Source organism: Plutella xylostella, chromosome 14 (genome assembly GCF_932276165.1).
Source record: "Plutella xylostella chromosome 14, ilPluXylo3.1, whole genome shotgun sequence".
In the NCBI taxonomy this organism is placed as follows: Eukaryota; Metazoa; Arthropoda; class Insecta; order Lepidoptera; family Plutellidae; genus Plutella; species Plutella xylostella.
In genome coordinates, this window is record NC_063994.1 from 3,064,172 (window position 1) to 3,194,749 (window position 130,578).

General features: G+C 37.7%; 6 protein-coding genes and 2 long non-coding RNA genes across 16 annotated transcripts; 3 read left to right on the top strand and 5 right to left on the bottom strand.

The window, feature by feature from the left end:
* Window positions 1–26,403: 26,403 nt before the first annotated feature.
* Window positions 26,404–27,763, bottom strand: LOC105384528. Its single transcript, XR_960622.3, has 2 exons — window positions 27,262–27,763; window positions 26,404–26,862 (listed from the first exon to the last, which is right to left on the bottom strand). It is a non-coding gene; the product is annotated as an uncharacterized LOC105384528 (long non-coding RNA).
* A 6,671-nt stretch (window positions 27,764–34,434) lies between these two features.
* LOC125489440 lies at window positions 34,435–38,643 on the bottom strand. The gene is made up of 2 exons (XR_007266994.1): window positions 37,215–38,643; window positions 34,435–35,919 (listed from the first exon to the last, which is right to left on the bottom strand). It is a non-coding gene; the product is annotated as an uncharacterized LOC125489440 (long non-coding RNA).
* Window positions 38,644–40,003: 1,360 nt separating this feature from the next.
* LOC105388964 (T-complex protein 11-like protein 1) lies at window positions 40,004–47,314 on the top strand. 3 transcript variants are annotated; one of them, XM_048625317.1, is made up of 10 exons: window positions 40,004–40,421; window positions 41,030–41,227; window positions 41,660–41,780; window positions 43,654–43,860; window positions 44,266–44,416; window positions 44,734–44,897; window positions 45,282–45,320; window positions 45,791–45,933; window positions 46,264–46,430; window positions 46,767–47,314. In XM_048625317.1, exons 1-10 carry the CDS (start codon window positions 40,327–40,329, stop codon window positions 46,964–46,966), a joined length of 1,485 nt encoding a protein of 494 aa, XP_048481274.1. In that variant the 5' UTR covers window positions 40,004–40,326; the 3' UTR covers window positions 46,967–47,314. The 3 variants fall into 3 exon arrangements, with proteins under 3 accessions (XP_048481274.1, XP_048481275.1, XP_048481273.1); XM_048625318.1 differs by lacking the exon at window positions 45,791–45,933 and having other exon boundaries at window positions 41,033–41,227; window positions 45,282–45,463; XM_048625316.1 differs by lacking the exon at window positions 45,791–45,933 and having other exon boundaries at window positions 40,005–40,421; window positions 45,282–45,463.
* A 2,127-nt stretch (window positions 47,315–49,441) lies between these two features.
* Window positions 49,442–54,656, bottom strand: LOC105385814 (RNA polymerase II-associated factor 1 homolog). The gene is made up of 10 exons (XM_048625319.1): window positions 54,466–54,656; window positions 53,998–54,373; window positions 53,427–53,716; window positions 53,044–53,242; window positions 52,432–52,614; window positions 51,946–52,037; window positions 51,415–51,537; window positions 50,652–50,859; window positions 50,045–50,197; window positions 49,442–49,777 (listed from the first exon to the last, which is right to left on the bottom strand). The coding sequence occupies exons 1-10, from the start codon at window positions 54,531–54,533 to the stop codon at window positions 49,721–49,723; spliced, it is 1,749 nt and encodes a 582-aa protein (XP_048481276.1). The 5' UTR covers window positions 54,534–54,656; the 3' UTR covers window positions 49,442–49,720.
* Window positions 54,657–55,081: 425 nt separating this feature from the next.
* On the top strand, window positions 55,082–62,566 carry LOC105385784 (nucleosome assembly protein 1-like 1). Of its 3 annotated transcripts, none has more exons than XM_038120568.2 (9): window positions 55,082–55,230; window positions 55,589–55,700; window positions 56,915–57,122; window positions 57,468–57,613; window positions 58,156–58,286; window positions 58,621–58,781; window positions 59,127–59,315; window positions 59,984–60,106; window positions 62,366–62,566. In XM_038120568.2, the coding sequence occupies exons 2-9, from the start codon at window positions 55,597–55,599 to the stop codon at window positions 62,486–62,488; spliced, it is 1,185 nt and encodes a 394-aa protein (XP_037976496.1). In that variant the 5' UTR covers window positions 55,082–55,230; window positions 55,589–55,596; the 3' UTR covers window positions 62,489–62,566. The 3 variants fall into 3 exon arrangements, with proteins under 3 accessions (XP_037976496.1, XP_037976498.1, XP_037976500.1); XM_038120570.2 differs by having other exon boundaries at window positions 56,957–57,122; window positions 62,366–62,565; XM_038120572.2 differs by lacking the exon at window positions 62,366–62,566 and adding an exon at window positions 61,096–62,190 and having other exon boundaries at window positions 55,083–55,230.
* Window positions 62,567–64,058: 1,492 nt separating this feature from the next.
* LOC105385813 (stromal interaction molecule homolog) lies at window positions 64,059–96,381 on the bottom strand. 5 transcript variants are annotated; one of them, XM_048625545.1, is made up of 17 exons: window positions 95,991–96,380; window positions 93,963–94,052; window positions 84,998–85,128; window positions 83,253–83,372; window positions 81,756–81,868; window positions 79,714–79,829; window positions 75,256–75,353; window positions 74,754–74,849; window positions 74,253–74,372; window positions 73,664–73,694; window positions 72,859–72,995; window positions 72,260–72,394; window positions 71,816–71,939; window positions 70,857–70,919; window positions 67,742–67,832; window positions 66,611–66,802; window positions 64,059–66,190 (listed from the first exon to the last, which is right to left on the bottom strand). In XM_048625545.1, the coding sequence occupies exons 1-17, from the start codon at window positions 96,160–96,162 to the stop codon at window positions 65,815–65,817; spliced, it is 2,205 nt and encodes a 734-aa protein (XP_048481502.1). In that variant the 5' UTR covers window positions 96,163–96,380; the 3' UTR covers window positions 64,059–65,814. The 5 variants fall into 5 exon arrangements, with proteins under 5 accessions (XP_048481502.1, XP_048481501.1, XP_048481504.1 ...); XM_048625544.1 differs by having other exon boundaries at window positions 66,611–66,817; XM_048625547.1 differs by lacking the exon at window positions 70,857–70,919 and having other exon boundaries at window positions 95,991–96,381.
* Window positions 96,382–97,088: 707 nt separating this feature from the next.
* On the top strand, window positions 97,089–106,110 carry LOC105385783 (REPTOR-binding partner). The gene is made up of 4 exons (XM_038120318.2): window positions 97,089–97,278; window positions 103,098–103,236; window positions 103,789–103,910; window positions 104,839–106,110. The coding sequence occupies exons 1-4, from the start codon at window positions 97,228–97,230 to the stop codon at window positions 104,944–104,946; spliced, it is 420 nt and encodes a 139-aa protein (XP_037976246.1). The 5' UTR covers window positions 97,089–97,227; the 3' UTR covers window positions 104,947–106,110.
* A 4,135-nt stretch (window positions 106,111–110,245) lies between these two features.
* LOC105385781 lies at window positions 110,246–112,376 on the bottom strand. The gene is made up of 3 exons (XM_011556213.3): window positions 112,079–112,376; window positions 111,745–111,923; window positions 110,246–111,603 (listed from the first exon to the last, which is right to left on the bottom strand). The coding sequence occupies exons 1-3, from the start codon at window positions 112,245–112,247 to the stop codon at window positions 111,217–111,219; spliced, it is 735 nt and encodes a 244-aa protein (XP_011554515.3). The 5' UTR covers window positions 112,248–112,376; the 3' UTR covers window positions 110,246–111,216.
* Window positions 112,377–130,578: the final 18,202 nt, after the last annotated feature.

Consider the following 130,578-nt stretch of genomic DNA (forward strand, 5'->3'; position numbering starts at 1 on the left):
AATTGTCAATAAAGTTGGCGAGTAAAAGTTTATGACCCACTGTGCAAACATACATGTGTGCGTGTCACTGCGTGTGCTGTGTGATGAGCATTGAAAACCTAAATTTGGCGGGGCACGTCACCCTGTACGGGCCCTTAAGTAAGTACATAGCTGATAACCAGGCAGGTCTCTACGGTCACTACAAACATTGTGGTTATTTTTTCGGTACTTAAGGGTCTGCAATAGGGAATCGAGGGTTGGCATTGTCATAGAATTATGTAGTAAATGATGCTCTACAGCCTTGAGAAAAATCACACAGGTAGTTAAAGAGTCTAGCTAGGTGCTGAATCATTCGAATTTAAGTAAATGATTATGGATAACTGTAAATTAATTTCAGAATATCACGAAAAACCAGGATATCACACTCCCGTATTGTAACAACTGTGTCGTAATTATCAAGAATTGCCATATGATTCTTATCAAATTATAAAGATAAATGCTTGGACTAGGCGCTAAATACCTTGTTTTTAAATAAACACACACCTATTTTGTGTAAATTAATCCCAAACTTGAGCAATTTTTTTCCCTCAAATCTTCATACAAATATCTATGGCGGCTTTTTGTGTTATAAAATCATAAACACAAGCGACGTTTGACTCAGTCGGCCGCTGGCCTCCAAAGAAGGGTCACGTCGGTTTAGGCAGCACTGACAGCTCGCGATCTTTTCGTGTACAGATACAAAATCACTGCACATTGGTTGTCATTGCACTTTTTCAACTTTTATGACACCAACATAATCTGATTTGAAATTGAGGAAGCATAATTCTTAATATTCAATATACATTAAATTAAATTATATAGTGGGCAATGTTCTCGCTTGGCATTACAGTCTCGTAAAGGTCTGATGAGGAGCAGGAATATAGCGAATGGATCTAAGTGATGACAATACGTAGGAACAATAGGTTAGGATTCAAAAACACAGTCTCATGGTGCTGGTTGAGGTATGGTCTCGTGAGGATCTGATGAGGGCAGGAACAAGGTGGTGACTGAATTTTATTTCAAAGATGTTAATAGCTAAAAGCATCGAGTTTGGGTTATTAAGTATGTTTTTCAGAGAGACAGAAAGATATTTTAGGTTTCCTCTGGATTAGTTAGGTTTTACTAAATTCATTCGTAACGTAAAATTGACAATGAAGGAATTTCTTCTATAGACAGTAGTTACTAAAAAAACCAACGATAGACGGCGGATATGCAGAAGTACCTCTCTAGTCACCCTGTCACAGGGTGACTTTGGTTGGTAACTCAGAAAAAATACTATATGTTATTGCAACAATAATAAAAAAAATCAAGAAAATATTCAAAGTTTCCATCCTCGCTTTTCACGCACACAAATCACAAACTCATGCCTTGTTCTAGGAGCAGGGTCTATCCTAGTGCGTTTCCATGACCACTTTTCACTTGTGTTCCACCGGTTTCGGTGCTCAGCGGAATAGCACCATTGACCATTATTATTCTGAGATATCATTCTTCTTATTCTGAGTTACCCAACATAAAAACACGCTATCTATTGAAATCATTTTTTATTTAGGATTTGTTTATGGTGTGGTCCCCAAATTTAAGGGTAAAAGCAAAATAATAATATTTTATACCTTTTTTATAAAATAATAAATTATATTATTATAATTATAAATTAAATTATAAAGTTTTTTTATAAATAATATTTTATACCTTTTTTATACCTATTATATTAAAAGACCTGTTCAACGATACCCTACCTACACCATCAAAATAACCGGAAAAAATATCAGCCCCAATTTACTTGTATGGGAGAGGGAGTACCCCAATATTTTTTGGGGTACTCCCCATATCTATGGAAAATATCAGCTTGATATCTTTACCCGTTTCTGAGAAAAAGGGCGGTGACAGACAGTCAGTCAGACAGACGGACAACAAAGAGATCTTAAACCTCCTGACCCCGAGAGGTATAAATGTATGCACTGTTCCTAAATTGAAAAAAAAAAAAAATTAACTACTGAACTGTTTTGTCACTTTGTCAAAGAACAAATTGTTTAAGGGATAGATACTTTATAAAACTTAAAAGGAATAACAGGGATACTCCATAAAACTTTTAATATACGTATTTTTTAAGTATATATTATATTTTTTTTCAATGTCCTACTCATAGCACGCCAGGTGTCAGGAGGCTATCGGTTGCTTTTTTTCCTTTTGAGGTACGAAACCCTAAAAATAAAAAAATATATTATTCGGCTACCAAAAAATATACTTACAAACATACATACATACAATCGAATAATATTACACTCCTCCTTCGGCAGTCGGGTAAAAACAAGTGAGACAGGGGTTCATTCTGAACTTTTGTTCTACGAGTTTTAAAAATTAACAAAAAAAACCTTTTTCATAGAAACTTTGATGACACGTGACTTTTTACCATGGAAAACGAATATTTTTTTTCGCGAATTTGTAAAACTCGTAGAACAAAAGTTGTTCAGAATGACCCCTTGAGTCATCCCCTTTCGGCTTAGTATACCCTTAGTATCTACACTTTAATACCTGTAGTTACCTTTCTACAAGTAAGTAAATACTACATTTGTTTAGAAAGGTACTATACAGTGCTAGTACACTATGGGTGCGTTCTGGCCTTGTATAGTTTCAAAACACGCGGTTCCGAGTATGGAGAAAAGTGGCACCCCTATTAATTTCTACTCTTTCCCTCAAATCACTACTTGAAAATAATTGTCAATAAAGTTGGTGAGTAAAAGTTTATGACCCACTGTGCAAACTTACATGTGTGCGTGTCACTGCGTGTGCTGTGTGAAGAGCATTGAAAACCCAAATTTGGCGCGCCACGTCACCCTGTACCGGGCCTTAACAAAAAGGGATAATAAGTAGTGAAGTAGAGTCCATCGATCACGAGCATCGAACAACCGTAACTATACTCAAGGAAGCGAGCAGTTGGTCTACCTCTGGCTCCCTATCGCAAACTTATTTTACAACAATTTTCGGATTCAAAAAGTATTGAATTCTACAATAACTAGGTACTTACTTCGTATGTTACTTCGTTTTGACTAAGACAGGGTTCCTGGAGATTAACATTTAGTACCTAAGTATTTATGAAACTTATAATATGTATCATGATTCTTTATTTACAGTTTAATAATTAGACTTGCACTAAATTAATTCTTAACAACTTTTATTCCACGACTTTTGTAAATTTGTTAAAAAAACTACTTCCATTTGATTCTGTGTCCAACCATGGAGAAGTATTTTTTTCACAGAATCTTCGGGTAGTAAAAGATTTTGATATGTTATGTACATACATAAGTACATACTTTTTTCTATAATACTATTATTATGATTACATAATACACGCAAGCAATGAAAAAGCTCCAGTGAAAATAGCACCAAATTACTCCTAAACGGAAAAGGTTAGCTTAATGACGTGTGTGAGATGTCCCCACATATTAAAGAAGCCTCTTCATCTACGCAGCCTGCCCACTGTAGCCCACACTCCGGCACAAAGTCTCCGACAGGGTGACCACGCGTCCTCCAGTCTCGATCCATCTTCATCTGTGAGCGCAGCGGCGCAGCCTTACACGAGCGCTGGGGCCCATTGTACGAGTACCACGATATTTTACTAATAAGCGTGTATCTAGCTGGATAGTTTATCGCAATAGTTTATGTTTAGTTGACTCTTTTGGCTTTGCGAAGTTATTGTGTATAGGCATTTTAATGTACTTTATTTCATTGGCGTTAATTATAGGGGTGACTCAGGGGGTCACTGTGAACAACTTTTTGTTCTACGACGTTAGAAAATGCGAGGAAAAAAAACTGAATCTGCATAAGTTTTTATGAAAAATAGAAGAGTTTTCTTTTGATCACATGACTCTTTACTGTAAAAAGGGTAAATTAAAATTGTGAACAAAATGTTGTTCAAAATGATCGCCTGAGTTACCCCCTTTCAGCTTAGTATACCACTTTTGCAATATCCTCTATTCACCGACACGCTACTAAGAAGAAGGTTGACGTAAGCCAATGGAAACGCTCCACGCATTGACGAATAGCGAGCCAGTAATGGCGGGATTGAGTGATCGGGCTCAATCTGACAAGTTGTTCCGCTCAGCTGATGGATAGAGCCGGCTGAGCCACACGCGCCCGAGTACAACGTACTCAGTGTACTCACCGCTGATTGATGGCTAATGGGTAATGAGACTGTACTCACGGAAGCCCGTTGGGGATGTGCAAGGAGGACAAAGGGGAAGGCTGTTGGGTTTTTGTAAATGAGCTTTGTAAGAAAACGGTAGTCTTCCAGTTTGATAATGATAAATGAGTTAAAGAGCATTTTTTATTCGATACACTCTTTGTTTTCGATTTAAGTATCTTTAGGCTTTATTATTTTAAAATAAAAGCGTAATACTGGTTGAATATAATCTCATTTGATTAGGTACTGTTGGTAGAATCTGCATATTACCAACTAAGCTAGCGTGAATTAGAACAAATACAAAATATGGTTACAAAATTATGTTACGAACAAGAAGACGATAGGTACTTATACAAGCTAGCTAGCAGAAAAAACAAACTGCAATCGAATAACTAAACTGAATAAAATAGAGATCCTCCCGTGTCCCAATTCGCGGAAAATTCTAAAAGCAATACAAATGGAACAGGCAATAAATTGACAAAAGAAACGACGTTACAATATATTCTTGAATGTGTAAGTAGCGTAGAAAAAATCTTTTTATTGAAACTAGCCGGCCGTTATCCATTATGTATTACTGTCCGGGGCCCGTTGCCAGTCTACCGGGATACCTTCATATTTTAAACGCACTACGAATAAAAAAAGGGTGTAGCAAGTTTGTAGAGTGTCATCTGTTTTCAGTTACAAAACTCAGACACAGGTGGACCTATAGGAATAAGGAAATAGGGCATTAGTATTTAAAAAACCCACCAACCCGAACTAGGCCAGCGTGATGAACCAGGCCTAAAACCCCTACTTCATTGGAAGGAGACCCGAGCCCCAGCAGTGAGGACGTGATGTGTTGTGATGATGGTGATTTTAAAAAGGCATATAAGTATCAATTAAAATTGTTCTCTAAAACATCCTTTAGAGTATGATACCAAAACCCAACAAAGCAATGTCAAAACACTGTGCAGACCTGCAGACACAGAAATGTACAAGAAGCTCCAAAATCTGCCAACGACTCATCCCTTCAGAGTTATCAAACAGTTTAGGCGGATTGGCTCCCGCCGTATCGTCCTATCCCTCGGTTACGATCTGTCGGGAGGCAATAATGCGAGCATATCTACAATATTCACTTTTTGCCGGCCCAGCACGGTCCCTGGGGCACTCTCTATGACACATGCGTAGCTCGCAATGGCTCCCTTGAATACATTTGCCTCCAGATATGAGATGTAGGCTTTTTGTCACAGAGCGGCGGAACGCAGTTTTTAGAGCTCATAAATTCTGTAAGAGGCCGTTGAAGTGAAATAGTGTTAGGTGTCTTTTTCTCAGATTTACGAGCGTGTTATGAGTGAGTTTTATTTGGATTGGTCTTGTTTCAGTTTCAGTTTGTTTCAAATTTAGATAACAATGACTTTACGCAATCGATTGCAAATAAATTATGCTCTTTCAAGCGATGTACCTATCAATCAATACGACTGATTGCTTGATTTGCTTCCTTTTCAGACCTGCAAAAATGTCTGTGGTAGTAAACATTAGGTTTTTTTCTTTCTTACTACCTAATCAATAACAAATAATTCGCAAACAAACCCCAGTTGCAACGGCACAGGGAGTCAAAGCTTCGCTGGATTCCCGGTACATAATGTCTCGTAAGTAGTTTAGTGGCACGCGGGAACAGCTGGGGCGGTTCTGATCTGAAATGCAAACCGCGGGCCAAAGAATCTCATTAGCGGGACGATACGCCGCGTACCTAAGCCGCTGCTGTATTCTGAACTGAGAAACTGTGTGGGAAAGTGGAATACGATAAAGACACATTTGTTTGACACTTTGAAAACAACAACAAAAATACAAATAGATAGATAATACCTATACAAAACAAACAATAACACAACAAGTTTCTGTCAGAGCGTCAAAAAGGTGCCAGATCAGCATGTGAATGCACACGGAAATGGTTTGATTTGAACGTATGTTTTTTTATCTATATATTTCTGTGTGTGTAAACAGTATTATTCCCACACGGATTACCTTATTCTTTAGAATATACATACCCCTATTACATTGGGACTAAACATAACACTGGCGAAAAGTGGGTGCAGCAATGCACATCTGCCTACCCCGCAAGCCGCAAGGGAGTACATTAGTAGGTACAAGGCGTGAGTGTGTGTGTGTCAGAATATACACATGTTAGGTATTTTTTAATGTAATAAATTACGTTCCACATTATTAGTAAACGTATCTGATCAGATACATAACTATAAATAATCTTTCAAATTAAGTACCTAGATACAAATAAATTATGTAGGGAGACCGGGGACAAAAGTAACAGTTTGTAGTTTCTGTCTGATTTCTCGTTATTAATAACATTTACGATAAAATAAATATAGTCATATAAAACTTTCGTTTATAGTCTACAAATATCCATTATTACTTTACTTATTACACCTCGAATTTTAGCATTTCTAAATTGTGTCATAATATACAATATTATGACACAAATATCTAATCAAAACAACAAAAAATAAAAAAAAATAATTTGACATGGCAAACTTACGTAAGTAATTTGTTACTTTTGTCCTGCCGCGAGCTGTTACTTTTGTACCCATCCCCATTTTTGAAATATCAGGCGACATAACTTTAAAACAGCACGTGTTATTCGAAAACAATTTATGACATGCTACAGACCATCTTATAATGAATCAATAAACAAATAGTCATATGGTTCTTGGCATCTTAATTCTACGTAAACACTAAATGAATAAACACCCAAAAACTTACTTTTGGTGTGTAAAATCACGAAATGCTCACTAAAACAACCTTGCACCGCGGCACGGGCACGGAAAATGATATCATGCGCGGGGGGCATCGCATGCTGACTACCAGCGGTCGCTTGGGAAGTTAAGGCTATTGGGGAAGTCCACAGAGTCTTTGTTACTTTCTACCCACTGTTACTTTTGTCCCCGGTCTCCCCTATTGCACATCAATATAAATATAACATAGGCGAACTTAATACTCATAGCATTATCTTCCAGTAAACCATTAGTTGGTTGGTTTGATGCGATAACCTGAGTATAAATGTCTGTTAAATATATACCTATTTAAGACTAATTATGTCATTATTATGTGTATGTATATCAGTGTGCGTTATCAATCTACAATTCACTTAAGCATTCCCTTTGAAGTCCAGAATAGTCTCTCACAGTGGGAGTCTAGCGCGGAGCAGTGAAGACATCGGCCTTTGCATTCGTAAGGCGCGCTCATTGGAAAATCACTCGCGCCCACAGAATACCAAGTAGACGAACAATGTCTACCGTATAATCAGCATCGAATCTGTGAACGGGGACTTGTTTTCATTGCGAAATGAGGTAGAATAGGGTTGTTTTGTTAAGATGTCTAGGCGAAGTGAGGTAAGGTATTGAATGAATAAACAACATTCGAGAATGTTCCTGGATTTCCGATAGGTGAATTAAATATTTTTGGTGCGTTCAAAATTGTGTAATCTAATTTTCGGGCGAGCAACAACAAAAAGTGTTTATGAAAGCGTTACGCGTCAATCAAGATGATTTCTTTAACAAACGGAATCCTTTCAAAAAACTCGGACAATTTTGCACGGGAGCTGTCCCGTTCCGGACCCATGTCATCATGGACACAATACAAATACGAGACGCTTACAAATGTTGCCGCCATTTTAGCAAAAAGCGCGTGAAATCATTTTGTCACGAGATTGAATAAAATTTTCCTATTTCACTCCAACAATAAGTACATTTTCGTTTTCGTTTTCAGGTGAACTACCCACTCTATGTGAGTACTTAACATATGTACTTAGAGCAAATCTCTATCACGTTTTGAAATATCTTAATATCGTAAGTTCCTTTTATAATTATGACTAATCTGCGTCTACACTGTTACTATTACCTTACTACACTGTTACCTTAGATAATTAATGACTATACGAGTACCTTATAAAACTTTTTTACATAAATTTTGATAAATGTACCTGGTCTACCTCATACTAACAAATAGAAGCTTATTAAAACGTAGCAAATACGTGTGCTGGATTCAAACACAGAAAAAAAAACACTTGTTTCAAGCATTCATCAATTTAGCTATGATGGAAACGCTACGGTAGAACATACGTATTAAGTATATTTATAAAGTACTTACCAACACATACACGAGTGTATGTGCCTATATCCGTCCTGCGAAAGGCTTAAAAGTTTAAATTATTTTGCGGATTAAAACGGACGATACACAATCTGATGTCGGGATAATGTCCAGCCACGCTCCCTGTTCATTTAACTTTAAATCCTGGATATTCTCACATGTTTATTTTTAATAGTAGATTCAACCCGACCTTTTGAAATAGGCACCACTAAGTACTTACTACAAATTACATTTAAAACATAACTTTTCTTATATAATTGCGGGTTGATTATTTTGTTAAAAAAAACTTCGTGTTGCAATTAATGTAGGAATTTTATTCTTTTCTATGGTGTCCGTATGGAACACCTGACATTATAATACTCCCGATTAATCTTACATTGTTCGTTGACACAGTGCGAGCTGCTGCCTGGCCAGTAGACAGCTACTCGGTTTGTGTACTCGTACGCCAGTAGTTCGGCTCGCCTTTGCTGTCTACACGATACCCAGTCCCATGCCGAGTCGAGTCGCGGCGTAGTACACAAGAAACACGGGTTCCACTCGCAACTGTCCAGCTGGCACTGGCGAGCTACTGCCGAACGCGTCCAAACGATGCGAGCGACGGCCGAGCCGCTGTCATGGGCGAGACGGCGAGTTGCTGCCGGGCGAGCAGGCGAGAGAAAACAAAAAATGTTGAAGTAACTCGGATGCGAGCTACTGACCAATTCGCACGTACGAGTTACTCGTAAGTTACGTCCAAACAGTGCGAGTTACTGCAGTGCAGCTACTCGGAAGGCTGACTCGTACGCTAGCTCGCACTGTGTAAACTAGCCATTACACTCGCGAGCAAATTAAAGTTCCATCCACAACAGTTACAAATTCTCAACGGAAACAAGCTTGAAGTACCTATATTTAACAGCGCATCTTGGGCAATTTGGTTTCGAAATTTTGTGAATGGAACTTTATCATTGCTTGTGAGTGTATTATATAGGTACTATACGATACGATGCTGGTATGGGGGTACCTAAGAATAAGACAGTATGTATACACTACGTAGTTTCCAGAATACAGCTCCATTTTGAAGTTGCAGGGCTTAGCCAGAGGGCTAAGTTAGCCGACTTACCTCACTTAAGTTACAGACTCAATCCGCTCTGGACTTTCAAACACACCTAAAGCGCCTATTGGTTTTTACTTAACTGTTTCGAGCGCTTTTCTTTTTAGTTTCAGTTACTTTCTTAACTTGGTGTTTGGCAGGCAGGCGGGATGCCACAGCGCGTGGAAATAAAAGTAAAAAAGATAGGTTTTGGAATAAGGCCATCATCATCCTTTAAAATAAACTTGTAAAGTTAAAAATAGGTTTACAGTTCATTTCTCCACTTAATTTCTGTCCGTATTCATATCAATTTTCCAAAAAGTGAAAGGTATTATATACAACAAAGTTCCTTTGGCTTCATATTTTCTTCTAGCAACACCCTAAGTAAACTTAGCAGCTAGATATAAAAATCTTTTCGCATTTAAAAACTGGCGCATCGCAGGAATTCCTCGAAACTGTAAGAAAATTCAGTTCTTTAACAATACAGCTTAGAACTTTCCCGCTTTTCGACTTCAAGTGGCGAGACTTTAGTAGAATTTTTATTTTCCTCGCTACAAAAGTATCGTTTTGGCATTTTCAAACATTTTTATGGTTGCATTTTCTGCTTCTTGATTTTTGAAATGAAAAACGAGTGAAAGCTAGTGCTATAAATATTGTTTCTCATAACACTTTTATTTATTGATACACTTTAGACTAAAACCAAAAACGAATGAGATTTTGATACAGTAATTTAATTAGTACAATTTAATAGTAGGTACATTGCAAAACAAGTGTAAAAACTTTAATTTGGTTTCACCGTCCAACACTTTTGAACCAAAACCAAACCATCTAAGTATAAACTTTTACGTTCCCACCGTTTATTATGTGTAGGGAGAGGCTTCCCGAAAAGGAAAAAAAACTATGACAAGTACGTTTTGGTACCAAAATACGCTTATTACTATGCTAAACGGGCAATAGGGTTGCCAGAAAATGCATAACCTTCCAAAGAAGAGAAAATGCATAAATTCCACTCTACATTTCCTAGAGTGTCGGTGACCGACACTACAGTTATGTAGGTCTGTGAATATAGCAGCAGAAACTAGCAGCAATTTTTGTATGGCCGAATATGTTTTAAAAAAAAGGCAATTGTAGCAGAATTCTGTTAGCACTACATGCTAGAGAATATATCAATGAACTTATAGACATATATCACATTTACCAACGTGCTCCGGGAGATTAATTACGTCACAATTACTTTACGGCGTGGCGTGCGCCTTATAAAGTGCAGCTAGCAGCAGTTACCAGTTTTGCTAAACTGCTAGCTGCGTGTCCTAAGGCGCGGGTGTGTGACGACGATGACGTCATGTCATCCAAAATTGCTGCTGGCTGGCAGCGATTTTAATAACGCCGAAGTAATTGTAATGTAATTAATCTCCGGGAGCACGCTGTTAAATGTTTTGTATGCCCATAAGTTCATTGCAGTGTCCTCTATCATGTAGTGCTAAGCGTATCGTGTAGAATTGGTATTTTTCTTAATAATTATGAAAAAATAGTCGCCCATATAGGAAAATTTTATGTTAATCAAGTTAAAACTTGATAAGAACTAAATCTACCACTCACCGAGTGTATGTAATGGATAGACGATGGTATATAGATCGTAGCAATAACTACTTTACATGCGTACATGGTCAAGGGACTTCAAAATAATGAATTAAATTGTAAGTAACTGAAAAATAGTCAGGCTAGAAAAGAATGTGAAGGAGTTTTTCACTGAGTCAATTATCAGTACCGTGGTCTAGTTGGTTAAGAGATCTATACGTTTGTCCTTAAAAGTCGTTGGTTCGCGACACACCGCGGAGCTTTCTTTTGTTTTATGTTATTAGTGTGAAGCGTTTTTCTTTTTGTATTTTATTTATTTTGATAGTGTAAAGCGTTTTTCTTCTTTTATTTTATTTTGATAGTGTGCAGTGTTTTGGGATTTAACGTTTAATGTTTTTGATGGATGTTCGACATGTTAAACTGCTCAACATTAAATTTAATTTTGCTAATGGGTGCAGATAGGAAAATATTATGTTTTGTAAATAAAGTTAAACCTTGATAAGAATAAAAATCAGCAAGCTGGGTGTGTACAAACATAATTATATATTAAGTATAACTTATAGGTGACACATCTCATAAAAGCGCCATCTATATACATTTTAATTAACTATCTTGTACTCTTTAATACATATTATGTGTAAAATGACGCAGACGCAATGATAATTAGCATTAGGCCTAACCTACGTATTTGATTATGAATTGATGACGCATCATGATGCTATGAACTACTAAGTGTATCAATAAACATCATAAATCAACTATACCGAATGACAACTTACTTTGAAATAATAATTACATTTAAGTATTATATATTGATCCAGTAGCTAGTTAAAATAATTTTATTTATCAGTGTATGTAAATAAAAGTTACCAAGACAAAATGTATTTATATTGTTCAAATCCACATTAGAAACTACATCAGCATATTAAATTATTTTTATTTTATTGCGATGAGTGTTGTTGCACGCTACTGACCAACAGATGGCGTTACTGGTATCTTAATAATAAAAAATAATAATACCACCCACCCGATGCCGGGGAGAACCCCTGTTCCTCATCTCTGTCTTGCCTTTATTGGTTGTCCAGAGAGAAAACTGACGAGGAACAGGATTTCCCACCTCTTGCTTGCCTTCATTGGCTGGCTTGAGTGGTGTACCGCTAGAGCAGAAATGCTCGAGGTAGGATGTATTACCCAGTAAGGTGCTTGTAGGGGTCTTGACCGATAACGCGATTGCTCTGAGAGCCGTGGAATACCTCTCCTTCCTTACCACCTCATGCCATGTTGCCCCCTTGTTGCTACGCCACTGTAATGTACTAGCGACTGTTTTGGGGGGCCCATTTAATGTGCGTGCGAGTCACCCCCTGCCTTTTTATCCGTGTGTGAAACATATACAAAATATAATACAATACATACAATTACAGATATTTATTGAAAAAAATACACTTATGCGTGCGATTTAAATTGATTAAAATTCAATAAGGAGAACGGCAGTGGGCGTACCGCCTTTTTTTTGGAGCGTTTCAGAACCATGTTTTCACCATTTATTAATACAGTGTAGATAAGGTATTTTCAGTAATTACAATATTTTTAGAAGTCGGGGGAAAAGAAAAAATTATAAATGAAGAATATTTAAATCTAAGGATAATGGAACGTAAAAACAAACATATAGAGAACGGAACGTAACAATAGTGGTGCCAGACCTCGGAATATAACCAGCAAATCCGAGCAAAAAAGTAATCGAATCGAATAGAAATATCGATACATTCTTAAATACAAAAGATATTTTATTTATCAATATCATCAATAAATTACATGTTCTGGTACTATTTGTGCCAAAACTAGTACATTTGGTTTATAAAATATGATTATATTTAAGTCTTGAAGACTTTTATCCATAGTAAACCATTTTCTTTTTCTCTTTATTCGATTCACTATCATCGATATTTTTTTAATATTTAAATCTAGTAACACTGAATCTTGCTTGTCAATCTTGTCATAGTAGTTGTTATTTCATTTTCCATTACCTAACCTAATTATTTAATATTTTGAATACCGCTGAAACTGCTGAAGATATAGAACAAATGTGACAAAGGGGAGAACCAGACCCGGTTCCTGTTCCACCTCCCCGGCAGGCTCCCGTCCCACTTCTTCATCAGGAACCTGCAGAAGCAGCAGAACAAGAACACGCAAAATTCTGACAATATTTTCTTTGAACCATAGGATGATAAATACCTAAGTCAAATATGAGAAGAGCAACTGCGTTCTGCAGTTCGAATCCCGGCGCTGACATGTACCAATGTGTTCTTTGAATTTAATTAAAATGTATACCATCACACTTACAGTGAAGGAAACCTGCATACCTATCTAGATTTAGCACATCTAGAGAGCCAGGTGCAGGTACTTACACCCCAACAGAGAATAGAATAGAGTAGGTAATAGGAACATAAAATTCCTAAAGTTGATTCCAGGCAAATTATGTTATGTAAATAAAACAATGATCTTTTAAACAGTATATTTTATTTCATTACATTACTCGCCAAATGCATACCCATATAGTAGAACCTTTACATATAGCATTTCGAAATGGCATAGCAGATCCCTGTTGCGGAATGGCAATTTAAAACTTCAGAAGTTGGATAAGTATAACATTATTCCATAATGAAAGTAGTAGCCTGATCTAGTCGATAATATTAATAAAATCATTTTATTTATTATGTACGTTGCACGTCCCGTATTTATTTAAACGTAAACATACAACTTGATATACCTAACATAATAATATTATTATCAAATTATTATTCACGTTGTTCGTCTTATGTTGTTCAAGTGTTGACATGACACATTTTTTTATCATTTCAATTTTTCTGCTCTGGTTTTGTCAATTTTTATCATTATACTGAGATCCAACCTAGACATTTATGACGTAAATCACAGAGTACTTGGCATAAACATTACTTCACTTGACGTTCCATTCTTCCTGTATGAATGTTTACGTTCCATTGCGACTACATTTTAAAGATTCTTTTTTTCCGTTTTTCTCTTTTCTCCCAGCTTCTAAAAATCTAGTTATTTATTTATTTGTGTACCTATACAGTGACTCTCTAAACATGGTACTTTCATTACGGAACCCGTCATTTTCATAGGGGTACCAAACGTCCTTAGAACTCTGCCATTGTCCAATTAGCGTGCGTTCTCTTTGGGGGATAAAAATATTCCAAAGTAGGGATGTTCGATCATCACTTTGGTTGTCTGTCACTCGATTCGATAGCACATTCAGGTACTCGATTCATTCAAAAAAACTATATATTTGAAGTCGTTAGTCTACATAATACGAAAATTACAATGTATAAATCATTGGGGAACAATTTTGGAAGCATAATTTTATTTTAAGAACTGACCCCTTATACCGAACTTGTATTGAATTTGTTTCGACTTCACGATAGGGGACTGGGGAATCAGGTATTATTAAAATTATTATGTTTTACTTTTTCTCCTCTTTGACAGTTGTCGTCTATTCGAACGTTATACAGTGTCTGAGTTGTACTGAACTGTCAAACCCTCAGAACACAGATTTTGTGTCAGCTCACATCTTATTTCCAGAGAGGAAATTCTATATCTGCCCTCATGCGTTCTCTACAGCAACGACGCTTGAAAAATAAACATTCTGAACTTGTAAATTTTACTAAATAGAAGTAAGAAGAATATTGTACAAAATAAAGGCTTGTACAAAAACTCAACTGACAGTTGTCAAGTAAAACGGCTCGTTAGTGGGACAATATGACAATATTATATTATTACAGGTTAACTCGATTGACGAACAAGACAGACCGTGTGTACATCACTACAATAGTAGTAGTGTTGCCAGTAAAAAAAATATTTTTGAATTCACAGAACGTTCATAAATCTATTTTCATCGCAGAGAAAAAAGAACGTTCATAAACACTGAGCCAATAAACTACATACAGTGGTTAGGGTGGCAAGCCGACTCGTGTGCCTCTGCCAGTGGTGAGGGTGGCAAGCCGACTCGTGTGCCTCTGCCCAATTAGAACAAAATGCAAAAATACCCTTCTAATCACATCAATTGTTTACAGATTTTGAAGTGCTGAGTTTTGGATTGCCTAGAGCGTGGTGTTGATGACTTTGAGAAGACGTTGCGGTCGAGGACGTCACGCCATCAGGAAAGGCCGTGTTACAAATATAACTCCGAACCTCAGAATAATAACAGGAAGCAATCGTAATTACACCGCGACGACTTACTCTGTGGTCGGCAGATAAGCCATGGCGTGAAACGTCAAAAAGGAGATGTCAATGTCATTGTCAAGGAAGGGGGGAGTTGATTTGAATATGGAGTCGTGTTCTTGTATTTTCTGATTTAATTTGTTTGTTATCGATATAAATCCTCATGTTTTCAAGTTGTATTAATGATTTATGGTAAAACAAACCTATTTCACAAATGAGTTTACTTTTTGTGTCACCTTTTCCTTCTGGTTTTAACAGATTTGTAAATCTATTTTCATCACAGAAAAAAACGAACGCTATAATAAATAAAATTATTTTACTACCTAACTGGACCAATCAAAGTCAAAATCGGTCAAAAATCATCATGAATCGGTGAATTGTCTATGACAGCAACCTATTTGGGCATTTCAAATCTCAATGTAAACAAAATGTTATCCAAACAAACAGACAGCAGCAAGTGAAGAATTACAGTAAACAAGACTTTTACCTACTTGGATAACAGCGCAAGCGTCCAAATGACAACAGATGGTACAGACATCTGAAAAGGTACGTAACTCTACTAACTCTCACACAAACCACAACAGGCTTCCTCCTATTGAGATACCAAAATTCGGTGGCACAGTTAGTGAATACTATGCGTTTATGAACTTGTTCCAAAGTGTAATTGGCACATGATAGGTTATCCCGATGTGATAAGTTTTACTATCTGCGTTCTCTTGTTTATGGGGAGGCGTTAGATCTAATAAAACATCTATCTCTGGACAGTTCTAACTATTATAAAGAAAAGTCGTATTTGATGATCACTTTATATTTTATTCTCACACTATACAATATTCTCTTACACAACCTCTGGGTAGCACCGCTCTCAACTGACTGACTAGTGTCTCCAACCAGGCTTCCCTTCGTACCACGTGACAGGAGACCTGTCACGTGACGATTAATCTGTCACGTGGCACCAAGCAACAGCCAATCAGAGATCACTTTACAAACTACGAAATACACTTTTACTTTTAATATTAAAATTAACTTATTTATTACATAATACATATTCTAATATTATTTATAAATTCAGTACAATTTTATATGCTATTAATAGGTTATTTATCTATTTTAAAACTTGACTTTTAATAAAAACAATATCACATCTGATATATTTGTGTAAACCAAATGAGTATCTGTTGAAAATTAAACTAGTTATTCTTAACCAGAATGACAAATAGGATAATTTTAGTAATCATTATAGGACTAATCGAGGAAATCACAACATTCGGCCATCCGACAGCGTGCTAACTCCGAAGCACGCCAATCACAACATTCTCAAGTGTATACATAAATGTTTTAAATAACAATTATTTATAATTTACATTAGAACTTCTATTACTTAAATATCTAGTATAAATAAGTCTATTTACAAAATTATTATGATAATCCTTTATTAACTTTAATCAACTTAATTTTAATTTAATTGAAACAAATCAGCCAAGCATCAATGAAAAAAAATAATAAAAAAATTTATTAGGTATATGCATGCAATTTGCAAATGTAACTAATTATTCAGAATCAGACGAGTCAGATGAAGAACGAGAGGATCCATTAATCTCAAGTGCTTGAATATTTATCCAAGGACGCATTCTATCTGAGGCTACAACGCTATCATACTTTTTTGTATTGAACCCAGGTACATTACAAATTTGGTAACGATCGTTCCCCAAGCTCTTGATTACCTTAAATGGACCAATGAACTTTGGCAGAAGCTTTTTGCTCTTTCCATCGTTGTTAAAATTAGTTTTGGTAATTTTAACTAGATCACCAACAGAATACGATGTTGCAGGGGACTTGTTTGCGTCATATGCTTCCTTCTGGCGCTCTTGGCTACGTTTTATATTATCTGAAACTTCGTGCCTTATTTCTTCGATGTTGGTGGAAGTAAAATTTGGTGTAGGCGAAGTTTGTACTTCGGGTGTATTATTTGAAAAGCCTAAAGTATTATTCGAAGATGTTGAAGGATTTCCATCGGACTCATTGTCTCCCAATTCAGGAATCGTAGTTATTGGAGAAAAAGGCTCACTACTACTACCCTCTACATTTTCAGTTGTCAATATATTATCAATAGGGCAATTTAGTTTAACCCCAAACATTACTTCTGATGCAGTTTTTTTTTGTGGAAGCATTAATGGTATTATTTATGCCCCATTGTACTTTACCCAGCTGTTCGTCCCATATTCGTTCGTCTTTACCAAAATTCTGTGCTGACAAGGCAGTAAGGATAGTTCGATTGAATCTTTCCGCCTGCCCATTCGCCCTAGGACAAGCGACTGCGTTAAGAACATGCTTTATACCTTTTTTGGCACAAAATTCCTTGAACTGTCCCGAAGTAAAAGCTGTTCCACGATCAGATATAATTCTACGAGGTACTCCAAAGTCATGAAACAGATTCTGAAGTACTTTAATTACGGTCCTTGTTTTTGTGTCTCGAACTGGTCTAGCAAAGAGATACTTGGTGAATCCGTCTACAATTGTCAATATATAGCTATTGCGCGACTTGCTCCTTACAAATGGACCCAAATGGTCCATATGAAGAGTATCAAATGGCACTTCAACCTTGGGTATGGGATGTAATAGACCTGTATGACCTTGGGGACCGTTGTCCTTATTATACGCACAGTCAATGCAGGCTGCTACATATTTTTTTATGAAGCGCCTCATCTTCGGGAACCAATACTTGCTCTGAACCCGCTCCAATGTCTTGGAAAATCCAAAGTGGCCCACCTCATCATGGTTAGCCTTACAAATTTGCCATCTAGCGTCCTTTGGAATTACAAGACGCAGTTCTTCGCCTACCTTCCTATATAAAGAATGGTTTTTAACAGAATAATTTCTTTTTATTTCTATAACCTCTGCGTCCTGATTTGGCTTAAGGATTTTAATTATACGTTCTAGTTCTGGGTCGGCCATTTGCAGTGTTAGTATCCAATTTTCCGTGCTTATTGTTTTTACATTTTGAACTGAGGTATTTTCATTTGGTGGGTTTCGACTTAGGGCGTCAACATGGCTCATTCGACAACCAGGACGATACTCAATGGTGAAGTTATATTCACTGATAAGCAACCACCAACGTGCTATACGTGGTATTAAGTCCCGTTTTGTCAACGTCGTTCGCAGAGCATTGCAATCGGTGTAAACGCAAAAATTCAGTCCTAAAAGATAAGGTCGAAATTTTTTTAGCGAACAGACCACAGCCAAAGTCTCCAACTCGTAAGAGTGGAAGTAGCGTTCCTCAGGTGTGGTCTGTCTACTAAAGTAGGCTACAGGCTTTAATAATTTGGGGCAAGTCTGCCACTGCATTAGGATTCCGCCTAATCCCAATGAGCTTGCATCTGTATGTACCTCAGTCTCCAAATCTGGGTTATACAATGCCAAGAGAGGGCGTTGAATTAGTTGGTTTTTTAGGCACTTAAAGGATTTTTCCTCATCAGAATCCCAACGCCATTGTGCGTCCTTTTTAAGAAGTGCCGTCAAGGGCCTAGCAATTTCGCCAAAACCTTTCACAAATCTACGGAAATAGCTCGCTAGACCTAAAAACTGACGTACTTCATGCACGTTACGTGGTGCTGGGAAATCTCGCACTGCCGATATTTTCCTTTCGCTTGGTTTAATTCCTTCTGAGGAAATTTCGTAGCCCAGATATTCCAGAGTAGTAGCGAAAAAGATACATTTGGATAACTTTAACGTCAGGCCCGCTTCTTGTATTACTTTAAGTACATCCTCAAGCCTTTCAAAGCCTTCTTCAATTGTAGCTGATGGAATGAGGAGGTCATCCATGTATGCCAATGCAGAACTAAATCTTCGTGATCCTAATAGGCCATTCATCAGTCTTTGGAACACCGACGGTGCATTTGCCAGACCGAACGGCATTCGCTTGAACTCATAATGTCCATCGGGTGTGACGAAAGCAGTTAAGTGTCGACTTTGGTCGCCCATGGGTATCTGGTAATAACCTGAGGCTAAATCCAGCGTTATAAAAAATTTATTACCACTTAAATTTGAAAGTTGGTCATCAATCAGTGGTAATGGGTACTTATCCTTTACGGTTTTACTGTTTAGAGCGCGGTAATCAACGCAAAGTCTTAGTTCCCCATTTTTCTTCTTCACTAATAATATTGGACTGGCATAGTTTGAGTTGGACTCCTGAACAATATCATTTTGAATTAAATCTTCTACCATATTCCTAACCTTTTGACGCTCAGGATGTGAGAGGCGATATGGCCTATACACAACCGGAGTTTTGTCATGTAGATCAATATCCATAAACGTATTCTTAGCACAACCCAGCTCACTAAGATTGTTGGCAAAGCAATTTCTGTACTTTTGTAAAAGTTGGTACAATTTCTCTTGTACAGCCTGATCAACTGTCTCATTTACTTTAATATCAGACCTATCCAGAGGCTGTAACTCACTTGACTGATCATCAGTCTGTACCAACAGAGTTTTTGCTTCAGTAACAGGATTTACTCTAGCAATTAGCTTATTTGCCTTGAACTTAACAGTAGTGTCTGTAAGTGCAGAAACAAACACTACTGCTTTATTTTCTTTAAGCGTATAACACCCCTGATGGAGGTAGTATTCCTGATTGGGACTCGTTCTTGTGCTCCCATCCATGTAGACATCACCTGTGTAGGGTTCTTTGCTATAGACCTCTACCAAACCTCCTTTGTTGATGTCTACATCTTTAGCAACGAACAAATCAAGGGTTGCATTTCCTCCATCAGATACGCCAGAGGGAGTGTGATAAAAGATAAGCCTTTCGTTATTTTTCATCACAGTCACGGAATTCAGTTCGGTAAAGTTTTGTCCTATTAACATTGGGGTTGTAAGATAGTTATCGTCAACGGCCAACACAATCAAATCCGTTTCAATTTCGTCAATTTTGATTTGAACGTGAGACTGAAACTTAGGTATCACGGTGGAATTACCAAAACCCTTTATAGTTGGTAAATTATTGTTGCACTCAGCGAGACCAAGATTCTTTGCATCTGAACATCTAATTAGACTGCATTCACTTCCGAAATCTATGTAAACGCTAAGCATAGTCCCATTGACACAAGCGATTTTATGGAATTTTTCATTATTGTCTTTGGGGATTTCACGGGGAGCTTCAGAGGAAAACTTGTCTGTGGAATGTTTTTTTTTATGTTCAGATAGCAAAGAATCCTGTTCACTAATGTTGTATATTATAGGTGATTCTGTAGATCCACGAGACATCACCCGCATGACCCTTTTTTCCGCTTGTTGATTGTTTTGGCTACCGACTTCGTACGATTGTAATGGCTTCCTGTTGCAGTCGTTAGAGTTATGGCCTACCCTACCGCATTTTACACATTTCGTTAGAGGTTTGCTACAAGTATGAAAAGTATGGCCTCGTTCATTGCAGTTAAAGCAGACAATATCAGTGTTCCTGCCAGAGGTTGAGGTTCTACTTTGATTATTACTGCTTGAACGAAAATCACGCCTTTTGGTAAAACCGACTGCAGCATTGCCCCTCAAGTCTTTCAATTGCGATGGTTGCTGTGACGCCAAATAGTTTAATAGATCCTCGGGTTCCTCGCATTTTAGAGCTTGAGCTCCATTCCTAATCGCACTGTCAGCTAGCCCGTAAATAATACAATCGACTGCCTTTCGACCGACAATCTCGCACCTGCTGAGCAATGTTAATTTATCATAAAAGTAGTCTCTGAGAGTTTCATCAGTGCGAGATTTTCGGTTTAACATTTCCTCGAGTATTTTACCATAGTTAACATCATTGGGGAATGCTTTAGTTAACTTAGCCTGCCATTCCTCCCATGAAAAATCTAATGATGGTAAAGCTTCATACCACCGTTTGGCTAATCCACATAATTTCTGTAACGCATAATGAATCGTTTGCTTTTCATCCCAACCGTAGATAACTGAACATTCGTTAACCTTTTTCAGCCATCTTTGCACATCCTGAGATTTATTATCGGGGTCAAATTCTGGTACAACATTAGTACTTGAAGTATTCTTACTTGAATTATTTTGCAGTGCAGATATTATCTTCAATAAATCTTCGGCTGTCAGTCCTTCGGTAAACTTGGTCTTCTTGGTGGTTACTTCCTCAGCCTCACTAGACGTCGACCTCCTGTGGCGACGACGTCTAGAGCGCTTGGGTGTGTTACTTCCATTATTGGTAGCTTCTGCCTCAGCCTCACTAGACGTCGACCTCCTTCGACGACGTCTAGAGCGCCTAGGTGTAGTACTGCCATCTTCATCACCTGAAAAATATTAGGCACGTAATGTCCTTTTCCCAATAGTAGTGGCTCTGTACTCTACTTTTAGTTCAATCATATTTAACAGCCTCCGTGCAAACTGACAACAAACAATAACGAAAAAAAAAATACTCAGCGCACGTACATGGTTGTATCAGTTTAGGCTGACTCAATATAACATCACACAGTACACCTTCATGGCTGTTTCATCATAAACTAAGTCAATATAACATCACAGCACACCTACATGGCTGTTCCATCATAAACTAAGTCAATATAACATCACAGCACACCTACATGGCTGTTCCATCATAAACTAAGTCAATATAACATCACAGCACACCTACATGGCTGCTCCATCATAAACTAAGTCAATATAACATCACAGCACACCTACATGGCTGCTCCATCATGAACTAAGTCAATATAACATCACAGCACACCTACATGGCTGTATATATACTAACTATAAATCTCACAGCTCACCTACATGGCTGTATCAGTATACACTAACTCAATAAACATAACAGCGCACCTACATGGCTGTATCAGTATTCACTAACTCAATAAACATCACAGCTCACCTACATGGCTGTATCAGTATACACTAACTCAATAAACATAACAGCGCACCTACATGGCTGTATCAGTATTCACTAACTCAATAAACATAACAGCACACCTACGTGGCTGTATAAGTATATACTAACTTGATAAACATCACAGCTAACCTACATGGCTGTACAATATTATCAGGGAGTAGCCCTGACCAAAATGTCGCATGCATCGACCCAACCACTACCAAAGCTAAGCCGCCACACAAGGAGTGTAAGTAATCAATAATAGCAATGAATAAGTCACATACAGCGATAATAATATCGGAGAGTAGCCTCGACCAAGAATATCACACGCATGGAACCAATCATTATCATTACTGACAGTGTAAAGTGCCCACAAGGGGTGCCTGTGACTCCGGAGAGCGATGTGTGTGTGTCGTGTGTGTATAGTGTAGCTTACGTAAGTTTATTTTATGCATACTTATATTTCTTGCTATGGATAAAAACTTTCTTCTCACATGGAAAAATAAATTAAAAATAAAATTACTTACGGTTTTTATCCGACATGGCTCGTAGGTCGTATCACTTCTGACTTATAAAGAAAAGTCGTATTTGATGATCACTTTATATTTTATTCTCACACTATACAATATTCTCTTACACAACCTCTGGGTAGCACCGCTCTCAACTGACTGACTACCTGACTAGTGTCTCCAACCAGGCTTCCCTTCGTACCACGTGACAGGAGACCTGTCACGTGACGATTAATCTGTCACGTGGCACCAAGCAACAGCCAATCAGAGATCACTTTACAAACTACGAAATACACTTTTACTTTTAATATTAAAATTAACTTATTTATTACATAATACATATTCTAATATTATTTATAAATTCAGTACAATTTTATATGCTATTAATAGGTTATTTATCTATTTTAAAACTTGACTTTTAATAAAAACAATATCACATCTGATATATTTGTGTAAACCAAATGAGTATCTGTTGAAAATTAAACTAGTTATTCTTAACCAGAATGACAAATAGGATAATTTTAGTAATCATTATAGGACTAATCGAGGAAATCACAACACTATGTGATTGCTCTGGAACTACTAGCCAAGCGTTATGATAATAAATTGATTGTTATAAACCACCACATAAACTCAATATTAGATATGAAACCGATCACTAAATGTACAGCACAGAATATAAGGGAATTCATAGCTACAGTCAGACAGCATAGTAGTGCATTGAAAGGCTTAAATATACCGGTTGACTCATGCGACTTAATAATAATTGCGATCATTCAGCGGAAACTAGATCAATATACATTGCAAGGGTTTCACTTTCTTTGACTTTTCTAGAAAAAAGAGCTGCAGCAATGGGAAACATCACATCCTGCGAGTCTACAGGCCAGAGTGTGAGTAAGGACACTCCAAAAAAGCCGTCATACATAGCTAACAACATCAAACCCATCACTGAAGAACCCACATGTAAGTACTGTCATGCTTCTAATCACAAACTATTTAGATGTGAAAAGTTTAAACTAGCTGCAGTGCATGAAAGGATTTCATATGTGGCCAACAATAAGCTATGCACTATATGCCTCAACAACCACCAAAAATGCAGATTTTTCTTTAAGGGCCCGTACAGGGTGACGTGCCGCGCCAATTTTGGGTTTTCAATGCTCTTCACACAGCACACGCAGTGACACGCACACATGTAAGTTTGCACAGTGGGTCGATAAACTTTTACTCGCCAACTTTATTGACAATTATGTTCAAGTACATTTTGGGTGATTTTAGGGTAAGTAAGTATAATTCTTACTTACACTGGTAGGCACCAGGAAAGAGTAGAAATTAATAGGGGTGCCACTTTACTCTATACTCGGAACCCGATTAGCTTTCTCAAACAAATGTGGTATTTACTTGTAGAAAATACAAGTATTAAAGTGTAGATAATAAGTTTCGGGCATCCTCCAGCCAACTGAACCCCGACGACAAAGCAAAGTAAATACATAGTGTCGCAAAAGGTCTATACTAAGCCAAAAGGGGATGACTCAAGGGCTCATTCTGAACAACTTTTGTTCTACGAGATTTGCAAATTCGCGAAAAAAAATATTCGTTTTCCATGGTAAAAAGTGTCCAACAAAGTGTCTATGAAAAAGGTTTTTTTTTGTTAATTTCCAAAACTCGTAGAGCAAAAGTTCAGAATGACCCCCTTGTCTTACTCCTTTTTACCCGACTGCCGAAGGAAGAGGGTAATGTTTTTTGATTGTATGTATGTATGTTTGTCTGTTTCTTTGTTCCCTCCTGTAGCCTAAACGGCTTGATAGATTTTGATGTATGAGGTATTGTTAGAAGCGTATTGATGGCGCGATGGTTATAGGCTATGTGATGTTCCATTAAAATGTACATAGCGCCCTCTAGAGGCCATAACGTGATGATCGAAAAAATATTAATTCAACTTTGCCGTGTAAGGTATCAAATGAAAAGGCTTGATTTTCACATTACAAAAATATGCATATTGAAGGTATTTAAATAACACACCAAAATTATTGAAATAAAAAATGATCATGAACTACTGACGTAAAATTTCATAAAATAAAAACAACTAAAAAGTTACAAATAAAAAAACTTGACGCCACTCAAGGCCGTTTTCTAAGTACATTCAGCTAAATGGTGAACCCTCTGCTGGTCCTCGCCTACGATACTTTCCATTAACATTGGGACTGGTTTTCATCTTTTTAGCGTGCAGTCGGGTCTTTTGTTTGTTTATAATTTGTTTAGTACTATATACCGCTTTTTCAATACCTGTAAGTACATTTTTTGGTAGCAGCATAATATTTTTACTTAATTTTAGGGTTTCGAACGTCAAAAGAAAAAAAGCAACCGTTATAGGATCTCTTTGTTGTCCGTCTGTCTGACTGACTGTCTGTCACCGCCCTTTTTCTCAGAAACGGGTAAAGATATCAAGCTGATATTTCGCATAGATGGGGAGTACCCCAAAAAAATATTATGGTACTCCCTGTCCCACACAAGTAAATTGGGGCTTATATTTTTTCCAGTTATTTTGATGTGTACCTATCCTTTTTTTCTTTGTTGTTTTGTATAAGTATGTGTTTCTTTTCTTTAAATCTGTATTTTTTTGTTGTTGCTGTCTATGTGTCGAATAAATGTATCTTTATCTTCAAATCACGCCATCTATCGTTTGTTTTTTTTTGTATAGAAGAAATTCCGTCACTGACAATTTTACGTTACGAATTTATTTTTATTTATTTTATTTTTATTTTTACATTTTCGTGGAGAACCAACAGCATTTTGTTAATAAATAATTGGCCATGCTAACTTTCTGAACAACTAACAACTTGATGCCATTAACAGAATGAACTTAGTAAACCCAGTAAACCTAACACATCCAGAGAAAAAATAAAATCTCTTTCTCTCTCTCTCTGAAAAACATCTCAACTTAATAGCCCAAACTCGATGCTTTTAGCTATTAACATCTTGAAATAAAATTGAGCCACCACCGTGTTACTGCCCTCATCAGATCCTCACGAGACCATACCTCAACCAGCACCAAGAGACTGTATTTTTGATCGCTAACCTAATGTTCGTGCGTATTGTCATCACTTAGATCCATTCGCTATATTCCTGCTCCTCATCAGACCTTTACGAGACTGTAATGTCACGAGAATATTGCACACTATCTAATTTAATTTAATGTATTGAATATACTGGAAGAATTATGCTTCCCCAATTTCAAATCAAATTATGTTGGTGTCATAAAAGTTGAAAAAGTGCAATGACAACCAATGTGCAGTGATTTTGTATCTGTACACGATAAGATCGCGAGCTGTCAGTGCTGCCTAAACCGACGTGACCCTTCTTTGGAGGCCAGCGGCCAACTGAGTCAAACGTCACTTGTGTTTATGATTTTATAACACAGAAAGACGCCATAGATATTTGTATGAAGATTTGAGGGAAAAAAATTGCTCAAGTTTGGGATTAATTTACACAAAATAAGTGTGTGTTTATTAAAAAACAAGGTATTTAGCGCCTAGTCCAAGCCTTTAACTTTATAATATGATAAAAATCATATGAAAATTCTGAATAATTACGAAACAGTTGTTACAATACGGGAGTGTGATTTTCTGGTTTTTCGGGATATTCTGAATTTTATTTACAGTTATCCATAATCATTTACTTAAATTCGAATCATTCAGCACCTAGCTAGACTCTTCGACTACCTGTGTGATTTTTTTCAAGGTTGTAGAGCATCGTTTACTACATAATTCTATGACAATGCCAACCCTCGATTCCCTATTGCGGGCCCTTAAGTGTGGTATCTACAAAGGCAAGCACAACACCTTGCTTCATAATAGCCAACCCGCTGCCGCTGCTGCTACTAATCATGTTTCATTGATGTCTAACATACAGAGTGAGGTATTATTGCCTACAATATCTGTCAAGCTTCAAGCTAAAAATGGTGAGCATATCTATGCTAGAGCTCTACTAGATTCAGGGAGCTCTGTAAATTTTATCCTAAAGGATCTAGCTAAGCGAATTAATACTGAGTTCTTCGATGAAGAAAACAATTGTTGGTGTGTGCAATGCTTCCAACACAACCAACCAAAAGGCTCGATTTGCTATCCAGTCAGCCAACAGTGATTATAAACTCACTGTTCTATCATGCATTGTCCCCAACATAACATCTTCAATGCCTCATTTCCGTGTCAATGTACAGGACATCAACATACCATCTCACATTCAGCTTGCCAATGCTTCAGCGAACCTAGAAATATAGATATTTTACTTGGGTGTGACATCATGTTTCAGATCCTACTGCGTGAGAGACTGCCAGTGATACCAGGTCAGCTGTTTCTACACAACACTCAGTTCGGCTACATTGTTGCTGGCACTGCACCATTGAACAGCGAGGGATGTTCATCACTACCAAGTAACTTTTGCAAGTCAGTATCTGAGGCTGTCTCAACAGAGTCTTTAAATTGGAAAATAGATGGGTTCTGGGAATGTGAGAAGGTACCTGAAAAAGGGAACTATATTCCTACTGAATTAAATCCAGCTGACTGTCTGTCAAGAGGTGTAGATCCTCACAGTCTACTGAATAATCAATTTCATGAAACTGAATTCAAACATAGTGTAGAATCAGTAAATGTGCCTCAGAACTTACCTGAGTTAAAGTGTGAGGCTGAGAAAACAAATATGATACATGCTTAGAGTATATAGATACATGCAATCGGTTTAATATAACCATAAGCCCATAAGCAGTTTATTTGGTTCTTTATGATTGGCTTTGCAGACATACCATCCCATTGTCTGCTTGCCTTCTTACATCTCTTCTTATATCTTTATTTAATATTTTTTTTCTTCTAAATTTCAGCTTTCCTATTTTTTCGGGAATACCGCCGCTGCTCCCGGGCCATGCCTCTATAATGAGAAGGTAAGTGTAGAAATACATTATTTTAAAACAATAAAGTCATTTAAATGATATTGAAACTGATAGACCAGTGTAGCTCAGTCGGATAAGCGCCCGCTTCTCACGCCAGAGATACGGGGGTCAACACCCACATGTGCCAATGAGTTCTTTGAATTTAAGTACAATGTATACCATCGCTCTTACGGTGAAGAAAAACATCGTGAGGAAACCTGCATATCTAGATTTAGCTCATCTAGATATGTGATCTGTTCCTCTCTACCAACCCGCAGTGGACCAGCTGTATCAGGGCCTCTAGTACGGGTTTTGCAATTTACGTAACCGAAAATTTTTTTGTTTTCTTCTGTCACCTGCATAGATTATCTGTCAAAAGTTTCATTATAGTTTCCGCTAGAGGCGCCACTTTGTATGCGAGAAAACTGAAACTTTTATAGTTTTTAGTTCACACAGCAATGTTATTTATTTGGCACGCCTATTTACTAATGTATCGTTTCTTGCCAACAGATCACCTGGGTGAAGATGACGATGCAACATCGACATGTCGAAGTACCCAGCGAATGTGACGACAAAACTACTAAATGGATTTTGATCAACAGACAACCTGGATAGGCAACTTTTAAAAAATCCTAGAATCACTACCAGAAAACTTTTTAGCTCTAAGTTTTATTTTAACAGTTACTAGAAAATAAAACCGAGAGAGAGAGAAAACAGCTGTATTTATTTTAACTCTTTGGACACATGGCGCCATCTGTTGCCGAGTAGCGGTAATAATAGCGACACCTGTTGTCGAGTAGTAGTAACAATGAGTTAGTGCAGTGAGAGTGAAGTGAACGTAACAATTATATTATTTATATATATTTTAATATTTATAGGTTCTATTTAAGTTTAGGTTTATTAGTAGATCACATTTTATTCTGTTTTATTTAATAAAGTATGCTCTTACTTAAAAGAGCTATGATATAATTCAAGCTATCGATTTTAACTGTTACTTGTATCCATATTCTGATTGATAAATAATAAATTTAGAAATATCATTGTGATTTTAATCATACCTACTTATAACAATATAAAATAATTTAACATGATTGTGTTGATGTAGTTTCTAATGTGGATTTGTATACTTAAAATAAAATAAATTTGTCTTGGCATCTTTTATTTACCTACATATTAAGAACCCAAAATAAGTCTGTAATATAACTGGTTACATTCATTACTGTATGTATTTTTAAAAGTAACCATCATTAAAATAAAAAAAAAGAAAAAAGATCTTTAGTTGCTTTAGTTAGATTCGATCCACAGACCACAGGGATCTAGTTCGAGGCTGTAACCAACTGGGCTGAGGTGCTGATAATTGATTTAGTGAAAAATTCCTTCACTTTCTTCCCTAGCCGACAACTTACTTAATACATATTTCAGATGCTTACACTTTTCATTATTTTGAAGTCCCTTGACCATATACGTACATAAAGTAGTTATTGCTACGATCTATATACCATCGTCTATCCATTACATACACTCGATGAGTGGTAGATTTAGTTCTTATCAAGTTTTAACTTGACTATTTTTTCATGATTATGAAGAAATAACCCATTGTGGCGGGATACTGTTAGCACTACATGCTAGAGAATACTTCAATGAACTTATAGACATACAACACATTTACTAACGTGCTCCGAGAGATTAATTACGTCACAATTACATTATATAGCGACAAATATGAGCGACAATTTTTTCATGATTTTGAAGAACAAGCAAATCTACCCAAATTCTGTTAGCACTAGATGCTAGAGAATATTTCAATGAACTTATAGACATATATCACATTTACCAACGTGCTCCGAGAGATTAATTACACCACGATAAATTTACGGCTTCTTTGCGCAATTTGCTGTACAATGTATTCAGGCGCTTTCTCTTTGATTGATTATTTTGAAGTCAATTGAGCAAACACAAAGATGACATATATAGATTTATAATGTATTTACCATCGTCTATCCGTTATTTACACACTCATGTGGGTAGATTTAGTTGTAATTTTTTTTTTAATGAGTGACATTAACTTGTAATGTAATTAATCTGCCGGAGCACTCTGAATGGTGTAATAGTAGTTAGTAAGTTAATTGCAGCATCCCCTAGCATGTAGTGATAACAGAATTCTGCTACTTTTTCTTATTTCTTCATAATCATGAATAATATTTGGCCGTATTGAGTGTCCTTATAATTAATAATTTTGACTAATTTCGAGCACACTGTTAAATGTGTAATATGTATATAGGTTCATTGCAGCATCCCCTAGCATGTAGTGATAACAGAATTTTGCTACTTTTTCTTATTTCTTCATGATCATGAAAACAAATTCACTCATACAAAAAATTTGCTTCTGCTGCTATGTTCACGGCGGTCAGTTATGTTATTGTTATGTTTTCATAAATAACAGTACTGTAATACAGTAGGCATATTAATTTTGTATTTTTTTCTATTAGGTAGACTTTTTTTTTACTACGACGTTGCTACGCTGCGCCGTGCCGTAGGCACAGCCATAGGCTACATGCATGCTACGGCCGCTACGAGATATACAGCGGCAAGTCGCTGCGAGCTACGAAATGCTACGACGTATCATTCCATGTCTATTTCAAAATCATTCAAAGCCTGAGCAAAACGTATTAACTTATAGTACCTAACTTATTAAAGTATATTTTCTTAAAGATGTAACATTATGGTGATATACTTTACCGAAATTTAATAGAACTCACTAAGGTTTTTTTTAGTACCTACTTAGATTGTTTTTATATCACCACACAGGTAAATATAGAATTTTTGGGCGACTAAAAAAAGTTTTAATTCGTTTATTTCGAAGGTCAATTTGCGAAACTCTTTTATAAGCTTTATGGATAGTTTATGTAACTATATTTTTTTTTCGTGAATTAATGTAACTGCCACCCCTAGCTGCCTTGGCCCTCAACTGGCATAAGTATAGTTTTTGTTCGCGTTTGAGGCACATTTAAATTTCTAATCTAGTCCTCCGTATACGCTGTACGTACCAATAAATTTGGATGACTCTGGAGTAGCGAGGCCGGCTCGAGGCACTGGCTTGCCTCGTTGTTAGCAGTCAATAAACATGCCACTGAAACAATAAAATAAATTAAAAAAAAACTATTTACCTCAGCACTATACAAGTACATAGGTATTATTATTACATGCACAACTTTGTTAAAGTATTTTTTTTCTTCATCACGGTGACAAAACATATCTAGCTCTACCACAACTACACATTGTCACCGTAATGATATTGGTAGGAAGGAGACGAAGAATATTTGAATATACCTAAGTTTTTTTTTCGGCTACCCCAGTTACTTAGTACCTGAAAAAGTAATTAAAAACTATGAAGCACTTTAAAGAGCGGCGGAATTTAAAATATAGCGAATAAGCAAGCCGACGGTGCCTGGTGAAAATGTTTAATGGAGAGAGTGTTTACTTAGACACAGTTCCAAGAACCGAATTACTTCTTGTGGAAAATTAGCTCGCTTCATAACTTTGGGCGAACTAGTGACTGTATTTTAAGATCAAATTTACCTAGAAAAAAATGCAGAGAATGTTCTAGATCTTCCTGTGAGCTATGCTTTAGCCCCCAACTACATCCACCTTGGACAAAAATGACTTTTTGTTCTAGTAAAAAAATCAAACTTAAGTACACAAAGATTATTGTGATTATATTATATTTTGTTGATTCCTAAAAGAAACTAGAGGCGACTGTACAATTTAATTTCCCATACAATTTGAGGCGGCAAAGCAAGAAAGATGAAGGTAAATTTTCTCAAGTTTAAAATAGACTGGATGTTTGAGAAAAAGCAATCCTGCGACAGAGGAGTGCGTTCGAAAACTCACTTGTAGTTTTGCAGGTGTGCTGTTATTATCAGTATAACTTCATTGATCCAGTGCTTTTACAATTAGCTTTTATCATAGCTTTTCCTTTGGCCTTAGCTCCTTACGCGTGAACAGCTTAGATTGGACGAGTGGACTTAAAAAAAAGTCAGCCTTTAGTTAAAAGTTGTGCCGTATGACATTAGGTATATTGTTGTGCCGCTTTCGTGATAGGCTACTATACCATTTTCCAGAACCAATGATATGGGTGACACTTTAAAATTTTCCATTTAACGCATGAATACTATTGCAAAATCTGTCATTTTATTGACAACGACCACAGATAATATATATTTCTTGAGTACACACTTTGGTAAAATGGAACGTACTAGAGACGGGACACATCAAAGTCGACGTTCTGAAATCGATAAAATATTAGAATTTTTTACATGGTATTATAATAAGTAGGTATATAGTATTTCTTACTTACTTTCTCATCAACAGCTTTAAAACAAACTATGATGTTTTTAATCAGAGTGCATATCTCTCTCATGCTGCCTCTCAGAATAATAACAATTTTAATATATTTTATTAATAATCTACCTTCATGTAGTTCATCGATATCCTTCGTATAATTTGAGTAAAGTTTAATTTATGGTTTTATTATCCTATTGTTGTTGGAAAATTTCGGTCTGTTTTTTGTCATTTTGTTTATTATTTTGGTCAAAATGCCGAGAAAGGCTGTTTTAAACTCGGAATGTCGTGAGTTTGGTTGATAGAACAAAAAGAATTATATTACAGGACTGTGACTATTTGGCTCGGATGCGTGTTTTGAAACTATACAAGGCCAGAACGCAGAGGTTGGGACTGCTCGCGTATATTTTCAAATTAAAATGATGCCATGATTTACTTGAAAGTATACAAGGCCATTACGCACTAATCGCGTATATTTTCAAGTAAGTCGGGCCAAAATTATCACTTGAAAATATAATGCAGCAGTTACCACTACGTACTAATCGTGTATATTTTCAAGTGCCAAGCAGCCATGCGAGCACTTGAAACTTTCAACACCAAAATTACCCCAATTTTTAAAAACATTTTATTTAGAATTTGATCGACATTTACGTTTTTAGTTTGTTATAATAATATTTTGATGCGCTGTTAAATGTACTTTAATATTGCCGACGGCGTCATTAAGCTAGTCTTTTCCGTTCAGGAGCTATCGTCACTGGAACTTTTTCATTGCTCGTGAGTGTAGTAGGTATTACTCTTAATTCATATAAATAATAAGAAATTAGTATTCTTACTTGAAGTATGATTGCTATAAATATCATTTTATTAATCAAATTAGAGCTTGTTCATCTTTATTTATTAACATTATTGGGTATGAGTATGACAGGCAGAACAAGTAAATTGTAGTAATGTCCTACATGTACCGAAATAGTTAAGAAAATCAGAATCAGCATGTAGGTAGGTATAAATTATATGCGACAAGTAACGCCAATCAAGCAATGTGCGTAATAGCAATGTATATTTTCAAGAACGATTCCGTAAATCCCAACTTGAAAGTATACGCGATTAGTACGCACAAATCGTGTATATTTTCAAGTAAAATATTTTATTTTTTCACTTGAAACTATACAGTGCTAGTACACTATGGGTGCGTTCTGGCCTTGTATAGTTTCAAAACACGCGGCTCGGATAGATTGTTTGCAAGATGAACTGATCATCAATGTCGGTGTTTAATCTGACACATACAAATTGACCCGTACAAATATCGATAGGTACAAGTCGATAGAATTTTACTCTCGGACATCTCTAAAACTGCCAAACTCAAAACGTCATGAAAACGTCCCCCATCCCCCATATGATTGGTTCTGGAAAATGGTATAGCAGTGAGCTGATTAAAATTATAACGATATTTATACAGTGTACGAATGCCGAATATAGGCGGATTCACTGGAGTTTTTATCCCTTTTATTAGTTTCCAATGTTACGTTATCGACAGGCGCACTAATCAAGATGACAAACAAATTGCTATCGAAATACCTATCGGCTAGAGTAGTATTTTAGTGACTGTTCCACTCCCACACCCAGACTGTTCTACTTGAATAGCATCTCACCCTAGAGTGCATTTACGTAGCGGGCGCGGGCAGTGCCCTAGCCGTCCGTTTGCGTACGTAAATTAGTTGGCCGTGCCGCTGTCTGTTGGCAAGTTAGATTGCCTACTTGACTTCGCAAGGCGCTTTAATTTTTGTCTCAGACTAGCGACGAGTTACTGTGTTTTTTCCGAGTGCACCTATTTGTCGTCGGAATGTTTGTTTCAGTTTGTTTGTGTTGAAATAAGTTGTATAGCTAATATCGTCATTTTTGTACCACCTAATATGGAATTAGGACGTGTTATGACACGGGCTTAGTAACTAAATCTTAGTTCATGTCAGCAATGGATGCCGCAGTACTAGGAGAGTAGACATTAGTAGACTCTAGTGGTGGTAGACGCATTATCTTGACAATCAAAGATGATGAATCTAATCTGATGTGAGGGTGAGACTCGAATCCTCCCTGATGTTCTGGCAGGTGCCGGATCTCTGGATGGCACGCTCACTTCCCTTAATCTTCAATAGCACTCGTTTTTGGATTCACACTCGCTAGCGTGGAGAAGCCATTTTACCAGATGTCCACTCTGGTATCATAGCTGCAATGCACGCTTATCTTCACGCAATCCTTGATACAAGTACTGAGTCAAGTACCGGAGATGTCGGTCGAACTGACGTCGTACCAGCTTATAGGGCAACTCACGTGCTCCGTGACTCGTGACTCCTTCGTCTCATCTCAACCACTACTAAAGTCACTTGCTGCGCAAAAGAGACAAGATACCGGGCAGACAGGAGATATAAACTAATCTTATTTTATACCTACTATTTCTTGTCAGGATTTTCATTAAAGATAGCACCTTCACCTTACTTCTACATCTCTGAAGCGGAGCACAGTTTTTAATTAATGTTGTTTTAGAAACCAGAAGCGGCAGGAGAAAGAAAAACACAATCGTCAGAATAAGCACTTGAGTTTCTATTACAATTGAAATATTTAGAATCTAAGTTATAAACCAAATGTACTGTAGAATCGAAATTATACAAAGAAATAATAACGAAAACAATCAACCATGATACAATGCACAATAATCAAAGGAAAGAACCACTAAGTTGTTAATTTAATCCGTGAAGATTATTTATCCAAGTTGCACAAAAAAGTAGTGTTGTTGACAAACCGCAATGGCGGCAAGAAGGAAAATATGACCATAGACAATTTATATTGAAATAGAGGATTCACAGACTAGTTGCCGCTCGGAATAATAACTTCACAGACTATATTTTGTACGAGGTTGCTAACACGGCCTCTCCTGACTGTGCACCGTCCTCGGGCACATCTTCAATGTAAGCTTTCTCCTCATACTGAGAGACAAGCGGCTTGGTGGAGGGTCTTGGCTGTCTTCCGCTTGGTTGTTCAGCGGTGACGCCGTCGCGACGCCTTGGCAGCTTGGCGGCATGCCCTGGAGGGTCCCGTAGGGGAGGGAGACTTGTCGCGGCAGCGGCAGGCTGCTTAGCCCAATGTCTGCCATATAGATAGAGTTCTGCAAAAGAGCCCACTGTTAGTTACGACCCTAGTGGTCACAGCTTTGCCTAATCTCTTGTTCATCGATCTTTCAGGGCCCTCTGTCTTAACTCTCGAACATTCAAAATAACAAAAATGATTATTGATTCATGAAAGGTTAGGTTTCATGAACCACAGCCAGTTAACTATCAGGCTTCGACCAACATTAGTCATCTCACACATGGATCCATGTCATTCATCATCTTGAAATGTAGAAAAAGTCGGACACCCCGCAGTTTGCCCAACGCAGTAACCACCCGCATAGCAGGCGGCCCCGCCCAAGCGCAGTCATTCATATAATGAACGAAAGGCAAAGCCACTCATCGCATTTCTGCGTGAGATCCCGTCGAAAGCGGTCTGAAGAACTTGTAAATGTCCGTCGTTGCAACACCCGTCGATGCATCTTCTACGTCAGCCGTCTATGGCCAACTGTAGCGCGCATCAAGCGCAGACAGCATGCGTGCTGTGCACCCGCGTCAGGCGGTTGCCTGCGCGACCACCAGACCGCAGCGCGCATACAGCGCAAACAGCAGCGCGCATACAGCGCAGACAGCAGCGCGCATACAGCGCAGACAGCAGCGCGCATACAGCGCACACAGCAGCGCGCATACAGCGCAGACAGCAGCGCGCATACAGCGCACACAGCAGCGCGCATACAGCGCAGACAGCAGCGCGCATACAGCGCACACAGCAGCGCGCATACAGCGCAAACTGCACACCAGCAGTGCACCCGCGTCAGGCGGTTGCCTGCGCGCCCACCAGACTGCAGCGCGCATACAGCGCACACTGCTCGGCGGCACTGCATCGGCACCATCTGGTTGCCATCCAGCTCGGCCAGTCTGACCAAAATGGCCAGCCATCTCTTGTCATTCAGAGTAATCTCTGAAACAATAAATAACTTTAATTCAGGTTCGAAATAGGCCATATTTATTGAACTCTCCCATAACAAAATTTATGGATGTATGTCTAAAGAACATCTTAGTCTTTCAGTCAAATAACGAAAATATTAATTTTCATGTGAAATTTTACATAATAGCTGGACCACAGCAGCATCATTGTGAGGTTATGAGTAGTTTGGTCCTGAGTACCAGTTAACAACAAGGGGAGATTTGACTTGGAAATCCAGGTTAAGGAGTGGCATAGCCATATATTGCCGACCTGCAGCCCATTCATCCAAAATGTTCACTTACTAATATCAAAATATCAAAAATCTTTATTCATAAAATCAAAAAATGACTACTATCATAACTAGGCTCACATGTAGCCTGTATTTATGATTAAGTAGGCCCACACCTCTTATGAGGATCATAACAGTGATCGGCGGTGACCTATTTTTCAATATTCAAACAATATTTTTATGTTCCCTCAGATGGAAGGACATAAATAAAGACATAAAATAAAATAAAAAAACCTAATAACTAACATGGTGTGTATGTGTGTGTGTGTGTGTGTGTGTGTGTGTGTGTGTGTGTGTGTGTGTGTGTGTGTGTGTGTGTGTGTGTGTGTGTGTGTGTGTGTGTGTGTGTGTGTGTGTGTGTGTGTGTGCGTGTTTGAGTGTGAGTAAGAATGAGTGTGAGTATGTAAACTGAATAAGTACGTATTACTTAATAAAAGACTCTGTTTCGTCGTATGTAAAGGTTTTTAGTAGTGTAGACACTTTCTTTTTAGCTTCAAATGTAGGTTTGTCAAACACAAAATTAATTTTATTAATCTTATTATATAATTTTGGGCCAAGATAAAACTGATGCCTTTTTGTGCTAAATGTGCTGATATATAATGTTTAGCGAAAGGGACAGTAAACAGTAACCATAACCACACATGGTCACACTAAAGTGCAGTATGCAGCAGCCTCGGCATAAACTGATATGAAGTCAAAGGTGTGGCACATGATCAGACAAAGTTGAGGTCTACTCTTCGAGCCCTGTGGCTAAAATACAATTGGGAATGCCAGGACCTGATGATGATGAGGAGGAGCTACAGCTTGTAAGTTACTTGACAGGATCTTAGGTGTTTTCCTACAGTTGTCTTATCTTGAAATTCAACTTTCCTGTGCTCTTTGAGTGAACACCAATTTGTAGTAAATTACTTATGTAAAACTAGAAAATCTTATGGGATTCCACATAAGTAGCGATTCACAGAAGAATCTTGCTGATGTAGAGAAATAATAAAGAACTCACTTGCATGGTTCCTGGAGATTTTGCACCAGGCTTGTAAATTGGTTTACCGTCTTTGAAGTTTAGTTTCGAACACACATCCAGCTGCGCCACAGGTGGACAGTAAGTAACTGACACCAACTTGACTCCCCAGTGTCTTCACCGCCACGGTGACAAACCCAGACCAGATTCATTGTCACCAACAAGCTATGAAGAAGAAGGTCAGATTAATTCATATGAAAATTAACATTGAACCGCTATGATTCCAGTTGTTGATTCCTGCAAGATTACACTTTGTAGAACATTGCTCAAGTAGAAATATCGATAGCTTTATATTCATTTTGGAGCACATAACCTTTTGTTGTTTGTTAACATTTTGTTCGAAAAGTTTTACATAAGTATTTGATGTTCCATTCCATATTGTTTCACATAGGTAGTGAAGCACCATAGGCAACTTATCGTTACTCGTTATCGTTAATTAACGAAGTTAATATGACTTCCTCTTATTAAATATCATTGAACGCTGACAATAATCATTATAACGTTGTTTACAAGATGATATTTTGTGTTGAAGTTGAAGTGTGTTGTTGAAACATTAACTAGATAGAAGCTAATTTTTAAGATCTTGGAAATGTGCATTACAACGATATAGACATTAATTTGCAGTTGTAATTCCCATAAAACACGCTGAGAGACTGATTTATCGAAGTGTCGAAGTTCCCATAAAATGAGTACCTAAGTACCCAAAGTTATATCACATTTAGATTTTAGACCTATGAAGTTCTGGGATAGCTTATGCACATGAAGCTTTATAATAATATGAATCATAATCGCAATTTTGCTTAGTGCTATAATGGAACGACTTTTCCCCTCAGGAATGATTTTAACTTTAGTTTAAGTTTGTGATGAATTTTCAGCTAAACATTATCTAATGTTTATTATTTTTGTTTTCAGTAATAGGTAGAAGCTTTATATTGTTCACTGAATAGACCTCATCACTATATAAAATTTTTCATAGCAGGTTAATAATTTTAATCATAAACTTGTATCTAGAACTTCCTTTGATTCAATGGTCACTATACCGGTTATGATGTATACTTTACAACTTTATACTAGTCCATTGGCTATATTGGTAATTTTATTTATTTTTAAATAAGAAATAAAGAAAAATTAATCACACCAGATAAAAACGTTACAATTACATGATAGCATTATGGTGGGGAATTAAAAAAAACATTTAAATATTATCGGTGTCCCCTAGACTCTACGTACATGTACAAATTATACAGACTGTTCTCAGATTAATTGGAGATCACCATCAGAATTACTGATAAACAATTTTTTTACGTAACATTAATAACGTTTTGGAAAACAAAATAACTAAGTTAAAAATAACTAAATAAAAACTTTTTATAACGGTCAAAGTTATTAACGTTTTGAATAAGTTCTTTGGAACTAAATGAATTTTGCCATGCTTATCTCTTATCTCAATGAAAAACGTATGTAACACTAAAATTTGTGAACACAACACTGAAACTCTGAATGATACCTAATATTGCCACTAGAAAAACTTTAGTTTGGGTTTAACTTCAAGAAATCAAACTCTGACAGAGAGTGTTCATTTACAACCAAATTATAATCTACTTGACATCATTGGAACTATCTGCGAGTCCCGTACAGACTTAGGTTAACTTTCCTTTGATTTTGTGTTTCTACACTGCCGTTGCTTGGCTAAACAATCTGCTTGCTTCAGCTCAAGCTCCTTATAAAACAATAGATGCAGTCTGAAATTGAACTTTATTTGATTCGATTAACGTGAACTGATCGCACTTTAACGTGAGATGATCGTATGGGTCATGCAACACTGTATACAACAGGACTTCCGCGACTACAACACTGTTTACATAGCTCGTGATCAGATAACCGGCACCAGCATTGAGACCGTAAGTAGATATGAACAAATGAATACGCGTGAATTTGTCTTGTTACACGAGACCGAATATTTTACGTAGGTAAAAGGTTTCCACCAGAACAAAATCCCGTGGATTTATGGCGCGTTTGCTCTCGAAAACGTAAACACTTTTTGAGGTTATGTTTACTTGTTGAGTCGTCCGACACTTTTCGAATATTTAGATTTCTACCATGGCTGATTGTTTCTTGGTGGAAATTAAACATAGTGGGCTGTAAGCGAATCCCACTTCTGATTTTAGAAACCAGAAGCGGCAGGAGAAAGAAAAACACAATCGTCAGAATAAGCACTTGAGTTTCTATTACAATTGAAATATTTAGAATCTAAGTTATAAACCAAATGTACTGTAGAATCGAAATTATACAAAGAAATAATAACGAAAACAATCAACCATGATACAATGCACAATAATCAAAGGAAAGAACCACTAAGTTGTTAATTTAATCCGTGAAGATTATTTATCCAAGTTGCACAAAAAAGTAGTGTTGTTGACAAACCGCAATGGCGGCAAGAAGGAAAATATGACCATAGACAATTTATATTGAAATAGAGGATTCACAGACTAGTTGCCGCTCGGAATAATAACTTCACAGACTATATTTTGTACGAGGTTGCTAACAGTTGTCTAATTTTAGAGACGTACCTACTAATGTTCCTCGGTCTAATTTTACCTCGTACACCCATCTCTCCGCTCGGTGTCATAGGCAGCGCTGCAGTGCTGTGATTAGAAAAATAAGTTATCTTTATAAAAATAAAAACATAAATGTGTGCGTGGCTCTTTGATATTCTTTCCCATATGCATTACTTATTAAAAAAATTATGTAATATTATTTTAGTTACTGGCTACACTGAAAAAAAATACATACAAATTGACAAGTAAATAAAACAGCTGATACACAAACTGAAAAGTTTAATTTATCTACAAAAACTCCAATCCTACGCCTTTCACAACAAAAAAATCCATTACAACAAACATTTTAATGACGAAATTTCACAACAGTAACACAATACTCATAATTTGCTCGTACAAATTAGGTTATATTTCGAGGTGATCTCATAACATCTTGATTATGTGTTTATAACCATTGTGCCTTTACCTTTACTGCCTTATACGGTTTAAGGAAGCCTGGTTCTTGTTGTGTTCAAGTGTGTTTTCGCTCAGTCATCATGAGTGATCAGCAGGATGTGCCGAGTGGATCTTCTGATAATGTTGAGAAGAGTCGACCTAGTTCTCAATCTCAGCCCGTGCCTGCCTCGACGGGGTAAGTTTAAGTTACGCGTTTGTTGCGTAGTTTCCGCACTATTAATCTATTTGTTTACTTATTGCGTTTGAGGTTAATCCTTTGTTGTTTTTTGCAAGGGCAAGGAATCTAGTCCTAGAACAAAGGGTTTGTTAAACTAGATACCTATCTAGAACAAAGGTTTTTTTTTTAATTTTCATAAGCTCCTTTTAGTATCTTGTGCTTTAAATCTTTATTTTAACAAAAAAAGGTATTTAAACCTTTTTCACTAAATAAACATATAAATAGTTAACCTTAATTATTACTTATTTATAGCATACACATTATCTTTATATGATTCATGTAAGTAATTCTGTTGCCTCAGTTTGACTTCATATTTTTCAAATATTCAAGCTATTTATTTTATTTATTTATTATAACTTACTTGATAAAAATTATATCCTTAGGAATTTGTTGAAAATCAATAATTCTATTCCATAACTGTCTTCTCCACAGCAGTGCTCCACAGTATGTGACAGAAATCATACAGTTCTCTTTTGTACCTACATATACATATATTGTTTACGCAGTCAAAAATCCTTAGGAATTCATTGAAAATCTTTACACCTATTCCTTAACCATATTCACAGCGGTGCCCCGCGGTACGTGACAGAACCCATACAGTTCCGCGTCCGAGGGTCCTCCACCACCGGAGCATCTCCTCCCAAGTTTGTCTCCCTGGAGGAGATCATGACGGCGGCACACGGGTTCAAGAACATGGCCCTTGCACATGAAATAGCAGTTGACCAGGACTTCAAGCTTGAGCCCTTTGAACCTCCAGATAATAGGTAAGAGAAATGTGTAGGAAGTATGTCATCTGTCTGGTTTTTAGCTATAAAACTCCACCTTATTGGTTTACTGTTTCACAATGTCTGGTTAGTGGCTACCTGTTGGATAAAAGACATGCTGTCACTCTCTGTTATTATTTTTTTGTCAATGACACATGTTTTATCTCACAGATAGACACTAACCAGATATTGTGAAACAGGGCCTTTATAGAAAAAAAAATATCTTGTGTCTTAAATTTAAGAACTGTAGTTTATTTTGTTTGTTGTTATGGGTACAATTTGGTCCAAACAACTTGTTTCACTTGTTTGTTTCTGAGGTTGGCTTCAATAACGCGATTGTTAGTTTGACAAGGTACATCCACATTAGGGCCTTTGACTTCCTACCATTTTATTGCGCAAAGAAGAGTAAAAACCTTTAAATTTTTATTCCAGTTACCAGAAGCTAGTAAAGGACACATTACACCGCGCCTACTTCGACATTCTACGAGAACAGCTGAACTCTGACCCACCGGTGTACAAGCAGGCCTTGGTGCTATTGGAAGATGTCAAACAGGTAATAACAAAAAAACCTTTATCCTAATCCTAATCCTAACTAATATTATAAATGCGAAAGTAACTGTGTCTGTCTGTCTGTTACTCTTTCACGCCAAAACTACTGAACGGATTTGAATGAAATTTGGTATACATACGGTCTGGGTACACTACATAATTCCGAATTACTTTTTTACGAATATGAAAATAACGATTTTTAAAATTTCGAATTTCATAGTTCCGAATAATTCACAATCCCGAATTTTAAGTTTCCGAATAACGAAAATCACGAATAGTTTATAAACGAAATTTCAAACAACACATTTATTAAAATGACGAAAGTCAATTTTCCGAATATTATTATTTCGATGTTTCAAAAGTACGTTTTTTTATTATATCGAATTGTTAAAATTACGAATCCCGAAGTTTTAATATTCCGAAAATACAAATTCCCGAATGTTTCTTAGTTAACAAGAAATGGTTATATGAATAATGCGTATAAAAACAATATTTTTTAAGCTATATTATGTGAAACGGTCCGCTTTGTTTTTCGATATCTATGTGCACCTAACACGCTCCTTCTCGCTTTGCTCGTCGTCGCACCTATCTTTAGGTTTAGGTCCTAAGGTTTTTAAGTTTAAACACCATAAAAATCCTAGCAATTGTTTAGCTCTAAATTTGAAACGCTCCGCTCCGCTTCGCTGCGCTCCGCTTTGTTTTTCGATATCTATGTGCACCTAACACGCTCCTCCTCGCTTTGCTCGTCGTCGCACCTATCTTTAGGTTTAGGTCCTAAGGTTTTTAAGTTTAAACACCATAAAAATCCTAGCAATTGTTTTGCTCTATATTTGAAACGCTCCGCTCCGCTTCGCTGCGCTCCGCTTTGTTTTTCGATATCTATGTGCACCTAACACGCTCCTCCTCGCTTTGCTCGTCGTCGCACCTATCTTTAGGTTTAGGTCCTAAGGTTTTTAAGTTTAAACACCATAAAAATCCTAGCAATTGTTTTGCTCTATATTTGAAACGCTCCGCTCCGCTCCGCTTTGTTTTTTGATATCTATGTGCACCTAACACGCTCCTCCTCGCTTTGCTCGTCGTCGCACCTATCTTTAGGTTTAGGTCCTAAGGTTTTTAAGTTTAAACACCATAAAAATCCTAGCAATTGTTTTGCTCTATATTTGAAACGCTCCGCTCCGCTTCGCTGCGCTCCGCTTTGTTTTTCGATATCTATGTGCACCTAACACGCTCCTCCTCGCTTTGCTCGTCGTCGCACCTATCTTTTGGTTTTGGTTCTAAAGTTTTAAAGACGTTTATGTTTTTTTGTCAAAATCACGAATTATCATATTTCCGATCGGGATTTGACTTTTTCGTGATTATAATAAATCGGTATTTTATTTTTCGTATTTTAAAGTAATCGTATTTTTTAACATTCGTATATTTAACAATCGTAATATCAATATTCGTGATTATAATATTCGAAATTATTATTTTCGTGATTATTATAATTCGGTATTTAAAAAAATCGGTATTGCAATATTTCGTAAATTACATATTCGGGGTTATCAAATTCGGAAAAAAGTTTTTCGGAATATTTGGGTGTTCCCATACGGTCTAGACCCTGGGAAAGAACATAGGCTACTTTTTCATCCCGGAATTCCCACGAGAAAACTTTTTAATGTGATATTATAACTGTGATATGTTATTTTATAACTTAAAACCTATCATTACAGCAACTCTAATGCGATAGGCAAGCAAACATGTTGTAGGACTATCAACACTGCTTCCTACTCCCTCTTATATTAACGGTCTCATATTATTCCTTAGTGTGCTGTATGCCTTATAAATAAGTATCTTCAGCATCAAATAAAACTAATCCCTATTCCCTTCCACTCCAGGGTCTATTCTCTCTTCTACTGCCTCGCCACACACGGATCAAACAAGTCATAGAAGAGGTTCTAGACTCTGACTTCATAAAGCAGCAAGCGGAGAACAATTCCCTGGACTTCGGGAAGTATGCCGCCTTCGTGATCGACTTGATGGCGAAGCTGGCTGCGCCGGCACGGGATGAGATGATACAGGATATCACAAAGTTGGAGGATACGGTAAGAGTTATTAAAGGTTCAGTCGAAAATGGGAAGTTGGTATTGTCTATAAGACCTGAAGTTTCCCACACAAAATGTGCTAGCTGAAGATTCAGTAGGATGAAGTATCAATCAGCCTATATAAATCTGCCGTGCCGAATGAAGAGCACAAAAAGGCAAATGTAGGTTGGGACGCCTTCCAGCCCGCTGGACCAACACTCTTAGGTATAGCTAGCTGTTAGTGGCCGGCCGGATGAAGAAGGCCGATCATAGAGTGCTAAGGCGCGAACTTTATTAACCAGGCACAAGAATCTGTAAATCAACGTCTTAGGGCTGATGCTGAGGCTTATACTTTTTAAATATGTATAGAATGAGCCCTATAAAACTATGATTCACCGTATGAACCATTCATTATAATGCCCACAGGTGGACATATTCCGCTCGATCCTCGAGACCCTCGAAGTACTCAAACTCGACATGGCCAACACGCTGGTGGCCATGATCCGGCCGCACGTGCAGGCCGAGAGCGTGCAGTACGAGCGGAACAAGTTCAAGGAGATGCTCAAGGTCTCTGAAGGTGAGAATTAAAATCGATTTCATTGACAGCCGCCGTGGATTTACTTGACAGCTGTCATTTACTACACTACTGACAGCTATCAGTTTAGTTTTTGGTGTTTGTTAAGGTTGGTATACTAGTGTCGAATTAGATTGTATGTGGTCAGGAGGAAGCAACAGGAGATAAACTAGTTTAAAGAGATGCTCAAGGTCAATTGAATTTTGGTTTTTATGAGCAACCATCTTAACCGACTTCCAAAAAGCAAGTAGGTACGGAAATCTTCACGAAGAAAGCAAGTATATTTGAAGCATAACCTTTGACCTTTTTGTTCACTACAGACGGCCTCCAATACACGAGGGAATGGCTGACGCGACACATAGACAAGACAGACCTGGTGTTGCCCGTCACAGACCAGACGGCCATCAGGAATATCACCGCGCAGACTTTGGCGAAGGCGTATTTGGAGCTGCTTGAGTGGGACGACTCGAAAAATTATCCTGAGGTAAGAAATAATTTAATTTTCATTTATTTTCTGAAAGGTTCAAGTAAACAGGAGTGAAAGAAAATCCAGCAAAAATTACGAGATAAAACCAAATTAACGTACTATTACCTACAGGGCCTAAAGTTTATCACTGTAGTAAAAGCAGTTTAGTTAGCTAGCCTCTGACTTCCCTGCTAGCCTAGCACGGAACGCAAGACGTGACATAAGCTTTCCGTCGTGCTCGCTCAAGAGGCCGCGCGATGCAAAACTTTTGTCAGGTCTTTATTGCGCGTCTTGCGCCCCATGCTAACCCTTCAGGGTGAGCTGATTGTATAAGGATCAGTTGACACAACACTCGCGTAGGTTCTTGGACATACGTTAATTTGATCTCCTTTTCCCCCACAGACGGTAACTCTAGACGCCGCCCGCTTCCTAGAGCTAGGCCTACAGATCTACCGCATGGTGGCGGTCAGCGCGGTCCTGTTGGTCAGCCCCTCGTGCAGCGCGGATCAGGCCGCCGCCGCGCAGCTGAAACACGAGCTGAAAGAGAAGATCTACATTATTATGGGAGACGCCTGCACTGACACGTGAGTTTCGTTTGTTTACTAAAGTTTTAATCGGCAATCCAGCGGCCGCTTCCACGGCTTTGTTATCGACATCGATAAACTCGCTTAATGCGCGTTCCTCCAATCACAGCGCAATATTTAAGGCGTATCGCGATATAGTGACGTTTATCTACGTCGACAATAAACCCATGCAGCGGCCGCAAGTGTACTTAAGTTACAAGGTGGCGGTCAAATCGAGTTAAAGGTGTGTATAAGCTATAAAAGCGTCAGCCTACAGCGGTTCAAATAGTTTGTAGGTAGTTTGTTGGTGTGCATGGGTCCTATTTGTGTGGTCCCCTGGAGCTAGGCCTACAGATCTACCGCATGGTGGCAGTCAGCGCGGTCCTGTTGGTCAGCCCCTCGTGCAGCGCGGACCAGGCCGCCGCCGCGCAGCTGAAACACGAGCTGAAGGAGAAGATCTACATTATTATGGGAGACGCCTGCACTGACACGTGAGTATGGTCGCGTAAATGGCATGCAAAATGTTCGGTTTTACCGTGTTTTCACTGCTAGAAAGGTGAGGAAAACTCCCAATAAGTCCCTAAAAAGTGCCAAAACTTATGTCACCCTACAATGGGGAGAAAAAATAAAAAAACTAATTACAGATGGTGGCGCCTTAAGCGACTCTGCCCGATTCCCCGGTTCTAATTGGTTGGTTCAGTGGACATTTTTCTCTCCAATAATGAAATTCGTCAGAACCTGAAAGGCACCCTCGATAGTGCTGCCAAAGTTTCACTTTGTTTTTTTTCCATTTCTAATCTTCCATATCTTCAACTCCACAGACAACTGAACAAAGTGCTGCCCTCTATAGCGGAAGAAGTAATTCGCGGCACAGAGCAGTTGCTGGAGAAATTCAACCAGGGACCGCTGGCCAGTGATGTGAAGGAGCTGATCAGGACACAGATTACTGGGCTGAGGGATCCGGACCACAGAGTCAGGCAGATTGTTCGTGAGTATTACCATAGACAATGTTTACCGTTGGTTTCATATACAAATCATAGTCGATTGTCAGCTTTCGTTTTAACTCTAACATACAAAGTGGCGCCTCTACCGGAAACTTTTAAAACTGGTGTCTGAAAATGACATATGCACTTGTTATTTATTTCTTGATCGTCAAAGTTTCGGTTTCAGTAAATTATAAAAACTTACACACATCAAAAGGGCTCTGCTTGATTAAATATCACGTTGTCCTTAATAATATTTATAACATCATGCCTTTTAATATTCACCCTGTATAAAGTTTACAATAAAACACAAACTCACCGTAACTTTACCTTTCTTTCAGGTCAGCGAGTGTTGGAGTTCCTAAAAGGCATTCTAGTCTGTGGCGGCGGCTCGAAGCAAGTGCCGGTCGGTCTGTCGGCGCTATCGCAAGAGTTGACGTCCATTGCCGGCACACTGCTGCGTTACGTCATGCACAACAAGGCAGTGTTCACTGAACATTACCTGGACATCGTCACAGAAGAGTTAAGCAAGACTTCGTGAGAGAAAGGAGGTCGTATACTTTGTAGAATGTGGCATGAGCCCTATGACAGCTGTCAAATTATTTGCCGTTCTTTTGTTTTCAAGGACAACCAACTTTATTTGCCAAGCACAAGGATCTTTCAGTCGTCATTTAGGACTCTTGCTGTATTTTTGAAAGTACAATACTCTGTCTACTCTATGATCCGCCCAAATTCAGAAGAGTTCATGTAAATTGGTTTTGATCTGAAAGGTTGTAGTATTGGTTGCTATACAATCTAAAAAGTGAATGTTATTTCTAAGCCACACTGTTTGTAAGCTAAAAATCTTTTTCTATATTTTTCTGAAACTAAATATCCAATCAGCTGTTATTATATAAAACAAGGCACTCTTATATACTCAGTAGTACGTTTTGCATTTAATAATTGCATTCGTGAAAAGTAGCACAACATAATATTAGCGACTTAGCAAAATGTAAGTATATCAAAGTACTGCCATGTTTTAAAAAATAAATCATTTATTAAAAAAAAAAATACAAAATTTGTCAAACGTTAAACATAAAATCCACCCTAGCTTCGTCAAAAATAAAATACAAAAAATAATGAATAAAACAAACAAACAAACAAAACACAACTTACTTAGCTAAATAAACCACCCCAGGACGCACCCGACCCAAAAGTCCCCATAACGCTAGCTGCGTTGCCGCGCTGCACGGCAAGGGAGATCCTCTGTGCCAGGTACGCCCCAGAGCGGTAGTCAAAACCGCGGCTCCTCAAGCGTCGCCCAATCTCCCTGACGAACTGCCTCCCCTGTTCCCCCCAAACCCCAGTGGTCTCAATGGCAAGAGGCACAAAAATATAGCCACCCGCAATCAACTGGCCGTATTTGACGCACTTCTGTCGTGCAGCCGCCTCGGCAGCCGCACCCACCGTGCCAGCAGTGTGCCCCACGTGGGACGGGGCAAATGTGCAGACGCATGTGGCGTCCCAGAGCAGGCACCGACCTTTCTCCCACGGTATCAAGGTGAGACCGTCCGGACGCCTCCCATCACTGCGACTCAACCCCGGCGGCTCAAGAACCGCCGGAATGTCAGCAGAAATGAGAGCCCTCCGAACGATATCATTTATTGCGTGATGCCGTGAGATTCTGCCTGCACTTCGGACACAATGAAGCCCATGGCGCCCCTGCACGTCAACGTTTGCACCACAAACACAGCGATGCGGCTGACATACGTCACAGCCCAGACGAAGTGCCACCGCCACACGCAAGGAATTGTCATCTAACAAAGTCCCTAAGTGCGGCGATGGCAAAGCGTGAAGCCACAGCCCGGACTCAGGGCGGGATACAGCCAGCAGACGCGCACGCTCAGCCCCCGAGCTATGCCCTAGGAGGCCATCGAGGGATACTCGGCAGATCTCCTCATCCCAAGCGCGCTGTCGCTCGGGAAAGTCGGGATCATCACAGCCAGGACAACGAGCACGCCAGAGACTCAAGGCCTCTTCAGCGAACGGAATGCTAAAGTCATCACCATTGACTTGTAAGATACGAGTGACTAACTCTAACACCCCGCTCGCCGAGGCCAGAAAAGCCGGCAGCTCGATGTCCTGAAGGCGACGAATGCCCAAACCCCCATGCCTGATGGGTAGTGCCGCCTGAGACCACTGGAGGTCTGACATCCCCACGTTGAGAACACGTTTTAAATCTATTGAAAACTACAACTTCAGTAGTAGGTATAATATGACTACCTTTATCCGCATTTATCTGAACCACAACAGACAAATATCAGCTAATATCTACAGGCTAAGCGCTTATGAACTGTAATTATGAGCGGGTCTTTAAATATCCTAAGCGCATTGATTTAATAACCATAAAATGTATAAAACCTTTTTGGTAATTTATTCCCTTTTTACTCTGTAAGATTATCTTTTGATTACTCTTCCTTCCTTACTCATATTATTACTATGCCTTAGGTGTTGGCTGTGTGTGATAGATATAGCAATATTTAACAGTGTGAATGAAAAAGCAATATTTTAAAATTACCTAATACTTAGTTGGTGAATCGACTGTATTTAATGAAATTAGCTTCCTAGAACATTACTATTAGAATCTATATTCCCTGTATTTTTATAGGCAATGTTGATCGTCTTACTAATATACTGTTTTTCATAGAATTAAACCCTGATAGAATCTTTATCAAAATGTATTTATCACAGAATAGAACATACTAATGTTTTACATTTACAGGGTGTTGCAAAAAGGGTATACTAAGCCGAAACCTACATGTGCAGCATTGTACATCTAAGCCCGAAACTAAAATGAGAATTTCACAATTCGCGTTATAGTATACCCTTTTTGCAACACTCAGTATATTTTAAAATGAACCAACGTAGATGCAAATTTAACTTTATAATCCCGTTCGTGAAATTTAATTCACAAGTCGATTTTATTATTTCCATGTCATAAAAAATGTTATAGAAAATTGGTGCAAAATAGGCTGTGTTTAAAACAGATTTACCTATGTTTACTTAGGTACTTTATAGTATTAAAAATCAGCTAACAATAATTAGAGACCCATAGTTTTTTTACTGTATTAATCAAATGAAATTGAATACTAATAAATGAAACGTTATCTCGAACTATTTACTTTTAATTTCCCCTTACATTAAAAACTCCCATAATTATTATGAAATCAAATATTTATTAACTTAATTATTTTATAATAACTAGAACTTAAATAATACAGTCAAATTCATTACAAGGGCTAAAATACAGGTTGTTTTAGTCTGAGCCGCTGTGTTTCGACGAGGCACTGGACGCCGATCCACTTCGCGATCCCTGAAACAATATTTATTATTGTTATTTATTCGCATAATATACCTATTAGTAGCTATATCGAAAGCTTTCTTGGTTTAAAAACCACATTTTATATTTTTTTTAAAGTTTAAGGTTAGGTTTTTATAAGGTATAAAATATCATTTTGTGAAGTTTTGATAAGGTATAAAATTTGCCGCCTTCACAACTCTGGACCTGACAATTTTATGCTCATCCCCATCAAGGCTAGTCAGTTATGGCTGCCTATAGGTACTAAGATAAATATCTCACCTGTCGCGAGCCACTCTTGGAGCTCTCCGACCCGGACCGCCGTTTCGAACTGGCCCGGGACGACGCCTTCGAAGCCGACCGGGACGAGCGCTTGGACGCCCGGGATGAACGCGAGGACGCGCGGGACGACGCCTTGGATGAGGCGCGGGATGCCTGTGGGATTGTGGTTAGATGTGTGAGTGATATTCTGTGTGAACGTGAAGATGGAATAACATAACCTGAGCTAATTCAGCCTGCACCGATTAAAAGCTAGGAATCTATAAAGTCACCAGAAACAGACTGATCTGGCCTAACTCAAGCTGCACCGATTATTATGAAGCAAAGCTAGAATAGGAACCTATCAATTCACCAGATACAGACTGATCTATTTAAATTTTAAAATAAATTGTTTATATTTTAGTTACTATGAGATTAATTACGGTTTGTATGAACCTACACCTTTCTCAATGTATATATTCTTCTTCTTCTTCCTTGCCTTATCCTTATTTAGGGTCGGCTTTGTTCGCCATTTTACCCTATCCTCTGTCTCATTCACTCCACACTCTCAATGTATATCTATTAAAAGTCAATTACACAAATTTTTCAATTCACAACTCTAAATACATACCTTGCTCCCCTTAGAGCTCTTCGAACGCGCGCTGCCAGCAGAACTGGCCCGGGACCCTTTCGAACTAGCTCTAGACCGTCTGCCACTGGCCTTGGAACTAGCTCGTGAGCCCTTCCCGCTAGCCTTGGAGCTGGCTCGAGAGGAGGCGCGGGAGCCACTGCGGGAGGTCGCTCGAGAGCCCGAGCGGGAGCGCGAGCCTGAACGGGACCTGCGAACGAAATTGTGGTTAGAAGAAAATAGGTGAATATGTTAAGGTAATGTGAGAATTACTATCTGCGATAAGTGGGCACAATTAGTAAATATCATCATGATCAGAAGATGCCTTTTTTCCTTCATCGCAACCCTTCACGTCCCCACTGCCAGGGCACGGGTCTCCTTCCAATGAATGAAGAGTTTTAGGCCTAGTCCACCACGCTGGCCTAGTGCGGGTTGGTGGACCCCAACACAAGCAAGCTTGTGCTGAGAGCTGAGAGAGTTGTCCGGTAAGTGGGCAATCCGACTGTCAGATGTTTTCAAGCTGCCTGAAGGTCTCTGACTAGGCTTAACGACTGCTGCCGAAGCAGCAACCGGGACCCATGGCTTAACGTGCCGTCCAAGCACGGAAGCGTCCACAAAATAATCACCAGTCCACTTGAAATCTGTCACCCATCGAATGGCTGACCGTGCCATGTGTTGCTTAACCTCAGTGACCAGTTACGATTACCGAAGCTCGCTCGACTACAGACGCTTCTTTTTTCCATACACAGAAGTATATTCCACATACCTTGCAGAACCAGACCTGGCAGATCCACTCCTGGACCGGGACTTGCGCGAGCCGGAGCCGGAGCGCGAGCGGCTGCGCGACTTGGACTTGGACTTGGAACGAGACTTGGAGCGCGAGCGGGACCTGGAAAACAATGGATGAAATTTAGATTTAGATGTCTTGTGTGTAATTCATCATCATCACGACATCACTGCTTGGGTATGGGTCTCTTTCCAATGAAGGAAGGGTTTTAGGCCTAGTTCGTGTGTTTTTAATATCCGGACCTATTAAGGCTTGTGTCGAGTATTGGACAGAATTAATTTGGCAGATATTTCATCAGGTCTGTTTCCTACCCAACCCTTATTCCAGACAGGCACAAACTTCCATGTACGGTTCAGGAGCATGTTACGGCAAGTTGGTAAAGTGAAAGTCAGGTAAATTTTCAGCTGGCTTTTTCTTTTGGGCAGTTGTCTTTTACGGTCAGTTGTCCAGAGAATCCGGAAGTATCATATTGTTAGCTGTTGACAATAATAAATTAACAATAAACTTCACCTCTCTTTCCCAGCACTCTGTTCCTTGTCTCCCTCCTGCTTCTCTTCCTCCTCCTCCTCATCATCATCCTCCTCTTCCTCTTCGTCTTCCTCCTGAGAATTAATAGTAATGTTGAATGAAACTAACATAAAATATAATTAAAATAACAGGTCATCCATTTTGTTGAGTGTAGAACAGGACCGTGGTACTTGTGGAGAGGCATATACCCTGCAGGCTGCAGTTGACACAGACTAACAAGGAAACATAACGATGAATGGTGCAATCATGCAATGGTGCTAAAGTCTCAAATAATGTCTTATGAAATTCAGAAAGGTAAAATGGCTTGGCCATATTTATCCAAGGTTATTCTGGGTTGGCTGCCAGATTTTAAGTGAAAAATAACAAAGTTATAGTATGTGACATCAGTCCTTCGAACAGAATATATGAACAGCAAAACATTAATGCACTTTATATAAGCGTAAAATGGGCTACTGCATTAATTCCTACCTGCTGCGGCTCCAGCTGCTTCTCCCTAAGCCTCAGCATGCGGTGCTCGGCAGCCGACAGCGGCCGGTGGGTGACCACGAGGCGGGTGAGCGCCTGTGGGACGCCCCCCGCGCGCGCGCGACGCTTCGACAAGCGCACGCGAGTCTCCAGCTCGTTGTAGTAGACTGTGTGGTTGCGGACCACCTGGTGGATGGGATTGTATGAATTAGAGGATGAATGCACAGGTTACAAGTTTAAGATAAGACGGAATATAAATGCACAAGTTATAATTATAATAACAGAATCATTGAATATGACTGCAACTGGTTGGCAAACTGTTTGGTGTATTGGTTAATTTTGCTTGTTTTGCGCTTACTCTATGCAAGTTGCAGTTACATAGTAACGGGCGAACAGTTTGTCTACTATACTATAGGCTTTATTGACAAAAAATAAGACCAATAGGTCAATCAATAGCTGAATACAGCAATGTTGATTTAGTTATTACCTTTGTTGACATTTTTTTTGTTTTTCGGTTTCAAGAGAGAGAGAATAATACTTATTCAATATTTCTGCCTTCATCAGATAATAATATGTATTTTATTATAGAAAATCCCCATATATCAGAACCCTTACCAAGAAGTAGTTCTCTTCGTAGCCCTTAGACGCCTTACTCTTGACGTTCCAGTTGTATTCTCTCGCCATCTTGTACTCATATGTGTCATCATCCATGTACTGAATGTTCTGGGCCACGTCTCTGCGTCTCTTCTGCAGTGTCTCCTCGGTTGGGAGACAGTAAGCTACAAACTGCTCTCCACTTTCGTCCATCACACCTCTGGAAAGTGGAATTTAAAGTTAGATTATGGTATTTTAGTATGAAAGAAGTTTGGCATACTGCATCATATATTTATGAAGAAGTAACTACATATTGAGTATAACTGACTCTTATTGTATCATTTTTAGGTTTTAAATGAACAGTTAACTTCAAATCTCTTAAGTGGATATATGTATCTACTTACCGAATCATAGCTTGAGACATGGCCTCAATCTGTCCAGCTGTGTTCTTGTCAGAAGGAGCTGGGTCCGTGTCAAAGATGACTTGAGCACATGGATACTTCCACATCTCAAAGTCAGGAAACAGTGGCATGATCTCCACCGGAACAACTCCTGGTTTACTGTAGTGTTTCTCTATAGGTTTCTTGTTGTCCTCAAACGTCTTTTCAATGGCTTTGATTTGACTCTCGCGGTCCATGTACAGGGTTTCTTCGCTGAATATCTTCTTGACATTGTAACCAACTTTAGCTTCAACCTGGAATGAAAAGTTACATTTGTACTATGGATACTCTATTTTACAAAACAAGTCAATTAACATGAGGGAGTGTTGTTAAGAATCTAGTTTAGCCTAGAAACTATACAATACTCATGCTGAAAAACTGAAGAAGGTAAAGGTAATACTAATGACAATAATTAACCCATCTAATCCCGGAATTTCAGAGACAACAAAAATCTATTGTGTCTGGTTTACCAATGGGTCACCTGAATGTGAGTGGTTAATCCCTACTTCTGCATACAAAAAAAATATTAGCATACCTTCTCCATACTCTGAGGCTGAAACCTGGTCTGTTCAGTGGAGATGTACTCGGAGCGCCGCAGCCACGACACATTCTTGGCGTGATGCCGCGACCGCTTGGAGTCTTGCGGCGTGAGCACATCATCCTCAAGTAACTTCTCATCAGCGGGGTCTAATACAGCATTCCCATCGCCTTGGTAAATGTCCCGGTTAATCAGATCTATGTGCACACCCAAATCGTGTTCAGTTAACACCTCATAGCGGTAGTTTTTCTCTAGAGACGTCGGGTTGTACTGAATGAAACGATCAGATGGAAATGGGTATGTGATGAATTTGAGGTCGAAGGGGATATCTGGGAGAGTGTTGCAGTACTTCACGCGGGTAACTAGTTCAGATCTGTAAGAAATTGCCGTAGTTTTGTAATTGTGGTGTTCAGTAGTGTTTTATAAGAAACAAAATTTGGTTTTACAACAACAAACAAAACTAACCTCCTCTCTCCGGTTCTTTGAGGACGTTTGTCCCTGTCAGACTCACTATTATTCACTGTAGGTGGCATCTTTAGAATTAGGATCTAAGCCAACAATTAATTATTGCTATTGTCGCATAATTGTCTATTAAATAAATTAAACACCTGATTTATTTCACAAATTACAAAATGAACGAAATCAAAGTTATCAAAGCAAAATAATTCGCAACCATAGACTAAATAAATCTGACTTTTATCAGTATGGGAAACTTGACAAAAAAATATAATCACAGATTAAATAAACCTGATAGCCTCGCGCTACAGCCTTGCAAGTAAGTATTACCTTTATTTTTGCATAAATCTATTTTCAGCTCGGGTCGAAAGGATGTATCTCGGTATTTTGATTTTAAGGGCGTCTTGCATAACAAAGTTAAAAAAAATTTTATTGTTTGTCTCTTGCTCTGACAGTATAATGTCAGAGCAAGAGGTCATAGATTTAATTTTATTTAACTTTGTTGTGCAAGACGCCCTAAATGAACTAATAAAAATTGCAAATTCCGGGAACTTTATTCACATACTTTTAAATACCAGTAATATTTTTATGTATTTGACCTTTTTTTCTTTCCTGGCAACATTGTTTCCGGTTTGGCTACCATCTTGTCTATGGTTACTTCATTCAACGATCGTTTTATTTCATTCTTTCAGTCAGTCAGTTCGTTTTCAGATTTCGCACTTGTCGAAATTGACCGCCATCTTTCTTTTATTTGCAACTTTAGTCGGTAACAAGGTACGTTTTATGTAATTATCTTGTGAAAAACGCATTTGTGCCTGAAAATTTAGCCGCTTATAGCTTCCGTTCGTGATTTTAGATATTTTTCCCCTTGTATTTGTGTTAATCTGATAGTGGAAGTTCTGGTAAGTATGTCGACCATGTGGTCAGAGACAAGGCACCGTTGATATACGCAATTGCGCACTAAGTTTTTGATCATAAAATTTACTGAAATCTCCCTGTAATAATATTTCAAAGACCGTAAGAAGCGTTATTTTACTATTGTGTTTGGCCTGACTTCTTGGACAACGGAAGCCGGCTGATAGGAACAACGTGGCGCAAAGCTGGGTAACATGGTCTTTTATTTTTTTTGTAGATATTGCAATGGGTACCGTTGAAAAGGCCGGTGATGTGACGTCCGAACTCGAGTCTGCGGAGGAGGAAGAGATGGTTGGGGGTGGAGAACTGGCCGCACACCTCATGAAGAGGTACGTACATGAGGTTAACAAAGGCATACCGGCTTTTTGGCTAACTGCGAAGAAGACATGAGAACATAACCTCAATTTTTGTCATGTCAAAATTAATTGTCAATTTGACTAAGTTAATGAAACGAAAATAGTGTGCTGTCCAAATGGGAATCATGTGGTTCTAATCCTACCCAAATTGATGGGCTGATCTCAATTCATGGCTGATGAGTCATACCGCCCCATGGCCTATTTTTATTTAATTGGACTCATTTAACATTTGGTATTTCTTATCTTATGCACATCTTTGGATACTTACTAATGAAAAATTATATTTTATGTATTTGCATAATATTACTTAAATCCTAATACCTAGGTAAGGTATTAAAATGATAAGCTTTGCATAAAATATTGTATTTACCTTGTAAGATAAAAAATAGGTACCTACAATAATGTGGGTCACTGAACTCTGATTCACGGTCTACTTATGGAATAAGAATGTTCCTATAAAAAGATAATGATTACTTTTTGTTCATGTCTGACTGAGCATGGTATTATTAAGCTCTACCTACACATATTAAAAGCAAAAAAAGTAATATCTTCAATACTTCTTTAAACTGTTAACACAATACTTTTGAATATCCTAAATAGACCCTACCATTGTGTTTTTAGTGGACATCCTGTACTGTCCTTTTTTATTTAAATACCTGTTGTTTTTTACCCCTAAGTTCATTGAACCCCAATGTCCTTTTCACCATCATATTGAAGACCTAATCACCAACCCTGAAAACTAGGTTCTAATATCAGTAAACTGCAGGGTAAAATAAATCAGACTAGTCATTCAAGTATTCTTCAATGGATTTTATCCATTTTTAAACTAAGCTGAAAATCATGCTGCATGACCAAGTTGTCAGCATAAGCATTTACTCATGAAAAGTGGTCAAGCAAAGCCCAGAATAGATAAAAATCTTGCCATAAATTTTAATGCAATTTGCATGTATGTTGGCAGTGATGTTATGGTCTGGTAAACTTTTACAGCTGATATTACATTTTTTCTTTCCAATAATTTCTGTAATTAACAAGGTATATTGAACCAAGCAGCAACAAACACCTAAAAATGCTGCTTGCTCTGACAAAAAAATCCATGTGGTTTTCCTAAAACATCAGCAATTAGAACCTATTGTAACTAACCCTGCATCATCCTACCTCTTCCAACACATCGGTCCTTTCCTTTCCAGTGGTATAACATGCAATGAGGCCTTGGCTGCTCTCGCCAACAGGATCCACGCGGAAGCCATGGCGTCCCTGCCCCCCAACGTGAGGCGCAGGGTTCGTGGGCTGCGCAGCCTGCAGAAGGAGTTTGTGGACATCGAGTCCAAGTTCTACAGCGAAGTGCATGCCCTGGAGTGCAAGTACGAGAAGATGTACAAGCCTCTGTTTGAAAAGGTGAGTCTTTTATTCATCTTACATTTTTGTTCTATTATATTGATAGGTCTTTCTTATTCTACGAAAACCATCCCACCAGTCATATTGTATGCATATTCTTACATGAAATGCACTGCCCCTGCAGCTGTAACAATCATCTGTCAAGATGCAGTGGCCTATGATGATGATAGTAGCCACTAAAACAAATAGCAGAAGATGCACATTTTGTCACCTTACACTCAAGGCTATTCCTCTTTCCATTTAAAAAAAATGTCTAAAAGTACTACATACATTCATGTAACGAGGTTCTTTGCCCATTAGTAATTCCCACAAGTCCTATAACACAACATTCCTTTTCCCCGCCAGCGCGCTCAAATCGTGAACGGCGCCTACGAGCCAACGGACGCGGAGTGCGTGAACCCGTGGCGCGACGAGAACGAGGAGGAGGAGCTGGCCCGCGCCGTGCAGGGCGCCGCCATCACCGACGGAGACGACAAGGATAAGAAGGACGAGTGAGTGGCAATAGTTCAATAGCATCAGAGAATAAATCGTCGACTGTAAAAGGCATATAGCTAGCTTAAAAAACTAGCCTCGTGAGTCCTGAAAGGCAAGCACGGGGCGCAAGACGTGACAGAAGTTTTCCGTCGCGCGGCTTCGAGAGCGAGCGCGACAGAAATCTTTAGTCACGTGTCGAATCTACCCTGAACTTCCTAGTTAGGAGATCATAATTATGTCTTCTGTTGACCTTTCTGACTTTCTAAAGCAGTCAAGTAGGTATCTACCAGTTATAGGGTATGCTTAATACTTTGTGGCTGGTTTCATCCATAAGTACTGGCTAGTCCAAAAAGAGTTAAAAGAGGCTTAGAAATGTTTAGAAGTTCAATATAAAGATGTTAAGTTGTAAAAATGCTATTTCACATGATGACAAACCTTACACCGAAATCTGAACTCATGATGTTCAAAAACATGCACTACCAACTGAGGCACTTATCATGACAATAGCCTCTACACATTCATCTCAACAACCCAATCTGAACTTCAACTTGCATTACAGGCCTGCAATGGACCCCAATGTCAAGGGTATTCCGGACTTCTGGTACACAATCTTCAGGAATGTCTCTATGCTGTCCGAAATGATGCAAGAGCACGATGAGCCCATTGTCAAGGCTCTGCAGGACATCAAAGGTAATATTTTATGTTTAGTGGTCTTTCACAAACCTTAACATGTCTGAAGTTTACAAAAATTATGCAAACAATGAATATTTATATAACAAACCCTTGTCTTTTTCACAGAAAAGTGAAGAATGGGTTTAAATATTTTATGTAAACTTCTACAGCCTCTTTGATACAATGAGTATTTGACGAAGACAGAATATTTTTATAATGATGACAAACCTTACACCGATATCTGAACTCATGATGTTCAAAAACATGCACTACCAACTGAGAAAAAAACCCAAATACAATTGTTAAGTGTTTGTAGATTCCTGTAACTTACAGATTTTACTTTCATTTTCAGTGCAAATGCACGAAGACCCTATTGGCTTCACCTTAGAGTTCCACTTTGGACCGAACGAATACTTCACAAACAAGGTGCTGACCAAGGAATACTCCATGAAGTGCAAGCCCGATGACGAGAACCCCTTGGAGTTTGAAGGCCCCGAAATTTACTCTTGCAAGGTAAGACACTAAAACTACTCTAGACGCAAAAATATGCCTTCAAAAAATCGTAATCGTAACTATATCGCACATACGAAATAATTGACTTTATATCCTATTCCACAGGGAAAGACATCTGATACAAACAAAAACTACCCTTATTAGAATGTAATAAGAGTTCTGTCAGATGTCTTTCCCCATGGAAAGGGATATAGTCTAATAAAATTATATGATGACAAACCTTACACCGAAATCTGAACTCATGATGTTCAATTAACATGCACTACCAACTGAGGAACCCATTTCACTCAACAACACGCACCACCTATAGGAAAAAAAACTCTTAAAGTATTCTCATCTATCCAGGGCTGCGACATCAACTGGAACAAAGGCAAGAACGTGACGGTGAAGACCATAAAGAAGAAGCAGAAGCACAAGTCCCGTGGCTCAGTCCGTACCGTCACCAAGTCTGTGCAGGCTGACTCGTTCTTCAACTTCTTCTCGCCTCCCACCATGCCCGATGACTCTAACTCCACCCTCGCTTCGGATATTCAGGTACATTCAGCTGATAACACTTTTTTTATATACCTACTATTTCTTATGTTTTGTTGTAAGGTGAACTGGAAACCCCATATATTCAAGTATTGAATTGTATTGAGCAATGTAACTCAGTTTTAGACTAAACACAGTCATTTATTTGAAGACCTCAATGGATTGTATATCAGACTTTTATAGTGCCTTCTTATGGTTGGTAAATGCTAACAGACATGACAAACTCGGAACAATGCCTTTGTTCTCGATTTTATGTGATCAATAGATCGTACCCCTCAGTAGATTATGCTGGCTCACGTGTCCTAGCGTAGCTTATTCAGCTATGACCCCAAAGCTCAAGGTCATCGACGTTTTTAACACCTCACCTATCACTGACTCGACTAGAACCATTGTGTTCTATTTTTCATAGGAAAAAAAGATCAATTTTATATGACATGTATAGATAGATACCACTCCTCCACACTATTATCATAATATTATGTTATGCTAAATTCATACTTCATGTTTTTTAAGAATCTGGCTGGTTCTCTGGTGAACCCTACTAACTGCAGACAAACCAATCCTCTTCATATCCCACCAGTTAGAAATTCAAAATGGCGTCATAAACTCATAACCTCTGGGTCCGTCTGTTGAAAAATCTAATAAATAAACATCAACCCTTACTTCCTCAGGCGCTCCTAACCGCCGACTTCGAGATCGGCCACTACATCCGCGAGCGCGTGGTGTCGCGCGCCGTGCTGCTGTACACGGGCGAGGGGCTCGACGACGACGATGATGATGACTACGAGGAGGAGGTCAGTAGACAGGATAGTGGACAGTGCACTAGCCACACATAATAGGGGGCAAGCCTTGAGTGTCATGAGTAACGGAACAAAATGACAGTAGTTACTCAGCGACCCACATTTTCAAGTAAAAAAAATAGCTGTTGAGATGGTGGTCGCCGAGATGCGATTGGCGTTTTGTTACGTGATTCAAGGAATAGTAGAATTATAAAAGAAACAGCAATTATTGTGCATAAAACTTATGGATTAAAATTTTACATAAATACAAGAATTATAGCACAGAATATACATTCACACACCATTTTGATGCTCCTGTCTTATTTAGATGTTCTTATGTCTACGGCTGTGCACTGTTCACATTATTATTCCATTTTCATGTTGTAAGGGACAAAACTACACACGCATTTCGGCAGTGGTTCATAATTTTCATAAATGTTGTAAAAATACCATATTTGGCCTACTTATACTATAGCATCCTTGGCATCTAATTGCAACAAAAACTGTGCTTCTGTACACAAACTTAGTGAATTCTACAGCCATCGGCATCGTGTATTTCCACATTATCAGTTTTAATTTAAGCTTGGTTGTCTTTGCGCATGGTAGTTCTTTGCTTGCTTTAGTTAGATGTTATGATCCCTTTCCAATTTATTTTATTTTATGACATTAGACGACGGTACTGTATCCTCTTTTTATTTTATCCCACATCTATAAGCTTTCCTGCAGTTATCAGATGTACATTCAAGGCATCTCTCAGATAACTACGCGAACGCATATATTACCACGAGAATTTTGTCAAGCTATCATTGAGCTATATAAGCATGTGCATTTTTTTACCAATATTTATTAGTTTTACAGTACTGCAGTTTACGTACTGCGATATAGTAAGGGAATAGGGAGCGCAGGCAGCCGATTTTCGTGGTAGTATAGCCATAGACTCCGTCGATACGGTATCTTCGTCTGACGTCATCAGCAGTCGAACAAAACCGAACGTTTAATTTCAGGAGGACTCGTTCTCTGACGAAGATTCTGGCACCGAGGAAGTGTCGGACGACTGAGGTCGGCGGCGGTCGCCCTCTGCCCTCGCCTTCTGTTAGGCCAGCTGTCGCGGGACTAATGTCAACAACACTCTCATGTATCCTCACTGTTGACACTAGTCCCATCGCACATATAAATGGTTGTGCTTCAGTCTTAACGCGGTCATATCTACTGCATATCTAAGTCTAGGCCTTTTGGCATTTTACCAAATAAACTAACGAAATTACTTCGCACAGCGAATAGAGAATACTCCCTCAGCGTTATTTTATTCTGTTAAATTACGATAGTTGTTACGCTAGATGTTTAATGGAGGATTTCCAGCTCGCATTTAGACTTTTCTATGCATGGTTTATCCGCTGACTAGATAAATATGTTTTAGAATTTTACCGTGAATACTTAGTTCTGCCGTTGAGCAGTTTTATTTTTTACTACTTAGATTAGAAGCGAGAGAAGATGGTGCCTTCTTAATGTATATGCATGTTAGAGTTATTGGATATGTTATAACTTCATATACTATGGATATTGCATTTCTATTTTAGCTGTACATTTTCTCGTTTTATTTTTTCATTATTTATTGTATAACTATAGAATGTATTTTGTGTACGATTTCATGTACTTGAAAATTTCATGTGATATTTCTCTAAGGCTATATTTTTGTTTTGTTTCATACTTAAATAAAATTTAAGTTTCATTTTGTCATTCCATGTTACAGATAGTATTGTTATCCAAGCAGAAACTGCCGTTTAGTTTAATTAAGGGATAAATTGGCTATGGAATTGATAAATTGAATCTCTTGTTTAGTGCCAAACAATGCATTTTAACGATTTTATTATCACTAATACACTGTGATCCATCCTTTGATAGGTTTTGTAATGTTGACAATAGCTAGGTCGGATTATAATGTATATTTATTTTTATTTACGTAACTTTTTATATTTGAATAGCATAATATGGTCAATGTAGCAGGCAACTCATGAGAACCTTATTTCTAAACATAGTTATGGCTTTATTGTGTTGGCATGTCGTTATGATGACATTAAATTGAATGCTTTTTATTCAAAGTGTGTTTTATTTTTTTGCTTGGACCTTTTAATTTTGCATGCGTTTCGATTCGAACAATGTGGAAATTGCGGTGGCTGAAGAATTCACAAGAGGCTGAGTACATAATCATTTAGAATTAAAAATATAATAGGTACATTTCAATAAACATAAGTTTTTAAATTTGCTTTTTAATAGGAGGAGGAGGAATGCTCAACGGAGGAGAGTGAGGACGACGAGCCTGCCCCGCGGCGGCGCGGCAAGAAGCCGGGCAAGGGGCCTGCGGGCGGCGACGCGGCCCCAGAGTGCAAGCAGCAGTAGACCCCACCGCAGTGTTCACACACAAGGGGCCATACACAGAACTGCGAATTAGCGCGACGCGAGCGACGTCCCACTCTCTGGAACAACCGCGTGTTGAAGGGAGACGTTTTTGCGATGCGAATTCGCAGTTATGTGTGGAAACCCTAACTTCTCATAGTGGAACGTTGACGCCTTACTGCTTGTTCATATTGAACTCGCGGACGCGATATATCAATGTCATAACGTCTGCGCTCGCGAGTTTAACGTGAACAAGCACTAAAATTTAAGCCCTGAAGCTATCCTGTGACAACTTAACCTCCTAATGCCCTATATTCGCATAACAGTTGTAGCGGTTTGATTGGAATATTTGTAGTTATTAAAGGCGTCGACATAAACGTTCAAATATCCTTTGCCCCTATGTATGTATATGGAAGATGCAAATGATTATATTTTTCCATTGTATTATGAATATGATAAATTATGGTGCAGTTTTCTAAATACATAGTGATGTTAGAGATATTCCGTGATTATTCATTTGATGTTACATAACTGTACATTGAGATATCAGTATCCAGTATTGACAAAGAGAACTAAATTATTAGCCATTGTGTTTCGTCTGTATTATGGGTAGACTCTGGTGTAATGTATTTCTTCAAAGCAGTCGCATGATATGCTTACCTAGGCGTTTTTATGTTTGAACTCAAAGCAGCTTCGTTACTCCACATTCCTATTATAATGATGTTGATTCTGAAGGCAGAAATTCTAATTTTAACGCTGTCAAACTAAAAAAATTGCTAGCATAAAATGACATTTACGGAAACAATCATAGAGTCGAATTTTAAACAAAGAAATTAAGGTTTTGACATCGCTAAATTTAAAATTTCTGCCTTCAGAATCGATATCACTGTTGAGCTAAAACAAGGCATTTTATATATCACGGATTTAAGATAAGTTAGTAAGAATTGAATAAATCCGCCTTATGAGTTTCCGTCATTAATTTGAATTGAGTCCATGGTTATGCAAATGTATTATAATTATTATCACGTTGTACTGTGCCCAGCGCAGATAAGTAGCTAGAATACGGTTGAGGGCGGGACTCGACGTCGGGCGTCTTTCATTCTCATTCATTCATCACACAAGTTAATATTAGCAGATGCACGGAGGCATGGAGTCTAGTCGCGCGCGTCGAGTCATCGCTCTCTGACTAAGAAATTGTGATCGTAGTGTCTTCGCACTGCCTGTAAGGTGTATCGTGGGGAATCGTTAGGTGATGCATATTTATTTTTTCGCTGATCACAAACATGTTGCCATTATTGTTACTGGTGTGTAATTTGTTATTTTGTGTTAACATTGGCAAGTGCTGTTTAGAACCATTTTAATACTGTTTCGAATTGAATAGCTGTTTCCGTGTAAAATTGAATATTGATTGTGATCCCGTTGCTATAAAATCTGCTGTTGTAAATGGATTTGTACACTTGAATGTTTTTACAATAAATTTACTGAACGTACATCATCTTTAATTTGATTCCTATGATCTTCATTTATATATTTACTTCTTAAATCTATAGAACTTGTAAAATTAAAATCCAGATAATTTCAATTCTTTATTCAACTTTTAAAAATGTAACAATGTATCACGATTTGTCTTTTCCTTAAGTATACAGATCTAGGATCTAGAAGAATCGTGAATAAAAGATCTAAGAACAAATTCCAGTAATACATAATTTGCAAGCTACTTATAAATAGAGGGTAATTAATTAATTGACGATTAAGTTACACTTATTGGTGCATTTAAAATTAATTTGTCTAAACTGTAAAAAATATCTATTGCACATACACATAATGGGACAACATTGACATAAAGTTGTATAAAATTTGAGCCACGTAGGTCAGTCCGAAATGTGATCATATTTTAGCACCAAATTACCGCCTTACAAATTAAACCTATCTAGATTAATAGCTAAGGGTCAATTTACTTGTATCGCTATCATACACTACGCAAAGTAACAGGGAATGACGCGATTTAATTGGTCTTGATGTTCGAAGACGGACGTTCATTTTACTAATTTATTATTGCGAAAGTTGAATTACAATTCAACAATTAAAGGCCAACATTTCAGTCAATTTAACAGGAAGCTCTTGATCGAAGACTAAATTGTGACACGAAATGGTGATAAGGTAGCAGCAACATCCTAAACCGTTGCACTTAATATTTGGCCTTTTAGATCAAAATACTGATTTATTACTCTAACAGCCTGTATTACTATGTCTGTATTAATTTGTACGATATAAATCAGACGATCTCACATCGAAATTATGTTCTTTAGACAGTGACAGCATGTTTTTATCACACAAGACTTATCAAGACATAGACGGGCTCTAAATATGGGTTTACAAAGCAAAATCCACACTGAAGGCTATCAAATAAGCTTTTTTATTGCTATTTTGATGTGGCTTACACTAGCTTCCAATTAAAACTGCATATAAACATTTGAATATGACATTTTCCCAAAAGAAAATAATAATGTGTGATCAACTGCTCCGTTTAGGTTCGAGCACATTTTTCTATTATTCCTACCAAGTTACTAACTAGCTAATAAGTTATAAATAAATAAAGATTAATGGTAATATAAAATACAAACATATTTTTAGGATTTTGTAAACAATACGACAATAAGGGGGCTTGTTTTCGCGACAAATTTAACAATCCAACCAATATGTTGCTCTTGACAAAATATAATAAATAAATGAAATGGTTAAGTAATATGCTATAGCTAGGCCAATTGCTTTCCGTTAGTTATTAAGTAGGCACATAAGTACTTATTACCATAATAAGAATAAAGTAAGTAAGTAATGATCCGAGGTATTAAGTACGAATCAAAAGGTGAGTCAAACTTAAGAAAGTTTTAACTTGAAAGAAAGATTAGGTTAATTTAAAGTGTAGGTATTAGTTTTACCGAGGTTATTATCCGTTAACTTTAAAAATATCAATTTCAATTTGTCGCAGTTTAAAAGAAACATCGCTATAAATTTAAAACAATATTAACTTCAATACTCATCGCTGAAAAGCTAACTTACGCTATTCGGTAAATTTTAAAATCTCAGATGCGTTCAATCAAAACGCACAAGAAAACAGTGTTCATAGACAAGCGAACATACGCTATCAGGCATCAAAGAATAAAAACCGTCCGTATGCGCAACCGTCGCACACGAACGCTTACCAAAAAAACTTCCTACAAAAAAATACTACTCGTCAATTTGTAACTTGTGTAAACAACAAATCGCTTGTGCGGCAGAACTTCAGATCTGGGCCGCTAGAAACATCGCAGCTTCTGCAGCCGCGGATGTCACGCGGGGGTCTTAGACTTCTTACCGAAGGGCAGATGTAGACGCCTCTTCCTCGGCTTCGGGTTAGCCTCATCCTCCATCAGGGATGAATCAGTTGACTCTTCCTCCGGGGTATTGCTGGCTGGGGTGCCGTCAGAGAGGCTTAGGCTGACGGTTTCTTCCGTGACGGTTTTCTGTTTAGGGAAGGGGTTTCGGGGGGGTGGTTTGGGGTCGTCGAGAACGATGTCGGTGCTTCTAGAGCGGACTATCTGTCCGGAGGAGAGCGGGCGGCGCGGGGGCGGCAGCGGGGCGGACGGGCCGCGCATAGAGGCTCTCAGTTGAGGTTGGGACTGCGAGTGCGGCGCGCGGCTTAGGTCCTCGCCTGTCCAGTTCACGCTGGAAATGACATGACAACAAGGTTTGAAAAGAAAAGGAAACTGGTTGCTGTGAAGAGTTTTGGGTCCAGGTTGGAGCAACAGGAGTTAAATTGTAGATGGACAAAAAGGTGAACATAGGCATCGTTTATGCCTTTGTGCAGAATCTATCAAAAGTGGCGCCATCTGCAAATGCTTTATGTGGAGATAATAATAATAATATAAACACTCACACCCTTTTCGCCAGTGTTTGTGTGGAGACACCTATTTACTTGGTATGATCTCTTTTAAATTACTTTTAGTCCTTCATCTGCGTTATCCGATACAATTTAAAACAGATCTGTTACCGTACCGAAGGACAAAAGTACCTACCAGAGGAATTAATAGGTAGTAGGTACTTTGCGTACACCTTTATCACCAAAAATACCCATAAACCACTCACTTATCACCACCCAGAACAAAATGCACGGGATCCTCTCTCCGCACACTGTTCCCTCGCCTATCCTCCACAGGACTCTTCCTCAGGTCGCTGACGCTGCGCTTCATGTCTTCAGACACGAGTCGCTTCTCGTCAATGCGGGCGTCGATGCGACGCTCACGAGCTTCCTGGGCTAGACGCTCCTCGAATTGCAACCTGGAGTTTAGGAGGCTGCTGTTTATAAATTGGTAGTGTTGCTTCTGACGAATGAATGTTTAGAATGAAGATTACAATGCCCTAAACCTATGCAGGGTGTAGTAAAAGGGGTAAGAATGTAAGTTGTTTAGAATGACCGTGACCCCTGAATCACTATGCATATTATCTAGAAATATATCCCATGAATACCTTTACCTAATCAATAATCATGTACGTAGTGTGGAGGTAGGCGGTAGTGGTATAAAACCGGCCAAGTGCGAGTCGGGCTCGCGCACAAAGGGTTCCGTAGTAAGCACAATAACTTAACCAAAATTACAGTTAAATCAACCTATCTCAAAAACTATAAGAGATACTTTGATCAAACCAAAAATCGTTGAAAGAGTTAATTAGCATGCATCACCTCTATTTTTTTAGAATTTTATACCCCGTAGTTATAAAAATAGAGGGGGGGGGGGACATACTTTTTACGACTTTGAGAGCTGATATCTCAAAAACCGTTCACTTTAAGAAAAATGTTTTTTAGAAAACTTTATATCATTTTAAAAGACCTTTCCATTGATACCCCACACGGGTATGTACATCGAAAAAAAAAATTTCATCCCTCAGTTACATGTATGGGGGGCCCCACCCCCAATTCTTTTTTTTACTATTTAGTGTCATATTTTTGTAGCGGTTCATACAACACATATTCCCATCAAATTTCATCACTGTAGTACTTATAGTTTCCGAGTAAATCGGCTGTGACAGACGGACAGACGGACATGACGAAACTATAAGGGTTCCGTTTTTGCCATTTTGGCTACGGAACCCTAAAAAGGATGATCGAGGTCAAAGCAATCTGTATGTGGCACTGGCACTCCAAGGCATGGGCCTATATCCACCATTGGACAATCACAGCCTGATGATAATGATAAAGGATAAGTTGTCTATGCTCCTTACCTAGCCTCAGCCAGTCGCAAGTCGAGTGGGTAGTGCGGCGCGTCCGCCTCGCTGCCCGACGAGTCCTCCCGCCACCCGAGGTTGTCTGTGGCTGAAACGGCGGGAAACGTCTATGGTCGATACATTTTTAAACGTTCGAAACATTTGAATGTGAAATTGAGACCGTTAACGGTTAAATGATAATGTATTTGAAATTTATTTTTTACATAATGTAAACAAAATATTGGTTTAGAATTTGATTACAATTTGATTATGTTGTCGTAAAGGTGAGGATCAAATTTTCACATTCTCATCGTTAGACTTAGAAATAGTGTAAAAAAGCTTTGTCATATTTACGATATATAAAGCATGTATTTAATAATTCACAACTTTTTGACATCATAGCCACATGCATAACGGAAATCGTGCAAATATAAAACAAACAATTAAAAAGCGATCCTACAAACAGAAAAGCAACGTTTAATCAAATATCTTACCTTTTTTATTGAAAACCATGCTCTAACTTTGCCGTAAGAAAAGGGGAGGGCAAAAAACATCAAGGGAAGCCAATATGGGATATTGTGAAATAAAACAAAATCACAATCGTCAAAAGCTTTCAAACGTGCAAAAATATATAAATACTTGTAAATTATAATATAAAAAATCGCGTCGAACTAAAATGCTACACTTTGTACCGGTCGCAAGCAGTTAGAAAGCCAATGGATAAACCTTAATAACGACGATTCTTTTATTTCCATATCCCTCCATTTATAGTATTTTATAGCTTTATCCACTCCACTCATAAAAAAGTTTTTTTTTTTAAATATTAGGTTTAGATATCATGCATTAGTAAAATTATTACTCTTTCACCAAAATCAGTAGTCAGTTTCTTTTTCCGGGCCACCAATAAATAGATAAACTTATGTATTATTATGAGTACTAAACAATTTTTTGATGGATTTAGTGTTAAAATGATAAATGAAATCGAAAATAGTTCACACCGTTAATAAAATGTTGACAGACTCGGAAAAAGTACCCAATGAGTAATATAGCGATAAACTCAGAGTTCCCAAGGCAATGCAGTACTGGTCAAGCTATTAAAAAGGCAAAACAAGTAGTTAGGTTATTAGGCATAACTCACAAAATGTTAAGTATGTCCTTATTTATATGTTATTATGAATTAAACCATCCAGGTCTATTGCCTTAGGACACAAATGAATTCAGCTATAGATGCAATCAAATTATAATTGAGCATGAGCCATGTATTAATGTAAATACTCCCTCACGAGGTAGACATTTTATCATGGAAAACCGTCATGTGGTCGTCATAAAATTAATGAATTATTTCATACATGCTTTAAAACTACGGTACAAGATGTTTCTTATTCGAAGTCAATAGTCGATTAAACAACATAATAATATAATGAAAGCTTCCTACAGATTGTGATAGCAAAAATTCTCTTGAACAGATTGTTTATTCAATAATAAAATCATAAAACGATATGAAGCTAATAAACAAATAAATATTTGTAAACTAAACTTAGAGTACCTTATACATTTTTTTATTAAAATCAGATCTTATAAAAGTTTTTTACAAAGTCAACAAAAAAGAGAACATTTATAGGTATTTTTAGACGGTAAAGCTGCAAAATTATATGTATTTTTTACAATTAAGTACTTACATATAGGTACATGCATACCTACATAGTCAAGGATTTATTTGGGAGCTTGAGATGTAATCAATTTATAAAATCTATCTTAAGTATTGTTTTTAACTGTTTTTATTGCGTTTTGAAGGACTCTCCCTTTGATTAGGACTCTCCAAATTGCTTAAATATGATGAAATAGGAAGATATGGTTTAAGTACTTAATTTTGGTCGATAAAAGTTATTACATAATAAAATATGTGGTAACTGGAAGACGAAAAAGACTAATCACACTACCATTGTACGACTTTGTCGACTTTGAACTAAAATGTTGAACATTCCGATATACTAAACTAACCATAAGGATGAAATTATTACTTAATGTAATATTGGCATTAATCTACCAAACATGTTATTTGGAGTAACATTTTTATAAATAAATAATTATATAAATTAACAAAGTTAAGGAACAAACCATTCATTGCAAGGATAGCGGGTAAAAATTAAATCTAAATGCCAGAATTTATGAGCATAGGAAAGGATTGACTTGGAGTCAAATATATGCTAAAGAACTAAACAAATGGGATAATATAAAAAAAAAAACTTTAAGCAACACATAAATAAAACTTTCCAAAAAATCCATGCACTATTTACAATTTAGTACATATCACTAAGTACATAAATAATCATAATATTTTTTTATAAAACAGACTTTCGTTGTTATGACCAATTAAGAAATTATAGTAAAAATTACTAGTAACGAAAAGTCTGTTTTGTGAATTTTCGCCTATCATTTAACGATACCATTTACTAGTACAAGTAGGTAACTAACTTCGTTTTCGCAATATACATTGTAGCAAACATACAATTACAACTGTAATTTGAGCTCTGAGTTGTCTTTCTATTTGTGAGCAAAGTTGTAATTTTTTTACAAAAATATAGGAATATTTTCTACTGTAAAAATCTGTAGCTTTTAGCTGCCAAAAGTGTGTCTGACTGGGATATATATTTTTTTAAATTAAGCGGTACTTACAAATTTAGATTTAAAATTCTTGATATATTTATTACGTAAGTAGTAAAATAACTTTCCGCAATCTCATATCGGCAAGAACATAATCTATCTCAGAGAATTAAAGTAGGTAAAATTGCGAATATTTAGACCGTCAACCGTCTACAAAAAGTCAGATCATTTCCACCAATTATAGGTCAGAATCTAGTAAGTACAGGTTTTGATCGTTTACAAAAACTATTATCATATATTTCTACGATGCATTTAAGCCCGATTTACACTTCAATAAGTACAGTTGCGAGTTTATTGTTTGAAAGTTAAATGACAATAAGTCCATCGACTAGTCGATAGATCGCTCTTCGGCTGAAGTGTAAATTGATACTTTTCGTTGACTATCAAAACCCACACTACCTTTATTTCATAGACCACAAGGTCTATTCTACATGGTCGTGGTACAGTGACATTTCGTCGGCATTCTTACCTGACCCGCAGATCGACGCGTCATCACCCACGCTCAGGTCGTCTTGAGAACTGCTCATGCGTGCTGGAATATGAATCGTATATATAGGTCATTAAGAGCTATGTTTCCTTGGACGAGTTTCGGCCAATTAAATTTAGGCCTTAGGAGGAAAATTGGCCAAAGTTAAGCAACAATGAACCCACCAGTCACAAAAAGGCCTTTTTCAAATTGGAAATCACATGTTACGGACACAATATCAACATTTAAACTGGACTAGACACACACAACACATTAAAACCAAACAATAAATGTAATCCCGCGTTCGTAATAGGATTTAGTCTCATCTTTTTGCTTCTTCTTTGTTTCGATGGCGAGTAATGGAAACTTGAGTGCCATCGCGGTGTCGGATTCGTTGATTGTCTTGAACTAACTATACGCTGCAGTAGTAACACAAGTTGTCTTTAGAATTTTAAAAATATACTTATTTTTTATTTGATTTACAATCTCATATTATTAATGTCTACGATTTTGATAAGGCGTAGTCAGAGGCATAGAGGTGCCCAAATGAATTTTCTCCAAATACGACCACTTACTTATTTATCGATCTAAATAACAAATGTATGCACATCAACCAGCTATGCGATAGCCCAAAATTATGTATTTATGTGACTCACCCAGATCCAGAAAGGGGTTTCGACATCTACTTCTATCATCTTTTGTCAGATGAAGGCAGAAAGTGATAGCATACGTTTAACATTTTAGGGTGGCTTGCACCAAAAAGTTTATCAAAATTAATCTATGATCTCTTGCTCTGAAATTATACTGACAGAGCAAGGGAGCAATAAATTTAATTTTGATTAACTGCTTGGAGGAAGTCACCCTTAAAGTCCCTTTCTGCAACTAGCCACTTGACTTCCTAAAGTAAACCAGTCCGCATCGAAAAACTCAACATTTCAACAGCCTGTATAAGCGGTACTAACCTCTGGCGCCGGGCCGCCCGTTGGCGTTCCTATACAGGGTGCTCTCCAGGAACTGTAGCCCGTTGTTGTTGACGATGTTGAAGCCGCAGAGACGCTCGATCTGCTTCCACCGGTGCATTCGCTCCTGGAATTGACGATTTAGCTTTTATAGAACATGTTTTAGGAGGTTCTTTCATGTAAAAACCACTTACACTCCAAGGGGCTATCGCCAACTCATTTTGACAAGTGAAATTAATAAATAAATTATAGGCTGCGTCTCTAGTTTGCAAACATTTTTGATACACTTTCACTAACTAACACGGCACATATATTTTTTTTAATTTGGCATGTAGGTAGCTAGCTGGGACCTTTGATTAACACATAAGCTTTTTATCCAGGGATTGTATCGGAAAAACCAATATGCTAAAATCTTATAACCTTCAAATATAATAAGGTTTACAATACCTGTAATTCCTGCGTGACTTCGTTAAGAGCCGTCCTTGCTTCGACTATAGACCGGTCCACGTCGTCTATGCTCTTCCCGTGAGTTGACACGAAGGCGCCGACCAAGCTGGATCGTTTCTTCTTTAGCTTCTCGCACTGGGGATTAAGAAATGGAATGGTTAAAATGTGGAATTAATATATTGGTTAGTAAGAATTATTATCATAGTCGTAGAGTAGGACATAAACCTCATCTACTTGGGCGGTAGAAAGCAATAAAATGCTGGCGTCACATTTTCTGTCAACGAAGGTCTAGATACGGAAGGATTGAAGAAACTAAAATCAAAACGATGTAGATACATACTAAATAAACCGATTTGAATCCGTAATCGTCCATAACATATACGCAGATCTCTTCAAAGGGGCACCACAAGTGCCCCTTGTACCTATTTAGGTACTCTCGTATTTGCCGAATAAAGCCGACTGAAATGTGTGTGTGTCAAATCCTTAGGACTTGCACATAAAACTAATAATGATCTGCGTCCACTCGAAGTGGTTTCAAATGAGAGTCTGTGTCCTGTCATCTCTTATCGCGCTCAATTCGCGAGCCTTAGATCCCTCACCGCCTCCCGCGCCTGCTGCAGCTGTCCGTCAGCGAGCTGCTTCTTCCTCAGGTAGGCCCTGTTCTCCACCTCGTGCGTGAGCTGCAGCCACTGCTGGAGCCCGAGCGGCGGCGCCCAGCACCGGTCTTCCAGCTCGCCTTCAAGCGACTAGCCTCTTGTGACAGAATGTGTCTAACCGACGCCCTACGCTATAGCAACTAGCCTCTTGTAACAGATGTGTCTAACCGACGCACTACACCATAGTAACTATAGTGAACACACTATTTGGCTATAATGAAAGCAATTCTCGTGCTATTCATTAAAGGTGTAGCTCGAAACCTAGACACTAGATGGCGCCGCACGCGCGGGTAACCTTCCAGTAGCAACTAGTAACTATAGTGCAAGCAAATCTCGTGCAACTCATAGACACTAGATGGCGCTGCGCGCGCAAGTAACCTTTCAGTTATTAAAAGGAAGGACCGAAGGACGCAATTATAGACACTAGATGGCGCTGCGCGCGCAAGTAAGCTTTCAGTTACTAAAAGGAAGGAACGAAGGACGCAATTATAGACACTAATCTTTTAGTTACTTGAGGGAAGGACCGAAGGACGCAAAATACGTTATAATCCCCATGATTGTCTATTATTATGCAACTCGCTGCAAAACTATATCTAATTCTCTAGACTCACCGCCTCCCGCGCCTGCTGCAGCTGTCCGTCAGCGAGCTGCTTCTTCCTCAGGTAGGCCCTGTTCTCCACCTCGTGCGTGAGCTGCAGCCACTGCTGGAGCCCGAGCGGCGGCGCCCAGCACCGGTCTTCCAGCTCGCCTTCCGCTCGGCGGAGCTCGGCGCGGAGCATCTGTGGGTGAGGAAGGATAGGTTAGTTCGTTTTAGCTACCGTGATGGCTGCCGCCTTGGGGATTATAGTCGGAAGCATATTATTATGTAATATGATATGGAATCAATTAAAAAAATATATCGGCATGAATTAGAATCTACCTATGTAATGAACTAGTGACATCGTATCGGTAGTTTGAAGTTTGTGTCGTCTCTGTCGTCGCTTGTAAAATGAAGAAAACCTTCGAGTGGATAGCCTAAATGTGCGAATAGTAGAAGGAAAGTAGTAGCCTGCGTAGGCCAGTGAAATGCAGTGAGCTAGCGAGTTTTCCTACATAATATCTAGTATCTTTTAAGGTGAATCAAAGCTCTTTGCATATATATTATGCAAAGAGCCTCGCTTCTCCATGTTTCTCTTCTCTGCTGTTGCAATCCTGTACTGTACATGTAGTGTTGTACTCACCTCGATCTCGGACATGAGTTGCGTGACCTCGAGTCCTCTTTCCTGTGGTGTGTGTGTGTGTGTAAAGACATCTGATACAAACAAAAACTACCCTTATTCGAATGTAATAAGGCTCACCTCGATCTCGGACTTGAGCTGCGTGACCTCGAGGTCGGAGGAGGTGGAGTTGAGCAGCGGCGTGTCGCCCGCCTCGCGCAGCTTCTTCTCCAGGTTTCTCTTCTCTGTTGTTGCGCTTTCCTGTAAATGTTATGGATGGAAACGTTGTTATAATTTCTTGACAGATACTTGCCTGGTGAATAAACGGTCGGTTTCCCATGTAAGACAAATACAATTTATAGAATAGGCATCTGTCATAAGAAGTATTATATAGTCGCTCTATTATCTAGCACATTTTACCCTAATCAAGGATATACGCATAAATCTGGTAACCGGAGCCTATCTTTTAGTCGCATTAGTTCAATTTCATAGTGCTTCTTTTTACCTGTAGCGCTGGCTATACGACGCACAAAAATTGGACACATTTAAAGCATTACAATCTCATTCGGTAACCAGGGAGAGATTACTATACAGTCTCTACCATCAATAGACTGCCAAATATACCAAGAAAGTCCTACTGACCTGTTCTAACCGCGCTTTCTCCAGCTCTTTCTGCATGTCGTCTAGAGCCAGCTCCGCCTTCCTCAGCTGCTCCATGTCTCTCAACATCCTCTGGACCTGAAAGAATGAAAGAAAAGGGTTATTGACTGTGATTTTTTTGTACTCGTAGATAGCTGATAAGATCTTCAGTCCAGCGGGTTGGAGGGCGTCAAACGTTATGTTGACCTGCTACCCTACCACCACTGACAAATTAGCAATTAACAATCTATAAGCTGTGTCGCTCGCCAATCAAACATTTGTCAGATCCATAAAAGTTATGTCAGATTTGACAACGAGCGTACGCGATGTAGCGACGCTACTTTAGGGTGGTTAATTGCTAACGTTTGTTGGTGGTAACCCCACTGTTGATGGTCGGCATTCTTCCATCTTTCGTGGTCAGTAACCATCTTTCCAGAACCGAAGTACCTACTGATTGACAGCTTTGTGCTCTCTCTTGGAAGTAATAACAAATGCTTGAACTGACCTGGTGTCGGCTGGCGCGGCCGGCCCGCAGCGCCGCCCACGCGCCTACCACGGCGCCCAGCAGCAGCGACGCCAGCAGCCAGTCCTTCCAGCGCGAGCCTGCTGGGACAGACGGTCGAGGAGTTAACAAGCTGTTATACAAACCAAGCTTGATAACTTGGGACCTATATAGTTTTTGTAGTTTCGTATTCACGAATGAACGAATAAAGTTGACACGCAAGCAGTGTGTTTTATGCAATGATATAAAGTCGTGGATAGAGCAGTAGTGCTGTGAAAGCCTACAATAACCAAATATCATGTTAACTTCTCGGGGTTGCCCGGCTTGACCACTGGTCTTGACGGCGTGGTACGTAAAGTTATGGCTTCTGCTGGCAAAATGTGGCATATGGCTAGTATTCATTCATAACAGTGAGATTTTTCAAGGAAAATTTATGTTAAGATTAAAATTATTGCTCATCATTTAGGTACATTTTATGTATGTGTCAATTTTATTATTTAACAAAACTTTTATTTAATTATTTGTGGACGGAATACAGCATCAAACAAGTCTTTTCTTTGAATAAAATCGATTGGCAGAATGACAGTTTAACCAAGTATGCAGTTAGTTTCTGTGTATGGGAGTTGTCCAAACAAAACACGGAACAGTTGAAGATACACTGAAACTACATACTAACGGTTTCAACTCAATGTTAGTGTCTCAAAATGGGGGATGACCCATCCTTTGTGGTTAAAAATCACTGGTTGGTCATGTAAGTATTTAAAACAAAATTAGCATAGCTATTCTATTAATACACGTGTTTTGGAATTTTATTTCAGTACTGTGTTAACCATTCGACTAAGAAGAATAACAATAGGGAAATAATTTTATTATACCATGTGCAATTGTGCATACTTAAATCAAACGAGTACCTAACGAATTAGGCCAAACGAGGTAAAAACTGATTATACCTATTTCAAATAAATAACTATCTGTATTTTTATAATAACCATCAAACCAATGCCGATCCATTGTTATGTTATATACCTAATTAGGTATAAGTATTTGAAGGAAAATGTACAAAAGGCGTTCATAATATTATTATTTTGATATTGGGGGTGAATTATTAGGTATTGTGTACCGAAATGGAGACATAAAAACCTCATCCCACTTTACCATGCCATGGTCATATTTTTAAAAGTATTGTTTCACTTTTTTACAAGGAACTATGACAGAAAACGCTTCAAAACCGAAAGACAATACCTTCATCATCCTCCGCCAACTGAAAATAACATCCATTGAACAATGCGTACACACTTTTCGAAAAACACAAACCGACCCAAGTGAAAAATATCATTTATGACATCACTAACAGTTCACTACACTACACTTCACTTAAACCACATCATACAATCACTTATCTGTCCCACACATATTTACACATCCCGAGTTGCAATCCAAGGGGTTGATTCTTAAAGACTGGCTAGTGGAAAACACACGATATTCAAAGTAAATGAAGGCAAAACGGTAGGAAATAACACGAATCGCTCATCGCGTGGTCGCGAGTATCTGTCTACTGAACTTGAGGCCAGTAGAGATGTGCTGTCAATGAAACTCGTAGGAAGACCACACAATCAGGTGATACGTATACTTAATAAAACACTCACGATTTGATACAATACTTTTGATTAGTGACTAAAGTGATAAATGAGGTACAAAAAATCTCCTAACTGTGTTTAGCCTCCAAAACGTATTTTGTCACTAAATAAATTCGTTCATTCATTTTCTACTCTTACCTATGCTATGTCATGTCATGAGCCTCTGAGTCAGCGTTGGAATTTCTAATTTGGTTATATTTTTTGTGCTCAAAGTTAAGACTTAAACAATGAACTTAATACAAAATGCTAATTTACCGTAGCCATGGCCGAAAACAGATAAATCAGTTAGTTCATGTAAATAAGGAAACTTGAAATGGAAATAAAGATGCGACCTTTCAGAAGTGGTAGAATGAGGTAAAAGATTGCGGTAGCAGTATGGTGTATTACCGAGTCTTTTAGAGATAAAATCCCGTATAATAACATGTGAAACAATACATGACCAATGCAAATAACTCAATTGAAAATATAAATATACGGACATAATACTACTGTCCTACTATGTAAATATATAAAAGAAACCCCAAAGAAAAACTCCTAAAAAAACTATAATTCCTCATCATACTAAACTTATATAATAATGCCATACGGCACTTCAAATGAGTTTTTATTACTATCCAAACAGGGCGTAGGCGTTGACATGTCAGCAGTCCATAGAGAACTGAGACTGATGGTGACCGTATAAAAAACATAATGACATGCTAGTCCTACCTGCCGCTTAGCCACCCACCACTATCGTGATACAGACTAATTAAGATTTTCATTCTATTTCCAATAGTATTCTCTACGGCCAGTTCACAGATACTGTTTCAGGGAAATGTATCATTATACCTTAGAGTATATATCATTACACTCACAAGCAATGAAAATGTTCCAGTAATGAAACGTCAATGGCAAGTGGAACTTTTTCATTGTCCGCCAGTGTATTCAATGATTAAATACCCTGGCGATAGCGGGACAGCTTTTTGCCACAACCAAAATGCAAGAACCAAAATGATTGCTGCAGTCGGGAATCGCACCAGAACCTTCTGCGCTTTTGTCAGGATACTAAACTACTAACCACTGCACCGATAGCTAACGGTGACGAAATATTGAATCAAATCATTACATATTAAATAATAAATTGTCTTATCTCGTATGGAACTTCGTGGAAATATTTAAATTGGTGAGAACATTAATTTTGTTACTCATCCAATCATTGGGTAGGCAAGGTACAAATTATTCCTACGAACCATTAATTAATTATGTGATATAGCTAATATTAGTCTGGGTTGGAAAAGTGGGTGCAGCAATGCACCTCTGCCTACCCCGCAAGGGAGTACTTTAGTACAAGGCGTGAGTGTTTGTTGTTTTGTTTTTTTTTGTTTGTAGTCTGGGTTACACTACTAGGAAATTTAAAGTTATTCGTATCAATCAGAAACAAATATTTAATTTTATGTTTCAACCTTATCTCTTTATACTTAATTAATTAGTCTGTCATAGACGTATAGATACCTAATAAGGCTCATGATGATGATACTTAAGTACATCAAAATATATCTTTACAGTTCAAAAAGCCTGCTGAACAACAACAAAGAGTTCTGCTTAAAATTAAAACTCAGCCGTTCAATTGAGAAACTAATCGTTATGACATTGAATATCGTGCGATTATGGACATCGTTGAACTTGCAAAAACCATTACGACCCATTATACTTAACCCATCGGACACACTTATTTAACTGTGCTGTTTAAGTAACCCTTAGCACCGTAGGTTAAGGTTGATTTTGGTTCGAATGTTGTGTAGTTAAGTTGGTAGTATTGCGTCGATTAACCTATTGTTCGGTCGGAATGGCTGTAGGTGTGAACGGGTTATACAATGTCACTGTTATGGCGTGTGCTATTTTGGCGGAATCAGACTGTGGCATTGAAAATTTGTAAGGGTACCATTGATTGAATCCAATATGTACCACCTTTAATATCAGCCCATAATGGTATACTGCTGGTATACTTCTCACAATTATCCAGTCTAATATTTTAATCTTTCAAATGTCTTAAAGCAAAACTAGTTAAGAATGCCGAATTGTGTGATCTCCTTTCTTCTGAAAATAGGTAAACCCTTTTTGCGACTTACTGTAGAAAGATGGGATATAATGATGGTGGAAATTGTAACAGATTTAGCAATTTAGACAAAACGAGAGTTAGCTTGATCTCACGGGGGTCTCTCTTGTGTTTCTAATTTGTGGTAAGACGCAGCAGACAAATCTGATAAAAATATAATTACTGTGTTTATTGCATTACAATGGTTTCCCGGTAAATAATCGTTCTACTACTGAGGGTTTGTTAAAGATAAGGAGTGCCATTAACTTGGCATGTCGAACTCATACTACTATACATATACTACTTATGTATTTATGAATATACATATAAAATCTAATCTAAATATCTATCTTAAATAATCTTAAATAAATAAACAAAGAATATTATATACACTTACTAATTTATGAATAGGTAACAGTGATAACCATATTCAGATTATTATGATAGTAATAATAATATATAAAAAAAACTTGAAATCGCCATCTAGTTATAAAATAGTCCTAATAACTCAACAAATTGTGCAAAGAAAGATGTCGCTACTGTATAAGCTGGACCAGAACACACATTATGAAGGGTGGACTATCTAGAGACTTAAAATAAAAGTGCCGTTCAATTTATGGCGGTTACGTCTTTATGCGTTATTATCATAGCGGTAAATATCTATGATCACAAAGTAACAGAATGATATCCGCAAATTCATTTTTAATACAATAAGTGTTTATTATCAATAATCTTTAGCATTGTGCTTACCTTTCGGGGGCCCGAACAGCACGACATCCATCGCTTTGAGCGCCAACTTCTGCTTGTGGATCGGATCCTTGATGCCCAGAGTATTGCTCAAGTACTGCAGGTTTCCTACCGCCAGCCTGTGGGGAAACAAACTTGGTTTCATTTGTGTGATTAGTGATTGCAAAGTGTGAGTGAATGAACTCAATGCAATGCTATTGAGGTCGATGACTAGTGTGACGAGAGTACGTAAACGAAAATATTTGCGTATTCTTACATACTATGCAGCGTCTCTAGTGGTCTATATGGTGAAACAAATGATAGCGATGTTCACAGGTGACTGATAAAAATTTACAATTCCGTAAAACATCACAACTTACAGAACAGGCATGTATGTAATGATCCAAAAACCTTTTTTGTTCGCGTAAATTATCAAAACTCACACAGAGATCGGGCACTGGCGATGCGTGCTTATTTTACAGTTATATTTCCAAAAAATATAATGCACTATAACTTCAGGAGTTTTATAACCTATCTATCGGCATCCTGCGTTTTTCTAAACATTGGTGAGGCACTAAAAGCGTAAGTTTAAATTGTGGACTTTAACCTATCTATTGACATCGTGCGGCCGATACGGGTGGCCCGATTACAATGATCCTTTATTTACTGTCTGTGTATGTATACCTAGGCCTTAGGCTTTAGTCAAAACATTAAGTATATTAATTATAAAAATCTTTAAGTATCTCGATATTTTGTTCATCTATAATATTAATTGTTGTGTAGGTGCCACTAGGTGCATCAGAAATAGTAGTACACGGCTCTGCCTACTTTGGGGTTGGATGGATGGCCGTTATAATTTTTTTTATTTTTCCTTTACAATCAGCTTTACTACGGGCTACGCCTTACACTTTTGTCTTATTATATCAAATCAAAAACCATCTTAATTTATTATATATCGATGGTTTCTAAGCTTGACAGGGTTAAAAAGTGTACCTATAGCTGAGCAACTAATAAAGTTGATCCTACTATATGGGGTGCACGAAAGGAGCCACCCGACTATCCCATTATCAACTAAGTAGAGTAAGGCTCACCCTGGGTAGTCAGCGACTGATGTTATTTCAGACTGGCTAATCCTTTCACCAAATTCTAGTGACAAATTCTAGACTCGTTCTAGTGTCTCGTGTTTGTCACCGACACCGTTAGAAGAAGAACCGTTGAGTTGACCTTAAGTACCCCTTTACAAGAGTGCGCCACGCCGTCCAGTCTTCAGCAACCGTTCCGGTCTCCGTGCAGCTCAGGCTTTGCGCTCGCACCTCACCTTCCACTGTACGCCACCATCACTGCACGGGTTAATTTTTCAAAGGGAGAAGAACCGTACCATAGAGTGAACAAGCGACAGACCTGGGCAAGGTGGCTCCGGTGACCTTGTGCTGCAGGAACAGCGCCTTGTACTGCGGCAGGTCCACGGACTGCGTCAGCCACTCCACCGTCTGCTCCGTGGTCCAGTTGTGCATAGAGTGAACAAGCGACAGACCTGGGCAAGGTGGCTCCGGTGACCTTGTGCTGCAGGAACAGCGCCTTGTACTGCGGCAGGTCCACGGACTGCGTCAGCCACTCCACCGTCTGCTCCGTGGTCCAGTTGTGCATAGAGTGAACAAGCGACAGACCTGGGCAAGGTGGCTCCGGTGACCTTGTGCTGCAGGAACAGCGCCTTGTACTGCGGCAGGTCCACGGACTGCGTCAGCCACTCCACCGTCTGCTCCGTGGTCCAGTTGTGCATAGAGTGAACAAGCGACAGACCTGGGCAAGGTGGCTCCGGTGACCTTGTGCTGCAGGAACAGCGCCTTGTACTGCGGCAGGTCCACGGACTGCGTCAGCCACTCCACCGTCTGCTCCGTGGTCCAGTTGTGCATAGAGTGAACAAGCGACAGACCTGGGCAAGGTGGCTCCGGTGACCTTGTGCTGCAGGAACAGCGCCTTGTACTGCGGCAGGTCCACGGACTGCGTCAGCCACTCCACCGTCTGCTCCGTGGTCCAGTTGTGCATAGAGTGAACAAGCGACAGACCTGGGCAAGGTGGCTCCGGTGACCTTGTGCTGCAGGAACAGCGCCTTGTACTGCGGCAGGTCCACGGACTGCGTCAGCCACTCCACCGTCTGCTCCGTGGTCCAGTTGTGGACCTGGTGGGGGGAAGAATAATCGTTTAATATTGCTGTGTTAGAGTGCAGTTTGCAATAACCATTAGTACCCTATATTTGGCGTATAAAAATAAAGCAATACCAGAAAAAAAAGGTTGTGTTGGATGATCTTTTACTATACTATACACATTCATTTGTTAAAACCTTGGTCTTCAAACTAGATTCCCTGTGCTATGAGGACCAAATAGTGACGTACCTATGGATGGAATGTAAAGTAAAGGGCCCTTTACCTAAGGCATAAAAACGGGGACACTAAACTTTCATAAACATACTTAATAAACAAAATATCCCAAATCAACTTTAAAACTAAACGTGAAGCAAAAAATCATATGTTTTCAAATATTCATCAGGTTTTGCACACTGTATAATCAGATTTAAACAAATATGCTTTAAAGCCCACTACAAATTGGCCAGCTTGTGGCTCCACAGGTGCTATTACAGCACACAACATTCAGGGTCAAAGCCAGGGGGGTTACTCTATACTGACGAAAAACGAACGAACGTGAGCTGTCGTGCAATCGGCACCTTTAATACAACGAGATATAAACGTGGTTCTCTCTTCTCGTAATATAGAGTGAACCTCAAGAGCCGCGACACGCGAATGATGCATTCGACACGGCAATGAGAATGAGCGAGTGTGGAGACCGTCACGCTTTGTGCTGTTTAAATATCGATTTACGACGCACGCGCCGCGAGCGCTAATGTCACAGTTTCAATCATTGCATGGAGTGCAGGCAGAGCACAGGTTGGTGTAAGCGAGCAAGGCACATTGTTGATTAGAAAAGTGTACTGAAATACTTTTCAAAGGGCTACGCTTTAAATCAACAGTTACTAAAGTTTAATCAAGTATTTTTATTCGGGAGTAACAATATAAATAGCGGGTTTACTCCATGTTCAAGAAGCCAATTCAGTAAGTTTTATGGCATCATTCAATAATCATAGCGACTTTTTGCAAGGAATTTCGATACACATGTCACACGCTACCAAAGGCACGGTAAAGAATTGGAGCCTCTACCTATCGATTACAGGTACTTAACTTCATACTATTTTAACATATGAAAGTTAAAATCGTATGAAAATAACTGTCAGCTATTGATAGATAGAGTATTGAAACTGTCAATAAGTGAATGCGCAAGTCTACATGAACCATCCTTTAGGGTGATTACATAGAGAATCGGGTTCCTTGTATCTACCTGTACCGGTAACCTGATTATGCGAAATCAAGCACTCACTCACGGAGCATTTCCCGGATTTATAAATGTCATGAGCGCTTTCGCATAATCAGGTTACCGGTACAGGTAGATACAAGGAACCCGATTCTCTATGTAAGTACCCTTAGACTCTAGACCATACAGGTGTTCCTCACCTCAGATCGAAGCCACGCCTCCCACAGCTCCTTAACCGAGATGTGCATGTCGTCGTTGTGGTGGAACGCGCGTTGCCGCTTCTCGTACCCGGAGTCATACTGCAACTCTTCACGGAGGAACTGGAATGAAGGGGGAGAGATACATTAGGGCTTTAGAACAATAACTAATAGGAAACAGGGGGCATTAGGACAATATGTAATACCAGATTTAAGCCTCCTAACTAGTCGGGGGAGAGACATTAGGGGCCTTACCACAAAAACTTAGACAGAATTTGACAGATGTTTAGCGCTGTCAAACTCCTACAAAATCTGTCACATTTCGTTTTAAACACTTGTTAAAAAATGTTTTAAGTTTGTTGTGGTAGTACAGTAGGACTTTAGGACAGTATATGTAATACCAGGTTGAAAGCATCGGACGAGTCGAAATGGGCAACATACTAAAGAAAGCTACAACAGTGGGGTGACCACCACCGAAGCAGTCAAATCTGATGTAACTTGTATGGATCTGACAGATGTTTGAAAGGCAAGCGACGCTGCATATGGATGGTTAATTGCTAGAGGTGATAGGGTAGCAGGCCAGTACAAAGATGAGTTTAATTGCTAGCTGGGAACCCCTCAATCATAATAAATTACATTGAAATCGGAGCTCCTGTCTAGAGCTTGAAGGAACACGTACAAAATGTTCATCCTTAATTTGGACACGTTTTTAGTGGCGGCATAAGGAAGGCTATGGCAGTGGATGTGTTTTGTTTGATGATGAAGCGAATTTTCTACAAAAAACCAACAAGCGTGGAGACTATTAATCTCGAAGGTGTTGTACATTACATCTTCAATCGTTATTATCATTCGTTCTTGAAACGAGTCAATAACCTCCACAATTGTAGTCTAACCAAAACTATAAAGTTGGATACCAATTTAAATGTCAAAGAATCAACAGACAACAATAAATTAACATTCTTAGAGGAATCCCCAAACAGAGGAAGCAAAGAAAACAAACTGTAATTTAGAACGCAATAAAAACTAAATTGCTATACATCATCACATCAGACAGTAAACTTTGGGTATTTGCGTCATCATCTCGTTTTCCTATTGTTCTAAGAGCTCTATACTCTTTCGAATTATTGGAAGTGATAATTATTAACGCTTTATCGGACCGAAATAACACATGTGTGTATTACGTGTAAGTACTTATAATAATGGAAGTGAATCAGATGCACAAAGTATTATAATTTTAAGTTGTTTACTTATATTCTGCTGGCCATTATGATTTATTCAGAGCATATTAGAGATGAGAATAAGAGTTAAAATTGAATAATGGTTAATTGATAATGAATAATTTAAAATATCATAATATATTAACAGTTAATATTAAAGAATAATTGTTAACAGATAAAAACGCTCATTGGTTGTTTGTTATTTTTATTGACTTCAAATAATTAAACTCAGAGGTTATAAGGTTATGATTTGAGCATATTGGCCTAGTTTATTTACCTTATGGCTATGAAACAGCAAGTTACTAAAACATAATACCTACACGATCAAGTAATATTTAAAAAAACGCTTCACGGGATGAATCAAGGAGTGACGTATCAACTGACAGTCAGTGGCTGACGCTAATCTGACTGGCGAATCCTTTCACCACGGTCACAAACGCTAGGCCAGCTCTAATGATTGTCACCGTCCCTGTCTAAGACGTCTCCTCATTCACTTCTACCACTAGTTACTAGACTCTGGTGTACACTCACGTCATCGCTCTCGCTGAGGTCGACGTTCCCGTTGGCGTCGTCGTCCAGCTGTCTGTGGAGCGCCGTGATCGCCTCCAGCCCGGCGCGGTCCTGCAGGCACGACGCGTCGCTGTGGCACGCCTCCACCAGGACTGCGGAGGAGGGGGGGCTTCAGTTGTAGGCAGTTAGATGTGGTTTGTGAAACGTAGTCTTGTGTACAGGGAAGATGGGACTGCTAGGAATTTTAGTAGTAGATGGATAGAGGTATAGAGGTGGTTTTTAATTGTGGAGTTGAGGTTTTGCATGACACAGGATAGATGAGATTGCAGGTGAGAATGTGAGGGAACAGGTGTTTTTGAGTCATGGATTAGTGGGCTAGAAGGAATGATGTGTCAATACTGTTTCCAGGCCTAGATGAGACTATAAGAAAGATGGAATCTACAATTAGATTTTTAGATAAACAATAACATGAAGAAATCCATAGCAATCTTTATGCTTTTTTTATTTCCAAAAAACATAACCAACACCTGCATCCAAAAGCAACACAGTCTGGATAAGATCCAGAATATTTTTATAAACTCGATAATGTTATACAGCGTGCTCATTCTCTTTGTTCCAATTTTAATACTGTAGTTGGTTAATTTAGATGAAGTGATTCAGGTCATAATCTTCGGTATATTAGGTAGCTTAGGTATATGACATGAATAAACAGGTTAATTGTTATTGAAATTAATAACCAATTATTAATTTGAATACGTAAACAATTGGATTAAAAGGAAAATATACGAATCTTTTGATATTGGTAGGATAAATCTACACATGCACCAGTAATGTTATATTAATACATATTTATAGTCACATAATAAGTACGAAGTGGACGAAATAGGAAAGTAGACGAGGTACTCCAGAAGGAAATCAGAAACCTTCTTTCTTTAATATATAATTAAAGTAGTTTTCTGATTACTAAATTCATTACAATAAATTTAATCTACACTGACTCATATGAAATATTTGCATATACTCATGAAAGCCATGTATTTGTTTAATGTCTGCTAAGATAATTCCCAGACACTTCCATCGCGGAGTATGCACAACACAAGAGGCGAGGCATCGACCTCGGATACGGACATGACCGATAACAGCTCATTTGTATCCTATTTGAATAAATTTATAAAGAAAACGGTCTCAGTAGGTTGTAGAGGTAGGTAGGTTTATTGTTGTTAGCGTAAACGTTATCGAATAAGTCTAACTTTCCACACACTTCTGATAAATTTATTCAAGTTATTGTAAGTACATTATTTAAGCAAAATAGTACATATTTAATCAGTCGGATAAATTAATACTTAGATGAAAATTGCAGGTACTTTCACCTACACGTGCATTTTATCACAATTTTATTATACCTACTAATTGCATTTTGATTATTTATAGGTACAGTCAGCTTCATAAGTAGCTATACACTTTTGTACCTTGTCAAACTCACAAAGTGCCTATTCAACATTGACGGTTTGTTATGTAGTCAGTTTGACAAGGTACAAAAGTGTATAGCTACTTATGCAGCTGACCGTACATAGAAACTTCACCGTTATTTAATATGAATTGAAAATAAAATAACACAATTTAGTTCAGGGTATGTTGTATGGTTTTGAAACATTAAACCTTAGCTTGGGCGGAAGTAAATAAACCGGTTCGGTTATCCTTCCCAAGTACAATACTACAGCCTACAATGTAATTTAACCGTTTATTTATGCTAATCCAGTATGTATGCTACGATGATAATGATAAAGTAATATACTATAATAAAGTAACCAACGTTAAACCCCCCCAAAATTCAACACTAAGCACAATTTCGCCATTGTTAGTTAAATTAGATCGTAACCAGGGTTCATCAATTATACGTCATCTCCATATTAAATTTGGCACTAGTAACTTGAATTAATTTTGATAAAATTAGGCTAAAGACACTTGTATGTATAATCGTTTGCAATAGAATCCAACAATCATGTAAACAAACCAAATTGTCACGATTACTCCGTAATCACATACATTTGACGAGCAATTATGAACATAGTCTGATTTCAACGAACGCACCATTGTTTTTACATTATCTTCAACACGGTTTAACTTGAATTTATAAGATAAATTTGTTAAAACATTTGCAACGTAAAAATTTCGAAGTATTTGACAAGCTGTCGTCTTAGTTTTTTACTCATCGAACTCTATAAGTCATTGAAAAGTTAGTGTTGTTCGTAACCTGAAGTTATCTTTTATTCTATTCTATTCTATTCTATTCTCTGTGGGGGTGTAAGTACCTGCACCTGGCTCTCTCGAGTGGAACCTTTGTGCATATCCCCAAGGTCTAAACTGCCTTCCTAAGCTTGGACCATTTCCCACCATGCTGGTCCACTGCGGGTTGGTGGGTTCACATGTCTAGATGTGCTAGATCTAGATATGCAGGTTTCCTCACGATGTTTTCCTTCACCGTAAGAGCGATGGTATACATTGTACTTAAGTTAAAAGAACTCATTGGTACATGTCAGCGCCGGGATTCGAACCCGCATCTCTTGATTGAGAAGCGGGCGCTCACCCGACTGAGCTACCACCGCTCCTTTTATTTTAATTTAATATTATTTGAATACAATTTTTTTTTTTCAGGAGCTTAATATAATTAACCAAAACGAAAAAAGGAAGAGGAAGAAATGAAAAAGCTCGACGGCATTTTAGACACGGCAAGCGATGACACAGTGGTTCCATTTATAATTACGGTCACCGGCGACACTTCTGATAGTGATGATGACGAAGACGAAGATTTAAATTTGTTTTAATAAACACTTTTTATATATAATCAGTTTTATTTTATAGTCTATGGCTTATATATTTAATCTAATTAGAACACTATGACATCACTATGGGCATAAACAATACGCTGTCAATGTCAGCCCGCCATATTTGTTTACATGATTGTTGGATTCTATTGCAAACGATTATAGCATCACCTATGACCCAAATAAAAATAATTTGGGAGCTACGCTACCACAGACATATTCTATACACGTGTTAAACTTATAAAACTCCACTTTTAGGTCGAATTAAAAAATCGTTAAACCCCAAAAAAATATAAACAAAATTAAATTAAACGATAAAAGTTTGCTTTACGTTTGCATCTGCATAAATTATCCGTCAATTAGAGGCGCCACTTAGTATGCGAGAAAACGTAAACCTTTATAGTTTTCGACAAACTATCAAACCTGTACTAGACCTGCAGACACTTTATTCCCTTATCAATGTTAGTGTTTGACGGTGCAGTGTTTGCTTTATTAATAGCTTGAACAATAGAACTGGCGGAATCTATTTGTGTCTATATTTACTTGGTAGATGACTCAGACAGTTTGTTACGATGAACACCTTGAACGATATATTTAAACACATTAATCACTGATCAGACTATATCGTCCAAAATAACAAAATTAATATAATAATGAAAGCATTGTCTTAATACATATTTAAGAACTTTAAATCAGGACGAACCTAGCCTATAGTATAGTAGGTAACAGTAGGTTTAATACTATGACCTATTTTTGTTTCAAAGCTTTAAAACTAAACTGGGACTGGGCGACCCAACACAAACATACATCAAAGAACATTCCACCAAGCAAACTAGTAACTAAAGCATTGATATAATGAAATCTAGACTTCATGTTCAGTATTTACAATGGCAGAACTGTGACGATTTAATCCAGATATTACAGGTAGTAGTAGTATTATAGTACTGTCAGCTTCTTAAGTAGCTATACACTGTTGTGCTTTATCATTATCAAACTCACAGTCAATGTTTCATCACGAATCACGACCCATCACGTCCCCACTGCTGGGGCACGGGTCTCCTTCCAATGAAGGAAGTCAATGTTTGAATGAATGAAAATAAGCTTTACAAGGTACTGGGAAGCTGAGTTTCTTATTTTAAATGAGTCTGATGTTATAGTAATTCGTTTTTAAGATCTACAATCTTTTTTTAAATCGCAATTATATTTTTTACGGATGGATCCCTTCATGGACAAGTCCGACTCGCACTGAGCTTAGCTTTTTAGCGTTGCATCGTTGATGTTGCAGAAAATTATGACGGATTTTAGGCATCTTATTGACGTTATAATATGACCATTGATCACGAAACGTAATAGCGAAGCGCCAGGTAATAAACAGAGGCAAGTAGGTACGTCAGTACACCTGTATAATAATGTGCTGGGCAGACGATGTTGACGTCATAATTAATACCTAATATCTACTATCTCTACTGGCTTAGAATATTATGATCTAAGCTTCACATCATTGCTGCGGTTTCAATACAGGAAACCCAAGATTTCATAGTCAAAGATTTGCAGGTTTAAATAAAATGCTTGCTTGTTATTCAACAACAGTGTATCAAAGTGTGCACGACATTATTAATGGGCCTATAAATACAGACCGAATGGAAGAAACATTGAATCCACTAGATTGAATAAAGAGTCACATAATAATAATGGCTCTCTAACCTGAAATTCATTTGAAAGAAAATGCATTTACCTTTTTAAAATACACACAGAAACAACACAAACATAAGTAAAGAAAATAAATAAAAGTAAAAAGGTGAGTGTTGCTGCCCGGTGCTGAAACGGGTTAGCTAACTTAGCTTGATGCTATGCTAGGCGATATTGCTAGCACAAATACCTACTCAATAAACGAGAAGTCACGGAATTTAATAGAGCATACATGTGTGGTTACTCTGAGATCAAAGGCAAAGAAAGACGTCAGTTTTTCGGCAGTCGCCGACACATGCGCCAGTGGAGTCGCGGCATTCCGCGGATGCGTGTCAGTATGTTGTGTTGGTCTGTCTGTGACGGCTGCCAAGCTCACCACATGATGCCATTGAGTCTTGGGCATCACCCCAGCCAATTGCAAGTCGCTATTTGGTCACAATTAATGACCAACACTGAATCACGGAGGGGGGACGCGGCCGATACTGACGCTTATCAAAATGTAATTAGAAACCATTTTGAATTGGAGCTCCGGGTGTTATTTTAGATGTGCGGTGCGAACTTCCTAATTTGTCTTAGTTGTGGAATTGTACTGTGCAACAAAAAATAAATAACGAGCTACTGTTTTTCAGACACAACACAATCAAGGACCATCATGTTGCCGTGGAGAAGACATAAACATTGCCAGCATCTGACATATTTTTTGCGCCTCTGGTGATCTTCAAATATCAAATACAAGGCTCAGGCCATGGAGACCAGCATCACAAATGGTTACTCACAGTCATTACAGTGTAAAAACTACATTCAGAAATACTTTAATAAGTTCATTGAATGTCGGAGTGTAAGGAGAAATCACTCTTAAAATAGTCAAACTATTTAAACATACCGCAACTCTGATAAAAAAGGTCCTAGGAATTAGATAATCATACAGGTATTACTAATAAGATGTGTATACCTACAGGAATCGCCATGCTACACTAAGAAATAAATATCTATTAAAACTTTGATATTATAATATGATATGAAGTGTGAGATGAGATGAGTCAGTATACTTTATGCAACAAGACTTGTTGATACTACCATACACTATGCTGTACATAGTTTGCCAATTAACTACAATCTTTAAGCCCTTCGTAATAAGAGCCGGGCTAAATGAATCAAAAACCATCAAAGCAATAGCAATGCATTGTGGCTTCATCTAGCCAATTAACTCTTTCTTTATTGGGATCAATTTATGTTTGGTGCCGCAATGATACCGCGCCAAATATCTTAGTGAAACAATGCAAACGGAACAGTACAGCAATTTATATTTTAATGTGTCGGATAAGGATGGATAATAATACATTGCGTAGATTGGTGGATGGTTATAGCGTTGTCGTCTATTCACATAATGCTAATATTATCGGCTCGACGCTACACTCTAACTCCGTTTCTGAGACTAAGTGCCAATTTCTCCATAGTCGGTTAGAGCATCAATACTCCCGTATTGGTTGACTTTTGACACATCTGTCATGAATTTTATATGGAGATGACGTATAATTATTAAATCAATCCCTGTCGGTTAGATAACCGACTATGGAGAAATTGGCACTATAATAAGACTTTTCTAGCGTGTCGGTGACAAAAACTGAATCGGTGAAAGGATTGCATAGGTGCAGGGTAAATTACTTATCGAATTGATTACTGATGGTGAAATGTGTAAGCCTATATGTGTGAGATTTATATTGCTAAAACAATCGAAGTGAATTCACAATTATTGTTTTGGTTCTTCACCACGAATAATAATCTCAACCTGGTGCATGTAGGTGAACTATAATAATATCATTTCCAAACACATGGATTTATGGATTAGCATTCCAGGCTATGACTGTTAACTATAAAATGTCCAAAGAAATAGCTATTATAATATGTAGAGCAGCTATAACTATGATTCATCTGACACTATGAATAAGAACATAACCTAACGTATGGTTATGCTATTCACGGGACTTCTAAGAGTTTAAGCATCTTTAGAGGGGTTCACTAGCTGTCCCTAATGACGTATCATGCACCCACAAACAGTTTGCCCTGGAGGAGGAAACTTATCTGTTTTTTTTATTGTACCTCATACTTATTACGACCCACACGCGGTGACAAAACCCTAGTCCAGTTCTAAGGCATGTGCTTCTCTGGTTGGCTTAGTTTACCGCCGACTGACTTACCACTAAGTTTCCACTTGATTTATAGGTTTACCAAATACAGATAATACTCTTCCATAAAACACTCACCAGCAATTAATAAGTTCCAATAACATATGGAACGGCAATGGCAGTCTATATTAGAGTTTTTTTTTTTAATGCTGATATTTTGTATGCTGTAGTCATTTTTGTCTCCGGTCCGAAACAATACCTAGCGTGAGCTGATACAAAACGTCCTTCGTTTCATCGAATTTACTCCCAAATTTAATAAACTTATGGCAAGTATTTTTACAAAAATATCAAAAGCACAGAACTGTAACAACAAAACTAGGCCATACATCTCAAAACTCTACCGATTTTTCTTGCATTCTGGCACTGATATTTGATAGATAGTAACAGAATTGTATCTCCTATCCCAGTCCAACAAATATAGATTGTGAATTAATAAGACTATAGGGAGACGCGTGCCAAGCGACTGTTTACGCGTATGATGTATAGAGCAGCGGTGTCTTGGGATTATAGAGCATTTCCTTCTCAGCAGTATTGTTGAGGATTCATTGAACTTTGTCTTTAGACTCAATCTAAGGGTAATGAAACATACTTTTTCTTAATGCTAAAGTGCCACCTGAGAGTACGCTCTGGGCTAGCGTTCATAGCGCTTAGCGTAAAAACTATCTCGTTAATAGTAATGTTTTATTAATTTCGTTATGTATTTTGTATTTTTAACAGATTGCAACTATGCTGCGATATATTTTAATAACACACAGTACCTTTTAACAAAGCAAGTGGCGTGATATTAAGTGGATGTTTACACTATTTAACTCTTTATTACTACCGCCAAACTATTCATTAGTTCTATGCAACGATATTTTAATTGATAATCTAACTATGTAATTAATTTTATGACCGTATGTATCTTTGTTCCTATGGATTGCCCAATAAAAATACCAATTTTACACACAAAACCCTTCTTATCATCACTAGAATGTGGTTGTGAAATAGACCGGTACATTATAGTTTTTATTACTAGGTACATTAATTATCAATACACTTGTACGAATGTACATATTCCTTTGTCATTGGGGTATTTAACAGCATAATGGGGTTTTCACGTACCACGTTTCGAAGACAAACCTTACATTTTAAGTAGAAGGAAACAAGTGCTTTACGACTTTCCTTGTGGCATCATTGGACAATGTTTAAAAATGAAAAATGGGAACTTTTTGATGACTTCACTATCAAAACACGTATGAATATTTACACACCCCAATCGAAGTTAAAACTGTATGACCAATGCGGGCAGCTTTTATAGGGATGAACCAATTTCCATGAAACATGACTAGGAAGACTCTTCGTACTGTACTCGTGAAAGTCAAAATCGACAGACTGGGGTGTTATATCTTACATATGTAACAGAAAATGTGGGTCCAGAGTTGACACAGGCGATAGTCTGTCTTATACCTATATATATTAGGAATTCCGTCACGCCTAGTAAACCAATATTGTAGTCTTTTAGGATTAAGGGTGGCTAACACTAAATATTTAAAGGCAATTAAATCAATTGCTGTCTTGCTTTGGCAGTACCATGTCAGAGCACGCGATCATAGATTTAATTTTGATTAAGTTTTTGGTGCAAGCCACCTAAGTTATGTTTGAAGTTGTGGATGTAATTTTCGCTAAGTATTTTTATCCCAGAATTTAAGAGAGCAACTTTATAAGCACGTGAGCACGTGACCATATTTTAAGTATTCGGAAAACAGTGAGAAACTAAACTGAAGGTAATCTCTTGAGGAAACCTATAAAAAGATAAAAGGCCAATTTGCTAACAAAGTCGGTTCAGGATGACCCAACAGTGTGCTTGTTTAGGATTTATCTGATGTTAATACAGAATTCACGACTATATTTGCATACTAAAGCCGTAACTAGCTTACGTACACGCTACCTTAGTCCAAAAGACATTCAACTTTCATGTGTGTATGTGAAAACAGTTGGCAACAAGGAAAACATGGTACAAAAACTCTAAACAATGTCTATGAATTGTGATGTTTTACGATTTCTGGACTAACCGTAAAATACAGCGGCACATTTTTTTGTCCATTTCTAAACTGCGGTAATGCAAAGGTTAGTTTGGACTGTATGTATGGCAGCCGTTGGCACTAAAACCGCCAATTTCTAAGGGGTATACAACTCATTAAACTCAACATACACATGAAACCAAACCAACAAGGTATGAAAGGGGTCGGGGGGTTCAAATCACACGAGGTTAGGGCACACTAAAACGCAAGTTCAACCCCGTACCATGGTTCCACGAATCCATCTTGATCCCACCCGTGTGGGGTAACATGTGACGGTCGTACGCGGCAGCTAGCGCTGCGTTACGATCTTTCACTGCAACAAGGGGGCATAAGCACATTATTATGATTTATTTATTTAATAGACATTGCAGTAAATATTTTGTGTACGCGCCATGTGGCTGTGGCTATAAGGTATGAGGGTATATGACCTTTCGCGCCATGTTTAATTTGCGTGTAGCTTCCGATTAAAAAAATGTTTCTTCCATACAATATTACGTCATAGCTGCACTATTGAGGGCCGATTCGCCAAACTTGGCTTTTCATAGTCAGTATATTTTTGTCTGTAAAATTTTATAGGGAATTTTAAAGTTGAAGTTGGTACCTGAAAGCATAACTCTATATATCTATGAAGTCTACATCTGCAAAAGTTTAGCTGTATGTGTTAAGGGTAATGCTATAATCACAGAAAAATATTGCCACTGATGCCAATATCATCTTTGATCAGTCATCATCTTCAGTGTACACGGTGGGAGGTGCCTCCATGATGGATATACATATATATGTACTGCACTATTCCATATTATACAGATACATCTGTTGCACCTAATCTGGCTGGCTTATCATTATCCCACAGTGACAAAGCAAAGACCGTCTCTAGTATTTGGGACCAACATGCTATGAACAAGAAGATGATGGTCAGGCTGACACATCAACCATCTTAAGAAAACCTAACTAATTCTGTGTATTGTAAAACTAGACTATTATTATGGTTCATTTCATAATAACAAGATTTATGAAATTCATTTTAGATAATAAATTTAAAAATTTATTTAATAATTATTATGTAGAGTATTGTATTTTATTTATTACACGTAAAAATAAACTTGAAATTTTAAACATTGAGTATGCATGGTAAGGCCTTTTCCCAGCAGTGGAACATAATATTATTATTAAAAGGGGCTAAATAAAATAATAAACAATTACTTTGCTTTATCCTCTTTTTGCTTGTGTAGAAAATGCAGCTAATCTCTTATACATAAATTTTGTGAACATTACATTGATATATTTTTAAATTAATAAAACAAAAGAGCTATAAAATAATAGAAGGTACTAAGACTTAGTATAATACTTACTTTTGTGCAAAATAATAAACAATGACCCGTCACATCACGAGAAATTTGAAAAAAAAACAAAATCTATTATTGTGTCTGGTGCAAATATAGGTTGGTGGGACATGAGGGGTTTAAAATCTGTGACATTTGTAATCAAACTTAATACAAATTTCATCTAACAGTAAACACAGGAAAAAGTTTTTTCAATTTGGTGTACGGCTTCAAAATAAGATGAGAAAATCAATTAACAAGTTCAAAAACATTAAATTATATTAAAACAACCCCCTACATCTTTTTCAGGGGCATAGCTAATAGTAGTTCACTTAAATAAGTTTTTATTTTCAACAATTCATTGCATTGTATGATTATCAGTGATGGTGATGAAGTATTTATTTTTAATTTATATTTCAACATGATTTCATTCCAGAATGTTCTTTTTGAATAAGTATTTATAAAACCATTTCTATTTATCTTATCAAAGATTGTTTCTGATTAAAAAGATGGGCTGCAAATCTTGAGATCATTCCCGAAACATGCAAGGGTAGTATTAGATAGTCAGATATCAAGTTTTTTAGAAATATGTAAGTGTTGCAGTAGTTGGATCTCATCATAAACACCTCTTTTACAACATAAGGTTCATGATGTCAATATTGTTTAGCAAATATGGACACATAAAATACAGGAACAGCATGAGTCATAAGCGACAGTGCAGAAAAGGTCAGATCTTCACCTTACACCGTCTATAACACCTATTACGGTAACCTGAACTGACTCAAGGTCATAACCTGGAAGTGTGAGAAATCAGCCAAGGTGAGGCGTCAAACTCACACACGGAACAGAGGAGCGACCGGTCAGAAAGACGGCCGCAGGTGTAATCACTCATGCAGGCAGGTGATCAATTTGATGCCAAATTTACTCACTTTGATCGCTAGCCGCGGGAAGAGCGCCGTCGCTCACAAACGAGCCGGTGCGCACCACCGGGCCCCACTGCTGTCTCCGGCCACCGTCTTTAGACTCTGTCCTGTCCACATCATCTCCTCTACACAGATGAAATGCAAACACGCACCAATATAACACAAAACCAATGCGCATCGTGATCTCCGAATTACACTACTGAAGTAACCGCACTGGATAACACAACACCACTTCCACACCACAATACTCTATACGCATTCTAGAATTAATGTAGAAAAAGGATTTTCGGGGCACACATCACGGTTTTAAACATAAAATACTACGGATTTTTATCACAGCCAGAAAAATCTGACGAGGTCGACAGAATTTTTGACTTTGACACTTGTGATAGTTCACTTTACATATTTGCATATGGCAACATTCATAAAACACGATCACAGAGAAGAAAAATAAACTAGTTCATTCATTCATTCATTCGGTCAAAGACTTACCACACTTATCCGAATTTTGTTATTGTATTGCAATCATGTTTACACACTGGCCGAGACTGAGCTAGGCAGCCCTCACACATGTAACCTTTGTCATCATCATCTTTATCTGCTGGTACTGGGTCACCTCGAAGAAGTTGGTGGTGTGCTGGAGGGTATTTAGGTGTTATGTACATGGCTGGTTTACATGGCCTCACCATGAGACTACCTATGTACCTATGTATGTCGGCACCACAAGTTGATGTGTTTGCGGATGGTTGGCCAAAGTTAAAAAAGGCATGTCTGAAATTTTGTGAGTCTGAATAGTCTGATGGATAAATTATTATTATATAACTAAATAAGTATTATTATTATTGTGCCTCTATGTAGCGCTAAGGTTTTTCTTTATAACTGTAATGCTATGTAGTGTGATGATGAATAAATAAATAAATAAATAAATGTATCTAAGCGCTTTGTACTTGTCAATAAAATAAAAGTATTCCTAATAATAATATGCAATTTGAAAGAAAAAATTAACAGTTAGCAGAGTAGGTTGAAATAATATTTTTTTACAGTGATGTGAATCCTACACAACAGGGTTCTAATGCTATGATGTGACGTCACATCGTATTTATCCAAAATAAATGTCAAGTGAAATGACCTTGCTTTTTGTAAACAACCTAAATTTGATAAAAAAAAAGTGTTCCTGGTTGTTGTGCATATTGAAATAACAATTTTCCGTTGAAAAGCTGTTATAATTTTCGGTTGATACAAAATGAATATCGATTTCGAGACCATGGCTGTTTTGGAAGAAGAATCACAAAACGTGAGTGCCATATTTCTTTGTTTTGTTAGGTTGTTTACTAATCGACCCATGTTGTGATGTGATTGTATTATCATGTGTATCTACTCTAAATAGTCAACTAAATTCATTGAGATTCTTAGAACTCAGTTCAAATGTTTGTATTTTACATATTTGTTACATTTTCTCCTATTTTTAACATACCTATTCAACTTCTTATCTTGTCATTTGATACTTCCGTGATTGATACATAATGGAGATTGTAGTTCTTCAATGTTGCACAACATACACATGGGTTTCATAATTAAATTTGCTCTACATAATCGTTTTTCTAATTACTACACCTGGTTTCGGCTCAATATCTTTGAGAATACTTCAAATTAAAAGGCTGTCGAGGTATTCAAAATGTGGCAAAAGATACAACAAGTAATTTACACATTTAGGCTAACCAAACCCTAAAACTAACACATTGAAATATGTATGTAATTTTTTTAATCAAGTGAGAATGCATTGGCCAAACTAAATTTTACATTGAGAATGGAATGAATGCATGCACCCTATTGAGAATGGAGGCGATTAGGCTAGATATTGATGGCCGTCCAACCACCTACTGTGGTTAAATTATATATTAGATTGTTAAAATTTCTATATTAAAATTAGGTATTAGAAGTACCTACCATATTATTATAAAATCATACCTAATCAATGGGGTTTACAAAAGTAGCCTGACCAAGCAAAAAAAGCATTGCTCAGATTTGTAAGCAACAATGCTTAAGGATTGTTAATTGCTAATGTTTGGTAGTGGATTCTGGGCAGTCAGTGAGTGACACTATTCTGACTGGCTAATCCTTTCACCACAGTGGTGAACCCTAGACAAGCTCTAGTGTTCATCACCAACAAGCTAAAAATAAGTACCTATCAGTATATGTGTTATGAGCCTCATCATAAGAATACCTATGGAGATGCTGGAGGTGGTAGAGCATCCCCACGCAAAGGGAGGATCCTCCTCCTTTTAATAAATATTGTAAGTTTGGAAATGAGTTACTAAAGTGAAATTAGAGCCATCTCTTGTTCTGTGTTGGAAACAGGTAGTACAGCTTGTAGTAACTAGATGTCACTACGTGTTTAAATAATGCACCATTTACTCAATCTTATTTTCTATTTTGTAAGATAAGTTAGTGAAGGTTGGTTACAGATGAATAACTTTTGGCAATAATTATTGAGTATTGATAACAATAAAAAAAACATATACATATCTATACAAGATTTGCCAGAAGTTCAATCTACACAATATTTAATCTGCTGGTTAGGCTGAAATGAAAACAAATGCGTTTTCCTAATTGGTTGCCAAAACTGTTATTGTACATAAAAAATATACCTACCTACTAATTTTCTAGACCAAAGCAGAAAGCACTTATGTGCCACGCCTACTTATTTTCTGAACACTTCAGTTACTGATATGATATCTGTGGGTTAAATTACCATCACAAAAGTAGGTAGGTTGGTATTATAGCTAGAATTAGAGTAAATAAAGAATGTCCTCAAACCGGTCGGTTTGTGTATACTTTTACAGGTTTTATAAGCGTTATTTTGAAGCCTGATCATCCTAACTAATATTATAAATGCGAAAGTAACTGTGTCTCTCTGTCTGTCTGTTACTCTTTCACGCAAAAACTACTGAACGGATTTAAATGAAATTGGTATATAGATAGTCTAGACACTGAGAAAGAACATAGGCTACTTTTTATCGGGGAATTCCCACGGGAAAACTTTTTAAGCCGAAGCGAACCTCGCGGGAACAGCTAGTTGAGTATAAATATTGTTTTGTTTTAATTCTTCATATACACACACACTCACGCCTTGTACTAATGTACTCCCTTGCGGGGTAGGCAGAGGTGCATTGCTGCACCCACTTTTCGCCAGAGCGTTATGTTAGTCCAAATGTAATAGGGGGCGGGCCTATTGCCATTTTACGGGCACATCCAAGACCCGAGAACAAATATCTGTATTTAAACAAATATCTGCCCCAGCCGGGAATCGAACCCGGGACCATATGCTTAGTAGTCAGGGTCACTAACCACTACGCCATTCGGTCGTCGTTTTAATTCTTTATAGTAGTTAATAGTGTACTTAGATAAATAAAAATAAAATCAACAGCCGGGTATCGATTGCCGTACTATGAAGATCATCCCCAATGCGGAGATATCGCCAAAATGACGTTTATGAAAAATGCTATTATGCATGCTAGATCAACAATCTCGCGTAAAACGTTAAACGTAAAAAATCTATGAGTTGGACATTAAATTGGAAAATAGCGGACATGCATGTTATACAAGTTGTAGAAGAGACAAATGTCGTAGCGCTGCTAACCTAACCACGACAACTCCAAGTCCTCCAACCAGTTAAAGCTTTTTTAAGGAATAGGTTACATACAGCCAGCAAATATAAAATGTAAATACCTTTTTTACATTCTTCAACTCTGTCTTTCAATTAAGTATGACTCAAAGGATCAAACTTGTTTGCACTCGGGGTGGATCTTTTGCTTGTACGTACTTAATAATTAATGTACCCAGCCCTAGATTCGAACCATCATCTGTTGTAAAAATCGAAGACTAAGCTACCACAGCCATTTTTATTTTTGGTTATTTAGATCTGTTTTTATTTCTCGGTAGTGATAGCGATGCCGAGTCGGTGATATCGCTCGTGATATGCGATACGTGATGCTTATGCTGCAAAATGTCGATAGATGTGCGCGTATCAACTCGATAACTAACCATGCAATGCTGCATACGTTGGGTCTTATAAAGTGAAATTTTAACAATGAGTATTTAACACGGCCCCATTAAAATATATTAGTCGTTCGGCCGTTTGAGAGCTACAACTACGCGACTGCGGATATTATATACAGACACGTAAAACTTGTAACATCCCTCTTTTTACGTCGAGGTTAAAATTAATAAAAAATAGTCATGGCGCGGCGGCGTCGACAATTTTCTGCGATCTTCAAAGGTTTTTCCACCAATATTGTTTATCATTTTGCTGTTGTCGGGAATCGTTGACCAGCCCTCAGCTCAATCAGTGTAAAAAATCCACCCTGTATTTTTTAAATACACAGCAAGAACTTGACATTCCCGTTCGCTTATAAATTCAATGTCATTCCGAAAGAAATCCCTCCGCAGTGCCAGACAAAAGGTGACCCCTATTTCTGACGACGAAAAAACGTGTTCAACTGCGCAGTTATATTTAGCGTCGTCATGCATTCTCTCAATTAGTGTTTCTACACGGCATGTGTATTTACTAGCCTGTCTACAATGTCTATCCTTAAGTTAGACCTAGGTTAACAAGTGCGCAGTTAAGACAACCAAACTGCGCACTGTCTTCAGAGCGAGCCGCTGCATCCTTATCCCCATCGTATCACGGTGCGTTTTTGGTGCTTCCCGTATCTTTTACGTGTTGCGTGCGTACGTACGTTACGTATGTATACTGGGACGTCACTCTATATGACGAAAAACGAAGTTTCAGAGCGCTGCTGCGCGAGTCACGACTCTGTCTCGTTGTATTAAACATGCCGATTGCACGACAGCTCTCGTTGGTTCGTTTTTCGTCAGTATAGAGTGACCCTCCTACAGTGCAATGGCGTTGCCGAGTGCAACCGGCCGATAAGCCAGTCGGAGGTGGGGCGAAGGCCTAGCTACTGCGAACTCGGTTGCGACACTCCCACAATAACCCTTTGTGTAACCGCTCTGCGTTGTACCGCGCGCGACGACACAGCTTTCTTGGAATCGTGTTCGAAAAGTTTTCCTTTTTTAATTTAAAAGAACGGTCGCGTTCGGGCATTCTTGCGTGCCAATCGACGCAGTACGCGATAGGTCGGCCGACAGCCGGTACGTTTGCGGACTCGTCCCCCAACATTCGTGTTTAATAAACATCTGTAAGTAAATACTTGATAAGTGAAATCTTCCATGCATAGTGTGTTCCGCATATGTTGCAGTGTTGATAGCGCGAATGATTTATTTTAGGTTACGCAGCAAAGTGACAGTTACTGCGTCGCATTAAATGAGCAGTCGAACGAACGGCGCAATACTCAAACGCCGGCCAGTTGCTAACCGCGAAAAAAGAAACAAATGAGTTTAAAAAGTAAATGAAAAAGATGTGAAAAACTTTTTGGAACTCGTGTTTGACTGTGGCTTAAGAACCCAAACAGTTTTGTGAGTGAAACTCTTTCTTAGGCGGCGGTAGCGGTAGGTCAAGGCCCTTGTATGTACGCCGTTGAATCCAATTAAATGTGATACATACGCATTCGCTGAACTCTGCAAAATCAATATTATCCATTCTATTATTATAAACAATATTGTTTTTTCTATATTTCACTGAATCATCATGATAGGTGCAACAGCTGTCTTTAGTATGCTATCTGACCAGTTATCTTGCATACCATAAAAGGATAAGACATCGCTTACAATCAAAATAAACTGTTACTTAAATGAATAGCACTCCTACTTAGGTTCCTATAAATTTATATATTAAACCTAACCTAGGGCACAAGCTCTTTCACATTGGATATTCATATCCATCAAATTACATCACGAGTCGCGATAATTAAAATTATGTATCCTTGCAATGGGGACAAACAAGGTTGCAACAATGTTGCCTTCGTGAGATGTTATCATTGAAGTAACAATAGGCTGTGTAGGTACTCTGCGTAGCGGCATTAGGGCTAACTGCGTAGGTACCTACTTAGGTAATTTACGTATGCATAAGGTATAAACTTCTATTGGGTACTAAATATAAATTATGTACTAAGTTGTTCCTAAGAATCCTGAGCTAAAAATAAATATAAATAAATAAATATGTGGGGACATCTCACACACGGCCATCCGACCCCAAGCTAGGCAGAACCTGTGATATGGGTGTCGGACAGCTGATATATCTACACAAAATACATAGATAGATACATACTAAATATAAATATCAACACCCAAGACCCGAGTACAAATATCATAAATATAAATAAATAAATATGTGGGGACATCTCACACACGGCCATCCGACCCCAAGCTAGGCAGAACCTGTGATATGGGTGTCGGACAGCTGATATATCTACACAAAATACATAGATAGATACATACTAAATATAAATATCAACACCCAAGACCCGAGTACAAATATCTGTCTTTAAACAAATATCTGCCCCAGCCGGGAATCGAACCCGGGACCTTCGGCATAGCAGTCAGGGTCACTAACCACTACACCACTCAGCCGTCGGCTGAGCGGCAGCTTAACAACGAACTCAGATGGTTATTTATTCTATTTACATTCACGAAAAGTTTGCAATTGTGACACAATTAATTGTGAAAGGCTCTTGAAACGAACATTTATATTGACATAATTAAATATTCAGACTAAAAAGCCAAATCCCGAAGACCTCCTTTTTCTAAGACATTGAGTATGCTCTGGTATGCTCCTACTGCTGAACCTCTACCAACATTACTTACTCCTCTTTTCCCTGCCAGTATCACGCAACCAACGAGTCTGCACAATAAAGTCAACCATACCAAATTCTCGCTACCAAAAAGGTTACCGCAAAGGAGTTCCAAGTTCAAAAAGTTTTGAACCAATCCCCAATATTTCCACAAAGGAGTTCCCAGTCCAAAAAGTTTTGGACCAATCCTATATATATCCGCAAAGAAGTTCCAATTCCAAAAAGTTTTGAACCAATCCTCTTGATTACCGCAAAGGAGTTCCATGCCCAAAAAGTTTTGAATCAATCCTATAGAATCTCTAGATTACCGCAAAGGAGTTCCAAGTCCAAAAAGTTTTCACCTCACCCTCTGCATCGCCAGGAGTCTGTGAGCGGCGGCATATTCGGCAGCGTGGGCGCTTCTAGTGCCGACGGCGGCGAGCGGCGCGAGGGCGGCAAGCGCGGGCGCCGGCCCGGCAGGAAGGCGCAGCTGGATAAGCAGGACATGAAGGCTAAACTGGGTAGATAGAGTGCCTTATACGATATATTACCATTCTTCTTTTAAGGGTGTCGGTGACAGGATTGGCGTTTTGTGAGCGGATTCAATTTGTGTGCTTCAAGTCTGGTTAGAACACAGAATGATAATCACCTGATGTCTGCAAAATTGTTATTTTACTTTAACATCCATGCCATCCGATGGGCATCATGCACCTGGCTCGCCAGGCGTGTCGGGTCATCCGTCCCATTGGTTGCTCTTGTGTACTGTGAACATAATTATGTGTGCACTATAATCCTCTCCCGCGCAGATGGCTGGTCTCAATTATATTCACCGCATTGCTTGAATTTCGGCTATGGCCGTGCGCATTATGCCCATAGTATTATTATCCTCAAATACTTACTGCACTTATTTAACCAACAACATGCCAATAATCCTCTCCGGCGCTGATGTCTCGTCTCAATAAGATTTGCTAGCGTCCATGGTCGAATTTTGGTTAGAAGGACATTATTTTTATATACCCATTTACCTATAGCAATAGCACATCTTTAACCCCCTAAAACTCAATAAATTCCAGAACGCAGCAGACAGTCGGCCCGCGAGTGCCGCGCGCGCAAGAAGCTGCGCTACCAGTACTTGGAGGAGCTAGTGGCTGACAGGGAGCGCGCCGTGCTCACGCTCAGGAAGGAGCTGGATAAGGTATGTGGAGACAACTCGCACACGGACATTGAGCCCAAGCTAGGCTACCAGTACCAAAACGGCTTTCACGGGGCGCAATTAAATCGTGACAAAAGTTTTGCAACGCGCCGCCTCAAGAGCGTTTTGTCACGTCTTAAATACGCCCGGTGCTAGCCCTTCTGGAGGAGCTAAAATATTGGCGGAAGGAGCATTTATAAAGTATGAAGCTTTCCATTTCCCGCATACAAAGTGGTGCCTCCAGCGGAAGAAACAAGAAACTTTTGATATCATCTGCCAACGACAATCGTTCATTGCCGCATGTAGGTCAGGAAGCGCCACACAAGCTGAAGACACCACACTGTGTCTTCAGATTTCCTCATCCAACCACTACCTTCAACATATTGTCGATCCAACAGTCCATGAACTTGTATATTCCAACAATCATAGATTCTTCAGTAGACATGACCGACTCATCGCCAGTACGTATAGTACAAGTTTTATAGTTTGTCGAACACTATTTATAGTTTCCGCTAGAGGCGCCACTTCGTATGCGTGAAAAGGTAAACTTATAGTTTTCGACTGACTAAAAAACCTGTACTAGTCGTACTGGGGGTCTAGTACAGGTTTGATAGTTTATCGAAAACTATATAAGTTTACGTTTTCTCGCATACTAAGTGGCGCCTCTAATGGAAACTATCATGAAACTTTTGACAGATAATGTATGCTATTGACCGGAGAATACGCAAACTTTTTTCGTTTTAATAAATAGCAAAACCCATACCAGAGCCTCTGATGACAGAAGAAACCAAAGCAAGCAAGCACCTTTTTCGTTTTCGTAAATTGCAAAACAAAACCCGTACTAGAGGCTCAGTTTAGCTTGCACATAATAATTATAGAGCTATAATCGATAACCTAGGCTTTCACTAACCTCCTGTTCTCCCCGTTTCAGTTCTACAAATGGAATCAGGAGTTAGACCAAGGCCGCATGCCTGAAGGCATCGAGGCGCTTCTGCAAGAAATGGGAACTGTCAAGCAAGAGGACGCCAAACCATTCTAGGCGTTAAGTTAAGTGACATAAGGTTGGGTTTTAACTGCTTGCTGATTTAGGGCTGATTTTTTAATGGTCAGATAAAAGTTATTTGGAGTTTAATGCTGCTGACAGCAACAATTTTATTCCTCAGATAACGTTTATCCGACCATTGAATAATCAGCCCTTAGATTTGTATGGCACTGGCAAGACTACGCCTAATAGTTTTTAGGCGCTATGTGCAGTCAAATTTGTATGACACTGATAATCTATGGAAAAAATGTCGATTAGTATAAACTTGTAACCATGTAACTTGACCAAAGTACATAGTCACTGTTGCTTTTGTGAAAGAATGATAAGAGAGGATTTGGAACGCGTCCTTGCCGAGGTTGGCTGGTAGAAAATGCTTTGAGCATTAAGTCAACCTTTTGTAAACTAAAACTAAAGTATAATACTGGTCAAGATGAAGTGTTTCCTAGTTTAACAGTGTCATCACAATGCGACTGTCATCATCATCATCAGCTAATAATCATCCACTGCGACTATAGAAACACATTTCTAAATTAATTAGTAAACAGTTAAAACTAGACTAGTCTTTATTTTATTGGTCTTTTTTATTTTCGATGTGAAATGTTTTGTTTTATATTTTCATATATTTAGTATCATCGTTTCGTTAATGTTAATTTAATTTTAAAGAGGACTTATTATTAATGCGTTCTATATCTACGTTATTTTTTAATAGGTATGTAATATATAAATTGTTGTTGTGTGTCCAACATGTATATATTTTATTGATGCCATCACAGATGGTATACATACTCGTCAACTAAGTGATAAAATCAATTAGTTTTCAATTTAATTGTAAGTTAATACCATAGATAGAAGTATCTTTATTTGTAACATTTATCGTTTTCGTTAAAAATCGTATAAACGAACTGTTCGGTTTGAAATAATCAAAAAAATGTTTTCTTTATTTTCTAAATGGGGCTAGGCTTGTTGTATTTTTTACATCTTTCTAAAGGTTTTGAAATGTTCTGTAGGTACAATTTTTTAGGTAATTTTTTTAACAATTACTTTAATTTGTATTTTATAGAATACCTACATGATGTCGATTCTGAAGGCATTTTCATTTACTTTTAGTGCTGTCAAACTATACACATTGCCAGCGAAAAAATAGATTTACGGCAATGCTTATACATAGAATCGAATTTTAAACAAAGAGCTTAAGGTTTTGACAGCACTAAAATTAGAATTTAAACTAGAATTTGTGTCTTCAGAATCGAAATCAATACTTATGTTTTTACTGTGCTACCACAAAAAACTTTAAACACTGCTTAACAAGTGCTCAAAGCGAAATTTGACATCTGTTAAACACTGTCCAAGTTTTTGTGGTAAGGCCCTTACTGTGCTACCACAAAAAACTTTAAACACTGTTTAACTATAATCGTTTGCAATAGAATCCAACATGTAAACAAACCAAATTGTCACGATTACTCCGTAATCACATACATTTGACGAGCAATTATGAACATAGTCTGATTTCAACGAACGCACCATTGTTTTTACATTATCTTCAACACGGTTTAACTTGTATTTATAAGTTAAATTTGTTATACCATTTTCCAGAACCAATGATATGGGTGACACTTAAAAATTTTCCATTTAACGCATGAATACTATTGCAAAATCTGTCATTTTATTGACAACGACCACAGATAATATATATTTCTTGAGTACACACTTTGGTAAAATGGAACGTACTAGAGACGGGACACATCAAAGTCGACGTTCTGAAATCGATAAAATATTAGAATTTTTTACATTGTATTAGTAAGTAGGTATATACAGTTCTCCCATATTAATAATGCGCATGCAAATCTTCGCAAACTGTCGTATTCCCGGAAACACCCGAATCATTGAATCCTAGAGCCTTAAACAAAGCACTTGCATTTTGAACCTTGTTCGAAAGATATTGTAGTCAATATCATGTGACACATAATCGAAAACCATTTGGGCGGTCGGTGGCTGTCACCGATCAGTCAAAGGTTTCAAGGTCAAGATCAGTATTACTTTGGTGGAATTATAAAGAGCTGCAATTACACATCGTTCTTGTTATTTTTTTCAAATGTGAATTTAATTTCAACTTTAATTATTTTTGACGACGCCATATTATGAGGCACATTTAAGAATAAAATATACGTCACATTGATAGACTTCACTTAGTTAGCCAATAAAGCCACACCCAAAAGACCAAGTTTGTAATTGTAATATTATTGTGAATGATCAGCGCTGTAAATACTATTGAACTGAGATTTTAATGTAAACCTGTGTTTTAAATCCATATTTCTTCTTCTAACATAAACCTTGTGTTATTCAAACCTTATTTCATCCATATTAACACCAGCTTGAGCAAGACATTTGAAAAGTACTGTAACATTTTCAAAGTAAATTTTTATATTATGACAATATTATGAATTATCGACTCAAATTTCGTTACTGATAAATCAATATCTCTTTTAGCACCAAACACATAAATCTAAAAAAATGCATGAAGAAAATGCACTTAACCACTCTAAATACATAATCGTTTTCTGGCGCTCGGAAATACGACCGTTGCCGAACAATGGCGAAGATTTCTATGCGCATTATCAATTTTGGGGAACTGTAGTATTTCTTACTTACTTTCTCATCAACAGCTTTAAAACAAACTATGATGTTTTTAATCAGAGTGCATATCTCTCTCATGCTGCCTCTCAGAATAATAAAAATTTTAATATATTTTATTAATAATCTACCTTCATGTATTTCATCGATATCCTTCGTATAATTTGAGTAAAGTTTAATTTATGGTTTTATTATCCTATTGTTGGAAAATTTCGGTCTGTTTTTTGTCATTTTGTTTGTTATTTTTGTCAAAATGCCGAGAAAGGCTGTTTTAAACTCGAAATGTCGTGAGTTTGTAATAAATTTGAGTTTGGTTGATAGAACAAAAACAATTATATTACAGGACTGAGACTATTTGGCTCGGATAGATTGTTTGCAAGATGAACTGATCATCAATGTCGGTGTTTAATCTGACACATACAAATTGACCCGTACAAATATCGATAGGTACAAGTCGATAGAATTTTACTCTCGGACATCTCTAAAACTGCCAAACTCAAAACGTCATGAAAACGTCCCCCATATCATTGGTTTTGGAAAATGGTATAAAACATTTGCAACGTAAAAATTTCGAAGTATTTGACAAGCTGTCATCTTAGTTTTTTACTCATCGAACTCTATAAGTCATTGAAAAGTTAGTGTTGTTCGTAATCTGAAGTTATCTTTTATTTTTAATTTAATAAATTATTTTAATTTAATATTATTTGAATACAATAAAAAAAAATTTCAAGAGCTTAATATAATTAACCAAAACGAAAAAAGGAAGAGGAAGAAATGAAAAAGCTCGACGGCATTTTAGACACGGCAAGCGATGACACAGTAGTTCCATTTATAATTACGGTTACCGGCGACACTTCTGATAGTGATGATGACGAAGACGAAGATTTAAATTTGTTTTAATAAACACTTATAATCAGTTTTATTTTATAGTCTATGGCTTATATATTTAATCTAATTAGAACACTATGACATCACTATGGGCATAAACAATACGCTGTCAATGTCAGCCCGCCATATTTGTTTACATGATTGTTGGATTCTATTGCAAACGATTATAGTGATTAATATGAAATTTGACAGATTTTTTTAGGCGTTTGACAGCTATAAACATCTGTTAAACACTGTCTAAGTTTTTGTGGTAAGGCCCTTATTGTTTATGTTATGTTTTTGACATACTTATTGTACTTCCTGCGTTCAATTATTAGTTTTAGTTGTTTTGTATCAGTTATGTTAATATGTTTTTATTAATTATGTTTTAAATGGTTAATTTTGATATTTGTTGGCATGATCGTGGTACCGTGAGCTTTTTATGTAGATAAAGCTTCAAGCATTGACTATTTGTTAGTTTTACAAAGTAGAAAAGTCTATAGACTTATTAAACTCACTGTACCACAATCAAAATTTATGACTGTACATAATTTTCATATAATTTAATATGGACATATATTTTTAAAAGAAAAGGACACCTTAGTCATGTGTAGATTAATTAGATTCTTACATACTTATCATTTTATATTGTCGGCAATCCGCCTCACTAAATGATTGAATTAATGTTTTTGATTGGTTACTTTTAGCATAAGTACTGTAAGAGTTAATTTACTTTATTAAGAAACTATGTAATATGTTTATAAATATTTATTTACTTTATTAACCTAAAAAGTTAGATATATATGTATATTAAAATGACTCACGTAAGTCAAATAACATTACAAGTGACCATATTTTGTCAAAATTGGTTCAAAAAGTTATAATTTATAAATAGCTTATTGAGCCGTTTTGGAAAATAAACTATCAACTTTGGCTTTTCTGTCATCAAAATAAGGTCAAATTATGCCTAGAAACCATCTAATGTAGGCTTTTTAAAAATACTTATACAACCTAACGTAAATCCACCTCAATTAGTTTTAAGTGTAGCTCTTAATCCTTAATTTTAAGATGAGTAAGTATCATGTGTATGAGTCATTTTTGAGATTTATGAATGAGTTGTTTGAGCTAGATGTTATTCATGTGTAAGTAATATAGGTGAGTTTTCAAAAGTTACGATAAATGGTATCTGAGAAATATAATTTGTTCTGGTCACTGTCTAATACAAACATTCAGATGCGACAGCATAAGCATTATTCCCCAGATATCTTTCATCTGACTATTGAAAACTGAGCCCTTAGTCTAGTATTTCTATTAAGGCTCGGCCTACATTCATGCTGACCATCAGTGCTCGGGCCGAATGTAGGATTTTCTACCGTTATATATGATTATTCTCTGCATAAATAAATAGATACATACCTGTAAGTATATCGATGTACCTAGATTAAGCGCACAATTGAATTTAAATATAGTTTCCAACATCAGCCTACCTAACAGAGTATATTAATATACATATACAGGGTGTTGCAAAAAGGGTATACTAAGCCGAAACCTACATGTGCAGCATGGTATATCTAAGCCTGAAACTGAAAAAAAAACATTTTCCATACAAACTTTGTTAGTCACGTGACTTTTTACTATGGAAATATTTTTTTTTCGCGTATTTCCAAATTCTGATTTTAGTTTCGGGCTTAGATATACCATGCTGCACATGTAGGTTTCGGCTTAGTATACCAATTTTGCAACACCCTGTATATTACTTGAAAACATTGGTATTGGTAAGCGTCACCTTTTCGGCATCGTACGTATCGCATTCTCTATTTTTTGTACGATACCGAAAGCTTACCTCCCTTTTGTCATCACTAGTCTTGCTCTGCGTGTGGGGTTTAGACTAGCTTTAAAAATTGCAGTCGTCTACTTCAATTCTGTAAATAAAAATCTTGCAAAAGTATGCTTGCTTTCTACAATACAATACATTCTTATGTAAAGCCCATATTATATTTAGGAGTAGGTACAAAGTACTAGGATAGTTGGATTGATTTGGTATCTTTACTATTTAGTCATTAAAAACCTCCACGTTATTTTTAATAAATTGATATATTTTTAAGTTATAATAAATGATATTACAGTCAGTTTCATAAGTAGGTGTAACACTTTTGTACCTTGTCAAACTCACAAACCGCTTTTTATTCATTCCAACAATGTTGGGTTGTTAAAAGTTTAAAGCTACTTATGAAGTTGTTTATTTATCTTGACTAAGCTATAAATAATATATATATATAGGAATTTGAGCATGTATGCATGCCCTTATCTACAAAACTTAAAGAATTTACAACAACTGATTGCCATAAAATATGGATTTTGAATGTGACAATTTATATTATGTATTTTTTTGTATGTGTTGTTAGTTGGCTTTCTGAATGGGAAATAGAACCAGTTCAATAAATAAAAAAATATTTTTTAAATAAATACTAAAACACATTTTGGTCTTTTAATAATTACTTACAGTGTAGTTTGTACACAAAGCCATAGGTATAATTAATACTTATTCAAATGTACCTACTTGATTCGTCGTCCGCATGTCTGCCATGGCTATGACCATGAATGTGGGAAGCAGCCCTCATTGAATGCAAATTATACATTTTTTATGAGTAAAATATTACTGTACATTTTTTGACAATGTGTTCAGTCAACCAGGCTACTACTGATTGTATGAATCTTGGATTTAAATTTTTTATATAATAAGTAAAAATATCAACATAAGCTTAAAAATCATGTTACATGATATTTGTCAACATCTTCTCCTGCTAATATTGCCATAATCTCTCTGCAAGCATTATCTGCATTGTTAGCCGACATTTCATTCAATCTTTCTGTTACATGTCTACCAAAAAACCAGTAACTTTGGTTTCCAACAGATTCCTCTGTACCTTCAGCTAACGGTCTCAGTGCTATTAACAGATTATCTAATACATTTTTACATACATCCTTTTTCTTTGGTTTTGTAGATATTTTCTTTTTGAGTTTGTTTCTTGGCCTGTCTGTTCTCTGGTTCCACTGACGGAGGCTGATGATGTTGTCCTCCAAATCAGATTGACACTCCCTTTTTATTAGCAATGATTGGTCTTCTTGAAAGTTGTTATGGGATGCATTGAAGTTCTGAAAATATAAAAAAGAGAATTTGTAAATATTGATATTAAACATAAACTTACTGATGCCCATAAAATAAGATAGGGGAGCTAAAATTCTTGGTATTTGAGACCTTTAATACCAGAGAGATTTACAGGACAAGTTTCTTACCATGATACCTCCTATGCCTTTATCTGTGCCTTCTCTTAAAAACTGAAGAGGTCTCCACAAAGGCCAGCACGGTGTATACCCAACTCCAGATTGGTCCTGCGTTTTTGACTTCTCAACTTTTCTCAAATAGTGATTAAAAGTGCTGCGAATATTGACCCAACGATCGCGAACAGTTCGAGCTGAAATGAAAAGGAGTATTTTTAAGAAGATAAAATTATTAGAGCCTGCAGAATCTGAGCTATGCCAATATAGGTACGTCTGTTGCGTAAATACCTAGCATGAGCCGTATGTCCTGAAGTGAAAAGTACTAAAAGTTGAAGATGGTTGAACTTACCAGTAAATCCTCGATCTAGGAGTGCAGCAAATTCGGCGTAAGCCTTATATTTCTTCTGAATGTCATGGTTAGTGTTGCCGACTGGCTTCCAAACACACTCCCGTTGTTTGATAAACTCAATGAGCTCCAACTCCAGCTTTCGTGTCCAGTAGGAACCGGATCGTGACATTTTTAATTTAATTTAAGCGTCTCGGTAGAGAGTATTATGTTCCTTGTTTAAGCGTATTTCAACCAAGGACTTTGTATAATATTTCAACACAAACAAATCGAACAAAAACCAAAAAAAACAAACTCTTGACAAATGACATGAGTATGACAATGACATTGACAGATAACAGGCACTAGAACAAGAGAACAAGACGTTCTGTGGTATTTGATGGCCCAGAGTAAAGCGAGGCCGTTATTATTCTGAGACCCCGACTGGAATTTGGAATGCTGATACTTCCATGTGTTCACCTGCTTTTGGCTTTTACGTTAAATAATAGAAAGTTATAATAATAATAATAACGCGGCAGGGCAGCTTGTGGCGAGCTGTTGGGCATTAGCGACCCCACCCACCCGATGCCGGGGAGAACCCCTGTTCCTCATCTCTGGCTTGCCTTTATCGGTTGTCCAGAGTGAACACTGACGAGGAACAGGATCTCCCACCTCTTGCTTGCCTTCATTGGCTGGCTTGAGTGGTGTACCGCTAGAGCAGCAATGCTCGAGGAAGGATGTTTTACCCAGTAAGGTGCTTGTAGGGATCTTGACCGATAACGCGATTGTCCTGAGAGCCGTGGAATACCTCTCCATCCTTAGCACCTCATGCCATGTTGCCCCCTTGTTGCTACGCCACTGTAATGTGCTAGCGACTGTTTTGGGGGGCCCATTTACTGTGTGTGCGAGTCACCCCCTGCCTTTTTATCCGTGTGTGAAACATATAGGTCAGGCAGGGGCCATAGGCCTTCCATAGTCCCAGTTACCCAGTCCATTTAGCACCCCCTTCCATAACCCTGTATTAGTTTTCTCCATATCCTACAATAGTCCTGCACTAACCGGGGATTTTCCTTGGGTTTACTCTATAGTTTACACAGGGAAAATCGTCGGTTAGTGTCACATTTCATATAGATTAATGTTGTCAAACGGGCCTCTACATGTTGGCTTCGGCCCCATGCACGCCTTCCAAATGCCCGGGACCCCATGGTCCCGTGATGGTAAAGACACCACATAATAATAATATAATTAGGTCATCCAGCTAGCTATTACGACCGAGTCCGCGTTGTTCTATGCAGCCAGTCCGTGATAATGGGTATCGGACAGCTGATTAACCAATCTACACAGATTGACACAAAATATATTTAACCTTCTCGTTAGAGAAGTAAACTATGTTCCTTGATATTCTGATCTGATTGATATATTATTATCTGATATCTATTAACATTCAATACTGGAGTAAAATGTATCTCCGGCCGGGTATCCAACCGGGGACCCCTTCGGCATAGCAGTCAGGGCCACTGACCACTCCATTCGGTGGTTACTATTAATTATTTCCTATATCTCATTCCACGGGGAAAGACATCTGACAGAATCCTTATTTCATTCGAATAAGGATAGTTTTTGTTTATATCAGAAATAGTATGACATCAATGAAGCATGTGTGTGAGTTGGTTGTGTGACATGTCTGACAGATCGCGGTGGCGGGAATTACACCGACCTGTCGTTTAATCGCGAATTAGAGTAATAACACACCGACACTCCGACAAGAGCAAGGCTCTAATTTTAGGACCTACTCAATAGGTAACCCCTAATACATACATACATACATCCATCCTGACGTCCCTCAGCAGGGACAAAGGGCCTTGAGTAGATTTCTCCATCTGGCTCGATCTTGGGCAGCGGCTGCGAGATCCTCCCACTTCATTCCCACAACTTTTGCCTCATTCTCCACAGAACGTCGCCAGGTTGTTTTTGGGCGGCCCCGTTTACGTTTTCCGGTTGGCTGCCAGCTGAGCACTTGCTTCGACGGGAATTCTTCGGGTCTTCTGAGGGTATGACCCAGCCACCTCCATTTTCTTGTGAGGATTTCCTGTTCGATGGGTTTCTGCTTCGTCAACCTCCACAGTTCCGCGTTCGAAATGGTTCGTGGCCAGTAAATCCGCAAAATTCGCCTTAGGCATTTGTTGATAAATACCTGTAGCTTGCTGGATAAGTATTTCCGAACGAACCATGTTTCGCAACCGTATAGCAAGACTGACTTTACGTTAGACTCGAAAATCCTCACTTTTGTACGCCGGGTCATGACGTTAGAGCTCCACACCGGCTTTAACTGGGCAAAAGCACCTCTAGCTTTGTTTAGACGGGTTTCGATGTCCATCTCTGTTCCTCCTATTGGGTTCACTACGCCCCCGAGATAGGTGAATTTCTCAACCCGTTCGACATCTTCGCCATTAATTTGGAGCGGCTGGTTATCAAGGGAGTTAAGACGCATCTCCTTGGTTTTGCCTGTATTGATGCGAAGGCCCTCTTTCGCAGCTTCCGTGGCTAGGTCGTTTGTCTTGGACTGAAGGTCAGAACGTTTTGTAGAGACTAAGCACAGGTCATCGGCAAAGTCGATGTCTTCTAAGTACTAATAAGTACTCATTAATTTACGGATGCGGTTCTCTGTGTATGAAAATTAGCGCTATACTAACTTCGGTCGTACTATTTCCATTTAAGTACTTAAGTAATAAGAAAATATGTGTAGGTAGATGCCAAGTTAATATGAGTACCTATGTACCTATATAGCTTCCACTATGTTATTCTATTTTTGACGTTTCCTTATGTCTGGTAAGTAAAGTTGGTTTTCCTTTGCAGTCGTCAAAAATGTATGGGATTTCAAATGTCTAAAAACCAATCATATAATTGACAGGGGTTCCGCTCATCTGGCATAATCTTTATTGACCAAAACTCATTTCGCATAACTCGTATGGTCTAAACTTTTTTGGCCGAACCATCACTTTGCCAAGACTTATGTGGCATAAGGCTCGTTTCGTCTAAAACTCTTTAGGCACAATCTTTAAACACCTAAGTTTCGTTAGCTCAAATTTATGTTCGTATAGACGTATAGACCTATGTATAATCTTGTTTCTCCTAATGTTATCTTAATAAATAATATATTAACCCCCTTATTCATAGAAAAGTTACAATACGTTTTAACTAATAAACTGTTTTGTCCCTCTCTGTCAAAGAACAAATTGTTCTTTGTCGGAGAGGGACAAAACAGTTTATTAGTTAAAACGTATTGTAACTTTTCTATGAATAAGGGGGTAAGTATGTAGTAAATGTACAAATTGTGGTATTTTTCTCCTACATCCCGAAAATCACGATATTGTATGATCAAAAAATCGAAAGTTAACGACCAATATAATTATTACAAACACCATGGGATCGAAACCTAAAAATAGGTGCGACGACGAGCAAAGCGAGGAGGAGCGTGTTAGGTGCACATGTTCATCAAAACCAAAGCGGAGCGCAGCGGAGCGCAGCGAAGCGGAGCGGAGCGTTTTCCAAACAGCGGAAACAATACAAGGCACCAGTTTGTGCTATGTAGGGAGACGCTCCGTCATAGTTAAAGCCAAACGAATATTATTACTTTGTATAAACCTATGCCATAGCATTATTAGGCTATTCAAGATTTGGCCATACCATTATTAGGCTAAACAATGTTATGCGAAATAACTTTTTACTAAACGAGATTTATGCCATACGATTTTCGGCGTAACGAGACTTTGACGTTACTATGCAATACGAGATTAGGCAAAAAAATATTATGCCAAAAAAGGTAGAACCAATTGACAGAGACAATCATGTATTATTTGACATAAATGTTCAACCCTATCAAACCTAAGTACCTACCTGCCCCAAAACAGTGTGGTTTAGTTTTCCTATTAAATTTTGGGCTAACACAATACCTCATAAATGCACATGCAGCACCTATCTAGTTACAAAAGGATGGCACCGTACCGCCAACACAGAATAACACATAATGCAGCGTCCCAGCGTCCACACATTGTCGACGAAGCGGCACATTTGCAAGGAAACGGAAGCATAAAGCTGCTGGGGCGCCTTCGATAAACTCTAATGTTGGTCGGGTAATGCGGCCAAAACCACCACGTATTCAGCCAACTAGGTGAGTAGGTAACAAATGTTGACATAAAAATACCTACAGGTTTTCAGTTTTCACCTAGGTAACTAGGCAAGTACTTATCTATAAAATATCGTCAATATTTTAGCACAAATTCTACTTTGGTGGAGAACTCAACCGACAGAATAAAGAAAAAAAAACCGGAATCGAACCGTTTTCGAACACTGCATGAAGAGGTCTAATTTTCCGAGTAAGAGTGGTCAGGTTTCTCTGCAATACCATACTAAACAGACAGAGGACCCAGCCCTACATCGTCTCCCTATTTTTAAAGATTTTATAAATATTTAAGTAAGTAGGTAGGTAGATTGCAGTGAAAAGCTTGATGGCTGATGGCGACTAGTCTAGTCTAGGAACACAACACTGAAAATACCCATAATTACGCAGGAATACCTACCTAATAGCCACCTGAGTAAGCCATTGTAACAATTGACCCAGATTTCAGCGGCCGTAACCTGACCCAGCATGCTACGGGACAGGATTAAAAAGGTAAAAAGTTTCCGGTACATGAGTCGTATGGCCTCACATGCCCTGTAACCAAGGGCAACAAATTAAGGGGCAACCCTTTTGCCCTCTTTGCGTAGTTCAGGTGGTGACATGGCAAGCATCGTGCTCTCCAAATAATTAGCTCTATAGTTGGCATTGAGGTGTACATACGGGGATCTGTTTCGCTCAACATACAAACAAATAAACATACAAATAGATTAAACGGCCAGTTATAGAAGCGCTTCTTGGGAGGGCATATCAAGCCCCGCAGTGGCCTATTGTTGGCAGATAATATTGATTGATTGAAGCGTCCGGCAGTTTAATTTAATTAATCCGTTTTGAAGACACGAAGCTACGTAAGGCTAGCACATGAATTTGTCAAACATACGACACGCATTTTCCCGTTTCTTGAAGATTAAGAAGAACACAGAGACCAAAATGTAATACACTCGAGTAACCTGTTTTATATTATTATGGCTGTTTTGCACAACTTTGTCTTATGCCTTCCGGGTATTTCTATTCACCGTAGAGTCCCGAAACGTAATAACTTGAGAACGAGTCCCTATCTGATGAAATTATGTGATTTGAAATCGTGACTAGAATTTTCTGAGTATTTTGTCGGGGAAAGTGAAAGGTGAACATGATGTATGTAGGTATAACAAAGTTCTGTTTTCTTGATGATTAGTTTAAAAAGCATACCGTACTGTATTATAAAATAAATCATTTAATTAATTACATATACATGGTTTGGTAATTTTTTGGCTTGGCGCATACCACGAGAATTATACCGTACTTAAGTATTTTCTTTTCCTGAAAATTTGTGAAAGTCGTTTACAAAAGATGACCTGAATAATTCCCTGAGATACTTTCGGCTTACTATACTATTTTTACACCATGCAGATGAGGATTACACCCCGTCATCTGGTACTAGTTATTATTCTGTGCCCCCGTGTGTCCCCACCTGTAAACAAGCCTCCATGTGACCCCGTTCCTCGTCGTCATTATCTGGACGCACAATGCTTCTACTAATGAGTTGTGTCCAGAAAATGAATGTAGCACTAATTCTTTGAGCTATACGGTCAAAATTGCTCCGTAGAGACAACGCCTGGTGGAAATTCGTCACGTTCAGTCGTTCATGTCTGGAGCTGAAGCTAAGATCAAAGAAATAAAAGAATAGGATAATAGGATTCTTAATTAATGTTCATAAAATATCTATCATACTGGATGACTACAAGGTAGAGATAAAAGCGAAGCACCTGCTCTATAATGTGTTTTACCTATTTGGATTTAATTGTGGTAGACTTATAATCTTCAACGTTTTTAAAAGTACGAGTATCTCGTGTAAATCCGAAAAAGTAAGTTTTGAATGATATCACAGCTCTCTAAGTGGTTCAGATTCAAATACTTAAATTTTATTGTATTTCAGTTACCTAAAAGGCACATCACATAAATCCTGAATTAATTAAATTACTAATGCGAGAACATTTAATTCAAACGAAATCCCACCACCTATATCTATATTTAGCTGCCTACAATTTCTGACTCTTTTGTTAAAGGTTGCTATTTCTGGAGGCATTTAAGTTTTCACGCTTCATTTTTGGATAAATATTTGGTACCTAACCAAATGGAAAAGTTCGGTTTGAATTCCATTCGGAGGCGATGGAATAAAACACGCATTTTATTTATTTAAACAATTTATGGAAAGTTTGGGTTTTCAAACATATTTTTCTGAACATTTCGTGTTTTTAGTAAACATTTTTTTTACCTACATAGGTACTTATTCTCAAAAATACCCTTCTTGCAACATCGTGTGTATTTTCAAAAATACAGGATGCCCACTTGTAAGGCATGGATGCAGAAATATTCAGTTAGCTTCCAAGCAGCTTGGAAGTTATCGCGAATTTAGCCAACCGAACGAAATAAACAACAGATACAAATCATGTTGAGACTCCTTAACTGCATTTGTGGAACAACTAAGTTCTACCAAAACCAGACCAAAACCCAGGAATAAAGTGGTATCTGCACAGGGTGAAGTTTTATCATTGAACTCCCGTTGTCAGTTCAAAGTACCTGAGATACTTAAAGTAGCAACTTTCATTATGACACCAACTCTGAAATCGCAAGAAAAGACGGGTACTCCATTCTGCACCACACGCCTTTAAAGTTGAGTGTTAGAGTTCATTGCAAAATAGTAACTATTAAAGCGCCACTGGCAGCCGCTTTTAAAGGAGACGAGTTGAGAATAGCTCAATTTCATACTTAAGTTAGTTAAATGTATGGGGCACTCGAGCTAAATCATTACAATGAGTAAGTATTTAATTCGTTAGGTAGTAAATTCTATTACAAATTCTGAACAATACATAATTGACAATGCGGGGTAGCGTGGCTTCTGGTGGAAATGAACCAAGTTAATTGAAGCTTTGAGTACCAGGGTCCCAGAGGACTGGAGGTTTGTTTTACAGCCAAGACCGTATTACGGGGAGTCACTGGAGTATCCAATTTCGTTTCAGTTTCCGGTTAGATAAGTTTACTGCTTTTTATATAGCCGGCTTATTTATATGTATATGATGCATCGTAATCTTGAATAATTATTATGTTTTTCTTTAATTGCTAATTACAATTGTGATTTCAATTTCATAATTTTTCACAGCTCGATCTAGTAGGTACCATAAAAACCGTAGTCAGGTAGCAAATGAAACATTGTGTGGGAAACCCTACAAAGAATAATTGTGGTGCCTAAGTACTCGCTCTTTCCATGAAATTTCTTTTAAAAATATTGTTATTATAAGTTGCCTACATGTGAACTCTTTCATAGGAATAAAATAATTTAGTTTTTATTTTAAATAGGAGGTAGGTACTTTATATACATCTTGACTTTTGACGGACATTGAATATCTACTTTGTTGTTCTACCTACAAAATTAGTTTACTTCAGTAAACTCGAACTAGAGCGCAAAAACACTACCCTTCAAACCAAAAACAACAGCAACTCACGATAACCTCAACATGACGCCGCCATTTTGCGTATCGCACCAACCATCAATGTAAGCACACTATGTACTTATGTAATGTAATGTATGGCAGAGAGCGCCGCCTCATCAGAGGAAACGGAAGGCATAAAGCGCAAACTCGACTGCGATATCTGGCTAATGTGCTGAAATGATGACTAGATGTGCCCGCCTGTACCCGCATAAACTTATGTAGCTGACTGTACTGATAGCGATGTTTTGCCCAATTGATTTGGAGTTAAATGTTTCAGATAATATAGGGATGGAGAAACTGAATTTAGGGTTGCCAAAACTTGTGTTGATATTTCTGTGGTTTAAGTTGGAGAAGCTTCTTTCTGCTTTTGTAAGATGGCGCTAGTAGGATGTGGAGTGTGACTACATTTGCTAGACCGACTACGGTAATATAATAGATAGGTGGGCTGAGTGAATGGATCTTCTAATCCACGTGTCGATAACAAACACTAGAGCTGTTCCAGGGCTTCATGCTGTGGTGACAGATTTAAAATTTGTAGTACCTTAGAAGAGGAGTCTCTTTATGACATTTTTGAAATATTTTATAAATATTTACCGACTGTCGTGTAGAACCAATACATATACAATCAGTGTTAAGTATAGCCACAACACCATAGGTACTTAAATCAATTCATTATGTCTCCTATAATTATTTATTTAAACCATATTCACCCTCAAAACTGAACGTTTCGGGAACGAAACGCAAAGAAAGTAGATATTCTAAAGCCAAACGGCTCGGGGCGTACGATTTATTTTCACTAAAATCTATTCTTTGAGGACATTAGTTCATGTTTAAAGCTTGTTTAAGAGAATAGCAGAAAATACTGCAAACGACCGCCTGGTTCTATATTAAAACAAATTGTTAGTGTTCCGCGCGGAGATATGTTGTGAAAAGAGGTGTAACTCAAGTTTTACACTTTTTTCTTATTCTTGTAACTTACGTTTATGTTTTATAGATGTTCAGAAAACATAAACATTTTCCATATTTTCCATTAATTTCAACTTACAACAGTTTAGGCTATTTAAATTTACATGGTTTCAGTGAATAGTTTGATCCATAAGTATACTGACTCAAGGGTCGTTTCTGAGAAATTTTAACTCTGCTTCTTCCAAAAATTCTCATTTATTGAACATTTATTGTCTACGGGGAACGCAGTCTTAATAGGATACTTTTACGTGCAAACTATAGGAGTTTGTATATTATTTCATAGTTACTAATTGGAATTAAGGCTACAAAAACAAGAAAGGATAGGTATATCCTCCTTGAGTGAATATGCATTATATTATACATCATGTTGGCCTAGAACCGAATGAACCCAGTTGAAAAAATTAAATCCCTATTCAGTGTCGCAATACGAATGAACCTTCCGCGAAATGAACTTGGAATAAAAGCTGCAGAAAATTATATTTTCGTATTAAGTAGCTGAACATTACTTATATTTTTTTATGTAAATAGGGAGGTTGATGAGGTTAAAATATATATATATATACTTAAGTAAGTACGTTTTTTACGATTTATGACCGATAGCTATCTTTACATTGTCTTTTGTTTGTATGTACCTAGTGGTCATTTACATACATATTTTATGTTATCAAAACTCAAAAATCCGTATCTATGCTATCCTTTAGTAATTAATATTTATTATGTTATTTTTCTCGGTAATTACGTTGTTACGGTGATGTAGAGAGGCAAAACAATATGCATACATACATACATATGCTCACGACTGTAATCCCCGAAGGGGTAGTCAGAGGTGACTCGCAAGCGAGTCACCCGCTTTTCGCTGTGCATTGTACTCACGTGATAGGTCGCGAGCCGTATCGCCGTTTTTGAATGAGTACAATGCAAGTTGTCGGGTAAGTGGGCAACCCGACTGTCAGATGTTTTCAAGCCGCCCGAAGGCCTCTAACTAGGCTTAACGACTGCTGCCGAAGCAGCAACCGGGACCCACGGCTAAACGTGCCGTCCGAAGCACGGAAGCGTCCAGAAAAGAACCACTTGAAATCGGTCACCCATCCAATGGCTGACCGTGTCAGTTGTTGCTTAACCTCAGTGATCAGTTACGATCACTGAAGCCCGCTCGACTAGGGACGCTTCAAAAAAATATGCATGCAACGATTAAAAAAATAATCGCGCGAACTCTATGGTCTCACTGGCGGGCTTGTGTCAATATTTGAATATGGAACACGGTAGACGGGCCCGTGACATCTGTTTCCTGCCAGCGCGACGACGGTTGTGTTGTGTGACGTCGACACTTGCTAACAGAATCGACGTGTGTCACTTTGGATTTCACAATTTCCTATACCTATAATATAGGTAGGTACATTACACCCTAGATTTTGGTTTCACACACACAACACAAACACTCATACCTTGTACTAATGTACCTACTCCCTTGCGGGGTAGGCAGAGGTGCATCGCTGCACCCACTTTTCGCCAGTGTTATGTTAGTCCCAATGTAATAGGGGGCGGGCCTTTTGCCATTTTACGGGCACATCCAAGACCCGATAACAAATATCTGTGTTTAAACAAATATCTGCCCCAGCCGGGAATCGAACTCGGGACCTTCGGCTCAGTAGTCAGGGTCACTAATCACTGGTTTAAGCGGCAGGTTTTTGTTGTAACTTATGTACCTATTATAAAATGTTTTTGGAAAATAAACGAAATAATAATAATAATAATACTCCATTCGGTCGTCCATTACCCATTTTGGTTTCAATATCTAACAAAAAAGTCGCATTTTTTAGTGAGCTGGTATTTTTACGAGTGTATCTAGACTAGGGTTTTGTTTTTCCCGACCGTTTTTCTGATCCCGGATTTTTTTTCAAGATTTCCCTCAAATTCCCGGGAAGCGGGAATTTATTTTTAATGCTTGGTTTTGCTATTTCCGGGTATTAAAAGTCTATTAAAACACTTACAATTAAATCAAATATACTTTTATCACTCGTATAGGTAGAAAAAGCAACAGTCAGATAAATTAACAATCAAAATTATAATGATTTGTTTTACATGCCAAATCATTGGTTTTTATTAATGGTAAATTAAACAATAACAAAGGTATTATAATTAACAATTTGAAAATAATATTATTATCACATATAATTAAAATAGACAATTAATTACAATTGACTGCTTATCATGGTAATGCAGCTTCAATACTACGATATGGAGTTATATTCTGGGGCAGCTCCACAGATACAGATAAGGTATTCAAAGCTCAAAAACAGTGCATTCGAGCAATGTTTAATTTAAGAAGCACCGAATCATGTCGACCATACTTTATCAAAAACAGTCTATTAACATTTCCTTGCTTGTACATTTACGAGATACTACTATTTGTAAAAACAAATCCAAATTTATTTAAAACAATGACCGATGTCACTATGACCGATGTGACTAGGTCGCAACAGAGACAGGCTGTTCACTGAGCGCTACAACACTACGCTCTTAACTAAGAGTATTGTGTGTATGGGCCCTAAGCTGTACAACAAACTGCCTTACAATATAAGATGTCTTGACATTATTAAATTTAAAAATGATCTGAATTGTATATCTCCAAAAAAAATGTTATTATACAATTAATGACTACCTAAATGACATTTTATAATTTATTATATAACTCAATGAATGACTATTATTGTATGACTATTTAATTATTATATTGCTATTATTGTGTTATCTCAGTTTGAACTTAATTTATATAAATTTGCATGAATTCTATAGTGTAGGTAATCCAAAAAGTTGTACGTACTGTATAGTGCAAAGCATGGAGAACTAATATTTTTGTAACACCATTTTATTTACCCATGTTAACAATAAATGAATTTTTATCTTTATCTTTTATCTTTATCTTTTGAAATAATGTTTTAGAAAAATTAATTCATTCAACGATTTATCGCTCAATCTACTTCTTATTTTGGTTTTTTTCTATGCGTTAGTAATTTTATAAAAAATAAACGCGGACACAAAATGGGGACATAAAAAAAATATGACAGGCGTTCACATTAGCGTTAGCTTTTACATACTCTTTGGTCACATATGTAAAAGCCGATCAATTGTTTGGTTTTAGGTAGGCGGACCAACAGATAAATAAAGATGAAAATATTGAATCAGGAAGAGGTGAAACAAGGTGATGTAGATGAGTCATTTATCATTGCAATGGAGCTGCGCGAAAACAATATCACGTATGATTTTCCAATAATTTACAACAAATCCGAGTTTCTGATCATAGACAACAAGCCTGCCAATTTTTTTTTTGGTGTAAGGTAGGAGAAACAGATAAATAAAGATGAAAATATAGCATAAAATCGATTAAAAATCAAACCCGAGAACACGGGAACGAAACCCTAATCTAGACATAGAGTTGTAGAAGAATACGGAAACTTTTTAGGCTTACATCCTAACTAATATTATAAATGTGAAAGTAATTGTGTCTGTCTGTCTGTCTGTCTGGTACTCTTTCACGCCAAAACTACTGAACGGATTTGAATGAAATTTGGTATACATACGGTCTAGACCCTGGGAAAGAACATAGGCTACTTTTTATCCCGCAATTCCCACGGGAAAACTTTTTAAGGCGAAGCGAAGTGCGCGGGAACAGCTATATTTAATCCTAACTAATATTATAAATGTGAAAGTAATTGTGTCTGTCTGTCTGTCTGTCTGGTACTCTTTCACGCCAAAACTACTGAACGGATTTGAATGAAATTTGGTATACATACGGTCTAGACCCTGGGAAAGAACATAGGCTACTTTTTATCCCGCAATTCCCACGGGAAAACTTTTTAAGGCGAAGCGAAGTGCGCGGGAACAGCTATATTTAATCCTAACTAATATTATAAATGTGAAAGTAATTGTGTCTGTCTGTCTGTCTGTCTGGTACTCTTTCACGCCAAAACTACTGAACGGATTTGAATGAAATTTGGTATACATACGGTCTAGACCCTGGGAAAGAACATAGGCTACTTTTTATCCCGCAATTCCCACGGGAAAACTTTTTAAGGCGAAGCGAAGCGCGCGGGAACAGCTATATTTAATATTACCGTAAAGGAAATTTCTACTTTAGTTACGTAGGCTTTGATAGAGCCTATAGATAATTATGTTATTTTTTCTTGTTAAGACGAAAATATAATTAATTTTAATGGAATGTTTTTACCAACTTATGTACCTATACATTAATTTTATCGTATAAACTTGGCAAAGAAGCGTATTTTCAAAAAAGCTTTTTAGGACTCTGTAGGTAGGCAAAGTAGCCAAAATATTTGAAGAAATTTTAATGTAGGACCCCATTTTTACTTCGCTTGAGGCGGAATATAAAAAGGAAAAACTTGGAACATTTTTGAAGAGAGAGTTGGTTTCACTGAAATGTGTCTGTGGCGTATATTTCGGCGAAAAGTTTTCCGAAAAACATCTCGTTATTAAACAATGCCGACACTGCAATCTTTCACATTTAAATACAGGATGTTCTTTATGTTTATTGTTTAGCATCTAAGTGTGTACAGTTTGTGGTTATTAGGAAAGATGTTGCTGAGCCTACAACACACCTCCTAAGCCCTAATCTAAAAAAGCTGTCTAATGCTGAGTTTCAGAAAGGAACTTTAAGTGCCAATTTCGCCATAGTGGGTTAAAGAATAACCAGGGATTATTGCTTGGCTTTTGACACATCTCTCAAGAATTTTATATGGAGATGACGTATAATTGATCAACCTTTCCCTGGTTACGATCTAACCGACTATTGTGAAATTGGAGCTAAGCTAATACTGGCTCTTTCTGTCCATGTACTGTCAGAGCAATGTCACAATATATTTAATGGCCTTCGCACATTATAACTACTCGACTCTATGCTAGACATTGATATTTAAGCCCAGTGCCATATGTTCAAGGTTTATTTTAAAAAAATGACCTTAAGGGTGGGTTGCAGCATTTAACTTTAACTATTACAAACGTCAAATCTCTTGGCGAGACAGATCAATCCGCAAGAGATTTGACGTCTGTAATAGTTAAAGTTAAATGCTGCAACCCACCCTTAAGGTCATTTTTTTAAAATAAACCTTGAACATATGACACTGGGCTTAAATATCAATGTCTAGCATAGAGTCGAGTCGCCGGTGAGTTGTTATAATGTGCGAAGACCTTAAGGTCGACATAAGCTTAAAGTTATTTTCTGCAACTCAGCATAGTCTAGGAAATCTTCATTTTATAATTATCTCTTACATAAATAGAAATTTCAGACATAAAATAAAAATGGCTATAATATTATTTGAACCTTCAGAATCGATACCAATGTCAATATTATATGAATCTTTATGTATATAACCTAAACTTTTTCATATTATTCAATTAATTATTAGATATTTTATAGATTCGTGTAAAATATATATTTATACGTGTAAATTATAAACTCGTCCTTATTGCTTGTACATTAAGCAAGTTGAAATCATTACCACTTAGTAGGACGATTACTCGCGAAATTGTAACGTGCGTGCTATTTTGAAGCCTCGTTCACTCCACTATATCTTAATCTATAAACCTTTTCATGTTCTCATACTGGTACATATTCGATGTTGGTATCCATTGACTTATTTGGTATCCGAGTTTTCTTAGTATGAATAGTTTATGAAACGGTTTAAACAATATCCAATCTGTGCGCTACTGAACTGAACAAAGGCTTTAATTTGCAGATTCATGATTTGGTAGAAGTTTCGAAATAAAATTTAACGAGGCAATAACCATTAGATGGCTAAGTCATAGCCGTCCGATCACTATTAGTTTATTGCAGCTTTGAGTTTCCCTGAATGCTCTCTGATCCTTCGTGCATAAATGCAGCGCACATTCGGCATCCATTTTGATCTTCTTTCGTGATTCAAACTGTACACAGCTTCTTCTTCTTCTTCCTAGCCTTGTCCTTATTTAGGGTCGGCTTTGTGCGTCATGTCACGCCATTTTACCCTATCCTCTGTCATATCCTCATTCACTCCACACTCTCTCATATCTTCTAGTACGCAGCTAAACGAGGCATAAGTACAACCCCAAGCGCGGTCTCTTAATGACCAAAGTTTTGCTCCTACCCGCTGAAAACTACAGTATAGCTAGTACCTACCGCTCGCTTAATTAGCAACGAATGCAAGTTGTTATGATTTTCATACACTTTTTAAGTTGCATTTTTGTTTGTGTATTTGTAATATCATTTTAAATGGTCTCTGTGTAACGGCGGTTTGAATTTCACGTTAGACGGTAACTCGACATGAATATTTATTGTATTTTATTCGTTTTAAACTTTTGAAAGTTTGGTGTTACTTACACCGTGTACCTACTCTAACTTTAGACCTCTGTTTCGAAAATTAATCAATACCTACGTTTAACTACGTTATAAAACAGTTGGTGTATGTACCTACGTATGTACAAGTGAACTTCATAAAAAAAAAAACCTCGTCACACTAACTTTCTGCCTATTTATTAATTTCAACATTGACGGAGTGAGCAAATTAATAGGTTGATAAAGTACAAAATAGGATAGCTGCTCATGAAGCTGACCGTATACAAAAAAATATAACTGAAAGAAGCGATGACGATGACTATCACTGAAATATTTTATATCGTAATATTTAATTTGATTTTCGCCTGATACCTTCTAACAACATCTGAAAATTGAACCTCTGCAGACCTTTCTACGCTAAATATGCAACATTTGAAGGCCGTCAACAGCTGCTGGACTATGTAAACTAACACACCTATATCAACCCTGAAACCTATTTCTGACCCAGCGGTTTCAGCGGCTAGCTTACATAATGCTTACAAGTTACACAGCCGGCCGTGCCTCAGTACTGCTGAGTCAGCGACTGGAACACAACAGAAAACATGAAAGTATGCTGATTTACTGAATATTTTATTCGTGGTCTCGGCTAAGGTTAGAGTTTAAGGACTATAAACTTAGCGTGCATGAAGGTTAGATTAATAATATACGAACGATGGAGTGTCAGTGCTTAAAACGTTTTGACAGAAAACAAAATTCAGACAGTTTTTTTTGCTTTATTTTTGTGTGACATTATCATCTTGTTCGCATCTTGTTAATTTAAGATGTTAGGACTGCGGGTCCGCTAGTCTAATGTTTGTAGGTAGTGGACGGACGGACGAGAAAGGATGAGGACAGAGTGTTTTAGTGGTCCAACCTTGGTCCAACAATAAAGTCTACTGCTTTTCTGGTTACTGATAATACCTACAGCGTAATGTACTGTCCTCCGAATACTCTCTTTACATAAGTTGTATATAAATAGATCAATAAATACTTACACACGATATTGCCGAAACAAACAAAAATTTAATAACCCAACTAGATCCGTACCCGAATAGAGGATTGAGAACAAAATGGGGAAACTTGGAACCTCCTAGCCCGCCAAGTTTGTTCATTACCTACAGGCAGGCTGACCTACAGTCAAATGTGAAAAGTTTAATTGTTTAACTGCCACTTGGCACTGAGAAAATAGGTGAGAGCAAAAATATGCGGGCAAGTTGCAGAGTTATTCAGTAGTTGAAAGAGAAAAGTTGGTAAGTTTGTAGTGAGGATATTTGATTTGGATGTTTATAGCTACAAAAACGTAAATTAAACTTTTTAAGTTATTCTAACTCTTATTAAGCGCAGTTGGCTTCAGGTTTCTTTTCCTTAGTTTTTCATCAAGCACTGAAAAACAATACATATTTTCATCTATAGTTTATATGAAATTAAAAAAACCGGCCAAGTGCGAGTCGGGCTCGCGCACAAAGGGTTCCGTAGTAAGCACAATAACTTAACCAAAATTACAGTTAAATCAACCTATCTCAAAAACTATAAGAGATACTTTGATCAAACCAAAAATCGTTGAAAGAGTTAATTAGCATGCATCACCACTATTTTTTTTAGAATTTTATACCCCGTAGTTATAAAAATAGAGGGGGGGGGACATACTTTTTACGACTTTGAGAGCTGATATCTCAAAAACCGTTCACTTTAAGAAAAATGTTTTTTAGAAAACTTTATATCATTTTAAAAGACCTTTCCATTGATACCCCACACGGGTATGTACATCGAAAAAAAAAATTTCATCCCTCAGTTACATGTATGGGGGGCCCCACCCCCAATTCTTTTTTTTACTATTTAGTGTCATATTTTTGTAGCGGTTCATACAACACATATTCCCATCAAATTTCATCACTGTAGTACTTATAGTTTCCGAGTAAATCGGCTGTGACAGACGGACAGACGGACAGACGGACATGACGAAACTATAAGGGTTCCGTTTTTGCCATTTTGGCTACGGAACCCTAAAAACGGCGATACGGCTCGCGACCTACAAGTGAGTACAAATCTAAATGTTTCGCGTAAGTACCAAAAAATGGGACCTTTATACATTTCAAGCTTAGTTTATGAAATACCTACACAACAAAATAAGAAATTCATAATAACTAACATAACCCTTTATAAATGGAATCGGAGTTTAATAAGAATTTTAATATAGAAGATTGCCCAAATACTTGAGAGCGAATATTGTGATACTTTGGCTAGCGAGTTTCGCTTAGCTAGTTCTCCTCCTGGTAATCACTAGATATTAAGTAATGGTTGCCTGGAAGAGATTTTAGCCTATTGTGCTTATTATCTAACTTTAAAAAGTAAAATACGTTGTTAGTTTTGTGAAAAATATGTCAAAACCTACATGTCCTTACCTAATAAATTTTAATTATAAAATCCTACATTTGCAATATTAGGTATAATTGCTTTGGTAAAAATGATAATATGATTTTCTTACCGTAGTTAATACGTACAGTGAATATATCATATAAAAATCCCTGTAAGCAGGGTTTTAATACAGCTAAGCTGTATATTTTAAATTCAAGTTAACAATATCCCTGGTAAAAATCGTTAAAACCCCAGCCACCCAAACAGCTTACAATAAAGCTATTATGAAAAAGTAAATGGCGCGACAAAATACATGCTTATACAGGGTGTTGCAAAAGTGGTAAGTAAGTAAGCCGAAAGAAGGTAACTCAAAGGGGCATTTAAAAAAAACGTTGTTGTAGGGTTTTAGATATTCATGAAAAAATATAATGGACAACATTTCAAAAAACTAAAGCTGCTATAAATCGAAAACCATATCGAGATTTAGCACTAAACGCCACAAAAAAATGTTTTAGTATTTTTTGGATGTATCATTTTCGAGAAAATCATAAAATAGTAAAAAAGTGCTGATGACGTCATGCATCAGGTGCGATGCATTTTGATGATCAAAGCCTATAGATTTAAAAACAAAGTAACTGTCACTTTAATTTTTGATTGACGTTGACGTTTTATCGTGACGTTGTTGTTTATGTGGGTCATTTTCATAAATTCTGTTCTGACACTTTCTGTCTATTTTTTAAATTTATCATATAAAATGGTTAGTACGTATTAAGAGATGACCTCTACATAATATGTCCCAGAGCATGCCACCGCCTACACAGCTGAAAAAATGCTTCTGAAAAATGTTTCTGCTTTTTTTTATATTATAAGTACTTTGTATCATCGTAAATATCAATGTCATTTGAAAATGACCCATTTGTTGGTTGGCATGTAAACAAAGTTTAAATGTCACTTGTCAGTGTCATTTATGTATTTTTCGAGACTAAGGCAAAAGTCAAAAATAAAAATGGAGCCTAATATGTAACGTCATTTCCGGTTTTAAAATAATTAACTTTAAAGTTAAAAATAACATGCTAAAATTAATGTATATACAAAATAAAAAAATACGGGTCCTCTAATTTTTTATAAACTTTCCGAAAAGCTAATAAAAATATAGGGTCAAGAAAATGAAATGTTGTCCATTAAA

Bases quoted from the DNA above. Each gene is read 5' to 3' on its own strand.
- LOC105388964 (XM_048625317.1), top strand. From the start codon at position 40,327: ATGAGTGATCAGCAGGATGTGCCGAGTGGATCTTCTGATAATGTTGAG. The intron at 41,228-41,659 runs GTAAGAGAAATG...TTTTTATTCCAG, and splicing joins TTTGAACCTCCAGATAATAG to TTACCAGAAGCTAGTAAAGG. The intron at 44,898-45,281 runs GTAAGAAATAAT...TTTCCCCCACAG, and splicing joins ACTCGAAAAATTATCCTGAG to ACGGTAACTCTAGACGCCGC.
- LOC105385784 (XM_038120568.2), top strand. From the start codon at position 55,597: ATGGGTACCGTTGAAAAGGCCGGTGATGTGACGTCCGAACTCGAGTCT. The intron at 58,287-58,620 runs GTAATATTTTAT...TTTCATTTTCAG, and splicing joins GGCTCTGCAGGACATCAAAG to TGCAAATGCACGAAGACCCT. The intron at 60,107-62,365 runs GTCAGTAGACAG...GCTTTTTAATAG, and splicing joins ATGATGACTACGAGGAGGAG to GAGGAGGAGGAATGCTCAAC.
- LOC105385813 (XM_048625544.1), bottom strand. From the start codon at position 96,162: ATGCGCATTGGTTTTGTGTTATATTGGTGCGTGTTTGCATTTCATCTG. The intron at 74,373-74,753 runs GTCAGTAGGACT...TAACATTTACAG, and splicing joins AGAAAGCGCGGTTAGAACAG to GAAAGCGCAACAACAGAGAA. The intron at 72,395-72,858 runs GTGAGGGATCTA...CTTAATCCCCAG, and splicing joins TGCAGCAGGCGCGGGAGGCG to TGCGAGAAGCTAAAGAAGAA.
- LOC105385781 (XM_011556213.3), bottom strand. From the start codon at position 112,247: ATGTCACGATCCGGTTCCTACTGGACACGAAAGCTGGAGTTGGAGCTC. The intron at 111,924-112,078 runs GTAAGTTCAACC...TTTTCATTTCAG, and splicing joins CCTAGATCGAGGATTTACTG to CTCGAACTGTTCGCGATCGT. The intron at 111,604-111,744 runs GTAAGAAACTTG...TTATATTTTCAG, and splicing joins AAGGCATAGGAGGTATCATG to AACTTCAATGCATCCCATAA.
- LOC105385783 (XM_038120318.2), top strand. From the start codon at position 97,228: ATGAATATCGATTTCGAGACCATGGCTGTTTTGGAAGAAGAATCACAA. The intron at 103,237-103,788 runs GTAGATAGAGTG...AATAAATTCCAG, and splicing joins GGACATGAAGGCTAAACTGG to AACGCAGCAGACAGTCGGCC. The intron at 103,911-104,838 runs GTATGTGGAGAC...TCCCCGTTTCAG, and splicing joins TCAGGAAGGAGCTGGATAAG to TTCTACAAATGGAATCAGGA.
- LOC105385814 (XM_048625319.1), bottom strand. From the start codon at position 54,533: ATGCCACCTACAGTGAATAATAGTGAGTCTGACAGGGACAAACGTCCT. The intron at 54,374-54,465 runs GTTAGTTTTGTT...AATTTCTTACAG, and splicing joins CAAAGAACCGGAGAGAGGAG to ATCTGAACTAGTTACCCGCG. The intron at 49,778-50,044 runs GTGAGATATTTA...ATATTGTTTCAG, and splicing joins CCAAGAGTGGCTCGCGACAG to GGATCGCGAAGTGGATCGGC.